Source organism: Tachypleus tridentatus, chromosome 8 (assembly GCF_004210375.1).
Source record: "Tachypleus tridentatus isolate NWPU-2018 chromosome 8, ASM421037v1, whole genome shotgun sequence".
Lineage (NCBI taxonomy): Eukaryota > Metazoa > Arthropoda > Merostomata > Xiphosura > Limulidae > Tachypleus > Tachypleus tridentatus.
In genome coordinates, this window is record NC_134832.1 from 29012638 (window position 1) to 29139219 (window position 126582).

General features: G+C 33.4%; 2 protein-coding genes across 7 annotated transcripts; one reads left to right on the forward strand and one right to left on the reverse strand.

Moving 5' to 3' along the window:
• Positions 1-712: 712 nt before the first annotated feature.
• Positions 713-46196, reverse strand: LOC143222059 (histone-lysine N-methyltransferase KMT5B-like). 6 transcript variants are annotated; one of them, XM_076447910.1, is made up of 9 exons: positions 46088-46193; positions 30376-30455; positions 29213-29357; positions 23268-23430; positions 22465-22577; positions 13603-13789; positions 11853-11989; positions 11440-11591; positions 713-4744 (listed from the first exon to the last, which is right to left on the reverse strand). In XM_076447910.1, exons 3-9 carry the CDS (start codon positions 29347-29349, stop codon positions 4101-4103), a joined length of 1533 nt encoding a protein of 510 aa, XP_076304025.1. In that variant the 5' UTR covers positions 29350-29357; positions 30376-30455; positions 46088-46193; the 3' UTR covers positions 713-4100. The 6 variants fall into 6 exon arrangements, with proteins under 6 accessions (XP_076304025.1, XP_076304024.1, XP_076304027.1 ...); XM_076447909.1 differs by lacking the exon at positions 46088-46193 and adding an exon at positions 44538-44763; XM_076447913.1 differs by lacking the exon at positions 46088-46193 and adding an exon at positions 44538-44763 and having other exon boundaries at positions 1339-4721.
• Positions 46197-53655: 7459 nt separating this feature from the next.
• LOC143222060 (neurotactin-like) lies at positions 53656-95493 on the forward strand. Its single transcript, XM_076447915.1, has 8 exons — positions 53656-53715; positions 80340-80554; positions 82621-83524; positions 85631-85794; positions 87047-87195; positions 89496-89567; positions 90508-90692; positions 94439-95493. Exons 2-8 carry the CDS (start codon positions 80394-80396, stop codon positions 94847-94849), a joined length of 2046 nt encoding a protein of 681 aa, XP_076304030.1. The 5' UTR covers positions 53656-53715; positions 80340-80393; the 3' UTR covers positions 94850-95493.
• The last annotated feature ends 31089 nt before the right edge of the window (positions 95494-126582 follow it).

Consider the following 126582-nt stretch of genomic DNA (forward strand, 5'->3'; position numbering starts at 1 on the left):
AAAAAGCAACTAGTCAACAGCACTTAACTTTTTTCAATGAATATTGGAATTTAATTATCACCCTTACAATGAACCCACATCCTCAAAATAAGGAGTGTGCTTTTTATTCTTTGCAGACATGGGATGTGACTGATGGATTCACACTCTGGAATGCTAATCACTAGGCCACTATCACTCTGAAAGAGCGTGTACAAGTTATATCATTAAAACTTGTTTCTTTGAGGAAATATTTTGGTAGACAGTGCCAATGTTATTTCAGAAATTGTAAGAGGATGAGCCACTCAACAACAGCAAAACAGCAGAAGTGCAAGTAGTAAAATATAAAATTAATCTAATAGTGTGTGGCTCTGCAGATGTTGAGAGACATGAATAATTAATTGTAACATAATCATGTCCTTTAACATTTCAGAGAAAATGCAAGATATTTTATATGATACATGTATAATACAAAACTTACCTTCACAATATAAAAAAAAAAAACAAAAAATTGCAAATTATCTGATGAAAGTTAAAATATGGTTATGATAAATATATCTAATGTCAAAGATGAACCAGAGGAACTTAAATATATTGGAAAATGTGAAAAGTGTGGCACAAGATTGTTTAAAGTAACAAATCTGACAATTCTTAGCACTGTTTGTTACCCAACAGTTTTGTCTAATTTGTGCAATACAACCACATCCAAACTTGTAGCAGTGACCAAGAGAAAGGATAGAGCAAAAATTTATTGAAAGCTATGATCATAAAAAAAATGTCACAATATACGACCCACCAGCCAAAACCATCCAGCCCTCAGTCCCCAAATAAAATATCACATCCACTTGGCCTGTGGTGATCCTAAAAAAAACAATAAGTTTGTAACTTAATGTGGCTCTCCATCTGCTCACAGACATGGCCTCTGGCCCCTGTGCAGAAAGAGGTTGCCAACTCCTACTATAGGAGATGAGCTAGTTTAAGACTGACAGCAATGAATATTCAACCCCATACGTCTAATGATCTTAAAGAATTATTATTTAGTGTTTTGCCAAATGACTTAATTTATTTCATATATCTAGATATTTCTTGCTTTTATGACTTGATGCTTATGGTATCTCTACTGAATAATATTAGTTGAATAAATTATTTTAAACATTGTTGGAAGAACCAAAAATTCCACAGCTTATACTACTATTTTAGACTGTTAATAAAGTTCATGGCTACTTTTCTAAACCAACTAACCAGTTCAACAGAACTCAGTTTCTAAGATACAGTTATCTGAATTCTTTACATCCACTCCATTACACTTCTCTTACTTTCTTACACAAAATTTATATACACGAGAGTAAAAACAAACAATTCTTAAACTTGCTGAAAATTCATTTTGTTTATTAAAATAATAGTTTCCAGAAAAAAAAACAAAAAACAAATTTACAATACTAGAAAAGAACAATAAGATATTTACAAGTATGAACTAAATATAGAAATTTTAGAGAAACTCATATGTTGTAAATACAATTGACAGTTTGCAAAATGTTTGTCAAACTGCAATTAGTTTTATATAGTTTTACAATTGAATAATTAGTTTTACCGTGATGTAGTAAATAAAAAATGGCAGTATTAAAACACAAATCTTTAAATACACAACTAACAATTTTACAGGATTTTTACAAGAGATGAATTTTCTGCATAACACATTTAGAAATTTCCTTAAAAAGGAACAAAGTAAGATGTTGAGTCTGCAGATGTCTGGAATAAGTAATTAATATAATTGTTAATTAGTCTTTTTGATTTTTGTTGAGGGAACATCAATACTAATTGAATCGTTTCCTAAAACAAGTCAAAATCTTTTGGTTCCATATTGTGAGAGGATTTGTTGAAAGATGGTGGTCACAAAGAATAAAAAACTGTTAAGATAACTTGAATCTCTTGGTATAAAAGCTTGTTCAGCATCTACATAATCAGTTGTTTTTACAATCACAGGAAGAAATGTTTAGTTTTGTATTTTTACGTTTTTCTGTGTTGGTTCTCTTTCTTCTTCTGTGTGCACTTCTTTATGAAGCTTAAGATGAGCTAAATTCTCTATCAAGGCTCTTACCTGCAAGAATTTCATAAATGTTTTGTTTCATAGAATAAGTAGAAATTTCAGATTGCTTAATATAGGCCTGGTCTTTATAACTGGATTTCTACTCCCATGAATGATGAGTTTCAAACACCTTTCAGGTAGATCTTTGTCTGACAAAAACTTGTTGCTACTGTTTTCATTCACCCAACACTGAATTTTTCTGTTGTGCTGTGGGCATTCCAAACTAAAATTATGAGAATGTCTCTCACTATTATATTCAATCTCACAGAATCAGCTAATGCCCAATTTAATTAATCAGTTGACTCATCATGGTTAAACTTAAAGTACAAGGAATTGCAGAACATACTTTGTTGTGGTTTATGGTCAACAATCATTTGTTTGAATTGGGTCACTACTCTTCATAAATTAAACCTTCACCATGTGTTATTGGTAAGACAATATATAAAAAAAAATCGTTCTTTGCTTGGTGGAGAGTGGCAGAACTCCTGAAGGCTTTTCTTTAATAACTTGTAAGCTTATCTGACCTGCTAATTCCCTTAAACAGATGGCCAATTTCATTTAACCATTCACTTCATTCAGTCTTCTTCTTGACCTTCTTAACCTGGAAGCAAAAATACTCTGAGGTAACAGGATATTCCCGATTTCTTCTGAATTTTGTGAAGAACCAAAAGTACAATTTATATGTATCTTTGTAAATGGAAAACAACTAGATAAACTGTTTTTCCATACTAGATTATCTTCTGTATAGTGAGCATTTCTTCCTATATATAAGGAAACTTTTGTTTGTTTGTTTTAAAATCACCTGATCATCTTTGTGTTCATAACCATTTTTGGCAGTGGAAAGGTTGACATCTAGAGTTTATTCTAAGCTTCAACTTTTTTGAATTTGTTTAATTACTTTTCCCAAGAAGTGAAACAGTTTGACACCTTTTTAGAAGCCATTTCTCATAGCTGGTTCCTCCTGTTTTTTCAATTTATTTTGTTTTAGTAATTGCTGTCTGTTGAACACTTTGCTCTTCTAAAGGTTTATATTCTATATTACAGAAGCCTAAGTTAGAAAAAAACAATGTAAAACACTGTGATTTCTTCAAAGTCTTGTTTTAAAAACATTTTTGTGATAAGGAATTTTGAAGATTAGGCCTTTCTATATCATCCACGTTCTTGTCACCTTCGTTTGGAAATCCACTGTTAAAGTGCTTGTAATTTCTTGTTCTGGAGTGTGTCACTTGCTAGCAACTTGTTGACAAATTAATTCTTTCATAAAGACAATCATTTTATTCCTTATATTTTCAGGGTCTTAATCAAAAGCTTTTAAATCTTAAGATTTTGTGGATTTATTTTAAGAAGCAACTGCTGAAAATTTTGTATTTTTAAAGTCTACATAATATAAAACTATGTCATGGAATTCTCTTCTTTCCCTTGATCTTAAACATGGTGTGACAGAAATAATGCTTTTGGTTAAAAATGTTTGTACTGGCTATGAAAATGTTTAACTTTGAGATGCTAAGGCTTCTCTTGATTCATCTCTTGATCAACATTTGCACATACTTCTGACTACAAACCACCACAACCTGTTTATACTACTTTTCTGTGTTTCAGTGGATAAGTCAGGAGTCTGTAGGAAAGGTTCCTGAGAATTGTCTAATATGGTAGCTTTCAGTTGATTTTTTTTTTGTTCTTCCAAGGAAACAAACTATCCTTACAAGAAAAACAATTAGTGTTTTCTAGATAGTAGATCTTTCAGTAAAATTAGGTGATTTGTAGCAACCATTTTTGTGGATGCTATTAGAAGATGGCAGTCTGATTACCAATTCTTTGTCTACAACACTTGTCAAACATGATGAGGTCTCAGGTTTTTTTCTAGTTTTAATATCTGGTAGTAATATCTCTCTCAAACATTGTTGATTCAATACTGACATTGCTGATGTTTCTTAGAGCATTCACTTTGATTCCATTATAGAATTTATTCATGCTAACTTTGGATCTTGAAAGTTTGGAGCATAGTTGTATCTACTGTACACAATGCAGTTTATTCTTTTTATCTAACAGAATATTTAGAAATTCCTTCTTCATATTCAAGATCATTACATTTAAGTTTAGGTTTCTGTTTGAAATTCTGAATTGCATATAATTTATTTTCATTGTTTCTTTGAATCACACCACTGCTTCCTTTGTTCTTAAATGGTTTATAGTCATGTTTCTTTTCTGACAGATGTTTATTTCTTTTCTTTTCTAAACACAATGGTAAGAAGCTCAAACACTGTTCTTGCTTGCAACCAGAAAAATATTGACTTGAATAACATAAGTGGTTTCCACTCAACTTTGCACTCAGTTTCTCTCTCATCTTGTTCACTGGAGAAATCCCTTTAAAACTGTAAGGAATAGGTTGATCTATAGAAACAGTGTAGTTTTCAAACTCAGTTTCACAGTTGTTATATTTCTTTATATATTTGTGTTTATGGCATCTTTTAAACTTGTCAGACTGGAACTTGGTACAGACAGAATGAATTTCTTGGTTTCTTGATATATTTTGGTGGTTTAAGTCTTTCTGAAGAGATAGTACAATTTTGGGTTTTTTAAATTTATAACCTTGAGAAGGCAAGAGTTGTGCGTCGTACTGGGTGAGGCCCTTCTTTCGAAGTTCTTTCATTGTAGAGTTCTGCAATATATTAACAATTGGTTCTGTAAGCAAAGAAAAGAAATGTTTAGAAACCTATAAATGTAAAAACTACATAAGAGTAAACAGAAAGAAATGTTCAAATAACTTAAAAGGTGTCATATACAAAACCCAATACTGATGTGAAACATTCCATCATTGTTATATACTGACAATTATTTAAATGCTGTTATAAAAATGTTAAAGATAATTATATTACTGAAAAGGGCATATTTTACAAAACATTAACATAAACAAAACACAGTAAGGTATTAAGAAAAAATAAGGTTAAATGTTTTAAATATAAAGTAATAAACTAATTCACACAAACACAATGATATATATTTCTTTCTTTAAAATATGCAATTCTACCTCAGTTATCAATATTTGAATGACAAGTCCAGCTGCCTGCTAAATTATATATATAACAAACTGAAACATTAAAAATGTTTGCATGCAACTTTTTGTGTAAAAATCTTATTGATAAATTATAAAATTGTTGCTCTTAGTAAAAACCTGAACAGCAGCAAAAAACAACATAGTTTTAAGATGAGTAATAAAATTAAACTTGTGTAACTACAGAGTTAATACATAACTGGTTTTCAACATTAAGTTTACTGTAGTATTTATCTAAAATGCTTGTAACAATCCTGAATTAAACACATCTTTAATTACTTTTTGTTTTACTAAAAAAACAAGAAATTGATTAAATATTCTTTCTCCAGTTTCTTCAAGTTAAACACAGTCTTCACAACTCTAGAACTAAAATTTAATTAAAAGATACAAACTAATTACTGAACTGCTTAATATTGTCTTCAGTAAATAAATGCAAATAAGAACTAAACTGTAAGACAGACAAGTTCAACAAATCCATCCTTTATTTATTGTTCCAGTAACCAAGCTTTTCAGGATATTAACTTGAATATTTATATACGTTTGCCTGATATTGGAATCTTAACTGATGTGTTTAACTATTTCCATTATTAATGTGACTTACCTAAACTTGTACTATTTGTAATATTTTCAGCACATTTTGACTGGTTTCATTAACTTGATCCACCTGAATATGTACTATTTGTAGTCTTCTCTACACAATTTGATTATTTCCATTAACCCTTAGTTTACCCTCTTGCTACAAGCAGATTAAAAGACACACGCCACAAACCTTTAAGGAATTATATTCAAAATTTAATTATACTACTTTATTATCATGGACTACAAAAAAAACATGGCATAAAAATGTAATTAATAAATGAAATTTTAATATAAAAGTTTTCATTATCATTATTATTAACACATACATATTTTTATATACAAGTAAATATTTAAAAAAATCCCAATCTCACCCTAGTATGAGAAGTTTGACATTTGCTTTCTAGGTATTCCTTCTTCTCTAATTTATTTACTACTCCTGTGAGAAATACAGAACTTATAGTACAGTTGATTGGTTGGTTTTGATCCAATGACAGATCTAATTCAACCAGTTGCACCTAGATACAAAGGTCAAAAGAAAAAATTGCAACTGCCTCTTATGAAAGAACATAGCCTACTGAGGAATAAAAGGCACAATGCCAGGTAGAATATTTTAGTAAGGACCAAAGCTTGGTATTGTACTGTAAAGAAAGTTGCAAACAGTAAAGATGAAGAGGTAGTTATTGGATTCAGTATACAAACTCTGGACTGGATAAGAGTGGAAAGCCCCTGTGCATGCCAAACCCCAGTTGCTGAATGGGATCCAACACCTTCAAGGTAGAGGCCCTGGCAAAACCACAGACCAAAAATTCAATCCATACAGCTTAAAACTTATGAGAACACAACAGATTTTTAGCATAGAATATCAATCTCCTCCCAGAGAGGTGAAAGAGAGAACACAGATGTTAACTGCCCTTCTACTCTTGACCTGTAGCTGCTTCGTGTGAAATGAAAGTAAACTTACAGTCAAAGATGAGCCTCATGACCACAGGGAGAAGAACATCATTAAGTTGGAGCTCAGAATCAGTATATAAATCTTGTTGGTGGCAAAAGTGAATGCAAACAGTTTTGGAGAAGAAAAGGTAAAACTGTTTGCTGTGAACAATTTCAACAAACAAGTTAAGGGCAGTTTAAAATTATCATTCAGTAAATCTTGTGTTTAACAACCAACATGCAATATGGAAGTCAGTGACATAAGAGTCCATTTGCAACTGTAAAAGAAAACTGTTGAGTAATAGCATTGATTTTCGCACTGAAAAGCATGGCACTCAAGACAACCCTGAGAGATATCAAATTCCTGTGTAAAAGAAAGGAACAAACCTACATGAACTTGGAATCATCTATTTTGTAGAAGGTTATGAACAAAAATTGGGAAATGAACGGAGGTCCTGTAAAATGATGTACTTCCAAATAGTAACAAGTCTTTTAAAGATCAACTACGATAAAAAAAGGTTTTCTATTGAGGAAGGCTTTCCTGATAGAGGTTAAGTCAAATCAAATGGCTCACAATGGAGCACTGTTGATAGCATCCACACTGGGTGAGCAAGAGGAGGTTGTTCGAGTCAAAACTAGCATCAACCATCTTCTAAGACTTTACAATGACAGCTGGTCAATAATTAAAAGGAATCTTGAGATCTTCCCAGACATAGAAAAAGGTAGGGCAGTATGTTCTCCTACCATATCAGGTTAAAAAAAGAAAAGAGATGACACAGTATCTCAGCACTTCCCAAGAGTATCAGCAACACTCCGTACATCAGCAACTTCCTGACCATCAGAAAGCAAGATAGAAAGATGGGAAGTATACCTACCATTGACCTATTGGTTCTTGTCTATGTAACTTTAGAACTGGTGGTAAAAAGATATACTAGTTGTGAATTAAAAACAAGATTCCTTTTGGTTTTGATTTCAGACCTGCTGAGAATGGGTACAAGCCTGCTGGAAAACAATGTAGTTGGAAAGAGTGAGATACTTTTGATACTGTTTCTGAGCCTTCTGTGCCTGTTGGTAGGTGGGAGATCACCATGAACAAGGATATCATGGGAAAACATGTTGAAATTTTGGGAATAGAATGAACAGCTGTTTGAATGATACAGACAGTTACTGATTCCAAGCAGTCATTAGTAGATGGAAAACAGAAGGATCAGGTTCTAAGAGAAAGAGAGAGAGAGAGAATTGAAAGAGAGCCATTCTCCTGGTCCAACTTACACCATGGCAGAAGGTCGGGTGACATCAACCCTGGCCAATTTCCCTCAAAATGATGGGAAAATTATCACTGTCCCCATTGGTCACCTTCAAAAAAAAGTGAAAGGGAATAGCAGGTAATCATAGCAGTAAAAGACTGACTAGGTGCATAAACATATGTAAAATAACCATTACTGAGAAGAAGCTGCAATCTCAAAGCATATACTCTATGGAACAACCTCTCTCATCACCACCATTAAAGTTAAAGACGAAAACTGAATGTGTAAAGTTAAAGATGAAAATTCGATGTGGTAACTGATTTATAAGAGCATCAAGGTGTGACTGATCATAAATTTCTCCTGGAGACAGATAATGAGAGCACACAAGGAGATTCAGATGGCTACAACCTCTAAGGGTATACTGAGTGGCACAGACAAAATGGTTACATGCTGGTCAACCAACAATGTTGCCCACCAAGAGCTCATCCATCACACAACCTGTTATTTAGATCTAAAGAAAACTACCAGAAGGTAACAGTACCAACAGGTTTTATGAATGCTTCCTCTAAGAAGACATATGGGATGATAGGATACGATCAAGGCCTTAAAGTCGTTCAACTTAGCAACCAAGGTCTTAATGTCATGTAAATTAGAATGAAAACCTCAACAGTTCCATTATATCAAAGTGGCCAATTTTACTTATCTGGAGGAAAATCCTTGTGCTTGCAATCATGCCATTTTCCTTCAGTGGAATATCTCTTGACCTCCATAGACCTGTCCTGGGTCGACTGGGACTACTTCTTTCAGTCGAAACAGGTTCCAGTGATTGAGAGCATGAACAAGTAGTTATTCTGCATCTCAGGGCTGAAGATGTCCAGAGCTGTCACTAGAAACTGGACACCAAGAAGATGGACCCAAACAGACACTGGACGTAACAATGGAGACAAAGACAAAAGTAAATGTTGACTTATCTACTCTTTTAATCATAGATGGCAAAAAACTCTATACATGATGTGAGAAAGACTTTGTTGGAGGCACAGAAAGACCTGTGTGCACTTCTACTGTAGCAGTGGTACACAATGCAGTAGCATATGTTCAATATGAAGTGGGGAAAAACAACTTAAGTCTTTGGATAAGAAACACTGTTTACAGTATGCAAACATTTTCTCTTTCTCCTGCACTCACTTAAGGCAAGATCTAAAAATAAAAGGGATGGAAGCCATCACAACTGATGCAATGGTCCAGTTGACACTCACAGGCATCATGGTTTTTGCTGCCACATCAAGCACATGTCAAAGAACCATGAAAAGATGCCTTTGAATGATCAAACTGTTGACACTGGAAAAAAAGGAGGATGGGAATACATGGCCGTACCTTACACTTGAGAACACTGGTTGGCAGCATAATTTTGTCCTTGCGAGTGGAGATGCATCACACAGTAAAAACTCCTTTGCTGTATAAGCCAGCAAGGATCTTACTCAGGAATGTTCTTCAAATCCTCCTCTAATTATAAGTCCTCAAGAGGAGTTCAAAGTAGCATGGTAGTGAAGCATCTCAGTAGGTATGTCCCCAAGAGCTTTTGACTTCAGAAGTTTACTATGGTGTGGCAGCACAGATGTTTCAACCAAGACATCCCCAGAACATAACTTCCCAAGTGATTTGAGAGAGCTAGAAATGCTTCTAATACATTTGGATAATAAAGGGAAACATTTTTCAATAGGATTTCTTAGTCAAGAAATGTAAAATTAGAAAGCAAAGTACACAAACCAACTTGGATGGTGACTGTAGAACAGTCTTCTGTAAGTGATCACTTACAAATTGTTCTTTTTTCTGTTTTAGTTTTATTTGGAGGTGGGGGATTCATAAGAAAAAATTCAGTGCTCCCTGACCCCACCCACAAATGCCAGGGCTTAGAGCATTATACCCATACACCAGCACCAAACACAATGTCCACAACACTAACTGAGAATGTTTAATACTGATATTCAGTTGACCCTAGCCTAATAGGATGAGCAGACTGACCCTGGGGGGTAGCCCCCCAACACCAACACATCTACAAATATTCAAAGCCAAAGTGATATGCTGCAGTGTCCCAGACACTGCTAAACCACCATGATCTACTCTCCTTCCCTTCATAGAATACCATGCATGGCAAACACATGGATATTCAGACCACATAACAGGTAAACAGAAAAACAGAAAAACCTTTGCTGGGAGGTCTGAGGACCAGACATACAGGAATCTACCTCAATGGGGAATTTAAAGTAAATTACTCATTATAATATTGTTATTAGTCAGGCAATCATTGTTTTTATAGCCTTCAACTTTATATGATTATAGAGCCATAAAATAGAAAATTAGACCCCTCTGCCTAACCCTCATAACACCTTTTTCACAAAGTTGCCAATATTTCTCTCCGAAGTTTAATACTACATTATTTTTAACCAATGGAAAGCCAAAGTTGTAATCTATCATATGATGTATTACATTATGTTATTTTCTGTACAGAGAATTAACTGTCTATTTTGCTTCCACTTTGAACTTTATTCCTATTGGAAACACACTCATGAGTTCAGGTGGAGTTTTAACAGCCTTTATTGCACAGTTAGAAAGCCAGAAAAACATGGTAGTTTTAGGATACCGTATTATTTTTATGTACTATTATTCTGCTTTTTTTAAGTGCACTATTTAACTACATAAACAATTATTTAGTGTAGTAGTACTATTAGGATATACAGGTGGGGTTAGTATCAGTCTACAGCAAAAAAGGGAAGGCCCTAATAAGTACTATATTTGTTTTTCAAGTGCATTCTTTAATATTAAAGTAAATAAATATAAAAATTAGAAACTTGTTAGAGAAGACCGGATTACACAAAATAAAGAAAAATAATAGCAATAAAATTTTTTCACAAGGTACATTTGTGTGTAGCTCATTTATTTGATAGAATAATGTGTGTAGAAAATTATTTGTTAGACAGGATTCAAAGACCAATACAGAAATAAACTAAGTAAAAACAGATGTATACTGTTACTAGTTTAAGTTATTTAGGATGAAAAAGTGTTGCTTCATGTCACAATCTGAAATCATTCTAGAAAGAAAAAGAGGGGTCATTTAGATTTTTTTCCTTAATAACTCTTACAAGGTTAGTCAAATTGGCTGCCCTTTTACAGAGATAAGGTAGATTAAATAACAAAATCCACACCTTTACTGAAAGACAAACATCTGCAATTTGTTCAGGAAGTTTTAGAGAATATGCAAACAACATATGAATTTTCTAATAAAGTATTTTTAATCTTAAGATGAAAATCACTGACTTTATAGTCAGATAAATATTGGGCAAAATACTTCATTAAAAATTCTTTTTTTTTTTAAATAAAATACTTGTAATACTTACTTAAAGCTTGTGAAATTCCATGAAGGTACATGAAAGTCATAGTGTGGAAATTCTAAAGGTCAGTTTGAAGTCAAGATATAGGTTGAATTGACTAAGCCCATTGTGAGGGAGTTAAAGTTGCACTATTTGTAGTCTACTCTTCATATTTTGTTTATTTCCATTAATATGACTTACCTAAAGATGCACTGTTTATAGTGTTTTCTCTACTCGTTGCTTGTCGCTTCATTCTGTTCAAACGATTGTCTGTTTGTCTGAAGCTGTAAAGAGACTTGGTTTCTCCATCTTCTATTTGAACTTGGTAGGCAGAGAATGCACCAGTACCCTTTCTGCTTAAAAAAATATCAAACTAACTTTAAAACCTGCAATGTAAATGATGACCAACTGAAACTTCTAGGATTTTCTTCACATGCACTTATATTTATCATAGATATTAAAACATTGGATTCTATAATTTTCACCAAGTCATTGATCAATCCAACCTTAAAAAATAATTTATAATATTATTATAATTTCTGTTTCAATTAAGATTTAAAGAAAGTTGTCTTACTATATTTCAAAATTGAAAGAATGAAAGAAAAAGTCCCCACCTTTCACATGTTTCACATTCACAATAACTGTTGTAATCACCAAAATAATCCACTCCATAGAAACAAGTGATTTCCTCTCCCACATCAATTTCTCTTAATACTTTAACACATGCAGTATCTCGACCTGTTGATACAAACTGGAAAAGTCAGGGAAACTTAGACATTCCTCTTCATATATTTGTATTAGTTCTGAACTTAACAATAAATTACAACTAAGTTTTACTTGATGATGACTCAACTAAGTAACCTACCAACAACTTAATTTATATGCAATTTATGCAAATAAATTATAAAAATAAACTATTAAATTGCACAAGAATAAAAAGTACAAAGTAGAAATTGCATTCCTTCAAGACTAATTTATGCAAGTTCAAACAAAAACAGAGCTATAGGCTTAAGTAATATATACCTTTATTATAATAAAATGGGTGATGGTATTTCATTGAGTGAATGTAGTTGCTGAAACAATATCATATAATTGGTATTAATGTTATCAAAGACCTGAATTTGACTGATTACAATTATTTACCACAGTTTTTTAGTCAAAACTGAGTATGATTCCATTCACACCACATTAATGTTTTATCTTCAGTATCTTTATTCTATTTCTTTACTAATACCTTTATTAATAAAAAAACATCAGTAGAACCTGATATGAGAGAATATTCTGCAAAGTGTATATTTTCAAACAGCTATTAAAAAGTTTTAACTCAAACAGTATTATGTTACCCATTTCCACATTGACTTTCTCATTCACCTTCAAAATTAAAACTACTAATGTTACAAATAATTTCAAGCAACAAAAGTTTCTTGCCAACAATCACTTGGATCACTTCAGTAACTGAATATATTATGCTAAAACGTTCAGATAACAACAAAGTTTTAGAAATAAAAAGAGAATATTTTAAAGAACTACATAAAGTTCTAAAATGGCATAAGATATGTTTACAAAAGTTGTATCATTTACAGCAGGAGTTTGCAACCTCTTTCTACACAGGGGCCAGAAGCTATGTCTGTAAGCAGATGGAGGGCCACATTAAGTTACAAACTTCAATTCATTGTTAAGACCACCATGGGCCAGATGGATGCAATATTTTATTTGGAGACTGAGGGCCATAGGTTGCTGACCCCTGATTTACAGGTTGGAATAATAAAAGTGCTGCAAGACAAAGTATAATAACAATTACCAAATTAAACTCAGCACATTATATTAATTTTTATGACTATTCACAAAACTTGTTTATACACAGTTGTATTCTTCTTGTTCTAAAGTGTAAATAACTAATGTTTTTGTAAAGTACTTCAGATACGTTAAAACATTTGTTACAAATGTTCCAAGACATTTTTTGATGCATGTCACTTTTTAACATTGCTCAAAACAATTTACTTTTGTTGTACAGAATAGTAAGTAAAGTTTTCACATGACAACAGAACTACAAAGTGACTAAGAGCTGCTTTAACAAAATTCATAATTCATTACTCCAGTTGTCATTTTTAAAGAAAACCCATGATATTTCAAATAAAGAATAATTGACAAATGTACATATACATGACATCATACAATGCTTAATTTCCTGTTTTTGACTTGACATAATTGGCAAAGAAAATTAAATCTCACAACATACAAAAATACACAGGCCCTACATAGCTTTTGTAAACACTGATCTTTTGATTTTTGTTAATGTTTTTATTACTATCAGCTAAAATACAAATCAATAAAACCGTACACAGGCATAGAGAATGAAGTTACCTTACAGTTTGGTCTGCAGTCATGGTTAATAAAAGCAGCAGGTCCTAGCCACAACTGAGCACAATTTTTACGACATGAGTACATAACACTGAAGTCATTCTTGCCAGGCTGAAGCAATTGAGACTCTTCTTTCTCTGTCAGTTCTGCAATACAACCAACTAGGTAGGTGATCTTGTCATTTTTCTCCCTGAAATAAATTTATTCTTTGAATGAAGTTTGAATATCTTTACACATTGTTACCTATCCTAATGTGTTGGAAAGGTTTAAGACAACAAACACTACTACAACAAGTTAATACATTACTATTTAGTAGTATGTGATAGTCTGAATCATGTTTACTCTTTTTTTTTTCTCTAGTGTAGCTACAGCTGTCACTGATTACTTTGTATGTATGCTTATTTCATGATGCTAATGTCAGTCAAATCTACTGATGTTTTACTTCAGCAGTTTAGATAGAGAAGATGTATATCAAGCTTAACTTAATAAAGTGTAATGAACTGATGAGAATGCTAGCAAAAAAGTATTTCTTGAAATGAACAATAAAAAATATCCAGATTTTACATTAAGTATTTTTAACTGATAGCTAAATAAGAACTTTCAAGCTTATTGCAACACAATCAATCAGCACAAGTTTCACTTCTAAACTGCTAAAATTATAATGAATCTATTAAGTGTTTCAAAAACTAGTTAACTCTTAATAAAACAAATCTTGAATAACTTCATAAATTAAATTATCTTCAATTTTTGTAAGTACTAATGCCTACAAAGATTAGATATTTGTTCTATGATTCTAATTCTGCTTATGTGCCTCACTGGAAAGAAAAATGAAAAATACATATACCACTCTACTCAGCACATTTATAGCCTGGGTAGATGGGTTTATATCTTCCCATCTAGAATCAGTCAACTTGTTTGACCTAGTAACCATGAAGTAATCATACCTACATTACACCATTGTTAACCATACATGTACATAAGTAATCAGTTTTTATATTGCAACTTTCAATGTTTTGTGTATTTTGAAGACATCTTGCAAGCTTTCAGTAAACAATACTCTTTTGCACACAGAAAATTCATATTTTTTTAAATTAAGTACTTTTATTAAATACCTTCTGTGAATATATGGAATCAGACTTTTGAATTCTAAAATGCACCACATCCAAAACCTCTTTGAGTATTGATAGTCTTGCAAAGTTAGGATGAGAACTATATCATTCTTCACCTCAAGTCCTATAGTCCAGAGGAACCTTATCAGAAGATTCCAGAAACTCAGAACATTGCCTAATGCCAGGGACCCAAGACTGTGTCATCTGGAATCCAAAAAAAGTCCATTACCTGCACTCAACTCCTGCAACTGCAACTGAACAAGTTGGAAATGTTCCAGGTCATCAACAATTACATAACAAAGGAAAACCCAGAACAGAAGGATCATATGAAGATTTGTGACCCACTGTACAGAAGAGCCATTGAGAGGGGAAGATGGACCTTTGTGAGAATAAAGCAGAATAAGCATATAATGATGCAAGTATCATGAGGAATTTACACTCAAATGAGCTTGAAACACATCATCTCCATAGTGAGCATACAAAGTTACAGAACTAAAGGAATCAACATGGCATACAGTGTGGAAATGATACAAGGATGTCTGCAAATGGTTATAGCTATACAAGTGAAATCCATTGAGAATACAGACAGAACACTTGATCAGGCACCACCTACTTAAGAGTGGAATCCAAATTAAAGCTGAAACAGGAGCTCCTGGAAGAAAAGTAAGCATTATTATAGACTTACTTTGTGGCATAGTCACACAGAAGACTGGAGAACAGCCACAAGTGGCAGGCAATCCTCCTGAGGAAGCTGAAAGAACAATGTGATGTAGACAATGGGAGATGAATGGGGGTGGAATCATCCTTATGTCCAAATGGTGAACCTCCATCAAAGGCTGACAAAAACAAGAGGCAAGGAAGAAGGTAAAATAATTGATTTGATGAGAGGAAATGCAAAAAGACAGATATTACATTGAGGAGACAGAAGAATGAGCCAAGTGGACCAAACACTGAACCCGAATGATCAGGGTGATTAGGGAAAACCGTAGAAACAGGAAAGTTGTCAAGAGATGAACAGGTGGGAACAAGAAACCCCAAAAGAAAGCCATTTGAGAAATGTAACAAAATGGGTATGGACAGGATAGCAAAGTCTATTTGTACTGTGACAAGGATGGAGATGAAGGATAGAAGAGAACAGATGGGAGAAAAGGAGAACTAACATTTTTGAGCCACAAGAGGTTTGGGGAAGGAAGGAATCATCCAGATAAAGGATAAGATGGGTGGGATGATATCTTGGGTAAAAACATCTGATCTATTGCATCCATGGGCCAACAGGAGAAAGAAATATGTTTCAAGTATAGGTGAAATACGATACATGGTGAGAATGGGGGTAAAGTAAGGACATGAAGGATCACATTGATGTTCCAGTCTGAGAGTGATGAATGCCTTGGTGGCTGCCAAAGTCAGAAGGATCAAATCAACAAGGAAACAACAGGAGAAGCAAAGATCCTGCAAAAGTGGGAAAGTGGAAGGTATGAAACTGTCACCCAAAAAACTAAAATCAAGGAGGCTGAGGAACCTCTCTGAAAGAGCTATGTGAGAAACTTGAAGATACAGGCAACTGTTGGGCAAAACACCTGGACTCCAAGTCAAGGCACAGGAGTGAAAAACAATCCACTTGCACTGATATACTGCCATAGAACATAGGCAAATGGAATGAGGTAGATATGAAAGAAACCAAGTTAGTAAAGGTAGTAATTTAATGGGCTAAGGCCATACAGAACTCTAAAGACTTCAGAATGGAGTCAAACACAAAATATCATAGAAAGGATGCCATACAAAGGTCCCACAGATACTGAGGCTGAGTCAGTGCCAGAACTGCATCATGGCTCAAAGGGTCCTAAAAATGGATAAACCACGTCTGAAGCCCAAGAGTCAAAGATGATAGATGAGTCAATGTAGAATTAAGAATGGAAAAAAAAATCTGCAAAAAACCTCAGAGTTCCTGTCATAACCCTCAGACAAAAGGTGAAGGAAGGAAAGGTATCAGAGATAAAGTGAGACAAAGGCAAGAAAATTGGGCTAGTGTAAAATTAACAGACTAATCCAGATTTTCCCTGATGATAAGACAAGATAGACTGATCCAAACTCCTTGGGAAAAGAGGCACACTAACATTCTCTCCCAACTGAGCAGCAAAACAGTCTATATCAATCCAGTTATTTGAGAATATGAGAAATTTGGAAAAGACTGAAGGACAAGTAGAATCCACAGGTAATGAATAGGAAAACTGGAGAAGAAACAAATGTTCATGATCATTGTCAACTTGGCCAGGCTCAAAAGCTCAGGTGGATGTGGGGCAGAAAGAGATAGAGGTTGTGGTATATAGTGTCAAGTATCCCAATGAATTAATGACAAAAACATTCCTTCATTAGTTGCCAGTGCCCATGGCCAAAAAACGTCATCAGTTGCAGTGACAGTAACTTCTGAATTCACAATCAAAGAACTAACATGGAAAAATCAAATAAGTCCACAACCAGTAAAATTTTTATGTTATGAAAAACAAATCACTAAAAAGAAAATCACTTTGAATGGACCTTTGTGTAAGCAATAAAAGAACTTATGAATGCTACTGCTATGAAACAAGAAGCAACAGTTTAGTAGCAGCATGTAGAGAGAGTTGCATGTGTCACATGATACTAGTGCTGTCTTATTGATGGAGAGGTGACACAATGTCATGAGAGATGTGTTGGAGTGTTGGAGCTTTGGATTCCAACAGAGGGAGGGTTGAAGGCTTGTGCCACGCATTCAAAAAATGTTGAAAGATAGAGGGCAGCACAAATGAGAAGAGCTAATCTTGTGAGACAACTGAAGCAACCATAACGGAAAAACACTCCATTCCCTCAGGTATACAGCCAAAGAAGAAGGTCGATTGGAAGAGGAAAGACAATCTGCCACCAGATTGAAAGTGCTGGAATATGATGCCATTAAATAAATGTGATGGGAGTTAGCCCAGTAGATAACAATCAACATGCCAAACACAGGAATTTCAACTGGGTGCTGCCCTGCTGATTGATATAAGCCATTACTGTATAATTGTTGGTATGGATTAAAACAGGCAACAGCTGTTTATCGAAAGAATATGATCCAATGCTTGGCAGACAGCCAGGAGTTCCAGGACTCTGAGGTGAAAAGAACATTCTTCCACAGGTCAATAACCTAAAACCTATGGGTGATCAACCTGTACACCCTACCCTGAATGGATGTATCTGGGAACAAATGTAACTGGCTGAGGAGGAGGAAACAGGACACTGCCTAATATAGGCTGTCTAATCACCAATGGAGATCATCCATTAAAGATTAGGAAAGAAGAATATCAGCACCCAAGAGATGTCATGAGAGATTCCACTGGTTATGTAGGGCTCACTGAAGCAAACACATATGAGCTCTGTCAAGGGTTATAATAAGTGTCAAAGAAGATTACTGCCTCAAAAGAGATAGAACTTTGCAAGTAGTAAGCAAAGGAGCAGATATGGCCTGTTCCATAGATTGGAACCAAAGAAGAGAAGGGTTGACCCAATTGATCTAGATGTTGAAGAAACATCCAGTTGTACAAAGTATTGAATTGGATAAGAAGAAGCTAGTTGTCCATGTATATGTAGAAGCACAGCTCAAGGGTATGAATAGGTCAAGCAAAGAAGCAAATCATTCAACAAAAATACACAGTTTAAAAGCCAGACCAAAGGGTCAGGTACTAAAAATGTATACCAGCCCATAATGCAAGTAAAACTGGCACAACCCATGTGGAGCACCTGTTGGGTGAGGGAATTAAGTACTGCTTCAGACACTGGCATGACCAGGAATCCAGAAGAGAAGGAAGATGAAAGAGAGGGGGGGAAAAGAGTAAGATGAAACCTTTTACTAAAACACCACAAACCCAAACATCTGAGAGAAAAGGGCTACTCTAATGAACAAAATTCCATAAATAAACTACCACCAGTCCTAAATTAACCAGGCAGTCAGCAGAAACGTTGCCTGCATACCATGCATGACCATAAAAATCAGCAAATTGAGGTCCAGTGAGAAAGTGGGACAGGCAGGGCTGTGAAGGGTAATTAAGAAAACTGAACACAACTCTCAGAGGTTTATGGGAAGACACACTGAAATCTGAGGATGGGAGATAAAAACTGTGACCTTGCACCTGTGAAAAGGCTAAAAAAATACAGGAAGAAGAAGGGCATGAAAAGGAGATAACATGCATGCCATATACTGATCCATCTCTGTGTAAACAAAGAACAAGAAATTCCTCAATGAGTTGCCCACACCTATGGTTGAAAGTGCAGTAACAGACAAATGATATGCACCCAGAGTTGTAACAGCAACTTCAAAATTCAGGTTAGATACTGAACCAGTGAAAAATGCATGGCAAACATAGGTAAATCAAAAGCTCTGAAAGAAATGTGAAATTAAATTAAATGAAGCTCAACTAAGTTAGTTTTCATATCTGTAAAGATATGGATGGGGTATCCTGACCCTGATCCTTTGTACCTTCCTTTCCCCTGAATCTGTGCATGAAAATGTAAAATTAAAGAATACTGTTATGTAATAAATTAGAAACTTAGATTGTAAAGAAAAACACAAAATTTAGATTATTATTTCATACTTACGTAGCCAGTAAGTTTACAGTGGGTATTTTGCAACAATAGCACATGGCCTTAATAGCAATAGCAACACTATGTGACAAAATTTTTACTTTTTCTTGTTCCTGGGCAAAAAGTGTTATTTTCCAATTGCTTATGCCTAAAGTAAATGGAAAAGATCTATTTTTCTCTTAAAATTTTGCTTTTGTGACAAAGGCAAAGTTTGAAGGAAATAATGGCCATTTTCTGTACTTTTACAACATAAGTAATTAAGAAATAACACATACTATCCAGAAACAAAATTTGTGTTACATAGTGTAACTGAACCTGAGACCTTCACAGCATGAAATACATTATAGTGGGTATAGTTTTATGGTTACAAAGTCAGCCAACATAACCAAGCCTGTATATGGAAAAATTAATTGATTATGTTGCCCAGCATCATCTATATGCAGTTTGATTGTTTTTTGTTTTTTCCTTTAGAGTAAAAGCCACAATAGACCATCTGTTGTGTTCACTATAAGGAAGCAAATCTAAATTTCAGTACCACAAAGTACATAAACTTAATGCTGACCTAGCAGGTTGGCATGTAGTTTGGAATAATTGGGTAGAAAAAGATAGGATAGCCTGTATGTCCAACATGACACTTAGCTAACCCATGGAATGCCCAGCTTTTCACCTAAACTATGACAAGTTGTCATTTTAGATTTTATGAGTTAACCCTAGAGGAGTAACAATATAAAAAAAAACAGATTATGGATTTTTTTCATGCTTCAAATTTACTTCCTTGATGAAGAAAAAACAATAAAATGTCATGAAAGTAGTAAGTTGTTTTACCTGGGATAGCAATTAATTATAAAAATACCAATTTATCACATATTGAAAATCAGTTTAAATTTAGTTTCTCTTATTTCAGCTAAGAATCATTAAATAAGGTTATATAATTCAACTGGAAACTAATTAAATGATGCAAGTTTATCACCAAGTTGCTTTACTTTGCTACGAGGGCTGTTCAAAAAATACGTAGACTGATGTCATAAAACAAATGTACTTTATTTAGAAGTTACAGGTCTGGGACCCCTTCAAAGTACTCTCCTCCCCAACACACACACTTATCCCAACGGTGTTTCCACTTGTTGAAACAGTCCTGGTACGCTTCTTTAGTAATGTCCTCCAGCTCCTTCGTCGCATTTGGCTTAATCTCGGGAATCGTCTCAAATCTTCTTCCTTTCAAGGGTCTTTTGAGTTTGGGGAACAAGAAAAAATCGCAAGGAGCAAGGTCAGGTGAGTAGGGGGGGTGGAGAAGAACAGTGATCAAGTGTTTGGCTAAAAACACACGAGTTCTGAGGCACAAATTTCGCAGCAACACGGTGCATCTTCAATTTTTCGGTCAAAATCTCGTAACAAGATCTAACTGATATCCCACACTCTTCAGCAAGCTCCCTGACAGTCAGACGTCGATTTGCCCGCACCAGGGTGTTGATTTTGTCGACGTGTGGGTCGTCAGTTGACGTGGAAGGACGTCCAGGACGCTCATCATCTTCAATGGACTGTCGACCATTCTTAAAACGTTCATGCCACTTGAAACATGCCGTACGCTTCATAGCAATATCACCATAAGTCGTGTTAAAGCATAGCAAAAGTTTCAGTCACAAATTTTCCAAGTTTAACACAAAATTTCACAGCAAGTCGTTGCTCCTTCAGATCATTCATTCTGAAATCCGCCAAACGAAAAAATCACACTTCACTTAAAACCGCATAGCTAATACACAAATGAAGATATCTGCAATCGGGAAATGGCGTTGTAATCAGCTGATCTGTGCAAACCTAGCGACACCAAGCGGATTCCCTGGAACCAACTGGAGCCGCGCAATTCAAACAGCCCGCGTATTTTTTGAACAAACCTCATATTTATATCATATTATCTACTGATTTAATTAAAACATTTCTATTTTTGATCAAACTTTTTCTTTGAATGGATTAAGTATTTCTGTGTGCTACATTAACCCATGATACTTATGTTATAATCACTATTGTTTTAATCGACCTTAAAACAAATGTAACACACACATGGAAGTAATTTACAGATTAGGATATTGCTAACAATACACACAATATCAAGTAGGCTACATAGCTATAGAAGGTATGGCACCTTTAAGAATGATAACAGAGCAGCAACACTAAATCACACTCTTGTTATGGGCTGAGGTAAGTAAAATGTGCTCTGGCAACATCAAATGATGTTTTGTATCATTCATTGTTGATGTGATATACTTTGAATAATATATATTTATTTAGAACTAAAAGTAGATAACAACCTCAGCTAAGTAGGTGCAGATAAAATTCATGCCTCTAGAAGATTAGAATACATCATAAAGTATGTGAAGGATAAAAGTAAGAATTTTCTGCTCTTCATTTCTATGTACTCATGTTATGAATGCTTAGTTCAGTGTTCATTACTGCACTAGGGCTTTTGTACTAATTAGAGTTACTTCCCAAAGTGGCAAGTAACAGAAAAATACATGTTATTTTGAAAAACAACTGAAAACATTTTACACATTTGACTACCAAACTTCCCTTTCACACCATTAAGATCAGGAATACTTCTACCAATGTTTCTTTATTACTAAACAAAGACTGAGAACTAAGATATTTGAAAAAAATTAATGTGGCTCCAATTTTAAAAATTGGCAAAGATAGTGTAAGAAATTTTGTACATTTGTAACAGTGACACATATCTGTTCAGGTGAGACAAAACATTTGTCATTTTAATAATGGAGAAAGAGTAATAAGTATGCATATTTATGTAAAAATAAGCAAACAGAGTAAATAAAGAATACAATATTACAGTACTATTGTTTCTTTTCCATTTTTATTTTAACTACAGAAGCAATTGTTTGATTTTTAAAAAGATCTTATTAGTTTAAAAAGTGACAGGTTGCACAGCAAATTATAAAATTCGCTATAAGAAATAAATATACCCTTTTATTAAATACAGTTACAAAAGAAAAATACTACCATGGTTTAAAAATTATTTTCAAGTATTGCAACAGTAAAATATATCTATACATAATTCTAATTAGAAACATTCCAGAACAAGTTTTATATATATATTAATAAACAAGGTAAATGATATCATTCAAACATACATGCTAAAATTGTTTAATATTTCACTAACCATTTCACTGTTGCACAAATTTTAGCCCCAACACTTCCATCCATTGAGTACCGTTTGCAGGGCTTCATTTCAAAACCAGCTTCTTTGTCAAACATTCTCAGGTAGCGAAAGGCCTATAAAAATATATCTATAGTATAATGGCTTGTTTCACAATGAATGTGTATACATAAACTATATTCACACTAATATTAATTAGCCCCTTTTAAAATAAATTCTTCCATATTAGCAATGGCAAAAGCATTTGTGGATGAAAGCTTTTATAAAAGCAACAAAATCTAGGTTTGAAAACAAACCTATTTCACCATTGTTTAAAACACAAAAGATACATATTGTAATGTTCTGCTTTTTCAAAAAATCTCACATGTATTCTATTTCTAGATTTAATATCTGTTACAGAACCAAGGCCTAGAGAATTAACTATATTCTATTTCTAGATTTAATATCTGTTACAGAACCAAGGCCTAGAGAATTAACTATATTCTATTTCTAGATTTAATAACTGTTACAGAACCAAGGTCTAGAGAATTAACTACAAACCACTTAACTATTGACCTATATTACATAACCTTGGAACAAAATATCATATTACCAACTGGTTCATCACGTATGACTTTACAACTTGCCAAAACAATTTATTCTACAACAAGAAAGCACTGTGAAACACATCTACAACTGTCAAATTTTATACAAAATATCAAAGTGAATCAAAAAGTAGAAGCAAAAATATAATGTAAACATTCAGTAATACTTTTAATAAATAATTCCATGTGTATTGTAAAAGAGGATTAAAAACAGACACTCACATGATCATGAAAGGCTTGTTTCTGATGCTGAGATTTATCATAAAAAAAATTTGTCATCCAGTCCCCAAGTAGAAGTTGTTTGTAAGCCTTTTCATAATCTTGATGTTGCAAGAAATATTCCACAATCTGGCTTGTCTTTTGTCCAACTTTTGGATATTGAAATCTAGTGATTAGATATAAAACAGTAGAGAAAATTTAAATTTCTAACTATATTACTTGTTATTAAACTGAATAACTTAACAGCAATATGAACAATTTATTACCTATATCAGTATTATCAATATAAAGTTCATGAAAAATCACTTTACTGCTAAAATATACAAGGTCTTGATTTATAGCTAAAATAGACTGAATTGGCTTAAGTGTTCAGCATGGTTAGAGTATTTTAGTGAAATCAGTATTTTTTTTTACTTGATATCACAACTGAAAAACTTCAGTGTACCTTGGTTCCACTTACTTATAATATTAGCATACCATGACAGTATTTCTCATCTTCAAAATGTCAATCTAATAAGTAACTGCATTTGATTCAAAGTGAGCCAAGAAATGTGTAAGTTTGCTTTACTGTCTTACAAGCATGAGAAAATTAATACTTTTCTGATGTGTAGTTAACTAATGAGCATAAACAAAGCAAATTCCTACAGATCAATATTTCTAAAGAGTTGAAGTTAACATTAATTTTTCAGACACTTAAAACAACTATCACATTTCATGCTCAAATAAACATCACATGGATTGTCATGACTTGCTAAAAGAAAAGTTACATTATAATGCTTGAGAGACAATAATGAGAAGGAAGCAGCAGTACAGATCAGAAAAAGTTGTCACACAACTTTATTTTTAGAAAAGTTCATTAAAAAGAGTAGTGAAAAGCACTAGTACCTACATACCTTACCAAGCTTTACTATTTACTGTCTTTACAAGTTTTTTGTTCTGTGTGCATTTTATTTACAAGTTTTGCATAAAGCTACATAAGGGCTATCTGCACTTATCATCTCTAATTTAACAGTGTAACACTAAACCCTGACTAGAAGGAAAGCAGCTAGTCATCACCACCTGCTGTCATCTCTTGGGCTATGCTTTTATTAACGAATAGTAGTATTGACAGCCCACATTATAAAACTCATACAATTGAAAGGGTGAGCATGTTTGGTGTGATGGGGATTTGATCCCACAACCTTCAGATTGGGGGTCAAGCACCCTACTCACCTAGCCATTCTAAGCTACTGTGTGTGTTATTAAGGAGATTGGATGGATCTTTGGAATAAAATGGAAGTGACAGTTTTTGCACAGGGTATAAATTAGTTACACAAATCTTTAATTACACAAGCATTAGAAAGCAGTGAAGATTTGAGTAGTGATACAAGTAGTACTTAATACCAAGAAGAAAGAAAAAAAATGTTGAATAACTTGTTGGACACGAATGGATAGTGAACACTGTTGGAAGTTGAGCCAAAAAAGGTAGGCATGAAATGTTAATTTTAAAACAAACTGAAGATGTAATCTTGAGAGGGCATTATATTTACAAATGGATTTTAGAATACAGTTATATGTTTCAACTCTACTTAAAGTGTGATATTAACACTTTTGCTCCCACTTCACCTACAGAAAAGCAACCTGGTTTAACAGTAGTATACCAGGTCACTCATATACGAGTAATGCTAAATATGTTGTTAAATCCATGTCACACAAATGTGAATCAAAGTACTTTAAATTTGTAGAAGGCTGTTTGAGTCCAGTTTGTGAAGCTTATTCTTAAGTTTTTGTTATGGTTTTAAAATATTGAGACAGAAAAGCACTTGTATACATTTACATACACCTCAATATAAAATGTGATTATATGTTTATTACAAAAAACATTCGATTTGTGAATCCTTTCCAAATGTTATTTCTCAACTGGTTTATTTAAAACAAAAATTAAGCACACCTCTTCCAATAACAAAAACAATGTTTATGAGACAGCCCTAGAGGTAAATGGACTTTCATAGAAGTCCATGTCACTCCTTTTTTGAAATTAACAAAAACCATATTTGTACCTAATAACCCTAAATATGATCATGGGAAAAATTATGTTACAAATAAAAGCAGATGAATTCAGAACTATGATTGTAAAGGATTCTGACATGATAGAAATAATTGAAATATGATTAGATTTAAAGAACAAAGATGACAGACAAGCAACAGGTATTCAAGTAGAGTTTAATGAACAATAATAAATTGTTTAGAAGCAGTAGGGTTTTATGTAAGAAGTAAATTGCTAAATCATTTGAAAATAATCAAGTAGGAAAATAAAAAAGTTGAGTCTATGAGTTTCAGTTGTACTTATGGGAACAGACAGCCAAGTGGGCCAAACAACAATTACTTACCATTTCGTAGATACAAGTGACATACAATCAATAAAATTTATGCCGAGCAGGCTTTCTTTGAGCTCTAGGGTTATAGCCATACCGAGATAGAGAATATTAAAGAATGGCATTATATAGCCCTCAGAGAGCTTGTTTAAACTCAGTGATGATTTTCAAAAAGCAGGGCATACCCAAGTTCTTAATTCATTTCAGATGGGTGAACAAAGTAACTTGTATTGATGACTTTCCACTTCTGTCAACAGCTGAGTTTGGTTGCATTAGAAGCAACCCATTGGTTGAACATTTTAGCCCTAGCACTTGGATACAGGCAAGTTCACATAACAACAAAACACTAGTGAAAGTATTGTAAATGGGTCAGATTATAAGCTGTGTTAGTTATCATAGCACCTGCAACACCAAGCGGCATAGCAGTGAATTGGTCAAATGGAGACCAGAAGTCTGGAGAACCGAAACATCTGAAACATTCACAGATGCAAGTGACATGTTCTACAGGCAATACAGTAATATATATATATATGAACACACAATAAGCCAGTTGAAATGTCGCTTGACTAAGTAAAATATTTTATCACTGTAGCTGCCCAGTTATAACATTGCTTTATTTTAAATTTACTTTTAAAGACAGTGTTTGTAAATCTGTATATCTTGCTAAGCTTCTGACCAATTAAAATTTACTCGATCTTTGCTGTTAACATCAAATTATTAAACCATCTGGCTATTCTGTTCAACTATCCAGTAACATTCCATTCTTCATACTTATTTAAAACTTTCCAGTTTTTTGTTCATTAGCTACTACTGAGAGCCAGTACACACAGTATCTCCTGTTCAGAAACAACCAAGATTTCATGTCTAACCTAAAAATCCCTGAAACCAACTTGATGTTCAAACTAATAGAACCCACGAATGACAGTGCACTATTGGCCAAACATCAGCCACAAAAGTACCTTGTCAAGTAGGTGCAGAAATCTTACAAGCCCTAGTAGCCTCTACTTGATGCCAATCAACCACACAAAACTGTCATTGATTGCAAAAGTTATAGAGAAATCACTTCCACTTTTGCTATGCTGGTTGAGTCAAATCTACAAGCAATTAAACTGTAGATAGCAACATTAACTTCTGTGAAACAGCAATTATGCACCTTGCCTGTTAAAAACAGACTGAATTCTTCTAGTGCCCAACCATGAAGCACTGTCAGCATGAGAAGTACATGAATCTGCATAAATACTACTCACCTAAATCAAAGAAAAATTTACCAGAGCTAAAATCTTCAACTATCAACTTACTTATGACTGAATACTAAAAAAAGTATCTTTTATGTAACTACTTCTTACCAATGAAATGTTAAAGGGTCACTATGTACTTTTTTTAAAACAGGGATGAGAGAAGGTTATGCCAATTTTTTTAACCAATATACAAACAAGTTCTATTGCATTTAAATTCTAAAATTAAGGATGGCCAAGGCATCGTATAAACAAAGGTGGGAAAAAAAGTATAGTATAAAGTCATACTATGCATCTGTCACCAGCCTTGTTTTAATTCAGAAATTTCCAAAAGTTCAATTTCTCATGTGTATATGCAATTAGCACATGACACATTGTTCATTAAAGTTACTAAGTTCCTCTCAATCTAGCTACTTTTTGTACTGCATCATTGTCCTAAGGTATCACCTTTATCTTTCAATAGAAAATAATTCTGCAAAACTGTATATACAGCGTGTGAAAGTAAACAACCTTTTCTACTAAATAGCCAGGTGATGTGCCAAGGTTACAACATCCATTATGTTTCAAAAGAAATTACCAACAGTCTTGTGGGTAATGCAATTGCCCTGGGAGAATCATGATTGGCATTTCATGTATATAATGCTACATATAAGGCCTATTTGAAGTATTATGTGCAGTATTAATTCTCTTGTCTGAAGAAAGATATTAAGCCTGATAAGTTTCAAAATGCCTTTTTCCCAGTTGCTTACATTATTTACATACATTATGTAATTTGAATGCTGTTGTACAATTATTTTTTTGAGAAAACTTAATAGGCTATTTATTGTTTAAAATGATTAATTTTAATGTAATGTTTTCACTACAACAATTACTATTAATGCAGTCTTGTCAATTTCATTACAATCAAATACACATGCAAAGGTATATAATTTATATAAAGTGTGTGAAATAAACAGTTTCAAATTCCATGGAACAAAGTATTAAGATTAAATAAATAAGTATAGTTAACATTTTTCAGCAAAATTTAAGTTTCTTTTCTACATGAATTAAATTTGATGGTGTATCAATATAAAAGTAAAAGACTAAGATATATATTTAAAAACAATGTAATTTTTTTCTTTAACAAGTTGCCTTTAAAAGGTTCAATAGAAAGTTTTGGTGTTTGTGGTAAATTAAGATAACCAAATCCTATGCATAGTACAGTTAGAACTGTAAGTAAAATCAAGATGACAGAAGGGTATTAGATATGCACAAGATTATTCATGTTATAAAAATAATCAACCCAAGTAAATAAAACACTTTGTCCACATAAAACTATCAGGTAAACAACTTAGTATATTTATAAATGTTACAGAGGCATACTTCTGCTGTTAAACAAACCTGTGTCTGGGATCATTAAAACTTATCATACGTACCTGGTTCTAACCCTTTAAGTTCCAAATTCTAAGCTTACCATCCTATTAACTACTGAGATCTTGCACAATAGAGTACCTAGACTACTAATTATAAATTCATGATTAACCCAACTCTAGTTCTTGTTCACTCCAAAGAAAACACGTTTTTTTTAAACCATTCTTCACAGATTCAATTTTTAAGATTATAAATGCTATTCTAATAATTCATCTCTGTACTCCTTCAAGTAATACCTCCATAAGTAGGGAAATGAAACAGGACACAAAGAAACTTAATGTATAAGAAAAAAAAGTAATAAAATTTAATTTGTAATGTTTGTTGTATTCATAACTGTACATTATACCCCACATTCTAATCAATGTAAACCTTGGAAGAATCTGTAAAAGGAAAAAAATATTGTGAAATTTTATTTTTGGTGGCCACTTCCCATATATGAACAAGAACTTATATTTCATTTTAACTAGACAAATTAAAATAATGATATAAAATTCTCTACAGGAGTTTCAAAGAATTTTCTTTCCATAATTTATTGATATGGATAACCTGTCTAGGAATTTTTGAAATAGGGTTAACAGTTGTGACTTAAACATTTGAAACACTGAGTATGTACTTCATAAATCTAATATGCCATAGAAGATATCTGGATCTAAAGTGGAAAAGCTATTTTACACAGTGATGAGAAAGACACTAATATATATATAGTTTAACATTCAATATTTTAAACACTTTTTGGATAGGATTGTAGAAACAGTTCAAGTGACTTGTACTCATTGTCTGAAAGCATATGGTAATTACAATGGATTGAATGCACTACTGTCACCTTGGTTGCTTTTATAAATGTTTCTTTTATTGAAACAAATAGTACCCATGAGTCTTAAATACAGACTCTTACACTTACAGAACATAATTATTGATACTTATTCACAGTGTTTACAAGTGTTCTTACCCAAAGTTCATCTTATGAGTAGTAAATCCCAAATATGAATCAAGAAGTAAGCTAGTCACCAAGTCATCATTCACACACAGTTCTTTAGCTGTCATTCGTGTAGAAGGCATTGTTTCTGCATTTCCTTTGACAATCATAATTATTTCTGTAAGGAGAAAAAAAATAAAATATTTAAGAATCCTTAGTATAATACTGCATGCAAGTTAACAGTTCAAAGTAAATACCAATTTCAAATGGAAAATGAAAAATTGCAACATTTTATGTCTATGAAAAAAGTAAAAACTAAATAATCTGTATATTATAAAAATAGAAAACCTATAACCAAATTCAAGCAAAGTTCTGAATTACCAAATCAACTTAAGCATATTCCAATTGTTTTCTCCAATTCTGTAATTGTATGTAAACTTTAATTCCTGACTAGGGTATAAAGCACATACAACTATTAAAAATCAGAAAAGGCTTACATTCACAGTTAAAGCTGGATGATTAACTCAATCACTTATGAGCAGGGTTGAAATTCAACTAAAATGTGCCAATACAGATGTGCACAAAACAAAGGATTTTGCTTTAACAAACAAAACAAAAAAGAAACATACAACCACAGATATTATTTTATAGCAGCAAATACATTATGCACAGACAACATATTATCACTGATCAATTATACAAATCACAGCCAGAAAGTTACTAAGTATTCCTCCAAAAACTAAAGTCTTTAGATCATTTACTGTTTCAGTTGTAAAATATTTAAAAATTGTTTAGCTTCCATGGGTCATGATATACCTATATTCTGACACCACTTTTATCTTTGAAAAAGCCTATAAATAGTTTCAAGACATGTTACATTGATGTGAAACTCGTGTTCTATAATAAAAGAATGGAAAAAAAATTAAACTCTTAACACCTATCTAAAACAGTTATTTAAAGAGTATCACAACTTATAATGGATCAGTTGCTCTTTGTTAGAAAGAATTAGCATTGCATAAATCAGTCAAAAAATTATACTATAAAATATGGACCTGTGGCTACTTATTCATTGTTTTGTTTGTTGTTAAGCAGTTATTTAATTGGTTATTTATGCTATGCCTACTGCTATTTGTGTGTGTGTGTGTGTGTGTGTGTGTGTGTGTGTGTGTATGAAATGAAAATATTGATAACATTACCTTTTTGGCTTTGAAGGATGAAATCATCCTACAAAATGTCTCCACATTATTTTAGGCTTGGGGTGATACAGAGTTTCAATCTGATATTAAAAAAAAACAAAAAAAAACATTTTAAGCTTTAAAAGGTGTCATATGAGAAGCTTTACTGAGAACTATAAAAATAACTTTAGAAACATTCTTCAACATTTAATTAGTTTTATGTATTAACAGGAGAATACAAGTTAGTCAGATGTTAATTCTTTACCTGCAGTACCATGTAGCAGTTATACCTTCAGAAAGGCAGGATGGACTAACACCAATAGGGTAAATGCTTATAGGAATTTAATTTTAAGCTGGCATGTCCCATATGCTGCAAGTTCATCAACAACAAAGTAAAATCCACTTCTTTAAGACATAACTACATTTACAGTAGCTTAAATGTCTGTTCTGAATTTCATGCAAAGCTACACAAGGGCTGAGCTAGGCATCCATAATATAGGGGTGTAAGACTAGAGGGAGGCAGTTAGTCATCACCACCCACTACCAACTCCTGGGTTACAGTTTTACTAATGAAAATGAGATTCACTGTCACATTATGATGCTCCCATAGCTGGAAAGATACACATTTGGTATGATGGGGATTCAAATCCATGATCCTCACACTATGAGTTGAAAGATTTAACCACCTGGCCATCTGTACTAGATTAATGTCAACTAATATTCTTTACAGTAAAAACAAAATGCTGGTGGTTCTATTCTGTGTTTAAGTCCAATGGATGAATTATTCTTTGAAAAATTCCACAAGAATTGATGTTTGTTAAATATTTATATTTAAAATATAAAAACTGAAATTATTCTAGTTATCTATAGTTCATTAATCAGTTTAAGAACTATTTGTTTATACCATAGTTAACATTTTCCTACAATAAAATTTACTTCTGGTACATACCTCTCACATAATAGCTTTTCTTGTTTTGCACTGTGCAATTTTTGCTCACTACTAGTCTTTAGGCTTCCACCTAACATCACATTTACACATAGTATAACTGCACTGTAGTATGCACATGAACATGCAGCAATCTTCCACCAATGTGTGCGATACCCTCTATACTGTAGAGCACAATCATCACTTCAAGATTAGGCAAACAGAGAAACTGGAAGCAGGGAAAAAAGTTTGAGTGGAGGTAAGTATGTATCAGAAATACATTTTCAATGTAGGAAAATATTAACTTCTGATATGATACCTTACCTCTCCGTATTGAAATGGTAGAGGGATTGGTGCAAATGTTACCAAGATGACTAGATGAGCATCATGAAATGAGATATCCTAATGTGTGGGGTCACATACATGGGAGACTGCACCCCATCTGTATCAGGTATACTCTTCCCTTCTCTAAAATTAAAATATTGCTATACTTGGTGGAAAAAACACTAGTTGAATCAGTAATGGGACATGACAAATGACGTAGAGTGGCTAAGTTATGTAAGACCATGTTCATGGGTCAACTCCAGTCCAAAATCAGGAACCATTAGGTATTTGTTTTCCAGTCTATAATAGGAGGAGGGTTCCAAACTCAGTAAGGAGAAGGGTAACCAGCTTTCATTCCAAAACCCAACCAGGGCACATATTTGCAGTCCCAGTAGACAACCAACACCAGGCTACTTGGGAACCCAACATCTGAGTGATGGTAGAAAGTGGAATGCAAACATGGTAGGTCAACTCCAGCCATAAACCAGATGCCATCAAGAATTTGTCTTCTGGTATATGATTTGAAGAAAATACTCCCCATTACACTGACAGAACATCATCACCTTAGTCTAAACTGAGTGAAAGTGGGTGATAATACTCATAAGAAAGCTGCCATGGTCCACCATCCTAGCCACTAGGAACTGATAAGTGCCAAGGACTTCTTTATTTCACTGAAACAAGGGATGCAAACAATGCACTGGGGAAGGGAGCAGTGATCCCAACTATACTTTATTCATGATAGTTCATGATTTGGAAAGTGTGGTTTGGGTGTTATTTATGAAGCAACATGTTACAAGGAACTGTTTAGCAGTCTTATGGAACACTTCAATTCATTAATGAATGCTGTAGATCTGAGAGGTCATATGAAGTTAAGCCTACTTGGAAAGGCAAAACCTGTCACTAAACAGAATCTAGAGATGTAGAAATATGTCACTATAAAGGTAGGATACACAAAAATAGAACCTACTCAACAAATCCAGTAAAGGAGGTATGTAAAATGATGAAGGAGGAAGTTGATATCTGAAAAAAAGAGACAACCAGAAGTTTAATAAAAAGTGTGACAGAAGTAAGTGAAGAATTCCACATGCCAGTTTCATAAACTCATTCAAAAGATGATGAAAATGAAGAGTTAGATTTAGGAAGGATACTTTGAAAGTCCATGCAAATATATATCTTATTAAGGATGAACTAAATAGATAAGGGTGATGTAGACATCCCTTTAGGGTAATAGAAGTCTCTCAGGGAGATGAGGAACTTCAAGAGAATAAATAGAAGCATGAGCCATGAGATGAAGCAGAGCAGACTAAACAACAATTCACTACATGGAGGGAATATAAAAGATGATTTGGAACAAAATGAGAAAAATATTTAGAAAATAAAGGAAAATATATGTGAAGCATATACTTACATTTGATATGGCCATATGCAGAAAGTGAGAATTAGGACTTAAGTGAAACACTGTACAAGGAACAAAAGCCTAAAAGGTAAAAGTAAAAAAGGTAAAGGGCACAGAGAACAGTGCTCAGGTGTAAATTAGAAAGCACTGCAAGAAGAGGAGGACAAACATGGCAAAATAAACAGGAAACCATAGAACAAATACAAAAGAAAACATAGTGACAATAGAAAACCCAAAAGCATTAAATAAAGCTTCCTAGTAATCAGCTATGATCAAAAGCTGTCTTATCTGAATACCTAATGAAATATTTCAAAAACTGGGGACAAAAGGAAGGAAAGAAAACACAGCAACTATAGAATATGCACCCTTGTCATCAATAGACAAGGAAGAATGAATCAAACACTAAAGGTTACACATAAGGAGAGTCAGGAACATCTTACAACAAACCAAACAAAATCCACATGTGAAGTCATAATGATGACACAGCTGGATGGGGGAGAGAAAGAATGACAAAGGTTGAAGAAGAGGGGATAAAAGTACAAATAGAGTAAGCCATGAATGAGTTGGCCAGTAAGAAGTTATCATGAGCACTCAACAGGATGAGGGAAAACAAGAAGGCAAGTAGAAGGGAAGGCACAGATAAAATAGTTGGACCAGCTCTGATGGTATGTGTACTCAGCTAAATCTGAGACATAAACAACAGGAGACCAAAAATGGGAAGGAGGGTATTGAGAAAAGTAACAAAAGCATCAAGAAAGTATCCACAGGAAAACACTGCAACTTGAACACTAGAGGAACAAGGAACCAAACCATAGACAGTGCCTCAAGAGACAACTTACAACAAAATTTAGGGAACCCAGAAAATATTAAGCTATGAGATATATTTGTATGGAATAGGCTCAGAAAAGGAGGTTGATAGTGTGGAAACAGGGATATAAAGACAAAGACTCCCTGGTGATTGATAAAGGAAGCAGCTGCACAGCTGATTGTATACATCATCAAAACATGTCTACAAACCATCCTAGAAAAATCCAAAAATTCAAAGTACCACCAAATGTTCTAAGAGGTGGATTTGTAGGGACAAATTCATATAAGAGTTGAGATATAATCCCAAACTCAAACTTACATGTGGGAACACAAGGATACCTAGATGAGAAGAAAATGAATACCCATTATGGGAGTAGTTTTGATCAAGTCATCAAGTGAAATCTTTGAGCAAGGTAAGAGGAAGCAGAATGGTTGAGGGCAAGGTATCCCAAGCACATATCTAAAGAACGTGTATTCCATTGTAGACATCACAAATGATCATGACCCAAGGAAATAAGGAATTCCATGGAAATTTATATCCCTGAAAAAGAAAGAACCACCTGTACAGTAAGGGAATGAAAAGATATACCTTCAAAAACAAATCAATCCATGTCCCCCAAAAGAAGGGTAGAAGGCTGGTTCCTTCAGGCATGTGAACAAAAAAATACCCAAATGAATAAGAAATTAAATGAATGTGAGATAAGACTCTAAGATGAACGAGCCAATCCAGATGTGCCACCTCCCACAGAAGGTAAAGGTGGCTGTAGGAGGATTGCTGGGACATAGCCAACTGAGAAAATTATCCTATATATACACTTTAGTTATCCCAAAACATGAGGTAAAAATACCACTGCAGGGTCAAAAACTCCCCATGTGAAAGCAAGGAAAGAAATCTAATGAGGTGTGAAATATGTAAGACTCAACACCCACCTACAGATCCCTAGGAATTATTAAAATATGAAAATAGAAACCTGGAAAAGGATGAGAAGCCTATCCAATAGCAACTGTAGCCATTATGGCCAACACTATCATGGATCAATGTTGACAACAAACAAAATCCTTAGGAAGATGTAAAATAATGAGAACAAGAAACAGTGAATGAAGGGAAGGAAAAGACAAAGGAAAAGGCTCTCCGAGAGAAATCCCAGTACTTCAATATTTGCCTTTGTGGGTAAAGGTCCACAAGCCAAATGAAATGGACACTACTTACCCTGAGCTTATAGGAGAGTCAAAGTGCATAAGCAGTGGAAAGTTGGATGGGAAGAAGAATGAAAAATAGTGACAGAGAAAAATAAGTAACATAGGAGAAACAGTAAACCAGTGAGGATAAGGCACAACACTGGCATGTGACCAACATAAGAGATAGAAAATCACATAAGCAGATGAAAGAAGCCAGAAGAAAGCATACAAGAAAAGAGAATAGCAATTTAAAATAAAAACCAAATAAGATGTAAAATTGTCAAGGAAAATAAAGATGTCACTGTAGGAAAAATACGGGAATAAACAGTTGTCTGAAACCCAACAAGGGAATGCTAGATTACTGCAGGAAAATGGTTAAAGAATAATGGAAAAGGAAAGTATGCTTAAAACAAGGGTAGGAAAAACCTGAGCCTAAAAAAGATGAACAAAAAGCAGAGGATCTGACCTCCAAGTTTGAAGAAAAGATTCTTTAGGAGTTGAAGAAAATCATCACAGCACAATGTCATGCCTAGTAATATGAGATAACAGAGGAAGGATGATGAGACATGTATACTCCAAAGTAGTGGTAAAAAGAATTAAATATAAAAGCATATTTGAGAAACCTAGTCAAGAAATTACAAAAAAAAGCCAAGATGGAATCAAGACAATATGAGTATCTAATGGAGGCAAAGGTAGGCGGGAAAACAACTAGCAGTCTCTTTTATCATGAACAAGAAACATTGGCAGAGGTATGTTAGGTACAAATGGTGGCTCAAACCACATGAAAGACCCCACCACCCATTGCATAAAAGCCATCACCTCTCCCACCAGACAAAGATAAATCTAATACCAATATAGCTGGTAGGCTAGGATGAACAGTTTTGTTTCATAACAAAAGTGGAAGTTACTGACACTTGTGAAACAATGTCTTTGTAAATATTTCAACTAAAATTCACAAATATCTGAAAAGTTTGAATGAAAACAATACATTATACCAGAGATGCCAACCATTACGATCTGAGCGTAATCATTACGATTTTGGTGTATACATTATGACTATACAGTCATACAGACAAATATTACGACTTGTTGCAACTCCCAAATTATTATATATTATATAGACCTATACAATAAAGTAATAAATTGTTCCCCCAGAGCTTGAAAGGGGTGAAAAGAAAATTTCTAGTGCAATACAAATAAATTTTGATAATAAATGACATAGTCCAAATGGCTACTTGCGATAATCATGTTTGTGCTTGAAATAATAAAAAATATTTGTATCTCCGACGTCTACCAATAGTTTGTGTGTGGTGCTTCTCCATACTGGGTACGTGGGGTAATCCATAGTTACGTCATCAGTGCTTGTCGGCCAATCAGCGCTCACGTAGATGGGTATTTCTTGTTTTCTAATGGCATAGAAACACCAATGAGATCGTTCACAAAATGAAAAAAAAAAGGTCTCGTTCACCAGATTGTCTTGTTCCTGGCAAATCTAAAAGGACTAAAACTGTGAAAGGCCTCTGTCTACAATCATTACGCTCAGTCATTTGCAATAGTTGGCATCTCTGCATTATACATTAGTGCCAAATCCAGAAGTGAAGACTATGTACTGCATCAAAGGTTAACATATCCCTGAAAATTTACTTCTGAAAGATAGTTACCTTCTCTCACTTCTCACCCAACACCCCTTCTAGTTTTGTTTTTTTCACTAATCTCAAAGTGATGATTGTGCTCTACAGTATAGAGAGAGTCAGCTAAGAAGGTATGTCACACATTGGTGGAGGGTTGCTGCATGCTCATTTGTATCCTGCAATGCAGCCATATTATGTGTAAACATGTAATTTTAGGTGACAGCCTCAAGTCTAAAAATAATTGAAAACTGGGACAAATCAAAGAAAGCTATTATGTGAGAGGAGGTATATCAAAAGCTAGTGGTTATCATACAGTAGCTGCTAAAGCCAAATTTTAATTTTAAGTTGGTTCTTCAAGGAAGGTTATGTTCCTATTCCATTGGTTTTATTTACAGGTAGGTGTATTTTAAAAACTCCAAAGGGATGATAGCATGATTGAAAACAGTGCAACTGGAATGCAATTTACTTGTATGTTATTACCTTGTCCAGTAACATATAAAACACAGATGGATTGTCTGAATGTACAATAAAACAGCCACTTTACTGAATTTCTTAGTTCAGAACATCATGTAACAATCAATATCATTTCTGCCATAGAAATGGAAAGCTATATGGTATAAAATTCCACTAGTGCATAAATATGATAAGTAATACTTCTGGAACTTTGGAAAAAGTAACTGAAGGACCAAGAACTACCATAGGCCTTACAGAGAGGTTATACCTGATCAGTAGAGACTGAGAATGTAGCACTGAGGTATTTAATGTAGTATAATACTTGTACAAATAGTTACAAGTACAGAATGATGTGCTGTACCATTGTTATTAATCAGCAAGCAGTGGTTCTTAGTATGTTACAGCTAGTGTTCCTAGAGCTCTGAGGAAGAATATTCTCCATATTTTGAATAATAAAATTTTGCAGCAAGTAAAACCACTGCTAATTTTTCTGTCTATATTCAAGTAATGATGTACAGCGCTGGCAATGCCACCCACACAGAAGGTCAACCTACACTCCAAGAAACAATTGTTAGTTATGCTCTACAGAAAATAGTTTTAGATATTGCTGGTCCACTTCTAGACAGAATGAGGTTATCTGAATATAGTTATGATCATCAACTACAAAGTCAGCTTAAGCTTAACCAATGGCCCATTCATCCACAGAGGAAGTGTCAATCTCACTAGTGAAGCTCTGGACAGACTAATTCAGAGTACCTAAATAGATCAAATACAGAACAACCATTCCAAGTTATGTAAATTGATGGGTATGGTGAATAAATGCACTTCATTTTAATCAGCCTCAGTCTGACGGTTTACACGAATGGATAATACATACTGTAAAGCTTATGTTTGCAAAGTTTGTTAATCCCAGGTGAAATTAGCATATACCCTAGATCATGGTGGTGTTCTTTGCAAATGAAATATGATCAAGTTCACCAAGAAGTCTTGCTCTTTGTAAATATGATGTATGTAATTCCAACAGGAACATTTTACAATGTCCAAATGAGTATGTGGAGAATTCAAGGCCTGCATTAGTTAATGAACACAAACTTGAAGGTTAATAGGTAGCAAAGGTCACTATTTGATAAAAGACATACTACAATAAAATAGTGCTGTCTGAGCTATTGTAAAAATTACCCTATCTAGATGAATGGCAAAAACTTTATAAGTAATACTGCATGGACTTTCGTAGATTTCTCTTTGTACACCTGAATAAGTATAACTTTTCCACATGCTGTTTCTGCTGGTGTATATTATAGTGACAGCAAAAATTAATACTAACTTAACTTACAATAATTTTAACTTAAATTTCTTATCTTTTATTAATGTAATTTGTGTAAAAGTCAGAAGCAGTGGGCAGTCTGTTGTAAGCTAATAGTGTATCTGATAACACGTATTGAAGACATATAGCAACATACATGCATAAGCAAATATATGCCTATAGTCCTATGTGTGTATAAACATTATATGAAGTAATTTAAGAGTGCTGAATAACATAAATGGATCAATTACACAACTATTAATCTCCATATGAATGGAAATAAAAAATTTGATCTGGATGTTAAAACCTAGTGATATCAGGTTAACTGTGAATACTGACCTGTAAGGTATTATTTGAAGACAACACCCCTATTAGTTTCACTAATTTAGTACTAGTGAGAAAATGTTGAATTTTCATATTGAAATACTAAACAAGTAATAAATTTTTCATGAAAGTGTGTACAAAATGAAACTCATACTCATCTGACAGATAAATTTCTATGTTATCTTTTGCACTGAAATACTCATAACTCAGTGAAATTAGTAGTGGTATATGGAACTAACAGCCAACAATATGGATACCATAATAAGCATAAATTTGGTATAGCTAGTTCTATTTGGTTTAATAGGATATTTTTATGTCATACAGATGAAAATTTTTAATAAAGCACAGTCATATTTTTATGAACACTATTTCAGTACAAAGTGCAATATAAGATATATGCTTCATGTGTATGAGTGGGAAGCAAAAGTAGCACCTAAGTGGTAAAATTTTGAACAACTGCACTTAGTTAATACTACATGTGTATTGGGAAGAAAACTCACACAGCACAAATGATGAAAGTCTTTGTGAAGTGTAACAGTCAAAAGTATAGCTTGGCATGTGTTAACCCAAGTCAGTTTCTGTATAGGAACCAGTTCTACAGTCTGAACCAGGCCCATTCCTCACCTAATGGATAGAGGTACTCTACTTGTAACATATACAGGACAATGGAGAGAATGGATCTAGATCAAATGTTATGTTGGCTGTTCTTACAAGAACAGTAACAGGTGGCAGAAAGGCTGACAGGTACTGGACAGGTGGATACCCAATTCAGCCAGTGGATCAAGAAGTTCATGAACAATAGGGATACACATTCTGTGAGGGATTAGATTGTGAACATACATAGAAATACCCCTTAAACAAATTAATCTATAAATCACCCTTCATAAAGATAGTTTTTAGAGAGAAGCAGTGGTTGTAATCATGCATTTATGACCTTTCTTCAATCTACATACCTATTTGAATTTCTGACTAACTGAAATTCATCCACACTTGCACTCTTAATCTGCATTTCTTTTTTACTACTTTGGCTATCATGTCCCTGAAATAGCCAGTGACTTCATTCTATTTTATGAAGATGCCTACATTTTCATTAAATTTCCATGGTATATAGAAGTTAGAACAATAAATCTTACACTCAGGATTCTCTGTTTAATGAGAATCTGAACTTTCCTGCTAACTCGAAAACATCTGGGGTAGAACTTTCTCCTAGTGGAACCCTTAAACAAAAATGCACTTCTGGCCTACATGTTGAATGTATAAGATCTCAATGAGTTGGCTGTTAGCTTGTTTTAAAGTCTCCAAGATCAAATAGCCCCAGTTAGAAGGTTTCCACTCAGAGCTTCAGCTATCATTGGACAGAGTACCAAAAAACATCCTGCAGAAGCCAAGTCCAACTTCAACACTTGTTGATTTGAACCACTGAGAGCCTTAACCATCAACTGGCACAGCATTGATAGACAAGAAGAAATCATAGCATATATATTAATATAGGGTATTCAACACTAGTGAAGAAATGACCCTAATGAGGCCACTACATTTCAAAGCAAGAAACCTTTCTTGAATTAAAGTGACTTTAAAGGATGACTGAATAATATCTGTCAAAGCTTAACTGACACCACCACAAATATGGCAGAGTGATTACAGAAACTATCACCTCTAGGGATTGCCACCTATCTCAAATTATCAATAAGAAGAGGACTTTGAAGGTGAACTAGATATTTCAACATCAACAGCCTTGCCATAGTAGTAAATAATCTAAATCAGCAAAGCCAAAGTAATTCTCTACTGTTAGTTTTTTTTTTTTTTTAATTTCGGGCAAAGCTACTCGAGGGCTATCTGCATTAGCCGTCCCTAATCATCACCACCCACTGCCAACTCTTGGGCTACTCTTTTACCAAAGAACAGTCGGATTGACCGTCACATTATAATGCCCCCACAGCTGAAAGGGTGAGCATGTTTGGTGCAACTGGGATTCGAACCCGTGACCCTCAGATTACAAGTCAAATGCCTTAACCCACCTGGCCATGCCAAGACAACTCTACTGTTAGTAAGTAAAGCTAAGTTTAGGATGTATCTATAAACACACAAATGGCAAGTCAAGTGGCATATCCTTTACATACACAATGTATATAAATCACTAGTTAGGACCCACTTGGAACAATATGCACAGTTTAGACCTTCTGTCTCAGAGTTGAAAGGAAAGGCTAACACATATAGAATGATTCTAGGAATTAATTAATATTAACTTCTGATCACAGAAATGTACTTAAAATAAAGCTAGAAGTCAACCTCGTAAGGAGTATAGTTAAATATACTTAAAGATTATAATGCATTGTTTGATCAGTTGAACACCCTTACTGTTAATATTTGTTTGTTTTTTTTAATGAAAAAGCTATTTCATAAGGGCATATTAAGATTATTTTTTGAGGAAAAAAGGGTGAGATAATCTCATTGAAGTTTCCAAGATTAATCAGAGGGTCAATGAGATAAATGCCTCTGATTTCTTTTTGGTATATTCTGAAGGTGATAGAATGAGATTAAACAAGTTTAAAATTAGGAAAAATGATAGGCCAGACTCCAGTTAAGACAGTTTTATTCTTTTGACAGAATGCTTGACTTAATAGTTTTGCTAAGCAGTAAGTTGGGAGAAGAATCAATTATTTTGTAAGAGTGGGTTTAAATCTTTACTTTTCTTTAGTGTGGATGTGTAACAGTAGCATTTAAAAAGTAAATGGTACCTTATTGTCCATACATTTTCTGGATGATGAAAAGGGTAACTTTGGTACACTTGGTTTTTCAAAAATATTTTGATAGTGTATTACCTACACACTAAGAAAAGTACATCACAGAATTGGAGAAACACCAATTAACTGGATTACATGGCAGCTGGGTGAGAAAAAGGAAAAGCCACTAATAGAGTCTAAAAAAAACTTGGTAGTATGCCTCAGAAAGTTAGTATTTGAGGCTTTACTCTTCTTTATTAATATTAATGCATTTTGACTTGGGAATAATTAATGAATTAGAAAATGTTTATGACATAGAACTGATGATAATTTCAAACTACAGTGAAGATGTTACGACACTACAGAATAATGTTCATGAATTGGCGAGTTAGATGAATGGTTTGCAATTAGCCCTTGCTTGCAGTAAATGGAAGGTAATGCAACTAGGTCCCAGTTTAATAAACTGTACATAAAGAATCCACTCAATAATGTGACTTAAGAAAAGGATTTTAAAGTTGTAGATAAGTCACTCAATTAATCAAGGCAGCATTTTCTTGCTATTAGAAAAGCTAATAGGATTTTAAGAATTATTTGTAATTAAGTCAAATGAGGTAATTATCTCTTATACAGATCACCAGTTAGGCCTCAATTGGAAACTATGTGCACTTATGGTATCCTTATCGAAGAACTGATAGACTTATTGGAAGTGGTTCAGAAGAAGGCTACTATTGATTACAGGAATGGAAGTGTTTCTGATGAAGATAAATTATGAAATCATGATATATTTTCTCCTCAGTAAAAAAGGGCAAAACATGTTCTAACTGAAGCTCAACATTATTCAGGAAGAGCAAGTCAATTTGTTTCTGTATCCTGCTGACAACAGGGTGATAAACAAAAGCTTATGATTTGGAAATGTTAGACTCCAGTTAACAACAGTTTTATTTTTATAACAAGGTATTAACTTGCAACTGAACTTAGATACATAGCAGTACAAGTTTTCATTTTAAAAGCATTAGAAACTTCAGTTGCTGAAAATTTGAATTGAGTTTGTTGATAGCTAAATTTCTTCAATTCTTCCATTTTGTTCACTGTTGGAAACACATATGATATTTACATTTATAGTCCCATCACATTCTTTGATTAAACATCTGTAGAGGTTTGAAGGATCTAGGTTTTACATTCTTTTATTTGATGCTCAAAATGATGCATGGTTGGTCACAAATCTCATCCACTTTGAAAACAAATATATTAATGGACATCATAAAAGCACTGAAATTAAGCAATCTCTAATTCTGTCTATCTTGAAAATGGTATCTGTTCTCACCACTGATTTCAAAACTACACATCATGAAAAGTTTGGATAGCTTGGTTTAAATAATTTATTTTATTATTTAAAACAGAATTTAATTTACACAGGTGAGAGACTGTCTTGGGATAACAGTTCTGTAATGTCATAACTCACTTTACAAGGGGTGTACACACTATTTAAACAGGCATTTTAAAATGTTGTCAAGAAATGATCAATAAATAAATCACTTTAAGAAACACATTTCACACTTTCTATTTGTTTATGAAAATAATAAACATTGGAAATATAATAAGCTCTATATAAAAAAAGGATCTTCAATACTCTTTAAGAGAAGAATAGACAGTTTCATGAAAATTATAAAGGACAGACTCAAATCTTTACTCTTCCTCCAAAATGAACATACAGAAAAATCTGTTAAAAACCAAAGGGTTTTCTGTCATCCATAATCTTGTATTAATAATGTTATTTGTTTAATATCAGTTAATGAAGTTAATATATTTAAAAAATTACCATTTCAAACACTACATACACATATACTGTACATTTCTTTCTCCTTTAAAATTTTCACATCAGTCATATTTTAAATAACATGTTTAAACACCATTCCACACATTCTATCCATTTTTATCACACAATGAGAAATGTGTCTACATCCAATGATGAGTCAAAAACATTAAAGTAAGAAGCTGGTGTATGGCCTTTATTACTAAAAATTATGTATTGAACAAAATACAAGATGAAATGAATATATAATAACAGAAGTAGAGATGACAAGTGGCCATTCATAATTCAACTGACAATAGATTCCAGTTGAAGAAAATACAAGTATTTATTTACTAGATGACCATTTAATCTTTATGCTTTGTAAAATTATTTTCTTCTTTACATGGTGCAAGTGTGTGTGTGTGTAAAACAAAATTTTAATGTGAAGTGTTGATTAACACGATAAGTTACAACTAACATTTTATGGCTTTCATATTAGTCTTTCTTTTCAGAGGGCTGCCCTATCCCCAATTCTGACCAATTGAATTTCCCTAGAACAAAGTTCTCACTGCAACTTAAAATTATAAATTACACCAATAAAGTTGAAAATGCACATTTATTTTAGATAACTATGATTTTGCTCTTGTGCATCCTACAAAATATGAATTTCACCTTATAGAAGAAACAAAAGACATTCATAAATAAAATCTTGTACATTTATAACTTCTGTATTAAGAAATTAAAATAATTTTACTGTTTCAATCTACATCTACCTGGAAAACAATTACTGCAAAACTAGCTTTGTACTATGTAGATAATGAATACAATAATTTGATATTATTATTACTGAAGTATTAATACTATAAATTAAAATGTCACTATAATACTAATAAAATGCTCAATAAGTTTGGAAAATGAAATATATCACAATATGCTTTTGATATTTATAGCTTAAAACTTTTGTTTTTAACTATTTAAAGTTCTAACTGACTCAACAATTAAAACATGTATTCATATATGTTAAAAAAAACTTTATATGAAATAATTTATTTTATATAACTTCACACACACACAAAATATTAACGACTGTGACAAATATATATTGCATTACTTTACAATGTTGTTCCATCACAAACAAAGCGTTAAAAGTTAAGAAACCAAGGAGCTTCGAAGTTAAATTTATATCCGATTTGCAAAGCTAAATGGTAGAGAATACGACATTCAAAATACAATAAAAATTCGGTTATGAATAATGGACGACAAAAACCGACCATATGATATTTAAAAGGCCATCTTCACCTGAACAAAAACTAATTTATCACTTACCTTAGCTTTAAGTTTAAAACCACTGTCCAGTTGATAACACAATGACGGTAGGCTTTCACTAACAATACCTTCAATACGTATCAACACACTATTTTAGGCCTAACTTAAATCCGTTTGTTTGTGGTTTTTTTCAAAACACGTCAGTTATGATAATTGTTGTACCAATACCCCAGTATAGCTGAATAATATTTATTACCTGATTCATTAAAACCGCTCATATGTGAAATATTTAAATAGGATTTGACACAAGCAATACATATATTTCAAAGATGCTTTCAAATTTTACTGAAAATCATAAAATAATAAGTGCTTTCTATTTTCATTGGAAGGATATAAATTAATTGTACGATAATAGAACGTGCTGCATCTGTGAATTTTTCTGGAATTTATTTATCATAGTATCTTTTCATTATAGACTAATAATATGAGCGCTCAGCTTCCACAGTGTATCTTTGGATCGAATCCCATCACCGAACATATTCAACTTTTCAGTTGTGGTGACGTTATAAAGTTAAGGTTAACCCCTCTAATCCTTAAACGAATAATCTACGAGTTTGTATTGACTAGCTGCTTTCTTTCTAGTTCATGACTTCGACTAGTTATGCGCGAAATTCAACAATCAGTCATTTTATCCTGTTAAATTTAGAGCGGTAAGCTAATTCGCTATTATTAACTGAGCTGTCTCTTACTAAATAAGGAGTGATAGAAGCTTTCTTACGGATTTAAAACTTTTGTTTTTCAACTTACCAAAACAATTTTTCAAGTAGTATTAAACATCACAAACTGTATCAGACTACCCAAGAGCAAACAGATGTGTGTGTTTGTGTTTTTCTTATAGCAAAGCCACATAGGCTATCTGCTGAGCCCACCGAGGGAATCGAACCCCTGATTTTAGCGTTGTAAATCCGTAGACATACCGCTGTACTAGTGGGGGCCGCAAACAGATGAAAATAATTAGATCCATTTCAAATTCTCTTCAGTGTAATGTTTCAGCTGCTTTCTCGTTGTTGTGAACTATGATTTAATATTAAATGTGCTAAATTGATTGACATGAATATTTATGAACCTATTTGTGAAATGAGTGTCTAAAATTTGGTGCAACATCTTAAATTTGCTAGGGACTTGTAGAAAAACACTGTAATAACTTCAACTGTACAAGACAACTGTTAGTGATAAGCGAGTTTTTCTGTTCCCCAAAACAAGCAGATCGTAGACAAATATTGGGCCAGTGTGTACCATCACGTTAAGAGAGAGCGTTTCTTTTATCATCGGCTCGAACCTCAGTTAAGTAACTAAAGCGAACAGTGTCGACAAAAATACAAATTTTAATATTAATTATACTGTTGTAACGTGTTCTATCACTGAAATAGTTATTTTGTATTATTTCGTGAAAATAATGTGAAGTCCAGACAATGAAACACTGGCGATTTAATTTATATCAATATGTGCTGCAGACTACGTTTCCTGATACTGAATGAAAAGCCTTAACTTCACAAACAGCATTTCAACAGAAATTCTAGGCTAATGATACGTGAGCTTAACTTACTTACACTTAGTTGCAGAATTTCTTCGCTAATTGACTGATAGCAAACATACTGGCAACTCGTTATCTAGCTCTCTAAATAACATCTAAATGAACTGAGTGATATACTGATTGATTAACTCAACAATTTACTAAACTCTGTCATCAAGGGGCCTATATGACCAGCCATGTTACCTTTTTGTATTCGTGAGAAGTATTAAATCTAAAAAAAACTTTCAACTTTCAACATAGTGTATATCTGTACAAAATTTGGCAGTTTTTTCATTTATATTAAGTAATTAACATGAAAAAATAAATTTTGTAAAATATTTTGAATAAAATAAAAATTTCTTCATAAATAATTCATGTGCAAAATAATTTTCATGTTAAAATTAAAAAATACTTTCCCTTATCTCAAATTTCCTTTTTGTAATTCTTAAGACCTAAATACATTTCAAACGTTTTTGTTTCCAGTAAAATTTGATAGTTTATATGTTGTTGTTTTCTCCGACTCCAAACTGGATCGGTAAATCTGTCCAACTTCGTAACCATAAAAAAATCGAAATAAATCTAACTTATCCTTTTTTTCTGTAATTACTTCATATGGTAATATAAAACCCAATTTGTTTATCCTAATTAGAGCTAACTCTAATTTCATAACATTACACTTCTATTTATAATTAAATGTTATATATATTGTTTGAACCGTGACAAACCTTTGAAGCGTAACAAATTACTTAGTTATGACGAGAAACTCATTAGAAGTAAAAATGTATCTCAAAACCTGAAGATGACCCAGAAAGGTCGAAACGTTGTTCTCTGCTTTATTTTAATAAAAGTTTTAATACCCATACCAACTGTCGTGACTACTGTCCGCACACGTAAGTTGTAAATCACTAGGTGAACGTCAGCTCGTGTTACGCTATCGAATTGCATTACCTACCAGTTACTACAACTAGGACAAGCAACTCGCGTGTATGCCTCGTGAAACATTTTAACTAACCTAAAATGTCATTATTTAACATTTTAGTTGCTTTTATAACTATACATAAAGAATAAACAAGAAATAAAATACCTATCAAGTTCTTCTTGATTCCGATTGTATAAGAGAGTTAACCCTAATTTTTACAGTACTCGTACTATTATAATTAATAATTTTTACTTACTCAAATAATGTTTAAAAGTTTTGAATTTGTTTTGAATTTCGCGCAAAGCTACTCTTGGGCTATCTGCGCTAGCCGTCCTTAATTTAGCAGTCTAAGACTAGAGAAAAGGAAGCTAGTCATCACCACCCACCGGCAACTCTTGGGCTACTCTTTTACCAACGCATAGTGGGATTGAACGTCACATTATAACGCCCCCACGGCTGAAAGGGCGAGCATGTTTAGTGCGAGGGGGATTCGAACCCGCGACCCACAGATTACGAGTCAAACGACTTAACCCACCTGGCCAATGATTAAAAGAATATACACTGATATCAAGCAAAAAATAGAGAAATTCCGTTATCTCTCAAACAATTTCTAGTTTTCTAACTCTGCAACAACAATCGTTACAAATTCATCCAAAATAGCTGTTAATATTTTCACAGTAAAGATTTCCCCACTCAGATAAGAATCGACGTTTAACCGTTCATAACGTTCAATACGTCATTTGATAATAAAAATATTGAGTTTTTATTGGTTATAGATAATATATAATTAAAGGTAATAACTAATTATAAACAAATTGTGAAAGCGAGGATGATGTGACAGGAGGTGTCTTATTTTTATATTTTTATGGCAATTTTATAGACAATAATTTACGTTAAATTTTGTATTATTTCAAAGGGTGGTGATAAAATAGGATGATAACATTCGAAGAGAAAATGTGTCACGTGTGTCACACTAGAGGAAATTCGGGATTTTGTTATGTATTGCCTTGTACAAATAAGAACTTAAAACTTACACTATTATACTATTAAAATATGGATTATTAGCTAAGATTTTATTCTATTCTAATTGGTATAACATAAACAAAAAGTAGTTTAACAAAATTCTGAATGAAAGATTAAAACTTTGTGTCATGTGCAGTAAAAAATCCTTGGGTGGATAGGGTGAATCTAATATTTGTACAAGATCTAACACAACCTTTTGAACATGTCTTTCTTCTTCACAAGTACAATAGGTGATGCTCATGGATTAGTACTCGGTTATATTATTCCTTGTTCATTTTGCCTTCTATCCCTTTGAAAACCCCAGCTTGTTTTACGTGTTGAAGATACATAGCAAATATGGCGTATTAAAGCTGTATCTTAAGTGTCAGCCTTGTAGTATTTCCAGGTAAAAAGATTTCTAACAAGTATCACACAGACAAACCTGCAAATAACAATAGACTAGATAAAGAAATAAGGGGAGCATTCTTTAGTTCATAGCTTGACTGAATCTTAAGTTGCTTTAGAAATAAGCATACTGGGTATATTTAAATGACAATGAAAACAATCTTTAGATTAGACACAGGACAAACAAAAGAGTATATACCTACAAAGACAAGTAGACTATCACCTTTTCTGGATTAGTGAATTGTTAGCCAGCTTTCCGTCTCTAAAAATCTTTGCTGAACTAGTCATGTTAAAAGTTAAACATTATTAAACAAAAAAAGAGCACTTACATCCAAAATATTAACTTGCTTTTTTTTTGTCCAGTGGACGGTACTACCTCATGACATCTACTTCCTGATAATCTGTGATGATGAGAAAACCCACTTGAAGAGAAAATGATATATGTAAAAACGGCTGATATGAGTTGTGAAAGCACTATGCAAAAGAGCGAACAATGTTTTGACCTTCTTCAGTCATTGTTAGGTTCACAAAGAAAGAAAGAGCTAACAAAGGAACACTTTTCTATCTACATTAATAAATATATCCAACATCTAAGCACGCCCTCTACATTCCTACACTTAATTACACAACCGCCTTCAAGCATGTGGCCAGCTATCGGTCAGTTACCTCTTTCTTTCTTTGTGAACCTGACGATGGCCAAAGAAACGTTGTTCGCTCCTCTACATAGTGCTTTCTCTATCCATACCAGCCGTTTCTACATATACTATTTCCTGATAGCATTGGCCAACTGGCAAAAATATGATATTTAGTACTAAAATGTTTATTTTGGATTTTATTTGGATCACGGAGATAATTCTTTGGGGAAAATTGGCACCAAATACTAATGAATAAAGGGTAAAGAAGTTAGAACAAGATAATTTTAGCAATTTGAACTATATGTTGATGCCAAGACAATGTGAAAACTATTTGGAATAATTGTACATTGCTATATAAGGTGGAAAACCGCATATCGCAATTTTATGATATGTCCCATTTGTTTAGCCCAAGTCATGCAAACTATGGGGTTCATCAACTGATAGACATCCACAGTTTTAGTTAAACAGTTCTTGTAAGTGAGATAGTAAGCTGTCTTTAATTGAAGATAAGATATCGAACTTTTTAAACATGGCCTTAAAGGCGATTACTCCTGATGTTCTTTGCTGTGGATGTAATTCCTATACAGCTTCAAATCCAGACTTGACATATGTTTTATGGTTTGTTGGGTTCGTGATCCTAGCAATAACGTCTTTAAATTTCAGAACTAGGGAATTCTTCCAATCATAGATCTTTCAGGATATTGTGAAGCATTTGTTTGAATCACTTCTTGATGGAACAAATATGCCCTCTCTGTTAAAATACTACACAATTTTAAAATAGGAACGCAATTAAAAACATTTTAATTAAGGCCAATCTACGACCACTAAAAAGTTAACTCTACCTATTTCGACACTGCGTGAACTCCTCCTCAATTTTCCACACATCATAAGGTGTAGAGAAGATTTCTACAATAGTGGTAATTTTCGACTTTCTTCTTGCTGTTCACTTGCTGTTTACATCAATCCACCTTCTTTCTTTATTTCTAGTGGCAAGTTCCCACCTTTCATTACCAAGCAGTGCTGATCAACTGCAATATTTCTCATCAGTAAATCTATAAAATAGTAAATGGTTTATTTAAATAGATACCATGTTACATCATTCATAGCGAGTAGAACAATTTCACCTGGATTTGCCTCAGAAATATATCTAATTCCTATTTTCTTTTAATTAGGGTGGACTAATAAACTCACATTTAAGGTATTAGCCCCTTGGCATATTAGCATCTGTTGATTTCTCACCGTCTTGACTGTAATGACCATGTGTCCCTCATTTATAGAAGGTCCCTTTTCTGACGTCCTTTGGAAGGAGTTTTTGTTCCATATGGCCTTTAGTTCTTGAAAATATGTTCTCTCAAGTTACGCTTGCGAGACCTGTTGTCTTATGGTTTGTTTTCTTCGTATTATACTCTTCAAAAAAAAAAGAAATGCAAAAGGTAAAATATGAGACAAATTGTTAACAAGTTTATTCCGGGTAGTTCTGTATGACATGTGTAAAACTTTGCACATTCACTGCTGAACATCCAAAGTCTGCAAAGGCGAAGTCCACGCTCACTAGGTGAAGTTTAACGTCATTCAACGTCAATAACGAGTATGCCCCCCGTGAGCATCAATAACTGCTTGGCATCTCCTGCCCATGAAAGCGATGAGATGACGAATCACATCCTGTGGAATGGCTGTCCACTCAGCCTGCGAAGCTGCTGCAAGCTGAGGTAGAGTCTGCGGTTCAAGTTGTCGCCGTCGCAGACGTCGGTCCAACTCGTTCCAAAGATGTTCGATGGGGTTTAAATATGGTGATCTGGAGGGCCAGGGAAGAACGTTGATGTTGTGGTGTCCCAAGAAGACAGTGGTGAGTCGGGCTGTGTGAGGACGGGCGTTGTCATGTTGATAAACGTCGTTGACGTTCATCATGATGGGTTGCACATGGGGCCTAAGAATCTCGTAGACGGTTGCGTACGGTCTGATCGGAAATCCTACGCAGCCCTGGTATGGTTGAGGCAGTAGACGTCGCAGTGGCGGTTTTATCCCGAAGGTGACGTAACCGGATATTGCGATCTTGTGCGGGCGTGGTCACACGAGGTCTGCCAGATCGTGGACGGTCACGAGTTGATCCATGTTGTTGGTGACGATTCCATAGCCTTGTGATGGTGCTTGGGTGGACATTCACAGCTCTGGCAACATCTGATCGAGATTCGCCTGCTTCCAATCGACCAATGGCGTTGTTGCGTTGTGCTTCAGTCAGTCTTAGTATAACTGTATTGCATGTCGGTGGCTTAACGCTGAGCAATGGAAACCGAGAACCCGTTACTTTTATAGGGATTTTGCACATGTTGCACTTGCAAAACATGCATTTCTCAAACAAATTTATTGGACACGCATGCGTTTTGGCGAAAAATCCGATGTTTTCTTCCGTTTTTAAAGTGCACAACTTTTATTGTCATTTTGGTCTGACAATCAGTGCCTTAACATACTCTGAGCTTGTAACGTTATTACATATATTTCTCTTTAAAATAACAAAAATATCCCTTTTGCGTTTCTTGTTTTGAAGAGTATATGTTACTAGTTGTTTGACTAATGCTTTCAGTTCTTCTAGACTATCATCAAAAGGAGCTGAAGTTTCAATACCACTTTGGTACTTAAATGGCGCTTACATCATCATAATGTTATTAGAAGATCTTCCTGGCAAATAAATATCCAAATGGAAATTTTAAAAATATATCTTATAATAATATAGTTCGTTAAATAGTTAAGGAATGCTACAATTTTATATTTTCTTGCAAACCGAATAGTAGGCTTTCATATTATCTCTTATAATGTATCTACAGCTCGAGTACAGGGATTCAAACCCAGCTCACATTTTCAAAATCTAAAGCACTAGTACAGGATGAATCTGTACTTGCCGTGAATGTAAGATAAGTCACTATGATCTTAAAGTTGTACATTATCTGTTACTATGAACGACCTGTAGCTCAGAGCTTATCTGTTAATTTAACATAACAAACCATTAACATATATTATAAGTTTGTGATATTGTATATACAAATCCATTAATTCAAGAACTGACACATGTATATTTACTCACAAAGGCATTGTTGTTGCATGTAACAGTGACCTCTAGAGTAACGGAAATAATTTCCTGGCACATTTCAAAATTTTACAGTGGCACAGGGGTATGTCGGCGGACATAGAAAGCTAAAACCGGGTTTAGAAACCCGTGATTGGCAGAGCACAGATAGCCCATCGTGTAACTTTGTGCTTAACACAAACAAATAAATGGAAGGTTTAAATTACCCGCCTTAATATTTTCCATGTTTCAAACTTGAACTCTTATCTTTTAAGTTTTCTTTTTTCACAATACTATGTCATTTCGTAAAATGAAAATATTTTAATAGCGATTATAGTAAGGGGAAATTAGCATTTAAATGCCTAAACCTCTTTACTTCCATAGATTTACCTTCATGTGCATTTGCTTATATAATATTAATCAATAAGCTAATATTTCAATCAGTTTGTTTTTTTTTTTGTAGCAACTTTACCGGAGCGCTAGGCTAACGACATACCAATGAACCAATCATTAGCCAATATTGACCCAACCTCTGTGTGATATCTGGACTAATCAATCAGTTCTGAGTTTGTGTCGTAGACATGCCCGGAAATTTAAAAAGTGAGTGACTGTTTAGTTATATGTAAGTGTAAGGATTATACACAAGCTTACAGTTTGTTTGAAGTTGAACACAAAGCTACACAATGGACTATCTGTGCTCTGCCCAACACTGGTATCAAAACCCAGTTTTTAGCGTTGTAAGTCTGCAGACATGCTGCTGTGCCACTGGAGGGGGGACACAGAGTTAAACAATTTTTAACATTTTCTTCAACTCAGACACAACACTTTCTTTGGTGATTTCTTTGACTACGTATTAAACAATTCAGAAGCATGATGCTTATCATGAACATACTTAAAGCGTTGATATCAGATTTTTTTTTTATTTTAATCAACATGCTTGTGTGTGAAGTTGAGCTTGGTACTTCAGCAGTTGATTTTGTGGCAACAGTTTAAAAACTTTATAAGTATGTTTGATGATATTTCAGGCTGCTTCAGGTACATGATTTCAATGAACATTTTCTAGTGCTAGCTATAATGCATTACACTTACTATATATATATATATATATATATATATATATACATGTATATATATATATATCTTAATTATAGCCATCAAGTGATTCGTATTTAGTGTTCGGTGGAAACTGTAACCATCAAGTGTTCATAGAACACTTAAGCATAAATATGGTATAAATCATTAAACTACGTCGTAATTAGAGTGCGAGCTTTTAATGGAAATTTTATTGTTCACTTTTTTTCTGCGTGAAAATTACTCTTGTTTCCAACATTTAAAAATATTGTCTGTGCAGAATATTTTAAAATTTGCAAAATCGGTATTCCTAAAAACAAAAGAATAGTATAAATTTGACAGAAAAACAAACACATAAATATAATATTTACGTATAAGCATTTCTTATGTAAATAGGAGTGCATACACTAATCACGGTATTTGATGTGCTGTTGACAGTAACCACTAGATGGCAGAAAGATGAGAGTTTACGCTCAGAGTGTCATGTCACAGACTGGGAGCATTTGCTTCGTCAACTGTGTTACAGAAGAGTGGAAGTTGACTTTACACCAGCTTTGGACTTTTATTGACAGGTAAGTTCTTCACAACATACTAACTTGTAAATATCTCTAATTTAAGCTGTTTGTTACAGCGTTATTTACACAAAACTTTTGTCTGATATTTCTTTCAATAATAAAATGTTTTAAATATTTTCCTTTTTATTATATAATGTTATGAATGTTTCCTGAAACTTTTACAAGAATGTAATATTTCAGAAATAACTTTATAGTATTAAGTATAAATGTGGATTATAGAATATTTTGAACTCTCCGCGAAATGTATAGTATATGCAATTGTTGTTTTTATTTAGAGTGAAATGCTTATGAGTATTAATGATTCATGTAGTAGTTTAAACAAACTTTGATTAGGGATAATAACTTGTTATTGCAGATTTCCTAGCAACTTGCTCTTCTAATAAGGATGTATTCACATCTTTGAAAGTGATTCTAAATTTTGTAATTTAGCTACGAGTGTATGTATATATATATGTATTTCTATAACATTTTTAGGCTTAGCAAACTGACTAACAACTGATTGAATTAAATGAGAGTCAAATAGTTTCGTAATTTATTTAAACAGTATATGTTAATAGACAAAACAAACAGACAGCAAACAGACTAAAAACTAATATCGTAAATGTTGTTAAATGCACCTAAAACACAGCTGAATTCATTATTTATGATATCGATGAACATTTGGATGAAATGTAGACATTATACACGCCTAATACATAGGACAGAAGGGGCACTTTTTCAGTTACTGTACAGATGCTATTATTAACAACCATGTTAGATTCACTTAGCTTTTATCCCCACACCACATACCTCTCCACACTTTTTAAAAAAGCTAGGCAGTCATGGCAGACATCATTGTCTTATGTTAGGTATTAATAATAATGAAAACACTGTCAAACTGGTTATCATTAATTTTAGAAAGTTATTTAAAACGGACCCTAAAATTTTCGGACACTTCTGTCCATTAGTTTAATGGGTCTTGTACTTGTTATGATTTGTGCTCTTCTCATATAAGACAACTGATGGATACTACATGCGGGCTTTATAAGTAAGCTTGATAAGATGATTTCACTTCCATATTTTGCCCTAGCAGGTGGTTATGTTAACCTGTTCTATAGAAGGTAAAACTGTATTGGAAAAATCACCAAAAAAGACAAAAACAAAATCCATCTATCTCCGCTCCGAAACACAAAAAGAAACGTGAATAGATATCTGTTCGCTCAAAAGATGACTTTAGAATGTGAAAATAATCCGTGATGCTAAAAACTGAACAATTATCAACAGGTAATTTACAAATTCTTTATATTTAGCAAGTTAGTTTTTATTTAAGCACCAGCTACATAATGAGCTCTATGCTGTGCCCACCATGAATATTGAAACTCGGTTTTAGGCGTTAAATCTGTCAAACTTAACACTAGGAAGCTATATTTGATAATTGTCAATTTTTAATGATTAATGTTGCATAACATGCTAATGAATTACATGTTTTTAGAATAAAAGATAAAATCCCGTAAGAATGTGTTATCGCAAATCATATTGCATGTAAAACCTGGCATGACCAGGTGGTTAAGGCGCTCGACTTCTAATCTGATGGTCTCGAATTCGAATCTGATTCACAACAAACATAATCGCCCTATCAGCCGTGGGAGTGTTATAATGTTTGGTCAATCCCACTATTCGTTGATAAGAAAGTAGCCCAAGAGTTGGCCATGGGTGGTGTTGACTAGTTGCCTTCCCTCTAGCCTTACACTGCTAAATTAAGAACGGCTAGAGCAGATAGCCCTCGTGTAGCTTTGCAACAAACTTAAAATAAACAAAAATTGTATGTAAAATTTTGATCACGTAAGAAAGTGTTTTCACAGCTCAAACTGTATGTAGAATTTTGATCATGTAAGAACATGTGTTTGTTTGAAGTTAAGCATAAAACTACACAATGGGTTATCTGTATTATGCTCACCACGGGTTTCGAAACCAGGTTTCAAGCGTTGTAAGCTCACAGACATACGCCTGTGCCATTGGGAACAAGAATATGTGAATACAGTTCAAATTATATGTAAAATTTTAAGAGAATATTGAAACACCTCTAAAGTATGTAGAATTAATAGAAGTTGTACGAGGAGGAGTTTATGTCACAGACAAATTGAGTTTTGTAAAACTGATATAAAATTTGATTCATGATGACGAGAAACACACATGAAGTAAAAATGTATTATATAAAAGGCTTGTATAGGTATTGAAACTTTAATTAGAATAAAGTACAGAACAACTTTTCGATCTTAGGTCATTTTCAGGTTAAGAATACTTTAGAACATGAAATTGGATTTCTTAACGAATAGTGGGATTGACCGTAACATATAACGCCCCCATGGCTGGGAGGGCGAGCATGTTTGGCGCGACTCGGGCGCAAACCCGCGACCCTCAGATTACGAAGCGCATGCCTTAATGCGCTAGGCCATGCCGGGCCCCATTAATACTCACTGAGGACTTGTTCACATTGATACTGATTAGGATTTTGTTTACATTGATATCGACAAAACACTTCTTCACATTCATACTAAATAAGATTTTTGTTTAGATTGACTAAGACATGTTCACATTGATGCTAACTAGGAGTTTGTTTAGCATGAACTAATAATTTGTTCACGTTGAAACTTACTAAAAATTTGTTTAGATTGATATTAAATAAGGATTTTTCACATTGATGGTGATTAGATTTTAGTTTACGTTAATTTTGACTAAATATTTGTTCACTTTCATATTGACTACAATTCTGTTCAAAGCCAATTAACTGAAGAATATTTTACATTAATAGTGATTAGGATTTGTTTAAATTGATACTGACTAGGATTTTGTTTACATTGATATTCATTAAGGATTTGTCACATTTTACTGATTATGGTTTTAATTAGATTTATACTAATTGACTTAGAACCTGATCATGTTGATGATAGCCAACATTTTGGTATTAACTAATAATTTGTTCAAGTGGAAACTATCTAGGTTTTATGTTTAGAATGGTATTGACTAAGGATTATGGTCTAGCGCGTTAAGGCGTGCGCTTCGTAATCTGAGGGTCGCGGGTTCGCACCAAACATGCTCGCCCTCCCAGACGTAGGGGCGTTATAATGTGACGGTCAATCCCACTATTCGTTGGTAAAAGAGTAGCCCAAGAGTTGGCGGTGAGTGGTGATGACTAGCTGCCTTCCCTCTAGTCTTACACTGCTAAATTAGGGACGACTAGCACAGATACCCCTCAAGTAGCTTTGTGCGAAATTCCAAAACAAACACACAAAAGACTAAGGATTTGTTCACATTAATACTGACTGGGATTCTACTCAGTTTTATAATGATTAAGGACTAAAGTACCACTTTATTAAGATTTATTTTGACTTAGGGTTTGTTTACATTGATAATGATTATGATTTTGGTGAGATTGTTATTGACTAAAATTAATTTTGACTTTGTTTTTACTAGTATTTTTTATATCGATACTGATTAGGACTTCCTCACATTGATACCGATTAGAACCTTGTCTAGTTTGTATTGACTAAGGATTTATTTACATTAATACTGATTAGAATTATGTTTAAAATGGTATTTTCTAAGGAATTCATATTGATACTGATTAGGGTTAAGGACTAAGGACTTTTTCACACTGTTGTGACTAGGATTTTATTTAGATAGTACTGACTAATGATTTTGTCTACATTAATAACGGCAAAGCTTGTTCACACTGATATCTACTAATATCTTGTTCATATTGATACTAACTAGAGTAATACTTAGATTGATATTAACGAACAACTTTTTCACTTTATATTAACCAGGATTTTTTTTAGATCATATTCACTAACGATTTATTAACGTTAATATTCATTAGGATTTTGTTTAGATTGATATCGACTAAGGACATTTTAGATTAATAAGGATTAAAGGTTTGTTGAAGTCAAAACTGATTAGAATTTTGTTTCAACTGATGTTGACTAAATCTTTGTTTGTGTTAAGACAATGTTTTTTTAAAATTTATATTGACTAAGGATTTATTTAATTTACTATTGGCTAGGATTTTTTTTGAATTATATTTGCTAAGGATTTCTTTACATCGATAATGATTAGTATCCTGTTTTGATGTTGACACTGACTAGTGGGTTTTGTTTAGACTGATACTGACAAAAGATGTGTTCATATTGATAATGGCTAGAATTTTGTTTTCATGTTGATACTGATTAGTGGGTTTTGTTTTTGACAAAAGATCATTTTGTTTTCATGTTGATACTGACTAGTGGGTTTTGTTGATACTGACTAGTGGGTTTTGTTTAGACTGATACTGACAAAAGATGTGTTCATATTGATAATGGCTAGTATTTTGCTAGTATTTTGATTTTCATGTTGATACTGATTAGTGGGTTTTGTTTAGACTGATACTGACAAAAGATGTGTTCATATTGATAATGGCTAGTATTTTGTTTTCATGTTGATACTGATTAGTGGATTTTAGTTACTAGACTGATACTGACACTGATTAGTGGGTTTTGTTTAGACTGATACTGACAAAAGGTGTGTTCATGTTGATAATGGCTAGTATTTTGTTTTCATGTTGATACTGATTAGTGGGTTTTGTTTAGACTGATACTGACAAAAGATGTGTTCATATTGATAATGGCTAGTATTTTGTTTTCATGTTGATACTGATTAGTGGGTTTTGTTTAGACTGATACTGACAAAAGATGTGTTCATATTGATAATGGCTAGTATTTTGTTTTCATGTTGATACTGATTAGTGGGTTTTGTTTAGACTGATACTGACAAAAGGTGTGTTCATGATGATAATGGCTAGTATTTTGTTTTGATGTTGATACTGACTAGTGGGTTTTGTTTAGACTGATACTGACAAAAGATGTGTTCATATTGATAATGGCTAGTATTTTGTTTTCATGTTGATACTGATTAGTGGGTCTTGTTTAGACTGATACTGACAAAAGATGTGTTCATATTGATAATGGCTAGTATTTTGTTTTCATGTTGATATTGACTAGTGGGTTTTGTTTAGACTGATACTGACAAAGGATTTATTCACATGGATAACGAATTAGAATTTTATGAGGTAATTATTAAACAGTTATATTTAGATTGTAGCAAATGTTAACTTGTGGAAGTTAATGCTGGTACGGTATTTGTATACATTAATAATACTAAAGACGAATTTTTTCAAATTGTACTCACTAATAATTTGTCCATAATAAAGCTGACTGAAGTCTTTTAAAGTGGCACCTTAAATTTTCTTGGATTGCGGATTGTCCTGACTATAAGCTGTTGATTTTTATTTTGAATGTGACTATGTATCTTCAGACTGATACTAACAAGGATTTGTTAAGACTAATAATAACTATAATTAGTTTTTTGTAATACTGATCGGTTTAACGATTTAGACTGTTTCAGAGTTGAAATTTTGTACATACTGACCAAGACTAAAAATTTATATAAAGATTGTTGTTGATTTAGATGTTTTACAGTGCATTATTTCCTGAAGATTATTTTAGTTTTATTCATCTCAGTTATTAGCTTTCTGATTCTCTTCCTACAAATACTAAAGGTTCCAGTATTCGTCTATTTCATCCATCCGATTTTATGAATTCTTTTGAAATCGCTCTTCCGTGTTATTTCCTTATTATTTCTATGAAATACCGAAGTTAGGGTTTTTGTACTGAACATTCACACTGATTTTAGACTTTTATCTGTTTTTTATTTTATTACTTGATACGTCATTACAGTGAGGTAGTTTCTCTATATGTATAACGCGATTACTTGAAGACTAATAAGCGATCAGTGTGACTAGCTCAGTAATACAGCCGGGTTGAATAAACTGTAATTTTCTTTACTTCAGAATAATTGTTTCTAGCGTGTAGCGTCCAATGTTATCGACCTTACTGAGTTGACGTAAACCAATTTGTTTGAAGTTGCGGTCCTCCTTCAAGTTGATATACTTTTTGTTACTTGGACTGAAGTGACGTTCTTAAAATAATTTTTATAACTAATGAATTAAGGCTCAGTATCTGTTTTATTTACTCGGTCGCCAGAATGTCGGTTATTTTTACATTGTGTCTTTATTCTTAGAACAACATGCTATGGCAAACTGGCATGTTTCTCTTTAGTAGTGGTTTTTATTGTTCCTCTAATTTCATATGTGTATATTTGTAGTCAAAGCAAGAAATAATATCGCATCATCGGTTGTCCCTACCTAGAAAATTATTCGACCATAAATTATAGGGTTAATGATCGTATTGTTTACACTACATAAATATAAGCCCCCCTCTAGTACAGCGGTATGTCTCCGGATTTACAACGCTAAAATCAAGGCTTTGTTTTGATTCCCCTCGGTGGGCTGAGCAGATAGTTGTGGCTTTGCTATAAGAAAAACAAACATAAATATAAAGGGAACCTACAGATACTGTTGCTAGATTTACGGTAGAATAATATAGCTTAGGTGTCCCATGAGAGTTAAATGAACAGGCCATAAGAAATATGAGTAAGTCATTCTAGATAACCACTACTACAAAAAAGCAACACGTGAGCGTTTACGTTATAGCTCGATGACCAAGGTTGTAATAACCCTTACTTGGTCTGCCAAAAGTTAATAGCGATTGTGTATATTAATATACATATTTCAGTTCTTATTTGTTTACTATTCCTTGTTGCGCTGACGACAGATTTACTGCATTGGTGCTAAATGCGTAAAGACAGTAAAAAGAACCAATTATTTTACCCTGAATGTGTGCAAATTCGCAAGTAAACCTAGAATTACCTAATAAATATTAAATATTTCAATCACATAAAATTTGAAAACGTGTTTATGGGAGATTAAAATTGGAATAAAATGAAAAAGATATCAAACACCAGTATCAAACAAAATGTTTATTAAACACTGATTGAGTCGGGGTTTAAGAATAATACTGACCATCTTTTCTGTTTTGTTGTATCTTCTGTGATTGCTGTAGCTAGAAGAAAAGCAAAAGGTTTCTGTATTCCAAGAAAACTGAGAGAATTACACCTTCCATGGAAAAGAAACACAAAAGTTGTGTCTATGCTGTTATTTTTAGTAAGATCAACGTTCTTGTGTGACACATTACACTTCTAAGTTCTATATGTAAGTAATGATTCTAAAGTTCATTTTCAAGGAGAAATTAACTATCAGCTCATACTAATTTGTACAAATCTCTGCACCACCTCTCAATATTGGTATGATTTCTACGAAATGACCACTGTGGCATGCAATGCTTATCTTGATATGTAGAAGAATGCAAATATATAATTATTAACGTTAAGTACCTGCACAACATTAGCACAGAAATTATTAAAACAATTACCTGAATGTATACGAATAAAGACACATTATTTTCTAGTTATAACAGGGTGATATTTAAAAGTTTTCAACGTTTATATTTACACCTCTCTTTCTTACCTCATGACTTTTCTATGCTAAAAAATCCTTAAAAGTAATGATATATATCAAATAACATAATTATTATTTCCCTTAGTCATTGTCATAAATGGCATACAAGGTTTCGTGAAATATACAGGATATAATAAAGTAAACAGAACAGAGAATTAAGTAAATATAACTGAATTTTGGCCATAATGGTATTAATCTGGATATAACTCAGAAGTAAATGAAATATAGAATAATTAATTTAAAATAAGGTTAATACAAAACAACATGAAGTGAATGTGAAAATTGAAACTTAGTTTGCGTGGATAACACAAAATATATCTCAAAAAATGTAGTTAAATAAAATAAATCAAAATAAGTCTGGCAGTGCAAATTTGCAGAGTGACTATCTGCACTGTTTTTACTACAAGGATTAATATCCATAATAAGCATAATAAGCCATGAAGCTTAACAAAACTGAATTTAAATTTAAAACATGCTCGCTCTTGCACAAAAGCAACTACGGCCTCAAGAAAAAGCAAACAAGCCCCGTGATATGTATAATATATTAATCATAATTAAGCTTCGTTAGCCAAGAAAAGGCATTAACACCATAAGAATTGTTGAGTTGAATATTGTCTTAATAAATAAATGAAATTATGATAGATCAAATAAATTCAAAATTGCATTAATGTTGTCAACACAAAATAATGTGTAAAAATTCAAACTAAATGTAGTTAATTAATATAAAACTGTCCAGATAAAACGTCAAGTGATATCCATAGATTTCGGGAAACTTATACAAATCAAAACTAATTTCTCGATCAAAACGACTTAAAGCGATATTTACACTGTTTTTTATCATTCTTAATGAATCAGGATTTGTGATTTTACTTTTTAAGAACTAAGTCGAATATTTCAGTTGATACAAGAGCAAATTATTTCTTTACCAGTGAGCCACTTTCACTCAGTGTGGTGTACAATACTCAAGCAACCTTTTATTATGGGAAACACATTTCCAGAGATTGTATATTTTGCCATTTGTGTCATTCTTGTGCTTAAATGACGCCATGTCAAGAATAATCATATTAATATTTAGAATAACTTTCTTTTGAAATTAACGTGTAAAAAATCGTCTTTAAAATTTTACTTGACTAGTTTATCTCTGTATGCTAAGTGTCCATAATATCCACTACTGTTCTAGAAAAATAAGTTTCCAAATGTGGCAACACATGGTGTATAACTAGTTGTGTATAAATGACTATTGTGAATATCAAGAATTTGGTGCTGCGTGCCATTATTAAAATCAACAGGTGTCTGTGAATGATCATGGTATTCCAATGCTTTCAAATAATTCCATAACCAGTAGTCCCCCGCTAGTACAACGGTAAGCCTAAGGATTTACAACGCTAAAATCAGGGGTTCGATTTCCCTCGGTGGGTTCAGCAGATAGCCCGATGTGGCTTTGCTATAAGAAAACACACACAAACACACACCCATAACCAGTCATCCATAAGTGTGAGATATTGTAGTTAAACACATGGGACTGTTTATGATTCCTTCAACTAAAGTATTGTGTTGGTGGTTCATATACAATGTAATGTTTTTAGTCATTAAATCTTGCAACTTGGTGTATGATATTTTAGAACTGTCTTTTTTGTCCAATGGTTGAGGGAACAATAGATTGGGCAACTTAAAACATGCTACATTATCCTTAGAAACTGTCTTGTCCAATGTCTGACACCACAATAGAACTATCAACTTTACGCATTTTGCATTATTCTGAGAATTGTCTTGTCCAATGTTTGATGGAACAATAGACCTAATAACTTGTTAAATGAAGCGTTATTTTTGACAACTGCATTTCTAATGTTTGATGATACTTTTTTTTAAATTTCTACAACTATAATCCTTATAAATCATATACATATTTCAGTGTTAAAGTCATATCCTTTATTTGCCTGAAATATCCACGCTGTTGAATATTTTGCATGATTAAATTCATACAGGTTTGTCTATATGTAATTAAAGTCATGTAAATAATAAAATTCACTCACACATAACTAAATATTGGTGTAGTAATGGACATTAACAGTCACGTACTTCGTTTGCAATATCAACCATCTTTTGTTGCAGTTCCAGTGCTCTGAGTGTATATACGTCTTTTAGATGCTAAGCTGTAGTGTCAATGGAATTCCACTTCGAATTTTATCACAAACTAAAGTGGTTGTTCTTACCTTAATTCACTATCTCAATCATATTTTATGTTTTCAGCTACAGTATGTATCGTTACTCATACAGGTTAATGAATGGAATTTCAAGGATCACAATAAACACATTTCGACAGCATAGAACAGTAACTAGCCCAACACTGCCATTTAGGGTTAAGAAAACTTACTATATCAAGTAAACGTTAACAATAAACGAGACCGAGTTGTGCCACGCTTAAGACTCCCACCTATGCCTGTAGATTTTGTTGCACAAAGTATCATAAGACACTGGAGCAGAAGAATGCAGCTTCTATCAAGCTGCCAAATCTATTACGCCATTTGTTAATTTGTGTCAAGATGTAGAAGTTCACGTAACTTTCTAATGATATGTTAGGGCTCACTTCCCGAAACTACACGAGTATGCGTTTGCAGCACGGAACAATACAAGGTCACTTCAGATAACTCACTCAATTATTTATGAAGGTGTAACAAACAAGTGTCCATCAATGTTTACAAAAGAACATTATCTGAGTCCATGCAACTAAGGATTATAAAGTTCTTTCAAGCTGTTGGTGTGTTGAAGGTTCCATGGATTAACAGAAGTCGAAATCTACTGTTAGTGTTCTGAGATTTTATTTGATGACCACAGATGTCATATCTATATTCATAAATCACTAGAGAGATTAAATAGTTATTACACTAATATTGCTTGATAGTTTGTAAAGGCCACAAGCTCACAACTCCTTTCCAGTTGTTTATTTATCGTTCAACTGCCTGCACTAGTTGCTTCATACAATGCGATTATAAGATAACCTGTACGAATCTACCTTAAACCATTACTGGATAGCTTGTAAAGCAAAGAATATCATTTATCTCAATCGTTTGTTTGTCAATAAACCAAATATAAGTAGATCTTGTCAGAATTGAGTTGATATTCTCTGAAATGATAGCTTAAGTCTGAACTATCATTAAAGACATATACCACGTAATGCTAAGCCAGTTATTATTTAAAACTACTATCGTTTTTCTGTGGCAAGGTAATAGCTCCTTTAGTCCAAACCAGAAATTGCACCAGACGAAGGCTTCATTACTTTAAACTAAATGGATCAGCTGCAGCAAGAACTTAGCAATGTTAGCTCGAACATAAAGTGGATCAATCGGTTTTCTCTAACAAACTAATATATACAACCACATCCAATGATTTGGTAATCTACAAACGAATCAAACACTTCTTCCACTAAGTACCAGACATTCTTTTGATAGTAATTTCTGTTGTATACGTGTTACTGTCATGATAACAAGATCCAGAAAACTCTATTGTCTCACATAATATCATGGTATCAAATTGAACACTGGGTGCAGTGCGAAAACATTACCGGTACGTCTTGTTCTTTTGAAAGATCTAACTTCCTTCCAAATCACTGTGAGGTCTTTAATGCTGTTCCTTGTGGTGTGTTAAATCTTTCTGCTGAAGTTTATCGTTATACATGCCTCACTTACTTTCCTGGCCAGATGTAACTGACCAATGCCTGATACCTTGAAGTCTCATAGAGACCAATATTTGACCTTAGGATGACTATATCTCCATAACTTATCCTTCCCATCCTTTAATTCTCCGTATGATGAGTAATCACTAGAGCATGAGTTTCTGCAGCATCAGTGGTTTACGTTAGCTTCTCTTAAACCCATAATCCATGATATGAACAAAAAGTCATAGTTCTAGCCATGGCTCGCAAAAACCCTTGGTTTTGGAAAAGTACTTTCCTAATCCTTGACAAATTCTCGGATCATATCATTACCTCAACTGTATCTTCCCTCTTTCCTTTATCATGTATTACAAAATTTACACATAACAAGAAATCGAATCAAACAAAGAAGCACATGCAACGCAAACATTATCAATAACATTTCTGGCACAAGCACCAAAACAGTTTAGTTCATGTTATATGTTGGTGCAACTGTAACTAATAGATAAATATAAGTATAACAGTAACATGAAATTAAATGTGTTTGGTTGTTAGAGAGTAAAATGAGCAGGCTCAAATACTTGTATAATACAAGAAACTTTTTATTCTTACTGGCCACAATACTGACCAGCTTCTGAGCTCTAATCTAACTTTGCTGGTTGTGAAAACAAAGGAAAAGGCAACTGTTTTATTTAATCTAAAAGTACAGAGATAGCTGTTTCTCTTATACAAACAAAATGAGTATGGGTATACCATAGTATCAAATCAAACTGAAATCTTAGTGCGATGTCTTACTACCCTAGATTATATACTTCACTGATAATTCCCATGCCACATCAAGGGAATATTAATTTCCAAGTAGTAACACTTTATATATATCTGTGCTATATTTTTCCATGGGACTAACTAAACAGAAATAGGGCCAAGCAAATAAACTCTTTATGGCAAATAACCTTAGCCTAAGATAGGAAAAATTGGAAGCTTATAAATATCGAATTCCTGGTGGCAGTAATATACATGACAAATCAAAAAAAAAGGGAAAAAAGTATTTGTATGTGTCTGAATAAATATATTATTTTTAATTTGCAACTTTTAAGATCTAATGGTGTTCAGTTACTACAAGGTTATTGTTATTATTTCTTTTATTTCTATCTGTCTTCATTTGGCCATGTGTACGTCAGTGTTTCAGCAACACAGTTCTTTTGTAGCAAACAATCGGATGTTAAGTGTTTGACGATTTTTATCACGTATATAATACGACTTAAGTATAATATTAATACATTCATTTAAATCTCTTGCATAAATAATTTATTTTATTACAAAAAACTTGATATAAGTACATCCAATCTTACCTGCTTGTCTGTGTTGTAATTCATTAACCAGATGCTCGTTTACCTGTAATATTGAAGGTTTGATTAATTACAGTAATTTTGTTTTTAATCTTTCAAATCATAGCAATCTATGGTGGTTACATGATAGGGGTTGACCACATGCATGAAAACAAATAGCATCACGTTGTACGCATGCACACGCTCATGGGTTACTGATGTTGTAACTGTTGCCTGAAAAGTGCTAGAATAGACTCAGTTATAAAGTGTTTATAGATCTGATTTCCATTTAGTTTCCAGAACCAATCTGGCTATCTTGTACGTTGGTTTGATTACCATTTGTTTAACAGGTACATTAAGCTTCTTGCTATGCGCATACCGTACACAACTGTTTAACGAACACAACTTATGACTTCACACTTCTACTTCGCTCTGATATTTACATAATACGATGAACACTAGTCTAGTTATCGAGTATACTACAAAGATAGTTACTATGTTTTCTTATTTATTACCTTTATCACTGCTTTACTACACGCTTATGTATACTTCGCTTTAGAGCAAAACCAGGTGCATTCTTCATAAAGACATTCAGTGAAAATAGAACACATCCTATTTCTTTCTCATTGAGGTTATACTTAGTCACACAAGTCGTTTTAAATCATATCAATATTTATACCAAATTATTTATTTGCTTGCAAACCTGAGTTATTATATAGATTATATTCTGTGCAGATACTGTGGTCATCAAAATATACTAACAAATGAGTTATTCTATCTATCACATTTAAGTTTTATTTTACATGTGGTCTTTATTTCAAAACGTCGTTTTCAGAATTAAGATTTTACCGTAAGTAATATTATAGAACTAATATCGCATCAACCAAAACTAGTAAGTATTCTAGGATAGTTGTTGTTATTTGTAATTAAGCATTAAGCTACACAATGGGCTATTTGTGCTATGCTCACTACGGGTACCCTAGTCTAGATTATAGCGTTGTAAGTCCGCAGACATGCCGCTGTGCCACTGGGGGTCTCTAGGATATCTAATAAATATAGTTTTCCTTGTTTGTTTCTTTTATCGTTAAGTACAAACTAAACATTAAGCTATCTGTGCTGCTCTCACCACAGGTATCAAAACCCGGTTTTAGCGATAGAATCCTTTAGATATGTTGCTATTTTTTTACAAAATAGTAATTTAGATTTCACAATTCACTTATGACTGGATTTCAAAAACAAAAACACATTACTTTTATATACTCTAGACACGTGCCATGTAGAATGATCTGGTAAATCTGTAATAGTCGAGTTGGCAAGTTATGGTGATAGAAACGTTTCGTAATAACCAAATGATTGAAAAGCAACAGTCATGAAATAAATCTCGCTTAAGCAACTTAGTTTTATTAGGAACTGCAATAACATAATTCGATTTATATATATATATATATAGTGGTTGTTTCAAGAAAGATGGTTGCTTTAGTTTTACTTTCTCGTATTAAAGTTTTACACGGATTCAACACTTCCGTTATAGGACGAAGTGGATTTAAATGTCCTGAAATCCAAATAAAACTGGAGGTTTTAAACCCAAGTCAAGATTATTACAACCATTACCTATACACATGTTCAGGACTATTTATACGTTTTCTCTCCAGAACTAGGAATAGTAGTTTGGGTGACATGTAAGCTACTCCGGTTATCATGATATATATATATATGTATGTATGTATAGCTTCAAATAATATATGTATAAAAACATCAACACCAAAATATGTACATGAGTTCAGTTCTTATAATTTCATTACGAGTAGAGATGACTCTAGCTTGCACTTTTAAACTCTCTCACTATATATATATATATATATATATATATATGGCGAATTTCTTTGTTTTTTTTAACACTCATAAAATGAAATAAAAATTATTAAAAATATTTTTTTATTTTAAAAGAAACAATATATTTTATATAATTTCACAAATCTCAACAATCTATAAAATGTTCAGCAAACTTCTAAGTGGCGGATGAGTCTTTAACAATCCCAGTAACCTGAAATTTATATAATAATTCCAATATTATTCTTAATAAAATAACACTTACTAGTTCACAAGTCATCGATTAATCTTAACTTTACAACAGGTACGCCTTGTTTTGTTTTAGAATCTCTTCTTCCCCAGGGAACATGTTGATGGGTGGTTTCCTTAAGAATGTGTTTAGACGATGCCTATACGCTCTATGCACTTGAGGAGATAGGACTTCCTTGGCAATTCCCTGTTTAAAAATCATTACTAAAAGTTGATGCTATATAACTAATCCTTCTTAAAAATTCTGCTAAAACGTAGTTCCATCAGTTATTGCTTACTCGCATTAATATTTATTCTTTTACATCTACGACTATTTTTCAGTCAAACTACAAGCTGTTTCTGTACAACTACAGCTACTTGTTAGTGAGACCAGAGTTTGTATGGAGTTAAACTTCTTAGTCAGACCAGCGTTTATGTACAACTACAGTTACTTCTTAGCCATAACAATGTTTGTGTACAACTACAGTTACTTCTTAGTCAGACCAATGTTTGTGTGCAGTTACAGTTACTTCTTAATGTGTTTCAAATCACTCGGAGCTACTGCCAAAAGCACCACTATTCACCTCAGTAAAGTTACACCGGTCGTCAGTAGGTATCGAGGAATGTCCAAAACCTATTACTATGTCATCACGCTTATTGATAGATGGTGCTCTTGTAGAGAGGAACATATTGTATGTTTTAGTTGTGCATTATTTGTACACTGGAAACGAAACTGTCTACTTTATGTTGTGTTAGAGTAAAAGGAGCACGTTTCTTTCTGGCCAACTTCTAGACAGCACCAGAAATGTCAATAGCTGTAGCAATCTCAACTAGTTTAAAATAATGAAGATTGGTTTATTCTGGTTTAAAGTGACACAGTGGGTAGTCTTCCGATTTATAACACTAAAATTCGAGATTCGATTACCAAAGGTGGACTCGTTAGATAGTCCAATGTAGCTTTGCTCTAAAACAAACATCGACAAAAAACAATTAGTTTGAAATAATGCAGACTGGATTAATTCTAGTTTGAAGTCCCTTGCGGTACAGTCTTCAGATATACAAAGCTACAATTTGGTGATTGAGTTCCTACAGTGAACACATCAGGTAGTCAACATTATCCACTGCAAACTCTTTTGATACTGTTTTGCAATCGAAAAGTCGGATTAACTGTCTTCGCAGCTGAAATAATAAACATTTTCAGTGACTTTTGTGTGTTACGTGGTATGTTGAATGCAGCAATGGTTTAAATTGGATGCTTGTGATACCAAAATACAAAGTTTCATACGGATTAAAAACTCATGTTACCGATATTGACAAGCTAAAATGTAAAATAAGAACTACCTATCTTTTCTATTTGTTGAGATATCGCTAACGTCCTGAACCAAACAGAGTTGCCCAGCTCACCTCTCTCTTTCATTCGAGACACAGCTTCGTGCTCGTAAGTTGATTCTTTAACTTAATAATTTTTTAGATCGAAATACAGCTTAGTTAAAGTTGATAAATTACAATGGAGTTTTATGCTATCGGTATAGCTATTTAAGAAATTTTTGTTCTTTAAATGTACATATAAAACTTGAAGTATATTATTTTTTCACATCCTCCAGGAGCGAAATTTCCTAAGACACAACAAGCTACGAGAAGCAGCGAATGAGTACAAAGTTAGCAATTAGAAGAGAATTCTTTGCTTTATTTCTTTATTTACTGTTCTGTTTTAAGAAAAATAAGTTTAACCACTAGTTTGTATATAGTAATAATCTATGTATAATAATGTATAATAATTGAAATTACTGTATTTTATAGAATACTAACTAGTCCATTAAAACGCAGCCAAGACGAGTTACTTTGTGAAGACTAAAGGTCAGTTTTATAGTGTTGGATATGGTAACATGAGTGTACGTGCGCCTCGTCATTGTAACTTTCGTTTTATTAACCAGGCACGACTGAAAGGTTAATATAACAAAAAATAATGTTTCGCGCATAGCTACTCGAGGGCCATCTGCTCTAGCTGTCCTTAATATAGTAGTGTAAAACTAGAGGGAAAGCAGCTAGTCATCACCACCCACTGCCAACTCTTAGGCTACTTTTTTACCAATGAATAGTGAGATTGACCGTCACATTACAACGCCCCCACGTTTAAAAGGGCGAGTATGTTTGGTGTGATGGGGATTCGAACCCGCGACCCTCATATTAAGACTCCAGTGCCTTAACCATCTGGCCATGTCAGGTCATATATGTTTAAATGTATAATGTTGTGAAACTTAAGCTGTTTACTGTAAATATTTAGGTTTTAAATGATATGATTCTTCGTCATTCTGGAACAAAAACTGCCAAATTTGTATTAATTTTCTTATTTTTATAACGGTCAAATCAACCGAACATTACAGAGACTTGTTAGTGAAAAAAAACAGCATATAAAATATGAAATTAAGAAACATTTAATACCAATTTCGACATTATAAGGATATCACATGTGAAATTTGAAAATTTTCTGATGCATAATAGTATTTGTAATTTTAAAATCATTAAAAGTTACCTCGCATGTTGGATAGGCATCATACAAAAAACGACATGATAAAACATTGCTTGGCGAACCTTAAAACTTGATTTTAAAATTCCGATATTTTGCATGTGAAAGTATTGTAACGTTTACTGTTAATCTGGCAACTTTCGTGAACATAGACTTACTAATTTAAAAATTATAACATGAAAACTATAACAAGGACAAAAAGGTTATGACATAGTTCTCAGGAACCGAGTTCATGTTGAGTTAACAGACCAAAAATATAGCAACTCAAATATCATTGTTCAGCTTTCGCATTACATTCTCTCTTGGCCATAGCCAGCAGGGGATATAAATAGTGATCACGTTGAACATTATGCAAATATCATATTAGCGCTCACTGGTAACAATTAAGTTTAGATCTTAAATTTTTTTCTATCATTTCATTAATTATCTATGGAATGTTTTAGCTTTCTAACACTGAAACAAAATGGTAGATTTATAGCCACAATTAAAGAAGAGAAAGGCTATTGTTGTCTATTTTTGTTTATATAGTTTGCTCCTGATGCTTAAAATATGGACGCTTAATACTTTTCTCCAGAATTAAAAATATCAAATACTTTGCTTTATCCTGGACATTTATACAACTCTAAGACAAGTCTGTAATCTTTTAATTTCCAGTATTGTTTAGTTTTGACAAGTGTGAAGTTACAGAAAAAAAATCAGTTTTTAGGACCTCCAGTCTTTGTACAGCAATAAATAAAATAAAAACTTCTCTCAATATTTGTTTTCCTTACAGCATGAATGATATGAGAAGCCTTTAATATGCACAATTTTCAAAGTTAAGATTATCGAGAAATAAAAATGTATTTTGCAGTGCTTGTACTTTCCCATTACCTGCTTCCAAAGGAAGCAACCTAAAAAATAGTAACCAACACGCAGAAACGAACGTTAGCTTGAAGCTTGGAATGCAAGCACCTATTAACCACAGCCAGCGAATCCTTACGTCATCTCTTGGAAATTGTAAGATATAAACCAATCATAGTACTATCGGCACGAGGGAGCTAGTCTCACGCGTGTGGAATTAACTGAGGTACTTTGTTTGTCGAACTTGAGCAAAGCTACTCACGAAATGAGATACTAGAGGGTGACAGCTAGTCAACAACACACACCAACACTTTTTGAGATACTCTTTACCTATAAATAGTGGGATTGATCGAAATATTTTAATTCTTACACGGCTGAAAAGGTAAAAATATTAAATGGAGAAATTCGAACCCATAATACGCAGTACTCCCTGAGACAGTTATCTATTTTTTTAGTTGTAAATAAACATTTATTATTGAAATGTGCCAAATAAGCAGTGAACGAGAAATAATATCAATAAATAGAAACGAAAAATATCCTCTTCCCTTCATTCGGCCATTCTCGTTCCCAAAGTCATCCCCCCTCTCCAATATCTCAGCAGTTAGTCTTATAATTTATAACGCTAAATATCGTGTTTCAATACTTCCAGTCTGCTTATTACAGATAGCCCATTGCGTAGCTTTATGCATCACTACAAACAAACAAACATATCCAGAGTTCATTTTTCATAGCTCAGCTAAGAAAGTAGCAGTAAGTCTACTGGATTTACAACGCCAGGAATCAGGGGTTTGATTCCACTCGGTGGACTCAGCAGATAGCCCGATGCGGCTTTGCTATAAGAAAGCACACATACATACAGCTCAGAAAGAAAATGTCATCTGATGTCACTCCTGCTTCTGGCTCTGTCTCACACATTGTCATCTTTATAGGTAACCCATTTAAACCACATTTAATCTATTTAATATATCTAATATTAACAATATATTACTTTCTTGCATGAGTCGCTTCCATTTAAAGATCTAGTTATACAGCGCTGGTTTTTGGTTTGGTTTTTTGAATTTCGCGCAAAGCTACTCGAGGGCTATCTGCGCTAGCCGTCCCTAATTTAGCAGTGTAAGACTAGAGGGAAGGCAACTAGTCATCACCACCCACCGCCAACTCTTGGGCTACTCTTTTACCAACGAATAGTGGGATTGACCGTAACTTTATAACGCCCCCACGGCTGAAAGGGCGAGCATGTTTGGCGCGACGGGGATGAGAAGCCGCGACCCTCAGATTACGAATCGCACGCCTTAACACGCTTGGCCATGCCGGGCCCAACACTGGTGACAAAGTATCTTGGGTCGATGTAACACACTTATGTTACAAAACTATGTCTACAATTTTGCTTTTATTCAATAATAGCTGATGAAAACAACAAAATAAAGCAAATTAGCATTACGCACATTTTATTCTATGGATTAGTTTCAAGTCTTAAGTTTTATGGTAATGTTATTTGACATCATAAACTAAACCTTCCTAGTACATAAGTTCTCAAATAAATAGCTTATACGACTTTTTCCTCCAAAATGCAAATTTTTATTACTCAGTATTTCGTTTTCCTCGTCCCGTATCCAGGAAGTTCTAGTAGAATTGTTTCTTACTTAGTTCCAAACAGATCTTATTATCGATCAGAATTCAGCTGAGGTTTGTTAATGTTTGGTGAGGGCTTCCTTGTGAATCCAGAGACTTCATGCAAATGAGGGCGTTGTTTCTGATAGGTTTCGAGCGTTTTTTCGTAGCTTCAGAGCATATTGTTGCCGTAAACACTCTACTGAGAGAATTTTTCGCTTGGAGATCACTGGAATCTCATTTCTCCCAAAGGTTTTTTTATCTTCTTATAATAATCTCGCTGTACAAACAGCCTTCTTTAGCAGAGATTGTAAAAGATATTTCAGTCACAAGCCTTTCCATGGCGGCATGGTATATGTAATAGTTAGGAATTTTCCTTGAACGAAATACTTCGGTAAACATGTAGATCACAGCGTCACGGTCGTGTTTCCAAGAATTAGCCTTAACTATGATACCTCTAGTTCCTACAAATTTAACTATTTCATTTAGAACCACTTTAAACCTTCATATCGCAGGAGAGTGTTGTTTTCTTTCTTTTGTCATTAAGAACTTGTAAATAACAGGAAAGCATAACATGTCGACCACACTATATATGTCATATTCATATCCGACAAGGCTCTTTGTTTCAGGACTCTTTAGACCACCTCGGATGCGACAGATGTAGTCATGGCTGAAATTACTTGTATAATATTTGCAACTCATTGAGAACAACTTTTAAACTGTGTGAAGGAGATTAAGTTGATGAAATGTAATTTTTTATTTACTTCTCTCATTGGTTTTACTTATATAATAACACATCTGAACTTGGGCAGGGATATTTTTATCTATTTATTTTAACACTGCTTATTAACTACCTGGCTTAGCCGTTTATCATGCAAAAAACGTACGAGTCCTGGATATGACCGTAGAGAGCTCAGATCCGAGCGTAAACTTCTCTTGTCGCTCCTGAGGGGTATAAGTGGACACAATCTCAGGCTGTTAACAAAATAATTGTCTAGATTGTCATTTTCTTGATTTAACCTATCCCTCATTCAGAAACAATCACAGCGTCAACGATGAAAGGCTACATTAATAATTGCTTTCACTCAGTAATTCGTAGTACACAAAAAAATAAGAAAAAAAGATTGTATAGCATGTAAACCATGAAATCTTTAACGTAACACCAGACCTCTTCGTCTATTTGTTACTGTTAACTGTGTCATTTCTAACGCTACTGTATTTAGTTCCTAGTTAATATTTTTAGTTACTTAGTTGTAAAGGTACGATCAATCCCATTATTCGTTGGCAAAAAAATATCCCGAAAGTTGGAGGTAGGCGGAGATGACTATCTGCTTAATTTTTGGTTTTGTTTAAAAAAAATTACGGTTAAGTTTTTTAGATTTATGTATTTGAAGTTAAACATTTTCTTGTTTCTATTTTTAATTCATTTTTATCATCAATTAAATACAGGATAGCTTTGATATAACTCATTCATTAGTTGTATATTTAAAATCTTTTGTGATATTTTTATTTCACTATTTTTTATCTTTCCTTTTGTAAGTAACTTGTCTAATAAATCAACGGGCCCGGCATAGCCAGGTGGATTAAGGCGTTCAACTCGTAATCTGAGGGTCGCGGGTTCGAATCTCCGTCGCAGATAACATGCTCCCCATTTCAGCCGTGGGAGCGTTAAAATGTGACGGTCAATCCCATTATGTTTGGTAAAAGAGTAGCCCAAGAGTTGGCGGTGGGTGGTGATGACTAGCTGCTTTCACTCTAGTCTTACACTTCTAAATTAAGGACGGCTAGCGCAGATAGCTCTACGCGAAATTCAAACAGTATTTGCGACTGAGTTTTTACTTTATTTCTTGAAGTGTGGTGTAATTTTGGGGTGCTTATTATTTTTGCTGTGTATAGCGTCTTTCAGTGTTGTTTCATTTACAATATTTACTGTATTCGAGTTACAGAAGCTTATCTTGTAACTTAATACTGCTAACCCAATTTTTATTTGCTCCTTTCCCAACTGTGCATATCTTTGGTAATCTGTATGGCATGCCGAGCACAAACAACTTCTCTGACCACTCATGGGAAATGCTTGATGTAGCCTCTGGGGTAATGCTTATTGCTCAGTGTATGACGTAAGACGTGGGCCATATCTTCTGAAAAATAATAACAATTCTGTACTTGAATTAGTGATTATAGAAAATGTAACTCGAGAAACACAATTATAAGCATTTTTCTAATCTAAGTAATGTCCATTCTACCTTATATTTATATTAAATTTGAGTTAATTTGCCTTCTAAGGCGTGCTTCAATTTTACTCGGTAAAGGAAGAAAAAAAGAAAGTCACTATGGTGTCGGCCAGTATTAACGTGCCTGGATTATGAATTAGAGGGTTTAGCGTCTTCATCATTTTGATACATTAAAATGCTTTGCTCTTTGGGGCCATGTGTATAATTTGAAATTTATTTCGTAGAAGTAAACTCCTCAAACCATGTATCATGTATGTAAATAATATGCCACTCAAAGACCCAAACCATTGATACACGTCACAGTTCGCTGATGATGTAGCAATTTGGAAAAGTGCTCCTACACCAGAAATAGCAGCTACTAACTTACAACCACAACTAAATAGATTATGTGAATATCGTGAAAAATATATAATTAAAATAAATACAGCGAAGACACAATTAGTAATATTTTCAAAATCAACGAAACATCAAAAAGTTCAACCGCAGATCTGCATGAACGGAAAGCTTCTCCAAACTGCTACATTTGCAAAATTTTAGGGTTAACGTATGATTCAAAACTTACATGGATAAATCATGTAAATAACATAAAAACAAACATTTTGCGAAGAATAAACTATGCTAGAAGTCTAACTGATAAAAACTACGGAACAACGTCAGAAAACATCATTAAAATATACAAGTCATACATTAGACCTGCAATAGATTATGCAGCTCCTGCATGGATCAATGTAAGTATAAAACAAATTCAAACCAAACTCCAAACATTACAGAATACACTAATTACATCATCATACAGAATACCTAAAACCACTTCGTCAAAGTTCATGCATAATTACTCAAATACACAAACAATACCAGATAGACTCCTGCAGAGTACAATAAAATATTTTGATAAAAATTGGCGAAAAATGAGTTGTTATGCGAACTAGACAGGTATTGTATATACGATGAAGAGAGACCTAAACACCTCTCCCCATTAAATTTGTACATCAGATCACTAAGATAAAATTATTTAAAATAATAATAATAATAGTAATAATTAAATAGAACTAAAATGAAACAGGCCACCTACGTTCTAGACTTATTAATAATAATAATAATAAAATAAAAAAATGAAAGAACAATATAAATGGACATTGCCCTGAAAATGACCAGACTAAAGTTATCATATTATTCCAGCCATTCAGTATTTACTCGTAATATATTAATCAGGCCACTCCAACAAAGTTATGGAAGGAGGAAGAGGTCTAGTGTACCTGACCCTCGTGGGTATACAAATATATATACCCAAACACCAGAAAGAGAGAGAGAGATCCTCAAACCAAGTACCATTTGAACCAAGAACCTACTTGTTGGATACGCGATATAATTACAAAATCTTCTCGTGTTTTCATACCACGCCTTCATTCGTCACTTCAGTACATTAGAAAAGTGGTAGAACATCTCAAGCAATTTCCAACAGTATGCAAGTTTCTACCTTGATGTCAGTACGTTCTGAAAGTAGGTTTCAAATGAAAAATAATAATTAACAGATAGTGAGTTTAACAGCTGCTTCTATTATCCAAAATCCATCCAGGAAAATTGAAAACTGGGTGTCGAACTGACGTTATTTTAGGTTCCTAGTTACAGCAGACAAGAAAGAAAAATATAATTTGGCTTTCACTATCTTTTCGTTTTGTCCGCACTAAAACAAAATAAAACAAGTAGGTTGTAAAAATACGTCACTCTTAGATATTTGTGTCCTTTTTGTTTAGTTTTACTCAGCTCTGAAGTTATCAAAGGTAATAAAACTCTAATATCAATGTTATTACGTATACTACCATGCGACAAACAAAAAAACTAACATATAATTTGATAACGCATTGACCCTGCCTGTGTGTATCGTTATTCATCTGTAGTTTATTAACATCAAATCCAGCAAAATTCATTTGTATCTTTTAGTATAGTGTTTGTTTAAGATATTTTCCACTAATCATTCAAACCTATTTCAATAATTACATACTTTTTTTGCTGTTACTAATCTTAATTATTTTCGTTTAGTTATTGCTCTTTCGTAGCCAGTAGTAACAACGTACTTTACTTCTTCAAAAAATGTATTTAGCTAGTTGTTATCAAACTGTGACGTATTACACACAATAAGTACTTACTTTTTTTAATTAAACACAAAGCTACACAATGGGCTATCTGTGCTCTGCCCACCACAGGTATCGGAACCCGGATGATAGTATTGTAACTCCGCAGACATACCGCTGGACCACTGGGTGGTATCTTAACTACTGTGTGATGTGTTATAAAAAATGATAATTTTACTGTTAACTACTGACAAAGTATAGCTTGATGTGTAATAGAAAATGGTGATTCTACTGTTAACTACTGCCAAAATATAGCTTGATGTGTAATAGAAAATGGTGATTCTACTGTTAACTACTGCCAAAATATATGATGTGTAATAGAAAATGACAGTTTTACTGTTGACTACTGAAAAATATTACTGAATGTATTATAAAGGATGGTTATCTTCCTGTTAAATATTGACAAAATATTTTTAGTTTTTTACACAATATATTACATGATGTGTCACAGAAATAGCCATATTTTGCTATTAACTATTGACAAAAGGTTTCGTAATAACTTTTTAAATTATTGTTCATGATGCTATCTGATGAGCACACGGCTGCTATTTCTATAGGTATTTACTTTAACACTGAGTTGTGTGTGATACAGTCAACCATTGACTTTTCACTCGTAATCTAATATTCAAATAACAACAACAAAAGAACATATTTTAAAATATCCCTTTACATTACAATTCACCATGATCAAATTAATGCTTTTGTTATTTATTGTGTATTAAAAATAACCATTTTCATTCTTAGTTTGCTAATTTTTAATCATGGAAAAAAAAAACTGTATTCGTTTTCCTTCCATCACAGTAAATCTGCCGGTTTCTAATTGTGTAAGTTCGCAGATATGTCGCTGGAGGACCCAATTGTACACCTTTATCTTATGTCTTGACTTGTAATCTGAGGGTTGCGGGTTCAAATTCCCGTCATACCAACATGCTCTATCTTTCAGTCGTGGGGGCGTTATAAGGTGACGGTCAATCCCACTATTCATTGGTAAAAGAGTATCACAAGAGTTAACGGTGGGTGATGATGACTAGTTGCCCTCCATCTTGTCTCACACTACAAAATTAGGGACGGCTAGCGAAGATAATCCTCGTGTGGCTTTGCACAAAATTAGAAACAAACCAAATCATCTTGTGTCTAATGTTCCGTTAGTATCAGGGAAACTAATTGGTATTTCGTTTAGTTTGTGGTACACGCACATTACATTGAACAAACAAAAGTCGATTTACTTTAGGCATAATATTCATGTTTGTTTACAAGTGAAATTTGTTCCATTTGTTTTGTACTTTTGTTGTGTTTTTAACTGACGTATTCATGCTTAACAATCGAGATTTTGTATAATGTGTTGTTTATTTTTATTTGTTTAGAGCAAAGCCACACTGAGCTATCTGCTGTATCCATCGCTTGGAATGGAACTCCAAATTTTAGCATTGTAAGTCCGCAAACTTACTGTCCGTAAAATTGTCCCTCTTTATATAGCCCCAACATGTTCTATCTAATCTATTTCCTCCACATAAGCCGCTTCTAAGCTGATTTAATGAAAATTTTAGACAAAGAATGTTTTCCATTTAAGGCACAGTGAACGTTTGCTAATCTTCGCGCTCGGCCACCTGCTGTTGTTGTGTTATTTGATATTAACAAAAGCACCTGTCAATAGGAATAATTGCTCTATGCTTGCAAGCGATTTCACTGCAGGAAGCCTGGATGATATTTAAAAAAATATTGGTTTCATTCTTTTCTGATGTAAATTATAACTGATTGGAGTTAGTTTGTTGTGAAGGTTTCAACATCACGGTGGTAACTGCCATTGAGGACCTATAGAAATTCTTTAATGAACAACACATAATCTTTGTATTTGATTCTGTAAATTCATCGATTTTAAGGTCTACCTAAACACATAAGAATAAATTCTACGTCAAAGTTTCCTTCCTTTAACAGGTCTGTAAATGTATAATATTTTATAAGAAAAACATTCATCAGAAACTGTTACTTTTTATATAGAATTTTTGGTGTATATAAAGTAAGCCGATAAATTTTCCAATACCTACCCGATGCAGTCCCTTACTCTCTCAACCTCGCAGAGTAAAGTAAATAGCAATACTAAAACTGATAGTTAAAGGAACTTAATAATACGATAACTAATCCTGTATATACTTCTTTGTTATTCCGTTATTTTAGAATAATACGCTATAAAATAATATTTTAAAATATTGTTACAAGAGGAAATATTTTTCTTTTTTGTTACTTTCGTTTGATCACGTGACTAAGTCTGCTAACCATGTTGTTACCACAACAGCATTATTCTTGGGCACTAGTCTTTTTCCCGCTTATAATTTCTAGTCCCAAAACAAAGTGTTCTGGTGATACGCTCCGCAGATGTAAAATAAATGTAGTTTTTTAATGAGATGATGTCTTGTGAATGGCTATTTTAAAAGAATAAAATGCCTCTATTACACTTCAAATTACGCTTCTGTTTGTTTGTTTTTAGTTCATCGCTCCTTCAATAAATAACATCGATACTAGCATGATACATACATACATACTATTTCTGGACAGATTCTCATATACCTCAGTTTCTATACGATTCTGCAAGTATGCACGTCTGTTAGAAATTTAAAAAACAACAAAAACAATATGATTTCATAGCTCATTACATATCATCCTTAAGAGAAAAGAATAACGGATAAAACATTATTTTAAAATTAATTTATCTTCGGAATTATCGGCATTAAGGCTAACTTACCATATTTCACTTAATAACTATTGCCTGCTTGATAAATGAATACTAACAAAAATGATTTATATATTAACTTTAGAATAAAGACAGAAACAAAACATCGGAGAAGGAGCTGACTGTTGGTGTTTGCACTATGTCTAATAAATCCCGTAAAGAAACTCCTACTGGGAGTAAGTATGACGTCAGTCACTTGAAGAGAGACGATATGTGCAATGGCACTGACACCAAAGGAGCTGAGAGTATGTCTCATGATAAACAAAGGAACATAAACATCAAGCCTTTGGTCTTGGAAAGGTAAAACTAATAATTATTAACTCAAGTGTATTTAATTTTTCTTCAACCGTTTCATGATATGTCTTTCCTCTAGATTCCAATATATACATAGAGAGAAACATAGCTGGTGCTAATATCGAAATTACATTTATTTTTCTGTTTATCCTTCTTGTCGGTTAACGGGTTGATAGATAGTTCCAGGATCTATTCTGACTACAACTAGACATTGAGCACTGCATTTTACGTTTATGACTGTCATTAGAAAAAGAGAAACAAATAAGCAAGACCACATGATAAAAATCTGATTAAAAATTGGCATACCTACGGTATTATAAGCATGAATAAATATTTAAAAGTAAATAAAAAACATAAAGTGTTGTTAATGCTGTATGTATTTTATATTTATCAATGCTTATGGTACTGTAGATCGTTATAATTTTAATCAATCAAAGTCATTGTGACACTAGACACAAAGACATAATTCAGTTTCATCCATCATTAAGTCATCACTATATTTTCAATGTCTACTTTGTTAGAGACGTGATTTGGTGATCCGTATGTGTGTGTGTTTTCTTTATTTGCTTAACTCTATCAAATATGCAAATTCAAATTTTATGGTATTAGTGTGCAACGCCTGAACTGGATGCGTTACTTCTTAGCAGATGTCAATTGATTATATAAATGCAGTATTTTTTATTGTTACAGAGTTTAACGCTTAAACTGAACTCATTAGACTTTAATCATGAACCATGGAGGTGGTTCGTAATAGGGATCACTCACCTGTCCTTCATTATTATTTAATATTGCTCCGCCAGCCCACAGAAATAATAACTGTGTATATTGCAATAAAACCTGAGCGGTATTACTAAAATCATCTATGCGCATTGTGTATGGTAGTTTTTAAGTTTATTTTAATACACAGCAAATAACTGCGGCTATATAACATTGACACCTAATCGTTTTAATGCAGTGTGTGATTTATATGGAACCTCATAATCTGCTACATACATTTATATATAGCTGCGTTCAGGCCGTGGTTGTAATTTAATGCTTACATGTCAGGCATGACACGTATACCATAATGATTATTAACTTATTGTTGAAACTGTATTGATGTTGCATATAATTAATTTATATATAGTGTTTATTCCATTTCTGACATGACGCTGTTGATAGGATTACAGTTTTTTTTACCATTACATAATCGATTTAAGCCATGCTACGCAAACCTCTAAAACTTTATATAAACGTCTAAAATGCTATACAAAAGTCTAGACCGTCTCCCGTAGTAGAAAAGTTTTAGTCTAGTTTAAAAGATAAGCGCCAAGCTCAGTTTCGAGCGTCGGATCGGCAATTACGCTCAAATTGTAGCCGACACTGTGTAATTGCGATATTTAGAGATACTGCAGAGCAAGTAGTCATTATAAGTATTACAGGTTTTAGGCATGGAGTCAAAAGAGAGAGTTTTGGCTTGAGAAAACAATGTCTCCACTAAGTATCAAACGTTAAACTTGTTTGTTTACTATTTGACATTGCATTTTCACTTGAAGTTACCTATTTCGTTTCTGTAAATTTTGAAGGTACCTGTTCCCTGTTGTAAATCAAAACGTTTCAGTAAGTTTATACGTGTGGTTTGGTTGATTGATTGTTTGGGATTAAACACAAAGCTTCACAATGGGCTATCTATGCTCTGCTGACCACGGGTATTGAAATTCAGTTTCTAATGGTGTGAATCCGCAGAGATATCGCTTTGCCACGGAGGGAGTGTGTTTCGTTTGGTTACCTAAATTCAGTTTTTTTAGTGTTACAGTGTGTAACACCTAAATCTTATTTATTACTTATTAATATATATATAGCTTTGGATATATAAATTTGATCTTTAAAGTGTTACTGTGTGTAACTCCTAAAATGGATTTGTTACTTAATAATAGATTTTATTAAGTAGCTTTATTTTCCCACACCATAAACAAATTTTTATCAATCTGCTTTCAGTGCAGTGCCATACTAAAACTCGAGCTTTATTGTTACAACGTTTTGGTAATTTCTTGCATATTACATATTAATTATCATTTTTCAATTTTTATCAGATTATTTAACAGACGTCCAAAAACAGAAAATAAATTGAAAATGGAGAGTGCGGTTGACAGAGAGTCAGTAAATAAAGATAACATTAAATCGGCCAACATTGGAAAAAAATTCCAAAACAAAAACCTGGAACATAATGATCAAAGTATCAGAAATGGAAGTGGAATCGAGGTAACTATATCTGCTCCTGATGAAAACGTTTTGCCAGAAAATTCGGCCGAAGTTAGATTAAGAGCATTTCACTATTGGAAATGGATAATCCTGGGAATTCTCATTGTGTTCTTGGCTATAATTATTGTTGTTATTCGAGTTTTATTTACAAGTTCCAAACCTCAACCTTTTCAGAAGACAGCTAACCCATTAACTATAACAGAATGTGGACAAATTCAGGGTCTTTTTCAAGATGGAGTCTATATTTTCCGAGGCATCCCTTACGCCCTTCCTCCTATTGGTGAGCATCGATGGAAGCCACCTCAGCCAATAGCTGCCATTGAAAACTGTTGGAATGGCATTTATATGGCCCACAATATGAGTAAGTCTTGTTACCAAAAATGGTCTTCAGTTTCTCATCAAAATTTCAGTGAAGACTGTTTGTATCTGAATGTGTACACTCCTAGCTTGTCTCACCATCAGCTTCGCCCCGTTATAGTTTACATTCCAGGCTATTCACTAGAAGGTTCTTACGAAGATTTGGAGTGGCAACCCAATCCCATATTAACCAAAGAAAAAGATGTCTTACTTGTTACTTTTAATTACCGATTGAGTGTGTTTGGCTTCATGGCTCTAAAGGTGCTATCAGACACTGTTCGGCCTCCAACATCTGGAAACTACGGATTTTATGATCAAATCGCGGCTCTCAAGTGGGTGAAGAGAAATATCATCCATTTTGGTGGAGATGCAAAGAGAGTGAGAATCTAATTAAACTTTGTCTTCTCATAAGAAATAATAAACAAACATAAACTGAGCATTGATGTTCGCTTTGTTAAAAAGATTTTTGAAACTGTGAAAAAGTTTTATTTTTACTATTTTAAATATAATTATATAGTACAAAAATTACAAGGTTGACAATGTTATACTAAAACGATTTTAAATGTACAAATCAGCGAATCATGTGACGGTCATGCCCCAATTTAAAGCTCGGTAGAACTACATTTGTTTACCGTTAGGTGATGCCCCATAAATGATAGCTTTTGAGAAGGGTACATAAATATCCTTTCTAATACAAGATATTCATCCACTCAGTTTATAAAGACGTGTTTAGAACGATGACTTAAAATTTTCAACACAAAGATACGCATTATATTTAATGATATCGAAAACAAAAAAATTGTGGATCAGTTAGGAGAACAAGAATTATCCAAAAAAGGACATGCATGAAGTTGTATCACAGTCGTGGTAAGCAAAGTGCTTCGTTTTATAACAGGTAAAAATACATTAAATCAAGTTACAAAAACTGTCCACGTGTGCTAGGTAACACTGCATAAGATATCCTAAAAGGGTTTTTGCTTGAAAATGCGACACAAATAGCTTTCACGACATATAGGTTCAAGCGTCCCATACTTCAAACAGCTGGATAAGGAAATGGGTCTTTTCACTACTTCATATGATGAGGAGTCAGTCCTGTAGCTAAACGCAATGTTTAGTCACTTCCAAGTGACTGGACTGTTGAAAAGGGTGTTGGAAACCATCATTGTGCATTTATTGAAAGCTGTAGAGAGGAGGCGTGTACTCTGAATAATACATCCTTATGAAGGAACCTTTTTGCATTTAAACCTACACTGCAGGACTACTGTCAAAATGCATGATCGTCACATACGTCTGGGCTTCAAAATCGTTTTAATATAATGTGCTGGACTATTCACACTATATTAGCAACAGTCGTTTTAGTTCTTACTTATGAAAATATCTATATAAATTCATAATTAACTAAATTAAAGTTTAGTTGAATAGTAACATAAGATTCTTGAAGTATCACCATGCGAGTTTATGTTATTAGGAGTTTGTAACAAATGAATTTGTTTTTCTTAATGTTATATGTTCGATATTTAAAAAAGGAAAATACTAAGAATTTAAAAATACAACTATTTTCATACCTTAATTAACCGTTTCAGTTTCTGTTATCACTTTGAAGGTATAAAACTTGATGTTAGTTTCATATAATTGTTTGTTTGTTTGTTTTTCGAATTTCGCACAAAGCTATACGACGGCTATTTGCGTTAGCCGTCCCTAATTTAGCAGTTTAAGACTAGAGGGAAGGCAGTTAGTCATCACTACCCACAGCCAACTCTTGGGCTACTCTTTTACCAACGAAAAGTGGGATTTATCGTAAAATTATAACGCCCCCACGGCTGAAAGAGCCATATAATTGTTAAATATCTGTTTCTTTTGTAACTCCTGACTATTATATTCAGTAACATTCATCAAAATTAATTACGTTGAGAGCAGGAATTAACATTCTTAACTTTAACTTACCTCAATAGACGTCCGTAATATTGAAATTATTGGTTCCAAGGGAAAGCAGCCATTAAAGTTTTGTCCGGTTGTTTAACCATGGCCCCCCGCTAGTACAGCGGTATGTCTCCGGATTTACAACGCTAAAATCGGGGGTTCGATTACCCTGGGTGGGCTGAGCAAATAGCCCGATGTGGCTTTGCTATAAGAAATACACACAAACATACTGTTTAACCATAGACGGCATGAGAATTATTTGTTTGATTAAATTTGTAGAAGTTGGCGAGTGAAAATGTTATCTTACAAGTTGCATATATTGGAGTTTGTCAAAGAAGGGGGATTGATTAGAAAAAATAGACTACTATTCAGTGAGCTTGCAAGTAAGCGACAAATTAAGATGAAATTTTCGTGAAGGGTGAGTCGTTAATGAGGAAGATATATTTGGGGTCTTAACGTTACAAGTCTTTTGTTAAGTATTTATATCGTTCTACTGCTTCTTGAAGAACATTAAAGAGTGGACTTCCTAAATGCTATTAGTACCGTGTTTTACATCTTTTATAGGTAACAGTATTAGCTCATGGGTCTGGAGCTACGGGGGCTGTCTATCTCCTGAGCTCCTTGAAAAGTCAGAATCTATTTAGCCAGATGTGGATCACGGGGCCGGCTGCTCAGTTTCCTAACAAAACACTCCAACAAGTTCAGTTAGAAAATTTGCATCTTCTCAGGTGACCTCTATTTATTTTGACTATTTTATACTTAAATAGTTCGGTTTCAATTTGCTACTAATTTACTATTACGATATAAATTAAGAAGTCGATTTATCTATCTTGTCTCTGATGAAGAATAAATATTGTTTTTGAGAAGCTAACATACATACGATGGCTAAACATATTATATGAAACTGTTGGTTTGATCAAGCAGCTGCAAAACAAAACTACACATAGCGCTACGTTTACTGTGGGTATTGAAATTCACTTTCTTGCGTTATTAGTCCGCAGACATCACAGCGGAATAAACCGGGTTTCGATGCTCGTGGTAAGTAGAGCACAGATAGCCCATTGTGTGGCTTTGTGCTTAATTCTAAACAAACAAACAAATCTTAAAGCCTTATCTGAATGTAATCCCGAAAAAAAAAAAAAGGGGGAAACAGTAGAAATTTATGTTCATAATTTATGAAGTTTTTTGAAGACAGACATAAAACATTCATTGGTTCAAACAAGAAACACACTCTTTATTGGTAAGTCTTCTGAAGACAAACATAAAACATTCATTCAAACAAGAAACATACTCTTTATTTGTAAGTCTTCTGAAGACAAACATAAAATATTAATTGCTTCAAACAAGAAACACACTCTTTATTGGTAAGTCTTCTGAAGACAAACATAAAACATTCATTGCTTCAAACAAGAAACACACTCTTTATTTGTAAGTCTTCTGAAGACAAACATAAAAAATTCATTGCTTCAAACAAGAAACACACTCTTTATTGGTAAGTCTTCTGAAGACAGACATAAAACATTCATTGCTTCAAACAAGAAACACACTCTTTATTGGTAAGTCTTCTGAAGACAAACATAAAACATTCATTGCTTCAAACAAGAAACACACTCTTTATTGGTAAGTCTTCTGAAGACAGACATAAAACATTCATTGCTTTAAACAAGAAACATACTCTTTATCGGTAAGAATAAGTTTTTGTTAAAAAATGTATTTTTTCTTAGATTGTCTAAAAACCATTACACAAAATATAACTGGGAGCTTCTACACTGTTCGTGTAGACATGTGCAAGATGTTATGACAGAACAACATATTTTAAGTTGAAACATCTATAATACTCGTGTTATTGTTAACTTATAATGACCACATGAGCATATGAAAAACCGAACTTTCGTTTTTTACTTTATCTTTTACCAAATTGTTTTTCCGTAAGAAATATCAAGCGACTTGTAATTTTAAGATAACACATTTTCTTTGCAGGAACTTGAACTGTGACACAAGGAAGTGTCTACTTAACAAAACACCAGAAGAATTACTGAACGCACTGCCAGATTCCTGGTCTGCTGGTCATCTCACTGACCTGCCGTCCACGATGGATCATTCTTTTAGTCCAATAGCTGTCATCGATGGTAGAGCATGAGTAAAAATGTTTCACTGTAGCAAAATATTTTAAGCCGTAAATCTCTATATCGTTTTGTACAGGTCTTTGTTTGTGCCAAAAGTTTGCTCACAGCTACACAAGGGCTATCTGCGCAAGCTGTCACTAATCTGATCTAATATACTAGAGGGAAGGCAGATGATCAACAACAACAACCATTACCACCATCAACTGTCATTAAGCTGTTCGTATAAGATCGAGTAGTGATAGTTGACTGTCATTCTTATAAGACACCAATTGATCCAAGATGTGGAGCGCGTTTTTGTAGAAACATATTACAAACAGTGAATTATTAGACTTACATTTCGAGCATTTTAACTACTAGGCCACACCTGGTTGACGATGACAAGTAAAAGACAAAAGAATAGTTAATATAATATCTGAAGTGTCAAGTTTTTAGTGCAACTTTAAAATCAAATAAATATTTTACCCTAAAAGTTAGCCTAGTTTAGTTACTGGCGTCTTCGGAACTGCGTTTTATTTATAAATTCATAACTAATCATCCTATTGCCCAGTTTTTCTGATTTAAAGTTATTTTACTAAAGACGATTATGCAAGTATTAGCAACTAATCACTGTTAATATCTTTCAGTTTGTGTCTGGTAATGAAAACCATTTTACACAAGGAATCGGCTTATTAAGTAAAATAATTTTCATAAAACTTCATTCATTTCTGGGCTATTTTACTTGTGGCTATAGGGGCCGCTAATCAAGGAGCGTTTAAGAGGTCCAAACTATTAATTTATCTCATGTTCCGAACAAGCGAATCTTCGATTATAAACTGATCTTAGAGATGGTCCCCTTGTAAAATAGCGGTAAGTTTATGGATTTAGAACGCTAAATTCTGGAGTTTGATTCTCTGTGGTGGACACAGCAGATAGCCCAACGTGGCTCAAAAAACAAACAGGTCTTTCAAATATTTGTACAAAACAAAAGTAAAAAGAAATAAGTTGGTTATTAGTTCCCTTAGCAATATCTTTATGTATCATATTTACATTCAAACATTCTCATCAAATAGACTGTGTTATATAAGATAGTTGTTTTACAAGGAGTACAAAAATAATGCGGCGATAACAAACTTAAACCACTATGAGACAGTAACAATAATAAACCAAAGGGTTTGTGAAAGATGGTGGGTATATGCAAGCAGTTTTCTTCATACTGTGTATAATCACTTATAACATATATGCGGTCACTAAGCATGACGACAGAAAAAACTATGTGTTTCCTACAGCTGGCAGAGATGAAAGTGCCTATTCTATAGCAAATACATTGTCGTAGTATGTACAAAACCAGTTCATTAATTAACAGTTTACATTTGAAAGTGGTACCGACAGTTTAAAGAATAAGGTAGTGTGGTACAAGAAAGGAGACTCGAAGGACCAATCACGAGGTCGACATGTTTGCCAGATATCAGTTTTCTGGAGTTAAGCGAAACACATCGACTACAGGACAAAGGTGACTCACCTGGGGACACTATGTGATTAGAACGTCAATGCAATAGCTATTGCGATAACCGATATGCTGATAGTCACAAAAGGTGGCATGTTTGGTTGCTTTTCAATTACGCGCAAAGTTACACGAGGGCTATCTACGCTAGCCATCCTTAATTTAGCAGTGTGAGACTAGAGGGAAGTCAGTTAATCATCACGACCCACCGTCAACTCTTGGACTACTCTTTTACCAACGAATAGTGGGATTGACTTTCACATTATAACGCCTCCACACCTGAAAAGGTCTTCAAATTACAAGTCGAACGCTCTAACCACCTGGCCATGATAGGCCAAGCCGCAAAAGAAGCACGTGTAGAAATGTACTAATGACAAACGACGCGTAAAGAAAAATTGCAAACATGAACCCTTCATCCAATACGATTCATAAATTCGTAATATTTTGCTGTCTTAACGTGGTTTGAAGTTTGTGTTACAATATATATATATATCTTTATTTAATCTGAGTTACAGAGTGAAACGTCCGCTGTTAAATCCGTTTCTGATACACTTAATGTCGATCTCAATGTATTTCTGTTTTTCAACTAGATTTGTGAACTTTTACAGTTTGTTTGATGTAAAATTTACAAATTTTGCTAACACTACTTCCACTTGTGACCTGATATATTTCCATCTGATGTAACTCCATAGTAACTATGGCTAAGAGATTTAAGAAAATAAAGAATTACGAAATATAATAGTTTTCTTCTACATATCTTTTTGTTTGAAGAGGTAAAATAGGCTTGTAATATTTCATGTTTCCAATTTAATATAATTTTCAGGAGTCTTAGTCTACGACGATCCTTTTACCATGTGGACAGAGGGAACAATCAACGATGTCCCTATCGTTATAGGTGAGAAAATAAAAACAAAAGAACAGTTCGTTCACTGAACCACCATCTTCTAAAAATGTATGCTAGATAATACTGAAAAATCTTCAGTTTTATATACTGAGCTCAAAATAGCAACATTTTGTGATTTTCTTTTCCATTTTGGAATTTACAGGTCTTATATCTAAGAAAGGTTTTACATATTTTCTAACAAAATTGCTGGATAAGTTAGCTTAATATACATTTATGTTCAAAGCATTACTGGAGGAAAAAACATTTCCTCGGGGCTGACACGTTTAAGGTATTTATTATGACAGATTTAAGGGGTGCCGAGCTGAAACTGCAACAGGTTTTTATTGGCTTCAAATTTGAGATAATCCATAATTTATTGTTTAGTCATATACTCGACATTTACTATATATATATCTGGGAAAGAGGAAAACATTGCTTTCTTTCTTTTATGTTTGGCTAAATGCACTTCTGTAATGTATATAACTTAAGGTTTATCCAAAAGCAGTATTTAGGCACATAAAGCGTTACTGATCTTTAAGTATTCTTTAAAAAATGTACTCAACTGACGACAGTACTTAGCATTTGCGTAACTTCTATTCTTTGAATACTGGTATTCTTCAGGCCATATTGATCGTCATGTGTTGAATGTTAACGATATTAAGTCACAAGATAGCAGTCACTCAGCTTCATGTCATAATGATAGTTATGTGCTTTTGAATATTAGCTATATTAATCATCAAGTAACGATACAGCAACCAGTCATATTGATAGTCATGTTTCAAATATTAGCCATATAAATCATTCTGTAGCTTCTACTCATCCTCAGGTCATATTAATAGTCATAATTTAAATTTTAGCTAAATTTTAGTTGACAAAACTTTGAAGTAGAAGCTTTCCGTATATACTTCGGAAGAAGACTATTTAGTTGTAATATAACAAATATATTTCACAGGGAGTGCAGCTCAAGAAATAGGATTGTGGAGCGGCGATCGTGAGTATTTGAATACGTGGACTTGGGAAGATTTCACTGTTTATGTCAGACAGAAATTAGATACTGTAGACACTAATTTGACGAACGCGGTATTAGACTATTACGTAAGAAACTCGTCTACCCCAAAGATGCAGTTTTACACAATGGTAAGTGTTTAAATGTAAACGCGTTAAGATAGTTCACTAATTATAACAAAACTGGCTTTGCAGCGAAATTTTATCAAATAGGTCTAAATGAATAAATTCAATATTTTCAAATAACTTCTGTTCCCCGGTGGGACATCGGTAAGCCTTTGAATTTATAATTCTAATATCAACGGTTTGATTCCCATTGGTGGACATAGCAGATAACCGATAACCTGATGTGGCTTTGCTATAAGAAACCACACTCGCACAAGTAAATTATAAATATATAACTTCAATAATTTCAAATAAATTAGTTACTCAGAGTGTACTATACTTCTCAGAGTGATAATTTTAGTACAAGGTATTTTACATACGGATATTATATATTTGAATAAATTCACTAATTTAAATCAAAATTTCATGAGGCACTTTTAAAGGGTTAAACCTAAGGATAACTTTATTTTTCAGTTGTTCTATCTTAATTTGAAGCGTAGACAACTCTTAATTGTTCACAATATCGGGGTTTGGCCAATTGGTTTGAATTTCGCACATAGCTACATTAAAGCCATCTGCGCTAGCCGTTCCTAAAGGAAAGGCAGCTAGTCAATACCACTCAGTTGGCTACTATTTTACCAACAAATAGTGTGATTGCCCGCCACATTATAAAACCTAAATATTTTAAAGGGCGAGCACATTTGGTGACGATAATTCGAGCCCGCGACTCTCAGATTACCAGTCGAGCACTCTAACTGCAAAGGCCATGACAGACCCAATGGGCCGAGTAAATTCGAACAAAGAATTTTAAAAAATTTATAGATATTTTATCATTTTAAACTCACGTATTAACATCACGAGGAGCTAAATTTCAAGGGCTGTTGGGACATTCAGCTTTGTTGAGAACACACACGTCTGAGTTTCCTATGAAATTAACGTACAATTGAAGAAAAGTGCTTGAAATATACACTTATCAAGGGAAAATACATTGTAACTGGCGCTTATTCGAATTAATTTTAACTTTCTGCACTTTCCCAATACGGTTTGATCGTATGTACAACAAGTTTTAATACCACTTTCACAAATGATGCAATTTGATTAATTTAGGGTTTTATTCACTTAATTAATGATTTTTATTTCATACGAAAAAATGCTTTCATGGTTTTCTTTTTCCATAATCTTGAAGTGTAAGTTCTCAACCTTACGTGATTCTCAGTGGCACAGCAGCATATCTACGGACTTAATTGCTAAAAACCGGATTTCGATACTCGTGGAGGGCAGAGAATAAATAGCCCATTGTGTAGCATTGTGCTTAAATACAAACAAACAAACAATTACTTCTACTCGCAACTACACATGATTTGTTCTTTCGTATACAATTTGTTGTGACTGGGCAGCTTTGCGTGTTTCCACTTTCGAATTTCTAGCCACCCAGCGGTTGACTCTATGCATCTCTTATTACAATTAGAACAAGTAAATTCATAACCAACGTTATATATTTTATATGATGCAGAAGTAATATTCTTAAACCTTAAAAATTCAATATGCTTTCAGATTCGGATATAATTTTCAAGTGTATTTCAGGGCAGACTCAACGAAATAAATTATGCAGTTGTTTACTTATTACAATACAAGTTAATTAATGTACATTATGGTATATAATATGGGTTATACTTTTTGTACCAACATTTCGTTGAAGGAAACATTACAATTAGTGACAAATTTAATTTATAACAATTATATTATTAAATTCTTCAAGCCAGTTTTTCAACAACCATTCGAATTTTCCACACAACAATCTCATTTTTCCCTCTGGCACTAACATTTATGACCAAACTGATGAAGTTGCGATGTGTTCCAGATTGTCTCCATCATTAAATAACATAGTATTGTGCTATCGTCAGAAATATAATTGAAGGCGTTTATGAAGAGTTTCAAATTTGTTTCTTACCGATGGAATATGGATGATACGCTTATCTGCTTCATTGAGTAGGAACATATAGATCCTGTTCTGTGAATATTTGCACAATAGAAAGAGCAATATAAAAATCACGGTAGAATACCAATAATTATTTTTTCGCTCAGAGTAAAGCCACATCATGCTATCCGCTGTGTCGATCTCAAATTTATTCGTTTTAAATTCATAAACTTGTTGTTCTATCGGAGAATATCAAGATAATTACAAACTTGCTTCTTTGGGTACTTCAATATGTAGGACATTGGAATATTTATTTGTGAACCTTTTACAGGACCATGTTTTAATTTGGCTAATTTTATTTTTAATAAGTACAAAAATAATCTTGTGAATATATTCCATCGAGCTTATGAAATAAGATATACTTATAAATATTTTTATAATAGAATAGAGAATATAAAATAATTTTTGATAAATCATGATTTTTTCTATTTGAAAAATAGACAACATGTTATAGATGTAGTTAAAATTAATTCATATATCAAACAACAAATAAAAAAATGAGTCAAACTTATAGATATGACTGGGCATGCCCTTCACTGGAAAGCATGGTGTGTTTGGTATGAAAGTAATTACATAATTTATTTCAAGTAGTCCACCTATACTCGGATATACACGAGAGTTATTTTAAAGTCTAAAAATAGATTTATATTTTTTTATATTTGAAGATAAAATGTTTGCACAAAACACATTCAATACGTTCATGAATTTACTCATGATGCTGTGATGCTAGGCATAAAAAGCTACTATTAGATGGCTCCATAAACAAGGACGGGAACATGTAAGGCTACTCAGTGATAATAAATCGCATATGAAACATATTAAAACATCTGTTCTCTTTTCATTTTAAAATTTTAACGCACTAAAACTAGTCTTATATTTTTATTTTATTTTTTTCTACATAATTATGCAGATCTATTTACACCAAAAGCCAAATTGACAGATCGCTCGTTCCGCTACTTTAATAAAAATTATACAAACATGATCTGTTAACGGATCCAAATCACTATATCATACATGATGTTGATAGGACTAAGTGACTTTCATCATTAAATTTTTACGTTACAGATAGAACCGCCTGCATATTTAAATAGGATATTTTGTGTATACACGCTGGTGAATATATCTTGTGAAGAAATGTTATTTTATTTCGGAACTGTGCGTGATCTTACACAACTAAATGAAGCGAAATATCAAGGGAACTGTTTGTTAGTGTTTGTGACCAAGTAAAGAAAAGAATTTAAAATTACACTAAATACTACAAGTATTACATCCTAGGAAACGGCCCTGAATAAGCCAAAAAGTTAAAGATGGTGTTTATGTTAGATTACTATCAGTAACATTGGCAAGTATTAAAACGTTAATTCAAGGTGATTGTTTGCGATTAAGCACAAAACTACACAATGGGATATCTGTGCTCTACCTATCAAGGGTATCGAAATCCAGTTTCTAGCGTTGTAAATCCGCAGACATTCCACTCTGCCACTGAAGTCAGTTCAAGTTGGAGGAAGAGGTCTAAGATGTACCCGATCCACCGAGACCCTCAACGACCTAAGATCCGAACGTGAGCGAGTATGAAAGAACATATCGTACGTTGTTACGATGTAAAGGTAACGAATGTTTACTTCAAGATTATAGCAAAAAATAGAAACAACGGAAGCAGTTTTCTTATGAAAGAAATATTATTAATCAAGAGGCTAAAACCCTAAATTCCTGAAGTTTGATAATCCGTAATACTACAGATTTCGTACCACATGTAAAAAGTATTTCTTTAAAAAAATGCAAATTTTTCTTCTAGGTCTCAGACGTTCGAGCTGTTTGTCCCATCCAACACTTGACCAAGAAGGCATCTGACCAGCTAGAATCCAGTGTCTATTCCTACATTATCGACTATATTTCCAGTAAGGCTATTAAAATTGCGAACAAAACTCTTCCTCAAGTTGCCTTCAGTGGATTAGACATCATAGCCATCTTTGATTTACTCCATAAATACATCCCTGAGCCCACTGATGCAGACATTAAGTTCCATAGAATCATACAGGAACTGTTCTATACGTTTGTTCATACTGGTAAACCTTTCCTTGGTTATTCGCCCCTGAAAAAGGCAGCTTATATCAACTTTATTGGAGAGAGTGTTAACGAGAAGATGGCGCCTTATGAAAACTGCCACGTATGGGAGAATTTTTTGATGTTTGGTAAAATTAATTAACTATGTAAACAAGTTTTTTCGAGATTTTAGAGAGTTAAAAATGGTAAAAGTATTTGACAAAGTATACGACATAAAATATAAATGTAAATTTTCCGTTAAGTGAAAGCATGTGAATAATGTTGAAATTTGCTAGCACAAATCATTGTCATACTTAACTATCATCTTATAATAATCACAAATTTAAACTGTAGCTTGTGCAAAACATGCTAAAATGTCGTAAAGATGTATCCATAAGTTTTATAGATTGCAACTAAAACCTTCAAAAAAAGGAAACAAACAAAATAACAATTGTTATATACCAAAATATCTTCTTTGAAAATTTATGTCCACGTTACTCCCGAGCTTATTTATTTATATTTTTGATTTATACAATAAACTTGTCGTTTTGTTAAATTGAATATTTAGGATGAATTAAAATGTATAAATGGGTGACGAAAATGGTGTTTTTCAACACAAACACATATGTAGTAAGCTTAACTATCCTATTTTTTTAACTTGTAAAGGTTAATGTGTGCTGGTAGATAAAGCATTTTTCAGGACGTTATAAATAGACATGAGTTCCTAACACTCATACATGTAATGGAATGCTGTAAGATAACATTCCGTGTTGAAGCTACCATATATCACATTACAAATGCTTCAATTACGCTATTTGTTTTAAAGAAATTGAGAAAGTTTTGTATGTAAGGAATATTAATCTGTATTTCTATGGAGACGAAATTTTGATATTATTAATTAATTAAAGAAATTATAATTACAAATGTTGAGGTAATTTAAATTGCTATTAAAATATGTTAAGCCTTGGATTTAAAATGCATGTTAATTTTTGAAATTATGAAGTGTTTACAAGAACGATGTATGAATTAAACATTTTTGAATAATAAAAATAGTCAGGAAAGGGAAAAATAACGAGGAGGAAGCAAAAGTAATAAACAATATTCAAGGAAAAAGAATGAGCAGTAGACTGGAAGCACAATTAATAAACAAGTAGAAAAAGGAAAGTAAATAGCGAAAACGGAGTTAAAAGTAATAAACAAGTTATTATAAAAGAGGGAAGAACAGCAAACTAGAAGCAGAAATAAATAAGAAAGGGGGAAAGCAGCGATAAATTTTTCATGGTGCTTTTAAAGAATGGCCCAATTAACTTTCATGGTGTTTATAATGTATTAAATATAATATTTGTATATAAAGTTCACAGGTGGACAAATCGTAGCATAAATAACCTTCTGGCGTTTCGTAGTCTTTCTATTGTGATCTTTAACAAACTTGGATGTAATATAGGATTTATTAATATCAGAAAAACATTTTTGTTATTTAAAAAAAATAATTTCAAAATAGGATGAACTAAGTTTTATTTTTTGCACATTTGATGGTAATATGACCTTTAATTTGTTCATTGTAAGTGTTTAATTAACTTCAATTACACCACACCAAAAAATGCCAGATTCTTCGTGTAATTTTCAAAACTAAAGTCTTCAAATGGAATTGTACGAGTTCGTATGAATATTTTAATTTTTTGAATGGCATTGTATTTGAGAACAGCTGGAACTGAAAAAAAAAACAACTTTTAAGCTAAGAGTCAGCATTTATCTTATAATTTAAAATGTTTTGGAGATACATGCTATTGTTGGAAAGATACTTGAAAAAATTATTAAGGTTTCAAACACTTACAAATATTTTATATAAAAAAGAAAAGTATTTATAGAAAACAGTAACCAGCTTATGAGAAATTTACATTTTAAAATTTATCTTCTTGAAGATATAATTTACAAATTTAAACTTTGATTTTTCGACTTAAAAACAATAAAAAATATAAAACAAATATTCCTTAAAATATTTGTTAGTTCAGTTCGGTTCAATTGCTAATATCAATGGATTAATGAAGAATAAATGCAAATTTTAAACAATAAATATTTCAAAAATAGGAAGGAAGGTATAATAAGCTATTGTAATACAATCGCTAATTGCATTTAGAATTATTTGTTTGTGAATTTAGCGCAAAGCTAATCGAGGGCTATTTGCGCTAGCCAACCCTAATTTAGCAGTGTAAGACTAGAGGAAAAGCAGCTAGTAATCACCACCCATCACCAACTCTTGGGCTACTCTTCTACCAACGAATAGTGGGATTGAACGCCACATTATAACGCCCCACGGCTGAAAGGGCGAGCATGTTATCTGCGACGGGGATTAGAACCCGCGACCCTCGGATTACGAGTCGAACGCCTTAACACAGTTGGCCATGCCGGGCCTGCATTTAGAAGTAAACAGATAACATTTACTAAGCTACTGCACTCACATGCTTTGATTTAATCGTTTCTTGATAACATTATAAGACAATATAAAATCAAACTGTTAGTACCTTTTTAGTTCATCGTTTCTTACCTAAAACAATAACAATTGAAGCAATATATTTCTTAGCACAACAGATTTCTTTATATTAGAGAATTATAGACACTGTCTCATTGTAGACTTGCGTCTTTGATAAATTACGGTTGCATTATTGGTATAAAATGGTCTAAGAAAGACGCATATTTCAATGTTAAAAGTTCAACTTACAAAATAACTTCCGTCGGCAAGAATTACAGCAATTCCGGACATTAAGAACCTTGTGGTATTGAAATAAAAAAAAATCGAAATGTTTTCTTCTTCTTTGTTGCATGAATTTATTCATATGAAAGAAAGCGACTAAGTTAGTTAAAATACTAATAACACTAGTAATAGTACCATTAACTGAAGCAAGTTAGATTATTAAAAATATTACGGTTTAAACTCCAAAACCTGATGGAGTATTAAAATTTTAAAACCAGTAAGTCCAACGTTTCTGATAAAAAATAAGTAAACTTCAGACTTTTTTGTTGTTGTTTGCAGTTCTTTTAGTTTAGCCATATCAGATTCTAAATCAGATATGTGCAAAAATAACATTTAAAATATATTTGTTTTTTCCCAAAAGTCACTGTTTTTACGTTAAGTTCCAATAACTGTCAGTTTAGCTGGATATTAAATTTTTTTAAATGAAACATTATTTTCATGCATTGTGTAAGCTTTTAAACGGTTCAAACACTGAACTTTGGCAAAATATCCGAAACAAGTGTTTGTAGCAACTTTGATAAAATTCACATAAACAGCTTATTGATTTATTTTTTTATTTCAAAAAGACTGTCAGTTTTGGAAGACAAAGGATCGATCTGAAATGGTATTCTTACACACCCATGATGGAAATCAAAAGTGGTGAAATTAAATAGATATGAGAAAAACATTTGCACAAAATGCCTCACCACCTTCATGTTTCACCGCCAGAATATTTTACTATATGATAATATTCACCTCTTGAGAAGAGTCAGGCCTGCTGAGAACATGTTATTAATTTACACTTCTAGCCTCTTCCATAATGCCCTAGTGAGAACTTGCAACGATAACGATAGAGTCCTGGTTTCGATATGTGTGGTGAGCAGAGCATAGATACCCCAATGTGTAGCTTTGTAGTTTATAAGAAACAAACAAAACCTTTTGCATAGAGGACCCTGGTCATAATGCTACCTCCACTGGAAACTTATAATTTCTCTGAGATTGGTTATTTTCAATACTAGGTTTTCATGACATATATATCTCGTACATCATTTTTTTTTTCCCTTAGAACAAAATAAACTCTCTTTGTCTCAGCCATCATATATATATAGCTGTTTCTTATTGACATTCCCTCATGTCTGAAGAGACTGCGTAAGCCTTTGATAGCCCATCAGCCTTGGGCTTGAAATGAATTAACTGATAAAAAAAAATATTTTTCTCACTGTCCAACCACACTGATGAGTTCTGATCTGATATTGTACGAAAGTCAATAACTTGTGAGAGACCAAAGTTACATGTATTTTTATACACATCTTTAATGAGAATCCTAAATCATCAAATCAAATGAATATGAAAGAACTTTATCTGGTTTAAGGAATTTTTTATCGCAAATGCTGGTTGAGTTGGATTATTATTATTTTATTGCGTGGGTTCTTGCAAAATATATAAGGCATTTGATGGTAATATTAAAAACGATAATAATAATAATAATATAGTATGTTTTAATGGCTGTGAGATATTACTAAAATAGCAAAAATTAAAATACACAGTTCAATACCTAATCGAAAATTGCACTGTTTCTTTAGATAAATACCTAATCGAAAATTGCACTGTTTCTTTAGATAAATACCTAATCGAAAATTGCACTGTTTCTTTAGATAAACGCATTAATTCATCGAAGTTTGAATCGTGTAAGCTTCAAAATATCCAAAATAATTGATCAAAAACTTCCTACTACATTACTAAATATTTAAAATTAATGCGACAATAACGAATATCTTGTAAATCTAAGAAAAAACAAGTTTTCGGTGATGATAATGTTTCATTACTTGCTGAAATTTACTAAATTAAAATATTTCGATAAATACTTTGTCAACAGTTTAGAAAAGCTTCGAGCAACCTATAAAAATTAAGGTACACTATATATACACTATTCAAACACGTCATTAACTTATATTGATCAGAACAAAAACATTGAAAATAATATTCAACTATTTCATAATTTTTCCAAAACACACAACAGAGACACTTTTTAAACTGACTATAAACCTTTTTAACGTACTCAATACACAATATTTTATGTTTAATATTTCAAACCCTACTAATTTATTGATCCTTTTGCTTATACGAAGAAAATGTGGGGTTTCCCTGATTGGATAAATATTTTCAGTAAGAAGTAACGAGGTAGTGAAGTTTTTACACTCGTATTTTGCACTCAATTCTTCCTGAAAAATATAAACGTCAAAAACTAAAAGCTATCATAGGTGCATTGATTGATGACAAGTTTGATGTAAACAAAAATATAATCAAAATCCTTTTTTTTACATCTTCGATTTATAGAGTTTCAACTGGTAATATCCGTTTACTTTATTGGCTTCATAGGTTATTATGTTTAACTTATTTTGGTTTCATTGGGTTGTGGTTCTAGGAAGCATTTCGTTTACAAAACGGCCCGAGATGGCCAGGTGTTTAATGCACTCAACTGCTAAGTTAGGAACGGCTAGCGCCTATAGCCCTGGGGTAGTTTTACGCGAAATTCAAAACAAACAAACGAACTAGAAGCTTATTTGAAATTCGACTGGATATTTTTTGTGTGTATGTCAGTACCGAGTTTAGTTGTTACTTATTTTAATTTTATTGGTTTACTAAAGTGCGTATTTCAGTGATCCACATTGTAACGCAGAAAAGAAGTTTAATTTGGTTCGGGTTTTATTTTGATATTACTTTTCTAATACCCACTTTTATCCACAGTAAATAATGGACGTGGCAATCACCCAAATGTATAAGGAGTTCACATAGCTATTAGTGATAGAGCCTTGCATGGCCAGGTGGTTAAGTTACTCGACTCGTAATCCGGTGGGTCGCGGTTTGGAATCCCCGTCACACCAAACATGCTCGCCCCTTTAACTGTAGAGGCGTTATAATGTGACGGGCAATCCCACTATTCGTTGTTAAAAGAATAGCTTAAGAGTTGGCGGTGATGAATAGCTGCCTTCCCTCTAGTTTTACACTGCTAACTTAGGGACGGCTAGCACAGATAGCCCTGGTGTAGTTTTGTGCAAAATTAAACAAAAACAAACCAAATCGTTTAGAAACAATATTTAAAAAAAAGATAAAAGTAACTTTTATGACAGCATGCTTTAAGGCCACGAACATAAAATAGAATGTAAGATATATGCTTGATTTAGGCATTATAGGATATTGAAAATATCAGTTTCAAGTTTAAGCATTTTTGATGATTAGTGTCCGTTAAGTAGGTAAGCTTCAGTTACTGGAGAATAGGGATCACTGAATAGGATTTTAATTGTTTAATTACTTCAATAGGCTTACGCCATTACTTTCATGCTTCACCAGAGTATCATAATATGACTACATTTTTCTAGTGTACAGGTAGCGGTAACTTAATAACAGGACTAAGATTTTTTTTTGCCATTCGTAAAAGTTTACAAGATTTCAGTATAATAAAAAATAAGCACATCAGAATTCACAAAACATTAGGGAAGACAGCTATAAATTACAGACAATCGATGAAAACGCTTTAAGGTAATATCCAATAATTTCACACCATAACACTTCTTTTTTTTTCTGAATTTCGCGCAAAGCTTCACTAGGGTTATCTGCGATCCCCAATTTAGCAGTTTAAGACTAGAGGGAAGGCAGCTAGTCATCAACACCAACCGCCAACTCTTGGGCTACTCTTTTACCAAATAATAGTGGGATTAAACGTCACATTAAAACGCCCCATGGCTGAAAGGGCGAGCATGTTACCAGCGAAGGGGATTCGAACCCGCGACCCTCAGATTACGAGTCGAGCACCTTAACACGTACTTCATTGTACACACAACTTACAAATTAAATTGTTTGTAGTATACTACAGAATAGTGAGCTCATATAAATAAAATTAATGTGTCAGAAAATAACTAGCTGTACTTCCGCAGCGTCCTTGAAAGTGTTTTGCTTGAAGAATAAATAAAACCAAAATTAAGAGAAATAAATATTTTTATTTTGTGCTTTTGAAATTCATATGTCATGCTACTTTGTAGCCTACAGAGTGCACAATTCTACTCGTGATTCATGGTATGCGCTCGTTTTACTGATGTCACAAGAGTGTAAACTGCAATGCAGAGCGTCCATTATGTGACATCATTTTGGCATCTACTGATTGACTATATTGTGGTGCGAGTTATACAAAAGTTATTAACAGTGTAATTTATTGAAGAATTATAGCCTTCTCTTGTTTCGGGTAACAAAGCAATAGACCACATAGGAAAAAGACCAAATAAGAAACTGGGATCATCAAAATATTGGTACTCACTCCCCTTCCTGATCCAAGTATTTATGAATTAAAGCGTAGAAGCTAAAAGGTAGCAAATCTATTCGATCATGAAAGGTCTTCTCATTCTATCAATACCAAATTATATGTAGTCTTATTCTATTATATATAAACGTAAAATGGTCGTATGGAATGCATTGTTGCAGTTACATTTATAATAGAAGAAAATTATCGTTGACGAATGACTACAATATTTCATTTTTCGATGATTGTTTGTTTGTTTAGAATTAAGCACAAAGCTACTCAATGGGCTCTCTGTGCTCTGGCCATAACGGGTATCGAAACCCGGTTTCTGGTGTGTAAGTCCGCAGGTACCACTGTGCCACTGTGGGGCATTTTTCGATGAAGCAAATTTTTTTTAAATCTTCACTTAAGGATGATACATAAAAAAACATAAAAAGTTTATGTTTGAGTATCGAGTAAATGAGGCCCGCTACCTTACGGCAAAATTACACAGGCCTGCAATGGTTTTATTGTCTTGAAATGTTTACATATTATATGGTAATTCCTGTATTCTTTGAAGTTTATATGTATTTTTCTCCATCACGTACAGGTTTCTCACAAAACGTCATAACGCAATACAATGAAAAAACCACAACACATTAAAAGACGTAGATTTTACAAAAAAAAAGCAAAACAAAAAGGGATGAACGAGGATATATATTCCTTTGACATAAATGCTCTTCCTTTTTTCTTTAGTTTTTTTTTTTTTGTTAGCAAGCATAATAATAACAAATGTTCATTGCAGTAAACGAAATAATAATTTGATCTAAGTCTGAGTTCTTTTCTTCGTGATTTGTAAAAAAAAAAATTATGTGATAGAAAAAAAAAGATTATTATTTGCGAAATTTGCTAGCTGAATTTTGGAAAAGTCTTTAGTAAAACCCAAACAACTTTTACAAAATTCAAATTTTCAGGCTTGTGTTATTCACAGCAGATTTAAACCGGACATTCACAAATTTATTACGATAAATAAATATGGGAAGAAAGGCATTGAATACGCAGCGTTGTTAGTCGTCGCCGCGAAAAGATATATTCTATTCACAGATATAAATTATTTTTTATTTGAATTATAGATAATTTAATTTATCGTTTTTATTTTAATTAAAAATCAGATTCGCTTAGAAATGATATACTACATTCATGTCAGATAAATGTTTTTCAGTTTATACTATTCTCATAACCTAAAATAAATATTATAAAATAACACGTGAAATTATTATTGTAACCAGCGTAAGAATAATTTGTTTGTTTTTAAGCTCAGTCCTTAGCTGATATAGTGGTAAATCTACGGACTTACAACGTTAAAATACAGGGGTTCGATTCTCCTCGGTGGACTTAGCAGATAGTACGATGTTGCTGCGCTATAAGAAAACACATTTTAAGTTTCGTTCAGAATATATTTCCGAAGGGAAACTAATTTCATAAACTTTGAAACAATTGTAAAATCTCTTGAGTTTTTCAGATTAGTCATCAGAATTGATCCAGGAGGGTTTAGAGGATAAAGTACTCAATAAAGAAAGAATCAAAGATGATATTATAAATCAAACTGTTCTACAGTGTCATTCTCGCAATGTTCACTTCTTCACTTATCTTGATTTAGCTGCCATCTGTCTATTAGTAATGAAATTAAAATGTATTATTACAAACACAAAACTTCTTGTCGTTCTTACAACTCAAGTAAGATGCTGTACAAATATTAAATGAGCCTTCCGAAGACTGGCAGAAATAAGAGCCAATATTGAAATACTCTAATTATATATATTCTAGGTTTTAAATGTTTAATATATTTAAGCCATAAGTTTAAAGATAATATTATCTACGTATTTATAGAAATGAAATCAAAAACCAGCAGAGAAACGTTGATTTTAATTCCTAATTCCTAATAATTCGTGCAAAACAATTGTAAAGAGTAAGAAATTATTGTTATATCTAAAAAAGGGAGAACTATTTTATACTTTTGTTTTCTTACATGTTGTTGAGCGCAAAGCTACACAATGGCTATTTGTTCACTACTCAATGTATGTATCAAAATTAGATTTCTAACACTTATAAACCCTTAGATTACCGCTGGGCCACTGGAAAAACGTACTTTATGCATAATAATTTCAAATCGACATATTCCCCTCAGTGGACTCAGCAAACAGCCTGATGTGGCTTTGCCATAGGAAAATACACACACATATCGACATAAAGTAGTTTTAAAAAGATTAGCGATGAAAACATTTTGCAAAACAGTTTTTAGCGCGTGTAAAGGTAATACCTGAATATGATACAGTGATGTATAACACATTGTAGAAGTTTGATACATTAAACTTTTATGACAAAAAGTGAAATATTTAAATGTAACTGAATTAAGGAGAATATAGAAAATAAGATAAAAACTTGAAGGATTTTATAATTCGTAATTTCTGCAAATTCACGCAGAAGAACACCCTAGAAGTTAAACAGTAAATTAAGCATTTAAGAAACTAAAATTATGTTAGAGGAAATAACACCGCAATGGTATATTTAAAGATTTATCAAGACGATAACAACTTCTAAGAAACATTATTCATAATAGTTCACAATAATATTTAAACTTTTTTTCTCTCGATATTGGCAGTTTTATTTACCTGCTCTTTTTCTGATTAGTTAGACCGTAAGGAAAGAAGTCTTCAATTGAATGGTTAAACTTGTTTCCAAAACGTTACTACATGTGTTATCTTTGCAGTTTTTTTATAGTAGTCTTGTGAGATATACGAATATTATTATTTTTTACATTTCTCTTTTGTTTGAACGCAAAACATTTTCTAAAGGACTAGATAATGTTGCGCTCTTTGAAAATCTATCGTTAATGATTAGACAAAAATAATACAAGTTACATTGTCTTCTATATTAATAACTAAAGAAATATATTTACTGCATCTCAGTAAAATAACGATTATCTTCCGTTAGCTAAGCTATTACCCGACAAAGGTCTGTGTGATATATTTATGCTTATAACTGGCGAACCTCCGTAACGATTTTCAATAAACCTGACGGACTCGGAAAGTGAAATATAGCGTCTGGGCTCGGATATATCTCCCCACGTCATTTTTCTCTAGCGTTGTGTTCGAATACAGCTGGAAAACTGTTAGACCGATTTTCACCGAACGTAGCTTGTACCCTCGTGAAATGACAATATTCACAATGGAGACTGCGTTGAGATCTCTCTCTTCATGTCATCCCCGATGAACCCTATTTTTTTTCTCTGTATGTTGAACGGTTACGTCAGCTAGTAAGTTTTCACTTCAACGTTTTACAAGTTCCTCACAACCAAAGTTTTGTAAATTTGCTTTAACTAGTACGTGCTTCAGATATTTATGTTTAAGTGTTTATTTTGATAAATGCGAAATATCTTTATTGCTCTACTGTGCTGGTTCTTTTCATCACATTCTGAGATATATTAGGATAGGCGATATATTTCGACTGTTAGAAAGCATATAATTATTTTTCCAAAGAAGTAAAGTATTACTTGAAGTAAAAAAAACACTTATATTGATCTTATCCTCAAGCTCCCTGATCATGTTGTAGCGTACTCACCACTGACGTAATCCCAAATTACTTGGCACTGATAAAAATATATTTAGAATATTTTCTCTAACATTCCACCCTAGCCCTTTTTTATAAAAGCTCGTGGAAGAAAAGTTAGTGGTAGTCAATGCAAAACAACAGAGAAATATGTATATGTAGATATAGATATATAAAACACACAAAAAATCTCAGTATCTGACTGTTTATCCGTTATCTAATTACTCCTACATCGCTAAGCCAACCTCAACCAAACTTTGTAGAATGATAGTTTGAAACAAGAGGCATGTTTATAGGTGTTCACAGCTCCCTAAACCCTATTATTGCTGTTATTCAGCATTTATTATCTCTGACTTAAGTTAACATAAACGACGTTCATCGATGGAACCACGTCCTAACAAGGAAAAAAAAAACTTTATTAATTTGTTTTTATAAAACAACATACATACCGTGTGGGAAAGTGCATAAAAACATTTTATACATATTTCAGAGAGTGCGATAATACTCTCTATGAAATAATGCAATGGAGATAAATACCACTATAATTACAATAACAGTTAAACTCAAATGAAGTTTCTACTCCAACAGCCAACCTAAGACTGATATGAAGAGCCGTTTCTTGACTTATACTCACTTCCTACTTTAATCTGTGACATTTCAACTTTTGCATCCAATGACCTTCAATTAATTAATCACGTGAGACACTGTGGAAGAACATTAAGAGCTGGGTGCTGAAAGTAGGTAGCAGAAAGCACTCTTAGCACCACCTCTTTAGCCGCTACCTCTTCCTCTTGTACTATTGTACAAGGTACACCATGTTTTAAGTATACATACATATATATATTGAGTTATTAAAGCTTATGCGTTTGGTGAGGTAAGAATGAGTACAGTAATAATATGTTACAAACAAATTGTGTGGAATTTTGTGTTATTTATCACAGCATCCATCCCACTTTTTTTTCTTAGTCGGACACAGTTTTCTCAGTTTGTATGTAATAATTTGTTAAGCACACTATCTGACATATCTAGTACCGATGAGACCTTTCGCTCACACTAAGGCTCATCGGGCCAGACCTTCCTTCCGCTTGTTTTTGAACGCTTATTCAATATTTATTTGTAAAGGTAACAAAAGTATATTTAAGGGCCGAAAACATTGCTAACAGCATGTTTATCTAAATGATGACCTAGTTCAGAATTTTCATAAACGCTTTTTGTAGATCAACTATTACTCACAGTTAAGACTTTTCTAATGTTTTTACTAATAGTCATTATGAATAGCAGCTTTTCTAGTAGAAGTTATTGCACGATGGAGTGAGTTCGATTATGTGAAAGGTAATTATTATTAACCATATCTAAGTGATTTATAAACCGGAATTTGGGAACGCTTAATAACAAAATGTTATTTATTTATTATTTTTATTAAAATTAACTATTTTTATCATTCAGAAGAAACTATGAACCAGAAAGATAGTCTGATGACTTAGTGACGCTATAGTTCGGATAAAGATTTTATTGACGCCTTAGAACTAAAGAAATATTTTTGTTATATTCACAGTAAATAATGGTTATTCAACTGACCATCATACACTTGTGTAATCTTAAAATATTTTACAGCGTCACTTTAAAACAAATATTTTAACTTAGTTAAATATAAGTGCGTGGTAATTGAATTTTAACTTGTTTGTTTATAGTGGAGTACAAATCTACATAATGGGCTATCTGTGCTCTGCCCCTCACTGGTAATAAGAAATCGATTTTTAACGTTATAAGCCTGCAAACATACCGCTGTGCCACTGGTTGTTGTTGATTTTTTTTAATTAGGTGGCACAAAAATGCTGTGAAGCTAGAATTTTACACGCTAAAACAATGCTTAATATATGTTTATCCACATCTGGCAACAAGAAAGGAAGTTATCTAGGCCAAAGCTACATCCACCGGTGAGTTAGCGGTAGGTTTTCTAACTTACAACGCTAAAATCTATAATGTAAATGTGCTCTAAAATAAACAAAATAGACAATATATGAGACTCTTAATCTTTGTTATTAAGAATACTTTATTTTATGCACTACAACTTAGTGATTTCTACGTCCACATCTGGTTCAGTATTTCGAGGATATTCGTTCATACGGTTGTCGTAAATTCCACTTTCATTGAAAGCGACACCTTTCGAAATTCTCGACAAAATGAAAGAAATAAGCAATACAGAAGAGGGCGAAAACCAACTCAACTGTAATACTGACGGTTTTCCCTATAATTAGCTGAAAGAAAATGCATGTTATGAACATGCAAATTATAATATATATAAATAATAATAATTCTTAAAAAATATTCTTTTTTAATGATAAATCTTCCCAAGTTTTCGAGTTTATATTTTATTACTCCTTCCACAGCAAGCTGTGATTATGTTATATAACAAAAGATTGTACGTAAGTAATCTATGATATGTAAACTGGCACGGTGTCCCAAATTATTAAGAACTGAATAATTTATATGCAAGTAGGTTTGCATATCAGAGGAGACAATAAACAATAATGATATCAGGGCTTTAATACTTATCATTGACAAAAATCCTGTCTTTGAGATTTTTCTACATTGTTTTTAATAATGTAGTCTACCATCATCATCAATGAACTAAACGTAAGCTATTTCATCTGTCAACATATATACAACGAAACAAAATTCACGTTATGTAGGTGAAGAGTATCGAAATTCTGAATTAAAACTATTTTGTTAATAACAACTCATTGTTGGTATATTCAAATTAAGTTAAAGAATAATACAGTTTATTAAACACTTACATTTTTATTACTTTCATTGTTTTAGCTTCCATCTGCCCAAGTCTGATTTACAACTGGTACAGCTACCATCACTGATTACCAAATTTAGGCTACTTTTTCTCAGAATATTTTGGTTACAATTTACATAATTTATAATCATGGCTTAGTATTAAAAGCAAAAATTAAAACGACGTGTTTTTGGTACGATCTAATAAATCTAATTTTAGAAAAATGTCTAATAAATATTTTATCTTTAATGGTGCCCATACGTGTTGATTTTCTTCCCTTTTCTTATCTTAGAATACCAGAACAGTTTTTGTTCTTTGCTAATAAGCACAGAGCTGTACAAAGAGATATCTGTGCTCTACCCACCACGGGTATCAAAACCCGGTCTCTAGCAGTATAAGTCCACAGACATGCCACAGGGGGAATACTAGAATAATCTTCGTGATAATAAATTATTACGAAATAGAATGAAAAACGTGCTATAAATTTACAGCTAGATGAGGTGACGGATAGTCACAAGGATGTTCATTTGATTTGCTACACACGGTTTGCGGATGGTGAAAAAATTATGGAAGACCTTCTCTTTTGTAAAAGTATTACTGCAGGTACAAGACTTATTTGAGATCCTTGACACTTTTATGTTTGTTTTGTTTTTGAATTTTGCACAAAGCTACTCGAGAGCTATCTGTGCTAGCCGTCCCTAATTTAGCAGTGTAAGACTAGAGGGGAGGCAGCTAGTCATCACCACTCACAGCCAACTCTTGGGCTACTCTTTTACCAACGAATATTGGGATTAACCGTCACATTATAACGCCCCCATGGCTGAAAGGGTGAGCATGTTTGGCGCGACAAGGATGCGAACCCACGACCCTCAGATTACGAGTTGCACGCCTTAACACGCTTGGCCATACCGGGCCGACACTTTTATATGTGAAAAGAACTTAGACTAGACTAAGTGCATTGGCGTTTGGTGGCCGCTCTATGTCCAGCTGTTATGAAGGATTGCAGGCACTCATACAAAGCAAAGCTCTTGAAGCACTGTGGACCCATTGCATAATCCAGAGGGAAGCGCTTGCGTCAAAGCACCTGAATCCTCCACTGAACCTAGTCATGGAAAGTGGTGAACTTTATAAAAACCTTGTGAGGATATAGGATCTGAGCACACATCTTTGTTGTACTACTGTAGCTCGCGATGGCAGGAACTCTATTCTTATCTCGAAGAAGAAGAATACGAATATGCTAAAAATTTCTTGGATATATGATTTTTGTCAAAAGTAGCATACCTGTGTGATCTCTTCGAAAAACTGAATGCGTTGAATCTCTCTCTGCGGAGAAGCAACACGCATACTCTGAAACTCGCAGAAAAGGTTTCAGCCTTCAGAAAAAAATTACTACTATGGAAAAGAAAAATGAATTAATATGGTGACAAAGACTTTTCTCTCTGTTGCAGCAGTTTGTTACATCCAATGAAGTTGATTTGACTCACGAACTAAAATCTGTTTTTGAGGATCACCTAACACAGCTCAGTGACTGGCTTGAAAATTACTTTCAAGAGATATGGAAAAGTTTGCATGAATCCAAGACCCATTCAAAGCTAAGGTCCTATCTGAATGTACCTCTACAGAAGAAGAAGATCTTATTGAGTCGTCTTGTGACAAGACTTTAAAAACAGCATGAAACTAACTGAGTTTTGGATATCAGTAAAAGATTAATATCCGCTGCTAAGTGCTAAAGCTCAGCGAATCGTAATGCCATTTGTGGCGTCATATCTCTATGAAGCTGGGTTTCAGCGGTTGCTGTGATAAAAAGCAAGTACCGCGCGATAATTAATGTGGAACAGAAAATGAGGGTGGCGGTATCCAATCTGATTCCAAGGTTTGAGAAGCTGTGCCCAACAGGCATATACATTCCATTAGTAATTGTGGTTATTTAAAAATGAAATAAAAATATTGTTTTTACTTTCAATTTGCCTGCATTATTTTTTCAAATGACTTACTAAGTTGTTAGGACATAAATACGTATTAAGTATTAAGATGTTTGGACCTAACTACTTAATAAACGGAACTTTTAGGTTTTTCGTTTTGTCAAGAGGCGCTGTGAACCGAGAAAGTTTGAGTTACGTGAAATTAAATCATATCTGATTCGATGGCAGAAAGACAGCCATCTGTCTTGCAACGTTACAAATTATCTTTCCTACAAGAGAATTTAGCTTGTTGCCAGTTAGAAAATTTGGGCACCATGTAAAAGAGAGAAAGGGAATGTTGGATGAATTTGTACCCAAACTAAACTGAAAAACATAACAATAAAAATTACGAAAAAAGGGGGATCTGATGCAAGGTACTGCCCTCTGCTACTCGAAAACTTAGGGAAAAATTAAAACTTAGAGTGAACACATAATAAAAATTATTCCATAAGCGGATTTTTGTTATTAAGCACAAAGCTACATAAAGGGCTATCTGTGCTTTGCCGACTATGGGTATCAAAACCCTGTTTCTAAGAGTTCAAGTCCACAGCCATACCGCTGAAGCATTGGGAAGTCTCAATAAGTGATTTGCAATAGGCTGATACTTTATCCTATAACACATTATTACATAATTGATATTTTTTTTAAAATATGTCGCAAAACTGAGTTGCTTTTCATGGTCGACTAAGTGGATTTATAGACAGAGGATCCGACCTGTAAAATTAATTATAACTTTTACTCCTAATCTTTGCCAAAAACTTTGGTCAAAACTAAAGAACTTAGAATAGGAAGTTTACTGTTGAAAAAAAGGCAAATATGTAACAGAATAAATATCTAATTTAACGCAAGACAAATGTTGATGCACATGTTTTCTCGAAACTTTTACTTATATACCCTGCCTTATGTTTGCATGGTGATTTGAAATACCAAAAAAAAACATTATGTTGTTTACTAATTTAAGAGCCTCTTGTGACGAAAATCAAGAAATTACTCTATCCAATCATGAAAAATAAATCAACCAAATCGAAGAAGTCATACATCACAGGTTGCCTGATCTTATTTAGTCTGGTGTCAAAATCTTGTTCTTAGTGTTATAATCCTCCATATGTACCGGTCACAAAAGAAAAAGGCTGTGACAAGTCTTATATAGAACAGCTTTTTTAAAAGTTCCAAGAGTGCTGTATAATGCCAAATTATAAAACAACTTGTTCAGCTAGTCCAGTTTCAACTTAAAACTACGTCTGGTAATACATAATAACTTTATCATGTAGAAAAAAATCGCAGTAAACTCTGCAGTTTATAATAAAGAAAGTTTTATTGCTCATTTTGTCATATCTCACACTATCTGACATGGAAAAGTGAAATTAAATAGGAGTGTTAAGGTTATAATTTAGATCCAAAATCCACACTTGTCATATGATGCCATCAGATGGTGCCACTTTTGTTTACTTGGCACAATCTTTAAGTATTTAAATAGGCCTGTCAAGTTAACAGTACTGCTCAGTTAACCAATATTAAATTGTCAAATATAGTAAATATTATACCACCTTTGACCACGTGCAATGAATCAATATTAATGTGGTATTTTCGCCTCACAGATTTCCCCCAGAATACTCATGTAGGCACAGAAAGATAAAAGAATGAAATGTTATTTCATCAGAGGATTGCAATGCTGATGAGTCAACTCTCACTGAATACCACAGAATAATGTTGCTTTCAACAAATTCATAACAAAATTTGAGGAGACAGGTTACACTTGCGATACACCACACACAAAGTAGACTTCCAACGCTTACTAAAACTGTCACTGAGATCAGCCATGTCAGAGCAGACCAACAAACACAAGTGCACACTGGTACAGAAGTATCGCTCTGTGTTTGGATTTTCCAATACACTTGCTCGTAAGTCTCTTTTTGGATGTTTTCTTACAAGTAGCATCATGTTCACGCACTAAAAGAGAGATATTTAATTCGAAACGTTGATTTTACGTTGGAGCTTTTGGCAAGATTTAAATAAGGAAAATATGGTGTTTCAATATTTTCTGCTCTGTGAAACGCACGTCACCGCATGTTTCATTCCTTACACACATTTTCAAAGTGATAGTTTGATGTGATTTTCCAGCTCACTTTATTATTGGGCCATAGTTTTATTAAAAGAACAATTAGCACATGGACTGAAAATATTCATAGTTAATGTTATATGATACTATGCAATGTGTACAAGAAATATAATCATCATGCTGCAGCCATAAAATATGAAGAAATCTGTAAATTTTCTGCAGGATGGCAGACCTTTGCAAATTGGTAACAAAATGAAACACGTTTTGTGGAAACCCTTTCAGGACAGAATAATGTCATATCACTTTTCTTGTCAATCGCTACTTTGGTCAATGATACTAACACCAGCTAATTTTGGGGCTATAGGTGTTTCTAAAGTTATGCACATGCAGTGGACAGCCTCCATAATTCCTTCCAGTCTTTAATGATACAATAACCCGAGAAGTGACCAACATACAAGAGGAAATGCATATTTAAAGTTTCTTTTATTGTCCAATATTTCCTCTATATCTTTATTGCTTAACGCGGTACTTCCCGATTTCTTTCTATCAACAGTTAATTTCTGGTGTTTAATTTATTAACCTTTCGCCACTTTTATACTTTTAGACGTATATTTGAATACTTTACATTTTTCGATGTATAATTTAATATGGATCCTTGACCGTTTTCACATAGATGCAGTTCTTTTTTGACAGTTGTTCTGATTGCTCAGACACTAAGTCATACTGGTGCCCCTGGTGATAACATGTGACACATGATAACCCTTAACACCCAATGCAATTTCACCTTCTATTTCCGTACTGTTTGCGACACTTTCAGCAACTCTGCTCATGTATCCTATTTTGTTAAACACTTGATCAGTAAACATCAGTATGTATAAGAGTCAGGTGTCAGTCAGTCAGTTAACACTCGATTTCTCCAAATCTCCGAGTTACCCAAGTTCAATTCCTTTAATACTTCCTCATTTGATTACCCGTTCCAATTTTTGGTTGAACTTAAGCGTTAACATAGGCGTAAGTAACTCCTAAATTTCAACACTTTTTTTGCTATATAAAAACCTGTCAAAGAGGGAGTTTCCAAGACCAGACCAAGCTTAGCGTTATATTATTGACATCACTTCATCTAAATCATTATGACATCAAGCTAGGTAGTATACGAAAAGGAAAGCCGGAAAGACTTGCATGACCGAAAACATAGAAGAATCTCCAGCGGCCTAGTGGTATGTCTGCAGATTTACAACACTAGAAACCGGATTTTGATGACTGTGGTAGTCAGAGCAGAGATAACTTACGGTGTAGCTTTGTGCCTAAACTTCAAACAAACAAACAAGACACAGAAGTGTATTCGCACCTTATCAACCCTGAAATAAGTCATAAATTAGCGCAAATCTATGTTTGGAAATTATTATGAAAAAGTCTTGTTAAAACAGATTAAAAATACCAATTACCTGTTGAAAAGAGGACGACTTTACTTCAGAAGAAGAACATTTGTGAATGCAATCACATGGTAACCGTATTTTTAGTCCTCAATCCAAAGACATCTGTATAGAACATGTTACTCAGATCTATACAAAGGATTCAGGGGTAATATGCCCGGTATAGTCAGGTGGTTAGGGCGCTTGACTCATAATCTGATGGTCGCGGGTTCGAATCCCCGTCACACCAAACATGCTCGCCCTTTCAGCCGTAGGGGCGTTATATAGTGTCGGTCAATCCCACTATTCGTTGGTAAAAGAGTAGCCCACGAGTTGGCAGTGAGTGGTGATGACTAGCTGTCTTTAATCTAGCCATACACTGCTAAATTAGGGACGGCTACCGCAGATAGCCCTATTGTAGTTTTGCGCAAAATTCAAAAGAAATAAACACACAAACCGGAGCAATGTGTACAATGACTTTTATATTGTCTTTTTTATTTCTTTTGGGTATTGCCAATTTTATACGGATTAGGTTTGGCTTCTAGTGATTTCTTGCCATTTTTTAAAATATTTTATATTAGTAATTCACCTTTAAACATAAGTGAATAATCATAAACTCTCATTCCTAGAAACGTTGATTCGTAATAGCGACTTTATGAGTTTTATGTCAATTGCATTTAAATAAAACTCTTCAAGATCTTACTTTATTTTGCCTACAAAATTTCAAGTACTTAGAGTTTCTGCATAAATAATTTAATTATATGAAATAATACAGTTGAGACGTAGTTTCAAGCCTATTTCTCACTTACATAACTTTTAAAACTTAATTAATGTATTCCTTTACTTGTTTGGATAAATTATAAGATCATTCTTGGTTGAATTAATTGTCTTTCACTAATAATTGCCTGTGGATGATGAAATATATTCGTATTTTTATTCATAAGTCATCGAACGTTTACTCGAGACTGTTTAAATATCAGGCTTGACAAGAATTACATACAGAATGCATTACTCTATAGGGCCCGGCGTGGCTAGGTGGGTTAAGGCGTTCGACTCGTAATCTGAGGGTCGCGGGTTCGCATCCCCGTCGCGCCAAACATGCTCGCCCTTTCAGCCGTGGGGGCGTTATAATGTGACGGTTAATCCCACTATTCGTTGGTAAAATAGTAGCCCAAGAGTTGGCGGTGGGTGGTGATGACTAGCTGCCTTCCCTCTAGTCTTACACTGCTAAATTAGGGACGGCTAGCGCAGATAGCTCTCGAGTAGCTTTGTACGAAATTAAAAACAAACAAACAAACCGGAGCTGGCTATCAGTTTCATTGTTAAAACACGATATCGGTGTCATGAAATTATTTATGAAAATAAAATACTAAAGCTCATTCTTTTAATTCACAGTCATTAGCTATTCTATTTATTAATTTGTTTTATCAAACATTAGGTTGGCCTAAGTTATTGTGTTCACTATTTGCTAAATAATTTCAGTATCCAACTGAAGAAACATGTCAACTATTAGTTCAGAAGATCGGTTTTAAATCAACAAGAGAATAACAGAAAATGTACCTTTATATGGAAAATTTGGTAAAATCTAAATAAAAAAAAATAATGCAAAACTCTGTTCAACTATTAATATAAGAAGTGGTGCTATGGCTTGCCCATATATCCACTTGTTAACTTTTCTTCTGTATCTAAAACAACATAATAAAACCTATACTGATCTAATTTCTCAGAGAATGAAAGCTGACGAGAAACACGTCATGTTCTTATTAGATACCTCTACCAGCGTTAACAGATAGAGTTACATGCTAGTTTCAAGAGGCGGTCAAATTACAACGTATAGATACGAAATATTTTGTATGTTCGACAACTGTTTTTCTCACACATTCCAAGAAACCTAATAACATAATACTGTTATCTGTAATATTGATCAACTGACTAATATTCCATTGAGAACCAGTACGACCAGAGTGTAAACACAATACAAAAGAAGCAGTAAAAAGACTAACAGTTTAATACAGAAGGTAGTTTCTCAACCAATGAAATTAGTGATGAAATCAATCAAATAAAATACCACTTCATCAACAAGTTTCCTTCAAAAACAGTTGAAAACATTAAAAATACACACATACACTCACACCAAAAACACAGCTAACAATAAAGAAACAATCATCAGTTCAAAGAAACAACTAACTATAAAATCTTACACTGTTGCATGTCATATATTCCCGATATTAGCGATAAAATAATCAGTAAAAAAAACATACAACAATCGCGACATTCCAGTTAACACTAAATTCATTCAAAAACCAGGTACAAAACCAAAATGCATACTACGTAAAAACCACACTGACAAACATAACACCAACGTTATTTATAAAATAGAATGTGATAACTGCCGCAACTTCTATAATGACGAAACAAGCAGAAAAATGGAAACCAGATTTCAGGAACACACACAAAAACACCTTCGCATGATTTTGAACACTGCAAATCAAATAAACACAACATAACCACAGAAAATACCCAGACATTAAGTAGGGAATATAAATAACAAAAAAATCAAAGAAGCACTACTTATACAAGAATTCAAACGAAAATTAAACCAATATAAAGAAAGACTTTCATACCTATATTAATTACTTGCGTAATATCTAACTGCAACGACCTTCCAACCTCATATCCGTTGAGACTCTCGTCTCTGAGACATGTCCTTATCAAAGGTCAATTTCAAACTGTCTTTACTAACCTGAAGATAACCTCAGATAAACGTACCAAAAATCAATTAGTAATATACACAAAACATAAAAAATAGCCCCCAAAATCATACACGAACAGAACACTTTTTCAGACCACAACTTCGACAAAATTTTTAGATTTAATCTTCGATACGAAGCTGACATAAGCGAAGCATACAAATAATACACTAACAAAAATTTAGAAACGCAAAAATTATGCAAGAAGTCTAACTGGTAAAAGCGAAGGAACCTCACCAGACAATATAATAAAAATATACAAAACATATATAAGACCGATCGTAGAATATACATGAACACTAATGAGGATAAATACATGAATATTTGCCCTGAAAATGGTCGTAGCAAGTGCGCTTTACTCCGATCCTCATGTAGCATCATCACGAATGCTCAACAGGAAACAAAACAACAGCACAAACAAGAGGAAGAGGTCCAAGTGAACCTGACCCACCCTGCTCTATAAGACCAAAACCTAAGAAGGAGAAGAAGATGACATAAGAAGGTCGAAATGTTGTTTTGTATGTTATTGTAATTAAAGTTTTAGTACCCGTACCAGTCGTCTTTAGAATACACAATAAAGTTAAATTGCTCAATACACGTTAAGCATTGAATACAACGTTCTAAGTAATTCTTTGCACCATTTAACTATAGACTGTGTAATAGTTGATGGAAACATACAAGCCGTCTTTAGAAAACACTAAAGTAGTCCCTTGGATGGAAGTTGTGCAAAAAACAAAAACAAAAAATCACACACAAAAAAATATCGCCCATAAAAACAGCAAAATACACAAAATTTAGAATTTGTATGCATCTTCCTTTGGACCTAATTAACATTCATATCAAGTTTGGTGAAAATCAATTTACAGGGGGAAGGGTAGTAATAAGAAAACAAAACATCCATAAAATAAAAACCGCAAAAGGTAGATTGCTGAACTGAAAATTATATGTATCCCCACATGGACCTAATGAGTCTCCGTACCAACTTGGGTGAAGATCCATCCAAACCCTACAAAGTAGTTACATGGTTATTCAATATACAGTACTATTATATAAATATATATAAGAAAACATTATGTTATATTCTTAGAACTTTGTTTTCTGCTTTAGGCTTATCTTAATAAAATGCACTTCCATTTAGCGAACATTTAAATTACAACATTAATAATATTCGAACGGAGAAAATTAAAGTTGTTTGTGACGGAAGTGAAGGCAGAACGAGAAAATCGTGACCCCTGTTGCAAGTCTACACGCACACAGGATAAAAATTTCGCGAAGTTGGGGATCGCACATAACGTAATAAAAATGTTTTTTTCAATATCATATAAACATGGGTTTCATTATTGTACGATAAGGAAGTTAAGTTACTTACTACAGGTTAAAGACTAAATACGATGTTCCAAGTAATCCTTTGTACTATTTAACTATAGACTGTTTAGCAGTTGATGGAAACTTGAGGTGTTTAAGCCGTTTAACACGATGCTTCAAGTGTATATTGAACATTAAGATAGAGTGCCTAGATGTATTGAGCTATGTGTAGTCATGGTAGCATGTATTATTAAGGTACTTAAAACTTTCTATATCAAGCGGATGAGTGGTATATCTTTGTATTTACAATGTTAGAAACTGGATTTCGGTACTCGTGGTGGGCGCAGTACAGATAGCTCTTTGCGTAGCTTTTTTGCTTAACTTCAAACAATAACCATAAAACTCTCTTTTAATTGTTTTTAAAAGAAGTAATTATTCATTCACATATATTTTATTGAAAAACATGTATAGTTGTTTTGGACTTTTTTAGTACCATAGGTCTCTCTATCTCTAGTCTCGTCAGCAATTGGTCTTGTGGTTGACAATTCTAAATTAAGATCGACTAACTCAGGGGAATGTAACCAGGCCATTTAGGTCATGTATCGTATAAAATAGCATTCAAGTTGAAAAATACTAAATATTGTTAGTAGATGAGGCTTAGCATGACTTAGTGGTAAGAGTGATATACTCACAGGGGGTTTCATAACGTGACTGTCAATTCTAATATTCATTCGTAAAGAGTAATTCAAGAATTGACTAGCAGCCTTATCTTTAGTTTATTACTTAAGAATTACTGTAAAGTTTATAATAGTATTCGATTAACATCCCATGAAATTCAACAAACAAACCGTCAGAAATAGAAATACGAACATAATTCCAAACTTTCCGAGCAATGAGATAAAATACCAAATAATCACATGACATTAATATATGTGAGTGGATATAATGATTTATAGTTTTTGTTTTATTTTATGCTAATTCTACGTTCTTAAAAATTCAACATTTCTGCAATTTTCTTTTCGTACAAAGCTAACCATACATTTTGAGATATGGATGTTCTCAGATATGTTTTAATTAATTAATTTCAACTTAGAAAAGATCCTTGCAGCAAGTGTATCAGTAAGTAGCATTCTGACAATAATGCACATACTGGATAAACGGTTTCAAAATCACTCTTGTAAATAGAGTACAATGTTTCAAGAGTGTCAAATTTCACTGGAATAATAGTAACTAGACGTTCCAGTTCATCCACTAAATCAGTTCATTCAGTAGTTAATCTTAATTTCATTGGTACTGGATAATGCTACAGCTACAGCCATGAACAATTTTAAAACTTCATACAAAACAATATTCTAAGAATGGTAGTCATATTCAACAATTGTTTGTTTCGGCTACATAATTAGCTATCTTTGCATGTCAGTCTCTCAGTGAAAGGAGAGAGCGTTTTTGTATAAATACCATGAACCCTCGGCCACAGTGTTGTAAAGTAAGGAGAGAAAGGGCGTTTTGTGTAAATATCGTTCTTCAACCATGAATACTCGGATCTATAATCTAATCATGCTAACCTCTACTGGGTGAATAATTGCAACTACATAGCTTGTACTCCCTTGTGCTGTCCTTCTCTTTTCCCGCCGTTACCGCACTCCTGATCTCAGCAATCTTTGTATACCAATGTTTCGTAAGCTTTTCAAAAATGACATCTGGTGGAGCAGTGCTTGTGTTTTCCTCAACACATGCCTTCATTCTTTGTATATTATTTGTTCTTCAATCTACCAACAGCTGTTTTTGATGAGTTACGTCAGAAATACATTCCACCATTATAGAGCGGAAGAAGCACTTTAACTCTCAATTTTTAGAATATATACATTAAGTGTTTCTTTTAAGGACATCTAGTAACTCAATATTGATTCCAGAGCTCAAACAATGACGACTTGATTATTCTGTACGAATGTGTTTATTCAACAATTTCGCGGAAAGACTAAATTATTTGTTTATTAGTATTAAGCACAAAGCCACACAATGGGCTATCCGTGCTCTGATCACTAAGGGTATCGAAACTCGGTTTCTAGCGTTGTATGTCCGCAGACTTACTATTAAACCAGTTAGAGGGGATTAAATTTGAACTGTATTACCACCGCAGAACTCGTTTTTAACAGTGTTTAATTTATACCACTTCATACGGAAAATATGTTTCTCATGAAATTGGCCCGGATGGCCAGATGATTAGGGCGATCGACTCGTCATATAAGGGTCGCGAGTTTGGATTCCGTTCACATCAAACATACTCTCCCTCTCAGCCGTGAATACATTATAATGTGATGATTAGTCCCACTATTTGTTGGTAAAAGTGTAACCCAAGAGTTGGCGGTGGGTGGTGATGACAAGCTGCCTTCCCTCTCGTCTTACAATGCTAAATTAGGGACGGCTAGCGCATATAGCCCTAGTGTAGCTTTGCGCGAAATTAAAAACACAAACAAAACACACACACACACATATATATATGATAATAATTCATTATTGCAGTGTTCTATGGCAACTGAATAAAATATAATAGACTCTTACATTTTATTACACTGAATCACTACAACAAATTAAGCATACTAATAATGATGTTTATATTAAATATATTACAGTTTTAGCTAAAACAAAATAATTCATGATAGAAAACCCATGTTCAGATACTGCACGACAACCCTGATTGGTCTGGAGATCGTGATCGCGAACTATTTCCTTATACTTCAGTCACAGATCTTCCACTGTATGTTAAAGTTGGTTTCCAGGTCCATGTTTGTCTCTTTGAACTGCATTAAGGGACTTGGGATCTATGTAGTTTGTCAATGTTCTGACTTCATTTCCTCCAGCTATCATTATCTTGAAAACATATGATGTTTTGTAAGTGTGAATGGACTTTAGTTAGCCGTCGTCATTTTCAAATCATTGTTTATTTCTTTATTAACGAGAACCGGAGTTATGCACAGATTCAATGCAATGATATTTCAACCATATGATTCTGTTTCATAAGCACAGCCTTCACTTTCCGAATGAAGTCTTTGCTTCGGGTTGTTTAGGGCTGCAATCTCGAATCTTGCTGTTGTCCTACATACTTTGCTGCGTAGACTAATCTCCAGTTCTACTGAGACCAATGAAAGATTGTTTCTTGGAAGTGCCGTGTCTTTTGTTTCTACACTGTTTAAGAATCTTAATGTGTAAAAATTTTATGTACCTATATAATTTTATAATCTTCCAGCCAGAATGATATTCACAGTTAATATTGTACCGTTAAACGGTCAGGTATTCACTGAGAGCCAGACATACACTGCTGGCCAAAATCTTAAGTTTAATGAGCATAACGAAAAAATATGCATTTTGGGTTGTTAGACTCAACCACTTATTTGAGTAGAGCTTTTAAAGATGAAAATAAGAAAATGGAAAATAAAAATAAAAACTTTTTTAGCATTTAATAGGGAAAATGTGAACAATATGAAATCAGCCTAAATACTAGTTGGTCAAAAGTTTAAGACCATACCAAAAAGAAGTCATAAACAGGGTAGGAAATGCCGAACAAAAGGTCTCAATAGTGAGTTGCACGGCAGTCATTGCGAATAACATGAAACATTTGCTTTGGCATAGTCGATATAAGCGTTTGCAGAAGGTGGTGGAATGTTATTCCAAGTGATAAAGATGGCTTCGCGAAAATCGTGCACTGTTTGGAATTGACGTCCATTTCTATAGAATTCCCTTGACATCCACTCCCAAACATTTGCAATGGGGTTAAGTTCGGGCGAACACGCTGGATGATCCAAAAAATCACGTTGTACGCCATGAAAAAGTTCTTTGTCCTGCGGGCATTGTAGATTGCAGTGTTGTCCTGAAAGATCCAGTCATTTACACACAAGCGAGGGCTTTCGGTCAATAAGGATGCTCTCTCCAACATGCCAACGTAACCAGCTTCTGTTTGATGCCCCTGTATAACCTGAAGCTCCATTGTTCCATGGAAGGATAAAGCACCGCAGATCATGATGGAACCTCCTCCATTGTGTCGTGTAGAAAATGTCTCCGGTGGGATATCCTTATTGTGCCAGTAACGTTGGAAGCCATCTGAACCATCCAGGTTAAATTGTTTCCCATCAGAGAACGAAATCTTCATCCATTTTTCAACGTCCCATGTTTGGTGCTTCTCAATAAAGTTTAACCGAGTTGTTTCGTGGTGTGGGAGGAGGCGTGGCCTTTAAAGACGTTTACGGATTTTAAAGCCTTTCTCTTGTAGATGCTATCTTATTGTTCTTGAGTTGCATTCTGCGTTCGTAAGGGTCTTAATCTGGTTCGACGATCGGCTGGTGTCTTGCCGGACAACCCGTCGAATCCTCCTACTCAACGCCGACGAAATTTTCTTGAGCCAACCACTTGAAATTCTCGTTCCGTATCCCTTAGGGTCTTTTAAGAAATTTGCAACAGCAGTTTTACTACGCCCATTCTTACCAGCGATGGCACGTTGAGAGAGACCTTGTTTTTGCAGCTCGACAATTCAAACTTTGTCAACTTTTTAGCCTTTGCCATGTTTTTACCCAATGTAACACAGGAGATGTCAGTGGGAGATGTTGACAACGTTAATGCTTGAACACAAATGACTAAATTTCGTTACGTGTTTACCGATTAACGCTTCGTTTCAGTATGGTCTTAAACCTTTGACCAGCTAGAATTTAGGCTAATTTCATAGTGTTCATATTTTCCCTATTAAATACTAAAAAAGTTTTGTATTTTTATCTTTCGAAGCTCTACTCAAATAAGTGGATGAGTATAACAACGCAAAAGGCATACTTTTTTCTTTATGTAAGATTTTCGGCCAGCAGTGTATATGTTTTGAATATTTCGCCTGCACCAACATAGCTCAAATGTGTGGTGACACGTCACTTGATTAGCAGATATTTCAAATATTGTAAGCTTAATTTTCCATATAAAGGTAAATTAATCTTCCAGTTGACTTGGAAAGAATTGTTATAGCTACAGCAGTATTCTTAAGTCCGGACATTATATGGGAAATATTAGAATTAACCCAGCTCATATTGATATAACTCCGTTGGTGGTAAGTAAAAAAAAGTGACAAGTTAAGGTTATATAAAGCACTAGGGCTAGACAAATTATCCCGATGGGTTTTAAAATAGGTCAAAAATCATATATATGTGATATCGATTTTTTATAGGCTAATATAATTTGAGTAAATTACTAATAATACCCGTATTTTTAAGGGGGTGATAAGATTTTTCCTGGAAAATATGAGACACTTACTCTTATTTCCTGTAGTAAATATTCTAAAAGTATGATAAAAGATGCTTTAGAAAATTTTTTATTGGAAAATGGTATCATAAATAGAGGTCAAGATAGATTTACTAAAATAATATTAATCTTTTTAATTTGTTTACTAATCTGTTATCTTTAATCGAGAATATTGCTTATTATTTGGATGACAGAAAGAGCGTAGGCTTAGTAAACATACGTTTTCAAAAAACTTCTGATAACATGTCACGTAAAAGGTAAGTTAAAAGAATTACATCAGTATGGGTTACGGAAATATCAGATATTCTACCGAAATATTATTATTGATACAATCCAAACAAACTTAACCCTTGTTTTACTAGATGTCTTCGTAGGTCAGTGCTTGAATCGTTAATTTTACTTAGTTACATTAATGAAGACATAAATTAATTAATAAAGATTGCAGATGGCGTGAATTTCTTGATTATTAATAGCTGTCTGGAAGATATTGACGTGCTAGAGAATGGCTTGGTTTAATTGGTAGTTGACTTTTACATACGGTAGGTGTAAAGTAATGCATATGGATTATCATAATTTATATCACGCTTTTGATATAAATGACAAACCCACTGTGACTGAAAAAAGTATCATAGCATAGTGGTGGATAAGTCACTCAACACATCGAAGCAGTATTATATTGTTAGCTAAAAGGAGTTTAGAGTGCATTTATAGATACATTAATTACATAGCGGAAGATGTATTAGACTGTTGGTCTCATTACCTAAATGGAAATAATTCAAAAAAGGACCACTAAAATAATTCCGGACATAAAAGTACTGCTTTAAAAGAATAAGTTAAAAGTGTGCTATCTATTTTTCTCTTGAGAAGGGAATAATAAGATGTGATTTTATTGAAGTGTAAAAGAGCATACAAAGAGACTAGTATGATAAAGGCTTTTGATTTATATATGTTGTACTCAAAAAATAATAAGGTTATAGGATACATGATAAATATTTGGAAAAAAACAGGCTAAGCCTAGTTAAGACAGTTTTATTTTTTTAAAGGGATGACTGGCTTATAGAAGCTTTGGGTTAGGTCAACGTTTAACAAGAGGTAAGCAGGGTAATTAATAATTTCCTGAAAAATGAAGGCCAACTTAGTCCCTGTTGTCCATATATTATGTTTGTTACCGTAATATGAGTTTAATTAACTAATACTGATTGTTTTATCTAATTTTTGAATATCATAATGACTTAAATAAAGTGATAACAAGTACATTTCACTTACTTAATCTAGTTCCCATCATGACACTTTAAATAAATATGAGGTTCGACTGTCATTTTTATATCATATATACAGCTGATAGTTTGGAAATAGTTTACTAGCATGTCGAGGCTCACACCTTGTCTCATTCAATCTATAGCCTGAAGTGCTAGTCGCTAGGTTATGCCCCGTTTGAGGTTAAAGAAGAAAAGTTGAATTATTTATTTAAACTGTGATAAGAGACACTTCAGTATTTTATATAAAGGTAATGAATAAAAACCGACCTGCCAAGTGTGTTAAGGCGTTCGACTCATGATTCGAGGGTCGCAGGTTCGAATCCTGGTCGCACCAAACATGCTCGCCCTTTCAGCCGTGGGGGCGTTATAATGTTACGGTCAATCTCACTATTCGTTGGTAAAAGAGTAGCCCAAGAGTTGGCGGTGGGTGGTGATGACTAGCTGCCTTCCCTCTAGTCTTACACTGCTAAATTAGGGAAGGCTAGCGCAGATAGCCCTCGAGTAGCTTTGCGCAAAAAAAAAACAAACAAACAAATAAAAACCGACCTTTGACAGCGAGAAAGAGTACAGGTAAAGAAAGAGACAGAGAACTCGGATTTGTTTAAACAGAGTCCACTTGGTCATAAACTTAGATCTAGTTAACTATCCTGTTTGCCATAAATGTTTAATTTTCTCTAAAACTAGCATTGATATTCTTTTATGGTAAATATTAAGTCTTATTCAACAATGCAATTATATATAGGTTAACTACTTTATACTAAAACTACACTGGAGAATTACAAATTCGTCACAGTCCATGTTGCAATGTTTGTGAAACTACTGAAAAGCTTTCATGTCCATAACACAGAATTCGTCCGTAAAAGCTTTCTATTATTAATATATTTTACGAAGACGTCGATTATCTAATGTTCACTTCAGTAATCTGATCGTATATTAATTCACAGATGTTGCATGCAACTGACGATTAAACAAGTCTTTCTATGGAATAGGATGAATATCGATTTCATTTTCCAACTGCTTTTGGTTTGTGATGAGATTTTGCATCAGTTTCTGTGCACGTGACTTGTATCGGTTAAGAGTGGAGACGAGCAACAAAGTTCGCACTTCAGCATTCAAAGGATGACGCCTCATGCTGATTGGCTGTTTCAGGGGAGGAAGAGAGCGCTAGCTGTCATCGAAAATGATAAGGTCTTAGTTCCAAAAGGTGTCACCAGGGACATACAACACATAACTATACTGACTTTATACAAAACTTTATATCGTCAATATAACTTTTATTATGCAATAACACTTTTATTGATTTGTGAAAATATAATTTACACACTTTTACACTTTACACACTGTGGAAGAGATGTGAGATATTGTAAGTCTCTCAAGTTGATCCAAGTAAAACGCTTGTACTCACTTGCGCATAGGCATATTTGCTTTAACATGAGATAATTTTATTTTCTAACAAACCTTTTAATTGGTCTTGCCTCTAAAACAAAGATAGGAGAATATGTTATCATAACATTGAACTAGATATCCATTTTGTGTATAATAAAATTGGTTGTAACATACAAATAACTTGTTATATGAGTAAAGGAATATTTTGCGTCCCAAAAACAATCAATTTTTCTGTGGCATCACACTATTCAGATTATGCAAAAAAAAAAAGAATACGTTAAAATGTATTTTAATTCTTATACAAGTTCGGTCGTATCACGACATTTTATCTGTTGTGGTTGTCAAGTAATTTGCTTATTCGAATGTTTAAAATCATTGTTATATAACTTACTCAACCCTAAGTGTGTCTGTTATCCAAACATCATTAATACCAATTCGAAACAGATGTTTTTGCTGACGCAGCAATAAATATAAAGGGATTATAACTTTAAAAATCTGGTTTAAACACTTATAATTGGAACAATATAGACAGTTCGTTATATAGCTCTGTGTTTAACAAGAAACAAATCCTGAACAATGTTCAAACATTTTTTAAAATTATTGTCTAAATTCTTACTTGTATCAGAGGTACATAAAGCTGAAGAATGTCGTTAAAAATATGATGGAGTTTGATATATTTACATATTCTGAGAAATCTCATTTGTATTGCGTATACGTGTTACTTTTGACGATGTCGTAACAGAAGCACCCACGAGTAAAGTTGTTTTATTTTAATTATGTTCTGTAGATCCAGATGTTTTCACTTGTAAAACTAAAATGCACACCATTCTTTATTATGTGAAAGCTACTCTGAAATTTTTTCTTGTCTTAAAAAAAAAGAGAGTGAGAGAGAGATAGCTTACAGATATTCCATAAGCACTACTTTTATACGTGTTTTGAAATGTGCACTTTAAGACTAAAAACAAACCATGTAATAAGGAAGGGTTCAATACCTGTCGCCGTTGTTTTTGAATGTGGATTTTTTACAGCATCTCGAAAACAAATATTATCGAAATAACAATTGATACGTTAAAATAATGAAATCATATGTGG

What these genes read in the sequence shown, in the direction of transcription:
- LOC143222059 (XM_076447912.1), bottom strand. Translation starts at nt 29,349, where the DNA reads ATGATTGTCAAAGGAAATGCAGAAACAATGCCTTCTACACGAATGACA. An exon ending in ACTCATAAGATGAACTTTGG is followed by an intron (nt 23,431 to 29,212) that starts GTAAGAACACTT and finishes TCTAATCACTAG; the next exon opens with ATTTCAATATCCAAAAGTTG. An exon ending in GAATGTGAAACATGTGAAAG is followed by an intron (nt 11,592 to 11,852) that starts GTGGGGACTTTT and finishes TTTTTTAAGCAG; the next exon opens with AAAGGGTACTGGTGCATTCT.
- LOC143222060 (XM_076447915.1), top strand. Translation starts at nt 80,394, where the DNA reads ATGTCTAATAAATCCCGTAAAGAAACTCCTACTGGGAGTAAGTATGAC. An exon ending in TCCAATAGCTGTCATCGATG is followed by an intron (nt 87,196 to 89,495) that starts GTAGAGCATGAG and finishes TATAATTTTCAG; the next exon opens with GAGTCTTAGTCTACGACGAT. An exon ending in AGATGCAGTTTTACACAATG is followed by an intron (nt 90,693 to 94,438) that starts GTAAGTGTTTAA and finishes TTTTTCTTCTAG; the next exon opens with GTCTCAGACGTTCGAGCTGT.